This window comes from Apus apus, chromosome 25 (genome assembly GCF_020740795.1).
Source record: "Apus apus isolate bApuApu2 chromosome 25, bApuApu2.pri.cur, whole genome shotgun sequence".
Lineage (NCBI taxonomy): Eukaryota > Metazoa > Chordata > Aves > Apodiformes > Apodidae > Apus > Apus apus.
The window spans coordinates 78,293-220,709 of NC_067306.1; the positions used below are offsets into that span (position 1 = coordinate 78,293).

Here is a 142,417-nt window from a genome sequence, read left to right on the forward strand (position 1 = left end):
TTTGACCTAGAGGATAGCTAAAATCAGACTTTCCAGGGCACAGTCATTGCCAGGCAAAGAAATTAATTGTAACATGGGACTAATCATGTGTCTTACTGGTTACTAAATGTTTCTCCATACTGATGATGTTTCCTAACTTTACAACAGTATCCTTTGTGCTTACTTTGCATTAAAAAGGTCTTGGTGTCACATTAGTCAAATACATAATAAAGCATCAATTTAGATTGTGTGTATACATACAACAAAAAAGGGTAAATGAGGATACAGAAAACAGAAGCACAATAAAGATGACTCACATAAATTAGCACAGCAGATCAGCTGGCCAATCAAGATAGAAATACAAGTCTTAAGTGCCAATTCATTAACTACATTTTTTCTATAGAAACAAAAGAAATACAGCAGTTGACACAAGAACGGTGGGTTTACACACTTCTAATTAGTTATTGAGCAGTGGATGTGGGAGGTTTTAGACTACACACATCCTCCAGGTGCATAGATAATAACTGAACTTTGTTTCCACTTACATTGATGCGTTGATGACTTGCAAACACTACTGCAAAACAGTAATATTCAACATGAATTACCCAAAAACTAATAAAAAACCTGGCTTTCTCCATCTTTCTCTCTTTCAAAACATCCTTTTCTCCTGTAAGATAATAGGATGTAGAAGGGTCCCATAATAACAATTTTCTACCTGAGACTCTAAAAATATGAAAAACAAAACAGCCTTTTCATTATATATATTTGAGAAACGTCCTCTGAATTTCCCTTAGAAATCACTCCTTTGGAAGGAACCTCTTGGAGAATAGATTATCAGGCAGTGGAACAAGGAATGTACAGTTCAAGGCTTTGGCTATAGAAAAAAAATACCAAAACAAAGGCCAGAACAAAACGTCTGGTCTCACAAGCAGACACGATCTGCGGCTCTAGTTTCAGTACACGTGCTGAAGCGCTGATTAGTGTAAATTTGCTTTTCATGGGGTACAGGAATGACAATGTTTCGAAAACATGGAACTGGTGCGTAATTAAACGGAAACCATAGTTACATTGAATTTACAAAGGCTCCCAGTAGAGGGAGATACTACATCACTAACAAATCCTTCGCAGTTGAAACAGGGGGAGGGCGGGAAGAGTTTAAATGAAAAAGACATAGGTCCTGATTGCTTTAGTTCTAAGGCGTAAGAAAACACAATTTATTAGCTGTAATGTGTTCTGTGGTTTCAACAGAATTCCCGAACGAAATGACAGAAGGAACTGGCTGCACTTTAATTACTTCCTAGAATCCCATAGGATATCTGTAATACCAAAATTTATGCTGATTTCTTCAAAACTATAAATGTCCTGTGACTATACTCAATAAGATCATAGAATCCTAGAATCATTAAGGTTGGAAGGAACCTTAAAGATCATCAAGTACCAAACCCCCTGCCATGAGCAGGGAACCCTACCACTAGACCAGGTTGCACAAACCTCGTCCAACCTGGCCTTAAAAACCCCCAGGGATAGGGCATCAACAGTCTCCCTGGCCAACCCATTCCAGTTCCTCACCACCCTTTTAGTGAAGAATTTCTTCCAAATATCTAACCTAAATCTCCCCTCTCTTAGTTTAAAACCATTACCCCTTGTCCTATCACTATCTTCTCTGATGAGAAGCCCCTCCCCAGCTTTCCTGTAGGCCCCTTTCACGTACTGGAAGGTGCTATAAGGTCTCCCTGGAGCCTTCTCTTCTCTAGGCTGAACAGCCCCGATTCTCTCAGCCTGTCTTCACAGCAGAGGTGCTCCAGGCCTTTGATCGTCTTGGTGGCCCTTCTCTGGATCCTCTCCGACAGGTCTATATCTTTCTTGCGCTGAGGGCACCAGAAATGTATGCAGTATCCCAGGTGTGGTCTGAGCAGAGCAGAGGGGCAGAATCACCTCCCTGGCCCTGCTGGCCACACTTCTTTTGATGTAGCCCAGGATGCAACTGGCTCTCTGGGCTGTGAGCGCACACTGGCAGCTCATGTCAAGCTGCTCATCTACTACCACCCTCAAGTCCTTCTCCTCAGGACTGCTCTCCAGCCATTCTCCCCGCAGCCTGGATTTGTGCCTGGGGTTGTGCCGACCCAGGTGCAGGACACTGCACTTGGCCTTGTTGAACTTGACGAGGTTGGGCTTGGCCCACCTCTCCAACCTGTCAAGGTCCCTCTGGATGCTGTCCCTTGCCTCTAGGGTGTCAGCCACACAGCTTGGTATCGTCAGAAAATTTTAAAGAATACTTTTTTCTTTAGGCAAATTTTAAAACATAAATAATTTTATTGCCCATAGCAGTCATCCAGCATAGGCATTCTGGCTCTTCCAAAAATCTCTTCCAGAATTTTCATTTAATTGCATTTAGTTCCACTAGCTCCAGTGAAAGAGATCATACAGCACAATGACAAAAACAGCAGCAAAGGATGGTGTCAAGAAAAGTAGTGTAGAAGTCTTAGCACTGAAGAAATTTAAAAGCTTATCACTTGTCTGTTAATCCTATAATTTTTTTTTATTCGGACTTAATAGAATCTCCAAAGACATATAGAATTCTTATTACAACAAAATTACAATGCTGCACTCTGTCCCACCTCAAAATGGATGAACCATGCACTAATGTATGCATGTAGATTCGTTAACCCATATCCTCAAAAATGGTTTGAAAAGGTTTAATGTTCTGCTCGTATCTTCCTCAGGTATGCCATGGCTTCTGTTTCTTTCATGTGGTCTGATGCAAACAACAGATGAGTTTTGCAATCTCCCAAAAACTGAGCTAATTTTGTATTTTCAAAATATTTGCCCATCAAATTCATTAACTGTTCCTTTACTGATCCTAAAAAATATTATTGTTTTAACAGAAAAACTGATGCCTTGGACCTTGTTCAGGACATTCAGTTCTTCATGAAATAGCCACAACAGCATGCACAATGTAAAGACAGGACTCATTACGTTAAAAAAAATTATCAAAGTTTTTGGCAAATAGTCTTTCCTGTCCTAAGGATTAATGCTGTAGCTGAGACTCTGCTTGCTTTTATGACTTTTCAAGGAAAGGATATTCTTCATCTTTACATGGCACTGGGCCTCAAATCCAGAAAAAACTGAAAGAGGACAGAGAAGCAAGGAATACAGAAGCTGGTGTCTAGACTTGCAAGCAGAGATTTTTGGTCCCTTAGCACAGCTTAACACACAGCTGCTGAAACAATTGAACATACTTCACCTTCTGTGATTGCCAGGTCTCAAGACATGGATATATATTCACCTACCTTCATTCATATTAATTTCTTAATAGTAGAGAGAAACCAAAATATCATGTTTTAAACAAATTGCATGAGAAAATCCCAATTAGGTGGGAACAGATCCAAGGTACAAGAAAAACATGTACACATCTACCCAACCTAGAATTTACTGCAGCAAATTTCCCAGTTTCAAAAACAGCACCACCACCAATTTTTTTTGAAGGTTTCATGTAAATGTTTTTAGGAACAAGACAATGTCACCATGTCTCTGTCAGATGTTCTTTCTCCAGAGCTTTAACAATATTGCTTACTCATCTTCTGCAGACTTCAGTCATTTGATCATCAGCTTTCTTACCTACTTACACAGTTGGATGAGACAGGAACTACTTCCATGAGAAGAGCTGGGATACTGTTTTTATCTGGTTCAAGAGAAGTACCAGAGAAAAACAAACTGAGAAATTGTAAGATGAAGATGGAGTTCATTTCTTTAATATTATTATTACAAATGCAGCTCAGTTCTTCCTGTGAGGGAAGCTACTGAATCCAGTTAACCCAAGCTTGCCATCATTTGCCTGTAAGTCCTACCACACCTTTCATTTCTAAACCCCAACACCCTTGTAGTAAAGTTAGCAACAAAAACAGCCAAAAACTAAAAGTGGTCTTTTAAACAGTGTTAAAACTGACAGATTTTGCATTGTATAACATAGGCAATCAGTTTCTAGCTAGTGCTTTTCCTTTTAATATTTCTGCAAACAAAGCCAGCCACCTCCTTCTTCTGTTTTTTGCTTCTACTACTCTCTGTCCGAAGATAAATTATCACGTGTCTCTCAACACATCTTGATGTTTCCTGTACCTGAAGCAGACTTTTTTGCTACTGTGAAGCCATCAAATGTAATGAATATCGGAACTATTGTCTTAGTGTTGAGAGAAACATTATCATTAAATTAGAAATTCTTGTGGTAGTGATGCCAACTCCCCATCTTCTGACCAAGTCAGAAAACGAATCTCAGTAAAAGCATCAGATGAGACTGTGGAAGTAAAAAAGCCTTAATAGTTCTGCTCAGTGGTTTGGACAGATCCTGCCAACTAATGAAGGCTATACTAGCACCCTCCAATCTTACAGGGAACCACACTGCTAAGATCATAAAGATTCCCTTAAAAGTTTAGGGGGAAACTGAGATAGTTAAAATGAAAAATTCAAGCAGCAGCAGAAGGATAGAAGTTGAAGACTGCAAAATAACTGGATAGACGAACTGAACTAGAGCAGCGGAGGATGAAGAGATACAAATGGAGGAAAAAAGCAAGGTATTTTAAAGTACTTCCGTATTCAGAGTGAGCATGTTATTGCATGTACTTTAATATGTAGAAAATTAAGTAGAGAGGTTGACAAATGTGAATATTTACAAGTAGAAAAGGAAAGGACAAATCAATCAGAAAAATCACAAGTCTATTTGGAACTGTAAAAATTACAAGCATATTACCAAGAGAATGTAATTCAATTTGCAAATCATTCATCACAATAAAGAGTAAATATGTAGCAAATATAATTCTTCAGTCCTTACTTTAGCTGCTATGGATATGAACAAATAGGAAAAGATGCATTCTGTGCAATTTATGTTCAGCTAATTTTATTGAGACTCTGCCAGTCCTACAGTCAAAACAGCTAAACTACATGTCAACAATCCTAACCTGGCACACAACATCTGGGCTGGAAAGAAATTAAATGGCATAGAATGGGTTCAACCACCCATTGGTGGTGGAAGATTCCCAAATGTTATACTATGGCCACTTCTCATGATTGCTAGAGCATCAATTTTGAATAAAGCAATAGGAAGGAAAACTAGCCAGACAAAACTCCCAAACTAACGCAGAAACAACAGCCAATCATTTTCCCCTTCTTTAATTATTGTTTGGAATGTAACAGGTAAAATCAGATGTGAAGAAAACCTCAAATGATTAAATCAATATGAACTGCAGTATCTTAATAACGTCACTCTTGAGACACAGCTCTGAAGTGTACCACATTTGTATAGCAAAGGAACCATGCACAGTAGAATGAAATGTATACACTGAATAGAGTTGTACCCGATTCTGTGGTAAGTTAATGTCTCAGAAGCAACTGATTACCTTGATTCAATATTCTCATCATTAGGTTGTCTGCATCTCTCAAAGATGCAGCCACAACATTAATCTAGATTAACAGACGCAAAAATTGTAGTCCACATTTTGCTTACAAAAACTTCTATATTATTTTATACTTCTAAACCATCATTCAACTGGACTGTTCTCAGTTTTGCAGCTAAAGCATAAAAAGTATTTTATTAAAATATGGCCAAAATCAGATAATACCATTATAATTTTTTTAAGCATACCAAGCTTTTGGCAAAACTCTTCAGGGTGAAAAGCACTGATCATCCACATAACCTAGGATACTCATTATCCTACTTCAGACTGAGAAGCTGGTTATTTGGCATGTTCTCTCCATCATTATTTATCTGACATTACATATAATTTCTGCTTGAATGCTCCCTACAAACTGTCTGAAACTCTGCTCCTAGAGGTTTGGGGAAAAAAGAGATAAATACGTCGTACAACCATGATAACACTGTTACAAAATAGCAGCTTGGGTTTTGGTTTGTTGGGTTTTTTTAAGAAGGAATGCAGACTTTCCCAATCTCTATATCTCCTCCTCCAAATTATCAAAAAACTAATACTGATTTCCTGCAAATACAAGCCTTTTAAACTGCACTAATTTGTCCATATGGCATTACAGCAAAATGCAAGTTAATGTTTCCAGACTTTTTGTCCAGTATCTAATGTCTTTTAATATAGCTCTTTAAATTTCATTGGTCATTTTTCTAGGTACACTGCCTCTATTAGTCTAAGTTTTATGCTTTTACTGGTCTTTTGTTCCTTCAGAATGACTGAGAAAATTATTAAAATTACTATTGATAGGCCTAAAGAGCCCATCTTTGGGCTTGGCATTTCCTTTCTAACTCTCATTGCTGTTTTAGCCCCCTTCTCCATTTCTTCACAGGCACTTGCTGGTTCTGTCTTCTACCCTCCACAGCCTTCTGCAGTGGTTCAGATTCAGCAAAACTCACAAGTGTTTAATTTTCCCCTCTTCTCTCTCCTGCTTCATGCTTCACTCTCTGTATGTTTACTATCTTACTTACCACACATTTTTTCTATCCACATAGACCAGGCTTTGTGGTCTGTGAGATGGCTGAGAAATTATTTCCTGCGGGAGTCACAGAACGAACTGATACAAAGCTCAAAAGATAAAATCCTGCTTTCCATCCCTCAGTTTGTTACGGAAGCATTTTTTACAAAACCTGATCTCCATCTGTGCCATTTTTTTCTACCCAACCTGGTGCCTGACTAAAGAGATGTTGACTTTATGAAGGTTAAAGGTGGCTGGTTCAATCAACAAATGGGATTTAGCAAGATGGGAGGATTGTTATTCTTTCTTCTTTCAGGAATGAAGTGTCAGGAAGATGCAGAGGTCAAACAGGCCCCTGCTGAGCAGATGAGTGACAGCACCAGCTGCAGAGGGTGCTGAAGCAATGCAAGACCTGAGGGTTCTCACATTTGGGAAGGGTATGCCGTCTTTTCCCACATCTGAAGTTGGAGGAATAACAGTGAGATATATCCATTGGGAAAACAGGGTCCAAGTAGCTTAACTCAAATGCAAAGTGATGTGCAGGAATTGAGCCATGCCCTACAGACAGACCTTTGCTCAGGCCTGGGGATTCCTGAACAGGAGCCGAAAGCCACTCTTGGTTGAAGGGAATAGCAGACTAACCAACAATCCTCCTTTCCCTTCTATCCCCCTGATTCCCTTGAGTATACATGCAAGGACTTAAATGTTTGTCTAATCAGCTAGATCAACTTGTAGACCTATGACTGAATTCATACAAACCCCTAATAACCCATGTGACTGAAGTGAGTAGGTGCTACACATGAAACAACAGACACAGAGAATATAAATTAAATACTTGCATTGCAACAAGTTCTGGACTCTGACTTAGACTCTGCCAGTGCCTGGAACACCTGCAGCATTCATAAATTAATCATAGTCTGGTCTTTCAGAAGAGCAGTCTGGGGTTTTTCCTTCAGGTGAACAGGAGGTATGTTTTCATGCTTATTCTCTTATTACAACTCAGCAACAAATTAAAATATTTAGAAGAGTTCTTTCTAGAGAATTAATTAGGTATCAGATACTTACTATTTTGGAAAAAAAAGAAGCCAAGATTCATGTGATAGAACAGAATTTGATATTCTTGTTCAGAAAGATCTGGACTAAATTCACTTAATTTCTTGGAAAAGGCCAAGCTCTAAGGACCAAGAGATATATGAGGATAAGCACTTTTTTTTCTTGATTCCTTGAAATATTACAATTCTGAATTATACAGAAGCCAAATACAAGTATTGCTTAAGCCCCTGTGAAAAATGAAGATTCCATGTTCATCTGCTACATTTCTGTGTATTTGAGAGAACACAAGACCCAGCACAAACAGGAGAAGAGAAAGAGGTACACACACACACACATATAGCAAGGGCATGGGGAGTAAGTATTGGAAATGCTTGCAAGCAGATTATGGAAACATGGAACACATGCATACATAAACTGTCATTAAAATATGGAGAACAACCTTGAGAGAAGTTGCAGTAACAAACCTAGCATAGCAGGGTTTTGGGCATTCCCAGCTGCCACACTTCTGTAAAAAAGGGATTGAGAACAGATTCCCTGTTTATGTCTTTCAACCGTGATGGCTCTAGGGTCTAAGAATCTGCTTTCTGTTAGGAAAAACAATAAAAATTTCAACAAAAGATGAAAAACATGTCTTCCATCAGCATAAAAATGGGAGATTTCCTTGCAGGAAGGAGCAGCATATTGAAAATTCCCTGGAAAGCAAAGCACAGATCTGCCAGTGGCAGCAAACTCCAACTCTCAGCAAACGTGCTACAAAGCCAACAAAAATACTAACCACTTAAAACCTTACATGTGTGCACCAGGCAGGTTTAATACCTTTTTTAAAACTTAGGATTGGACCTTAAATTATATATAATCAGTCTTGTCCTTTCTTTCTTTTATTTCCCACTTCAGTTCTTGAAATTTAGCATCTGTTGAATTCTGTGCTAGGGCTTTTTCCAAATCCAAGACTTGGGGAATTTTGTTAACAGGGCAATAAAAAGAACTTCATAGTGTTAGAGGGAAACACTAATGCCTTTTTTGTGTGCTGCTCTTTCCCTTAAAAAAAAAAAATACAGACATTGTTTCTTTAAAAGGCTCCATCTGCAAATCCCATTAGATGTGCATATAAGGTTTCAGATGATTAATAGTTGCCTTCTTTGCTTTGGTTGGAAGGACTGAGTGTATGTACATTAACCCCTCCCTCCCCTCTCTCACATTTCACTTTGCAAACTTGTCACTCTCTCCCCAGCACAGTATTTAAAAAGTGTTTCACTCATGTCCAGCCCTTCACAGGGAAGCAAGCTTCAGGCCTTGGGAAGCAATTCAGGGCAACCCCGGCTTAGACCTGGTTACTATTTTCCAGCTGGGACAATGAAGATGTTTAGAAGAGCTTCCAAAGTAAGAAATCTGCAACAGCATAAAACCCACAAGCAAACTATTGTCTAGGGAGGAAACCTATTCTGTAAAATTTGGAAGATCTCCCCTCTGATCCTCTTCTGACTTTGAAGTCTGAGCTATAATCAGTCACGAACACTGGAGTGTGGACAGGAGTGGAAGCAAATGGATCCCACCAGCAGCAGCTGCATGCGCAGTCCACAGCCTCCTGCCCCACTCTGGGGGTGCCTGCGGGGCACACATGTGGATGTCACCTCAGCTTCAGGGCTGAACCACTACCCATCAGCACCCTTCTCCTTCCATCAAAAATCAGATTTTGCTTCTTACTCTGATTTCTCAACCCCCTGTCTGGTGACTGCTCCCCACAGCTTCCCACACGAGGAGCGGGCATTTGTGGAACAGCACCCTTCTTTCCAACACTCTGACTGGCATTTTGCAGCAACTGAGGCCAGACGACAACTAAATCCAGGACTGGCTCTGGGCTCTGGGGGGTCAGATGGCAGCAGCCCAAATCTAGTGAGTATGAACGAAGATGATGAGGTACCAGTAAATACTACAAATGAGACTGAGAAAAAGACATCCAAAAGAAAAAAGGAAAACTCAGGTAGGTGATATGAAATCAGGGTTGTGGGGTAGTATACGTTATAGAATGAGAGAACCTGTAAGATTAGGAATTAAGAAATAAAGCCGATGAGGAAAATATTTTTTAATTCTTGACTAGGGAAGTTTATACAGTAACACTGAAACTAAACGGCTTGCTCTTTGATGTCCTCTTGTGTTTGTATTTCACTCCTGCAGATCTTGTCATTTTACTCACCAGCACAATGCACATTTGGTGTAACTAAACAGGAGTCACATGTCGTGTATACACTGAGCTGAAAGTCCTAGGATGTGGAGTTATACTGCATAGCTGCCATTTGTCCAAGTGTTAGAGAACGGCAGCCAAAGAGCAAAGATACCTCATCTTGAGCTGCCTGTTGGAAATGTTATAATAGGATTTTGACATCTTGGTAAGAGGTACAAGATGCAAAGTCTCACTTTAGATATAAGTTCTCTTTGGTCTAAATGTTTTTACCTCAAAACAGGAGGTACCAAAAGTTTGCCCATCAACGTCCAACAACGCAGAAAATGTGGACGGTTTTCACTGGGTCATCCTAACTAGCAAAATTTTATTTCTACAGTGCAATATTCAATAACTACATAGTTATATAACCTGATTTTCTGCTGTCTCAAATCCAGATATGTGAAACATGCATAAAATTGTTTTCTCCTTAGTAAGCTGTTAAAAATTAAGATGCTTACATGCTTTCATTTGCTATAATATTCATACGCAAAATCTACAGTGTGCTTTTCCCCACAGCACTGCTATGAAGTGGGGAATATTTTCCAGAATGCGTACTTAATAGGTAGAGAACAAGGTGATAAAAATACTGATTTGTTTTTAGTTTTTACAGGTTGGCTACAGAAGAGCCACCTCTCATCCAACTTTCATTTCTCCACTTTGCAATTTAAACAAGCTTGTATTTGCACTCTCCCCATCACACAATTAGTCCTTATCTCTGTTCTCTTCCAATATGAATTGGCTGCCAGTTAAGACATAAAATAACTTCTTTATGCCCAGAACCCACTTTACTCCTCTCAGTTGTCTGTTTTTTCTTTAAAAACTCAGCTGTGCACAATGTAAGATAATTTCTATTGAAAAAGCATATTTGGGGCAAACATTTCCCAAAAACCCAAATGCAAATAATTTTTTTAAAAGAAAAATTTAAAGTGAACAATGCTTTTATTAAACCATTTGCTAGCCATAGGTAAACAGGTTTCAGCATACTCAGATTAGGGGAATATCCTTATTCTTAAAGAGACTGATTCCTAAGCACATCTCCCTGTTTTAAGTAAAGACAAACGTTCCTTCTATTCTCAGTACCCTTGACATTTTCTTTTGATACCTGCTGCTATCCTATATACTTCTCCTTACAGGGAAGCTGTAAGCAATGACATCACTGAAAATTAGAGCGTGCTCTACCTTCTAGCAACTGTTGCTGTCTGTATAAACTGCTATTCTAGAGAATGCATGATTTGTACTAGGGCATGCAAAATCCTTTGCTTCTTGAGTAGACCCTAGTTATTACAAGGTACACAGTGAAGATCTTGGAACGTGGCTCTTGCAGAGTATTCTGAGAAAAGTCTAAAATAAGCACAAATAAGCAGAATGGAGCAAAAATCATAAAAAAAGCTTGACAATCTTTGAAAATTTCTTTGAAGCACAGATATATTAAACACATTTAAAGAGTGGCTTTGTTATGACAGGATCAACAGGGGCATCTGCTACAAGTACTTGTGGATAAACATGCACACCCTCTTCTCTTCCTCTACAGACTTCAGTTATTTCAATGTCATACTCAGTCTTGACTTGACAGGGTCACCAAATAACCTGAAGATAGAAGTTAACCTAGTTTTCACAGCTGCTTCTACTGTTGATCCACAAGCCACAGCCATTAACATTTACAAATAAAGCTTCTGTCTGACCTGTCCTAAACTGTATTTGCATTACTCTGCACTTGAAGTCTCCAGATCTCCAATAATAGTAATATAATACATAATAGAATTCAGACTGCTTTATTTTATGTGAATGAAACAATACAGAGTGTTAGTGAGGCCGCAGTAAAAATAAGAATGTGATAACGGTGTGTAATGACTCCCTGAACAACATTAAACCTACAGTGTCCTTGACTGAAGATTTACGGAAAATTTTGTATTAAAATATGTAGAGCTGATCTGAATTCCTGCCTTCCATCCTTTCTCAGTCTTGCCACTAACTGTAAAGAGGATTTTCTAAGCTTGCAATTCCTATCAGCAGTAATGGTTTTAAGCTGAAAGATGGTAGACTAAGAATAGATATTTATAAGAAATATTTTCCTGTGAGGGTGGTGAGACACTGGAACAGGTTGCCCAGTGAAGCTGTGGATGCCCCATCCCTGGAAGTGTTGAAGGGCACGTTGGATGAGGCTTGGAGTAACCTGGTCTAGTGGGAGGTGTCCTTGCCCATGGCAAGGGGATGGGACTGGGTGATCTTTAAGGTCTCTCCAGCCCAAACCGTTCCATGATTGGCACTAAAATCTATGGTGGCATAAAAAGCAGTAGGTAAAAGTGGATAGTAGCAGGTAGCAACAGATAACCTGAGAAGGACTGAAAAACAAAATACTGATCAGGCAAGTCCCTGATCAGGTTAAAGCGGTGCAGAATTTCATGTGTCATAGCCCTCTATATGCACCCATCATTGAATATTATTCCACGAGGTGTACACTGAAGTAACTTCTGGCTACTTTATCATCAGCTGCCAATTAATCCACTATTTATGAGGTCACTTCACTTGGCTAATGTTCCTGACAGCATTCAGAATTTTATGTTCCATAACAGCAAACCCTACCAGTGTCTTACTACTTGATTTAAACACTTGGAATACATATGCCCTCTAAGTCTTTAGTATGGCGGGGGGAAGCATCATTGTGCAGATGCTTCGTGTTTTTATTTTACTTCTACTGAAGGAAAAACTGCAGACAGATAGTAGTTTGCAGCATTGATCTGGGCTGTGGATCACCACAAACATCTATTAAGCAGGTAGAATTCTACATACACAGGCAGTAGCAACCCCCATGCCTCTGTGCCTAAGCTGCTCTCTAAGCAATACAAGCTCACTCTGGTGCCAAAATCCTGTATCTGCACAGCACAGAGTCCTTATGCCTTCCTCCAAAGCACTGCTTACTGGGTATTCTTAGTAGACCAGTTCAACCCAGTGAGGGACCAGATTCTGATTCAGTTATTCTGGTTGCAAGCATAAAGCAAAGCCGACTTTTGCTGACAAGCTCCAATTGCTGAATTTGGCACACAGCTTTGCAGGGAACCAGTTGCCTCTTCATACAGACACATGTATTAATGACTGACGCGGTTTTTGTTTTGGAAACTTTAGAGCACAGAAAAATGTATTGTTTAGGTTCCTACCCATTTTTTGCAGCCCTGGGGAAAGGCATCTGTTCAGTTCAACCACACTATGAAACTGGTTGGTATTCTGGAAGTATGCACGCTTCATGGTAGAGAGACAAATGTACCTGGGATTCCTGAGCAGGTTTGGGCTTTTTATTTCTTTTTACACTGGCAGTACAGCAAGAAAATCTTTCCAAGCCCATTTGTCCTTTCACACAACATCTGCTATCTTCCACAATCTGTTGTCAAAACTTTGGAGTAACTAGGCCCAATTTCCATTTTTGGACTATCACAAAACTTTCAGCCATGAATAACCATCTGTCTCTTTACAACACCACGTGGCACACAGCCTGGATGACAGAATCCAAGCTACACATCCTGCTCCGTCCTCAGAAATACTTAGCTATTTAAAATTAATTACTGTTTTTTGGAGAAGACTGGTGAAACTGCCCCTTAGAAAGGATGTCCTTCCCACACGGCTAAGTGGTGAGCTCAAATACATGTTCAAGTTGCATTAGCTATTTTTATCCCAGATTAATTTGACAGAAGTGGCTTCAGTTCCTACAGTGGCAGCTCCCTTGAACCCAAGACTGACAACACTGCCAAGTCATGCTGAGCTTTAGGGGGAATAACACAAACTTTCTAAAACTTCTGCTAAACACTTCAATTAGTAGTTTGTATCAGACCTCTGCTATACACATGCTCACACAGATCAATGTAACAGCAAATTACACAATGTGTGTGCTTGCCCCTTTTAGAAAACCAGAACTCAAGTAACAAGGCAGAAACAAGCAGCAAATCACGGAAGGAAAGGACAGCTTTCACAAAGGAGCAGCTACGGGAGCTGGAAGCTGAATTTGCTCACCATAACTACTTGACAAGGCTCAGGAGATATGAGATAGCTGTGAACCTGGATCTCACCGAGAGACAAGTACTTCCTGAATCCCTGTCTCCCCAGCTTCTTCTTCCTCCCCCACCATCTCTCCCTAAAGCTAAAAAACAGATATGTTACTCAAGGCTGTACTTCTGCAATGGCACAGCGGTATTTTAAAACAAAGCCTCTGCATACTTTTATAACATATTTGTTACAAATTTCTGTAAGTACCTAATAAATGTAATTATGTTTATCTAAAGACGTATTTGGGAATAACTGAGCTGTTGTTTACTCACTAGGATGTACTGATATGTTAAGGCTTGCAGACAGAACATGGGTATCACCCTAGACTGTGATTACCAAGAAATTATTAGAATATGTTTGATACATGCATTCTTCCTGGCTCAGGAAGTATTTTGAGGTTATAAGGAAAGACAAAAATGCAGAGTTCTGTGGAGACAGATACTTCTGTTCTCTCACTGTGATCTCAGAGTTCCCTTATCAAAGCTTTGTAAACAATAGAGGAATCGCTCAATTAAGTGAAGCAAATTACAAATCCTGAAGCATTAGACTGGTTGGACTAGACGTTAAAAGACACTAGATGCACTGTGCCCTTGGATTGACATGCCTAGTTGACAAGTCAGATATAAGGCCAAGGACTTGTACTACCTCTGCAGGTCTCAGAAACATTTGCCTGGAACAGTTTAGAAAAAAATGTTCCTGCCTTTGTTACAGAGATTAGTTACTTAAACTTGTGGTTCCTTTCACCTTTTCTTCTAGAATTCCACACATCTGTCTATTGATACACACACATATAGACAGGTCTGCTTGTACAGCTCAGGCTGAGCCAGTGAGTAATTATTTGCTTTTTATCACCCAGGTCAAAGTATGGTTTCAAAACAGAAGGATGAAGTGGAAACGTGTTAAAGGTGGGCAACCAGTATCCCCACATGAACATGACACAGAAGATGTGGACTCTGCTGCCTCCCCCAGCTCTGACTAGCCCTTGCAGCAATCGGAGTATGGAGAAAGTGGATGTAACACCATGTGATGATCCTGCCTGCAAAACCTGTAGCCCAGAGTTTTTAAAAGGTATATGATACTTTAGGTTACAGAGGCAATTAAAAAACAAAACAAAACAAAGGGGAAAAAAACACAAGAGTGGGCAAGATTTTTATCTGACTGACATTAAATCTCTCTAGAATTGTCTTACTCCCACAGATGTGTCTTCATAATAAAAGCTAACAAACACTGAAGATAAAACAGGAGTAATGCTGCCTAGGCTCTCAAACACAGAAAATATCAGGTCATCAGTCAGCAAGTGATAATGCAACTACATTCTCATCCAGCCTTTCCCTCATCATATCTATTTATTTTGCACTTAGACTTGACAAGGCACATTTTCCTTGAGCATTACTTGAAGAGAAATAAATACTTTGATACTGATTTTTCTTACAACATAAGCACCTGCATGGCTAGGCAGTAAGATCACAAAATAAAAATCTGAGACCAAAACTATATACAAAGAATTCTGCTTACCAGTTTCAGAAGAGATGGCTTTCACATTGACAGTCCAAGAGGACACGTGCTTTGTTCATGGCAGCAATCTGCAGAGGGACACTTCTTCCAAGCGTACTGTAAATCCTGAAATTAAATTGCTAGATCTCAATTATTTTTTTAAAGCAGTCATTACCAAACGTCACAGGCAGGTACAGCAGAGATCAAGCCCTCAACATAATAGCTATCATTATTTTTTTTCAACAGTTAAATCTAATTAACCAAAGGAAAACCACCCTTCAGTGCTGTATTCCTTTTATATTTATGGTATATCTCTGGAAACCCACAGATTTCTTTGTGAATTCAGGATTGTAAGTAGAAGCAGAAAATAATGTTATCTGGAGTGATTTAACCGAGTTGACTGTCTTGTTTCATTTTTCATTAGAGATAAAACTTTCCTCCAAATAAATACGTGTATATTTAAATTACATATAAAAACAGTCTAGGTATTGTATGGATTTACACTCATTACTTACTCTTCTAAATCACTACCTGGATTTATGGAATTTCCCATTTAGTGACTGACTCTGCCTTTTTTGCAAATTTCCCATTAATAGGTTATTTTTTGTAAGCTTTAATTTTTAGTGCTCAAAACTGATCAAATACTTCACACAAATGTATAGTACCTGTGCTTCTCAAAACATGCAAACATATTGTATCTTTCATCACCTCGGTCTTTGACAGGGTTTGAGGACACCAAAAAACTTTACTAGCAATCTTTAAAACCACTAAAGCTGACAGTCAGTTGCCCATACTTCTAATATAAATAATACGTAAAAGAAGCTTTCCAATACAGAATCATAAACTGCCATGGCACCACCACTAGGAGTCTGATGAACACTTCCACTTGAAATTATCCCCTCTCTCACCCGAAACTTGTAGTATACCAAATTATGAAGTTTTAGAAAACTACTGTATCTGTTCCCATTTCGTTTGACTTTTTCTTTAATGTACTATTTTAAATGGAATTCTACACTAGAATATCATACTGACTATTGAGAATACTGAAACATCGTTTTAAATATTTGAAAGATAACCATTATTTGCAGCTATGGCATATCATCTTCCTGTAACCTTACTCTGATGCATTGTTACTGGGGTTTAATGTGGGCTGCAGAGATGCCGGATATAAATTGCATATCTGGATGATATATTTGTAAACTTATCTGTGGTTGTTCCACTTGTAAAAGACATCGAAATAGATAAATATCAACTTTTTTCTTTTTTTAACACTGCCGCTGTATTCTTTTCAAAGAGCTGATTACTGTTTCTAAGAAAACATCCATTATATTCCATAGCATCTCCAAACTATATTTCAAAGATGAAAATATAAACAGTTTAGAGTATATATTTGTGCAAAACCAATTAAAAATAAATATTTTAAAAAATAAATTATTTAAAAGCAAAGAGACTTGAGAAAATACACAAAGTGTTTTCCACTTCAAACCAAACCTAGTAGGTGGAGAAAGGAGAGTCTCTTGCTTAAAAAAAAAAAAAAAAAGTCACTAAATCTATTATGTAGTTGACAAACTGAATGGCAACAATGAAACATCAGGATGCCCTTATTGATGTTTATACACAGGGAAACAAGGGCTTTGCTTTGGAGGAGATTCCTTACTGGCTTGAGGGACAAAGCACCATCAAGTCCGCTGTCTGCAGCAGCAGCTGCTTGCCACTCACCACCCAGCAGGATCAGGGAGCTGGCTGTGTTACTGTGTGGTTTCCCACACCATAGTACTTGCAGCATGCCTCCAACACTTAGCAACTATTAACAAAGCAAAACAAATCCTCCCAGGAAGAAAAAAACACATTACTGATGTTTCACAGGGCCTCCGCACAAACTGTGTTGTGATCTCAGCAAAGATGCAAACATACTTAAATCCTGAGTGTGTATTCACAGAGGGGTATTCCCATTACTTCTCAGACCAGCTAGACAGATATTCACCACGCATGTTAACCCTGAAGAGTCCATCTATCTCTCTGAAGAAAAAAAAGCAAAAAAAAAAGGCAAAAAAAAAGCGCAAGCACTTTGCCACCATAAGCTTAAATGAATGCTTCATTTAATGCAAATTAATTAATAAATAATCAGATAAAATAATTAGGAGTATGCATGTCCTCTCTCTGAGCTAAATCTACCCATGCCTCTTATGCTCTTTATGGTAAGGAAAAACTACCCTCAATTTCCTCCCAGGACACTTGTGTCTGAATGGGTATGATGCTTGGATAAGTGATCTTGCAGACAGGAAGTTACGACTGGATCCCAGTTACTCCAACAGCAATAAACTGAGGTGTACTATGACAGAGTACTATTATTTGGGTTACAAACCTGACGTTAATAATAGGTGAATAACCTCACTATTCAGGCTACATAAAACTAGTTGGCTAAAAAAACTGCCTATGCACAGAGGAGAAACTACAATTCACTGTTTAATTAAAGAAGAGAAAATGCCTACAGCTCTGGTTAAACCTTGGTGCCTTCTGATTAAGCTTCTGACTAAACTCACTAGTTTAGCTCTTGGCAAACACTGAAGAAAGTTGTTTTTGTGAAGAACTCTAGTGCTACCTCAGAAATTCTATTCTCATCTCCAGGCACACAAACAACCATGGGGCAAGAGTTCTTTGTTACTCCTTTCTTTGTAAATGCTTAAGCCAATTACACACTGTATATCACCTCAATGCCTCCTCCCTACTGCAGTTAGAAAGTCTGCGAGCTGCAGAAGCACCTATTTTGTGATGAAAACTTTAAGGATCTTGGCTACCAATATAAACCAAAATAAGCTCCTCATCGAGAAAGAAGGCTAGTAAATCTTCCCCTTCAAGGAAGTTGTCATCAGTAGTATATTGCATACTTATTCACTGAAAAACTAGTCAATGGGATGTCAGCCTATACCCATAACTACAGCTCCTAAAGTGTTCTTACTCTCGCTTTTGAGAAGTTAGGTGCAAGTCACCTGTGAGATCATTTTATGATTAGGCAGTTTCCGCATGAAACCATCTGCTTATTCTAAGACCTCAGTGCTTTGTGAAGGAACATTTCACTCCTGACATCAAAGCATTTGACCCCTGAACCTCTGGTGCCAAGAATCTTCCAGGCAAAGTCTGCCACCTGGGAGCAAAATCTCTGACCTGCAATCATTTTTCGCAGAAATACACATCAGGCTTTATTCTCCTCTCAGAAGGGAAGTAAGCTACCTGGGGATGTTTGGCAATGTTTCCCATGCCTGATTCTCATTAAATAATCTGAGAACAAAATCACTCATGTAACATCTGAAAGGTCTGGCAGGTCTTCCACAGGAAGCACATGCAGGCCGAGAAGCAAACCTTTCTTCCCATGTAAGGCCAGTGCAAATACGCTACAGAGAATGGGGATATCTCTGTAAACACAAAAATATGAGCTGTAGTCCTTTGTATCTGTGTTGCCTCTTCTGAGGATTTTCAATGTCAACTACACCACCCCTCTCTAGCAATTCCTCCAGCTAAATCAGCTTAGTAGAGATCAGAATACTGAGCAGCAATGGTATGATTTTAGAAGAGGATGCTACTACAAATTCCTGATCTAGCTGTCTAGCTGTTGTCTAAGAATACCACCGCATGGTTTTTAATTGCGTAAACTGTATTTATAGACTTATGCAGCGAGCTCTCCAACTTTTAAGTATTTACTCAGAGTTTTTTAATGATGTGTATATATGTTATGTGATTCAAAGGACACACACATAGGGCCTGCCAGCAAAATACATTATTTCCTATTACTCACTCTTGACAAATTCCCTTGAGAAAGGGAATTGAATTTTTTTGACAGGTATGTTTCAGGAATGGAAAATGGTAGATAGCTCATTAAAACCTATTTGCAATGGTTTGACAATAGCAAAGTCATAGCAATAATTTTGTTTCTTTTTTTTTTTTTCTAGAACACATTTCATTCCCAAAGCTCTTTTAGCCCCTGAGAACAACCTGTCCTGTATAAAGACATACTCAGCAATACTCTAAGGGATTGTGGAAAATTACGTGGTCCATTAAACTAGTGTGTTATCACTGGAGCTTAAGGAAGTGACAGATTGCTGTTTTGGAAACATTGTTAGTCACTTTTGAGTAGAAGAGGATTTTGGAGGAGCTGTGTGACAGTTTTACGTCAGTAGGCCTATGGATAGCTTACAGAAGAGGTTTCTGCTTTGAAGAATTTCATCTCCTAGTGCTTTGGCATTTACTGCAGGGCAAATTCTCTCCTCAATCTACTTCATACGCCCCTCATTTCAGAACAAGATAACCTTCAAATTGCCAATATGAATAGTGTGATTGTTATAATCCATGAACTGACACCCTGCTGGCAAATTTCCTGCCACTTTGTCATGCCAATAGAATCACAGAATGGTTTGGGTTGGAAGGGACCTTAAAAACCATCTAGTCCAGCCCTCCTGCCATGAAAGCAGGGACATCTTTCACTAGACCAGATTGCTCCAAGCTCCCTCCAACCTGGCCCTGAACACTTACAGGAACAGATATCCACAACATCTCTGGGCAAGCTGGGCAATGTCTCACCACCCTTAAAGTGTTTCTTCCTTAGATCTAATATAAATCTACCCTCTTTTAGTTTTAAAACTATTGCCCCTTATCCTATCACTACAGGCCCTGGAAAATGTAAACACTCCTGCTGTGCAAGTCTCAACTCTTTGAAAGGGAACCATTCTCTCTCAGGATTACAAGCTGATGAAAGGCCTAAGGAATGGATATTTGCTCACAACTGCACTTTTCACTGAGGCTGGTAATAAAAGCTGTCCAATAAAAACACAACACGTCCTTTTTCATAAGGTATTACTTAAGTGGATATGACTATTTCATTATGGAGACAGCAAAGCAAAAAATTTGAAGCAGCAGCTCAGTTTCCCTTCAAACACATTTTAGAGCTGTGGCATATCCTTGCTGCTGTTTTGTTAAACCACCGGCTCGTCCTTTTCCCTGACAGTGTAAGAGGCAAAAATTGTGGAAGGAAGAGTTGTGCACCCCAAGGGTAAAACTGATTTGGCTGTAACTCAGAAAAAAAACAACTGTTATACCTTCTATATCTCCAAGACGCTTTATTGCAAGGGCTGAGAAAACAAGGTGCTAACAGAGAACAAGCAAGAGGTATCTAGTGTGTCTGTCCATAGGATTTGCTCACGCAGAACCACTGCTTTTTGTCCAAAGGCACTTGTGACCTTTCTGGGGCAGACAATTATTCCCCTCCCCTGTGCACAAGTCTGAGCCAGTTGCAATCACACTACTAAATATTCATTGCCTGCCTTTCCAGAGCTTCCTCTGACAGTTTTTTCCTATGTAGTAGGTAATAAAGTTGTGGAAGATGAACAATGCATCTCTTTATCATGTAAGCTACCCAGTACGGGCATCTCTTCCAACATGGTACTTTGACACATTCCCAAGAGCTCCATACAACACTATCAGAGTCAGAATAGTAGTCACAAAAAAGTATGATGGACAGAATGCCAACTGTGAAGTAAACCTGTGAAAACAAACAAACAAACAAACACACACAAAAACCCAAACCAAACCAAACATGGATGCTTCTCTTTCCTACATTTAATAATCTGGAGAAGCAATCTGTCAAAAAAAAAAAAAAAAGTAAAATTTAAAGATGCACAGCAAAAGCACAATAAATATCTATACATGGGTATACACATGTAGAGAGAAGACAAAAGATACTGGATATGTGCTGACTTCTGGAATTAAGATTAATCCCAGCCGAAAAAAAAATAACAATCTATACTTCACAAAATCAAAACCCTTCTTGTTGAAAATCACTTCAAATTCTTTAGATAAAAGCAATTAACTTGGCATTTCAATCCTTTCTTGTAACCTTTAATTTCTAAAGAAACAACATTGCAGCACCCTGTTTCAGCTGTTGAGAACATAAAGATCCTTTCACAATGAATTTCACAAATCCAGGGTAGGTACCTGTGTGAGCTTTCCAACAGCCTGGCCTCTCCTCATTAATCAGGGTTACTCTTTGTGCTGGCAGCCTCTATCTGCAACTGTTTATTGCTAAGGTAAGCAGGGGCAGATGTCTCTAGAGATGCACCAACAATACTAGCCTACTCTCCTGTTGCAGGAAATCCTCTGGATCGAGCCTGACAAGGAAACTTTATTTTACTGAGCAAGGGATGGAGAGAAGTCCCACACAGGATATGACTGTGTTCTGTCAGACTTTATTTCAGTGCACATCTTGGCCAAGACAATCTAAATCTTTAGTTGTAGAGAGCAGCTGCCTCAACTGTTGCATATTTGGTTTCTGCATATCCTCTCTCATCAAGCTGGGTGGTTAGTGTTGGATAAAACAGTGCCAGTCCAACAAAACACACAGCTTATGATTATGCCATGGGACCACTGTAAACACTTGATTCACACTGTAAACACTGCTAGAAGAGCTGTGCCTGAATTTGCAACTTAAAGAATAAACACGCATGTGCACTGAAAAGATATGTGCAACCTATGCCTTCTAGAAGAAGCTACCACTGTTGTTTCATTAGTTGCCCAGTTTTAGGAGATAACGTAGATGCTCCAGATAGCATGTTTAAATATTCCATATAATTCAGAATATTCTGTATTTTATTGACAAATCCCATAGTCCTTATAAAAGCAATTGCAATACTGCTTTTTCCATATTCAGGAATAAGAGATATTTTCTAATCCTAGCTGAGAGAAGCATGAATCTTACACTAATAAATAGATGCAGCGATTCTGACACAAGATACTATATTGCTACTGAGTGTCGTCTGTATAGATGACCTGTGCAAATATTAACAGAAATGGAAAAATCTTGGGCACATGGGTTGAGCCTGTATAAACACACCTGTGATCAGCCATGTCACGAGAGTGTTGCCCTGCAACCCCCCTGGTTGGTGATTCCATCCTACCAGTTATGAAAGCAACCCTGCAGTTTCTTTTAGAATTAGAAGCTCTCTCTTTCCAACTCCTAAGGCCAAGTATGATCACATCTTCCTGGGTCTAAAGGAGTGACACCAAACATTAATCTCTGCTGAGATGCTGCTCTGCTGTAGAAGCAACAGTGTCTGTCAACATAACGTGGAAGTAAAAACCTAGCCTGTCATTTTTTGCTTTTCATTGACTACACCTTATCACGTGGCTAGCAAAGCCTGATGTTTTGTTAAGGGTGCAAAGGTTAACACACAGCAGATGGCAGAGAAATGTATTTCTGTGGAAGCTGGAGAAGTGTTCAGCTGAAAATACATCAGGCTGGAAATCTGGGTAAGAATCAGAGGTTTTCTCAGCATTTTACACAGAAAAAAACCCACAACTACTCTGAATGCAAACCACTGGAAGTCCTAATGCCTCTTAAAGGTCTCCAGAGCTGCCATGTCTCATGGAGCATCATGTATGTTTTACATAACATTGGTCTATGGGCAGCTTGAGAATTTGCATGTGTATGACATTGTGGAGACATGTAAATCCCTCACTTAGGGCACTGTGATAGCTGCTGAGCTCGTACACAGCCATTTTAACTCTACAAAGAGTGCTCCTGTTTAGCAATGTCTACATTTTTTGGGAGAGTGAGCCACTATTACTGACAGGAATGCAGTGGAATTGGAGGCGGCCAGAGCTCCACTTGATCACCTTTATCTCACGCTTCTACAGTCACCCAAAGTAGACTTGCTCCTGTCCTAGCCAAGAATCCTACACTTTCACCTCTCAGTAGTCTTTCACATCCCAGCACTGGGAAATTAATAATTTCTTCCCACTCACAGATGAAATAGACATCAGGGCACAGAGATACCATGCTGCTCCCGGCTTGGCACACAGGGTGCTGCAGGAAAGGTGGCCGCACCCAGAGCACACAGGTGGCACCTGAGGTGTCCCAGAGTAACTAAAAGTGCTTTTTTCTCCACCAGTTCTCCTCCAACCCTGACAAGTCACAAGCTAATGAGGATATTCCTTCAAGTCCCCACATGTACAGTGCTCCTGACTGGGGGTCACAGTGTGACTAAGGAACCAAACCCTTCAGTTTACACTGCCTGGAAAACCAAGAGCCATTTTAGGAACGAGTTCACAGATTTTGACTGAGGCATACTCTGCATGAGCAAAGCTTACAAATCCTACTTTCAGTAGAATTTCCTATGCACAGAGACAAGCACACACAATGGATCAGGGCAGCTTACAGAATAGACACACAACTTTCCAATTACCCCACTTTATTCCGTCACCTCTAGCAGTGCTCATACGAAGTTTTATCAGCCACTATCTCATATTTTGGATAATTCCCCTCCCTTAAGGAGTGTACAGCCCCTTCAAGAAATATTATATGTCTGTGTTAGTGACTGGATCCATGCAACACTTCTAGGTAGACAGGAAATCCATTTTCTTTCAGTGATTACAGCAGAAGGGTTTCTGTCTGACTGGAACTTGCCTGGTGCAGCTGTAAAATAACCTCAGCTTCAGGCTATCACCTTTCAGGGTGTATTTCTCAGTTATGATGGATTTTTTCAGTTTCCAGTGCAATACTGGGTATGGGCAGGTGTCTGCCAAGCCCTACAGCTTATTTTCCCCACCCTCCCCTCACACAATGCCACATTGGTTTAATTTCTACACAAAGCAAAGATTTTCATACAGTACCAGACTTTTCCACCACTGTTCCCTCCTTCTATGCTGTATTTATTTATTTTCTAAGTAGCTTTTACACAAGGGTAAACAGCCACTTGTCTGCAAGCTCCTTTGGGAACAGATTGCAAAGAGATAATGGGAGTGAGTAACAGACAGGATGGTGACTTCATACCATGGAGGTTTGAGTCATGTTTCTCTTTCCTTTTTAAAAAAAAGAAAACCTTTTTTAAACTTTCTTTAATCATGCTGTGGATCCCTGGCTTTGGAGCAGGAAACAGACATGAATTAGCATTTATGCTCTCTTATAGCCTTTAAATTTTAATTCAGTGAAAGATTCCAATGCCCCACATTCATACAAAATGATAATCTGTCACCCAGATTACCAGGTGAACCTTAGCCCAGCAACTACAGTGGAGCTGATGATGGGAGAGACAACAGAAAAAGAATTGCTTCCTCCTTTCAATACTCACCACAAACATCCTTACAGTTTTATACTTTCAGTATAAAATATATGCTTTTTCAATAGTAGACACACCATAAAGAAGGTAACAAGCCAAACAACAGTTTGATCAAACCTGGCAGGGCATTCTCACATGTTGGAAAGGAGAAAGAGAGTTTAAGAGAATTCTGGCATTACATGGCAATAAGAAAGTTTTTAAAAAAACAAACTGAACCCTCATTTTTAAGATATCTCCCTCTACTACCACCCTCGCTCCTTTGCTATCTTTCTGCAACAGCACTAGCCCAGGTGCTCCTTTATGTTAAATCTCCCACAAACAAATACCAGTATCTTCTTTTTGTATGCTTCACATTCATTTTTAAATGTTATAGAATCGGTCTTACGCAAAAAGAGTGAAGGCCAACTGTGGCTCTTCCTTCGGCATGATGTGTGGTTTGCTGCTGGCTGCAAAGGCAGTAACTCCCCTCTAAATTACACTAAGTGCTCATCAGCCCTGCCAGAAAGAACAGGGCAGAGCAAAGGCAGTTATGTGCAGGACTAGGAAATGACCAGGCAACTTTAAAAAATCCACAACAAAAAAACAGACACCACAGAAGAGGTAAAGGGAAAGTCTCCACAAAAGACTTTGAAAATAAAAAGTAAAAAGAAAAATAATTCCAAAATAGAAGCTTAGTCACAGGACTGCGTCTTCGTTTAGCCATATCCCGGGCAAAACTGAGGCAGCTGCTCTCTCACCCAACGGCTCCTCCCCAGCCGAGAGGAGGAAGGAAGCCCCGCGTGTTGAAATAGAAACGGATTTAATGAAGTAACAAACTTCATACAAGCACCAACAAAAGTTATACAAGGTCATACTCAGCCGAGTCCTCAGGAGCACCAGAGGGAGCCTAAGGCCCCAGCGAGAGGCGGCGGGAACCGGAACTCCCCGCCCCGGCACCGGTCCGCGTGACACCCCACGTGACCTCGGCGGCACGGGGCGCGCGGCGCGGCGGGAGAGCCCGTCCCGGGGCCGCCAGGGCAGGACGTGCCCTCGGTACCTTTGATACGGATGTGTCCGGTACTCCATGCATTCTACCAAGAAAATGAGACAGTGTAAAATAAGGCGTCTTACTTAAAAGGAGCAGCAGCATGGGCTTTCCTCCAAGTGTCCCTAATTTAGCTGGACTGATTTATGGCAAAGTTATAATAAAGGTCTTTAAAGCACTACCTTAAAGAATAAGTATATAAAAAGACAAATAATGAGAAACCATCTGTCTCAGGGAAACACTTTAGGCACATCTCTCGTTTACTTGCAGAAGAGAACACAGACACAACTGGGATATGTTTTACATTACACAACAGAAGGCTATGTGGTATTCCTGTCTGCACTGAAGACATGTTTATATTGTTAGGTTCCATTATGAATCTGTTTAATATCCTGTGAATGCTCAGAGTCCTTTGCACACTCCAGGCAGGAAATCTCTAATGCACATACTGAGAAGACATTTCCAACCATTCAAACATTAGGTAAGTAAGCATGGAAAAAGTAATTCTACTGCAGTAATTAAACTTCTTGTGCTTTTGCAGTATTACTTAAGAGAACAAACCTCCCAATTCTACCAGAGCTGTTCATAAAGTCACACAAAGCCATAAGAGAAACAAACTCTGTGGAAAGCATCCTGAGTCATTTACCTTTTGCATTCTGTAGCACCATGATACACTACTTAAAATTAGAGCATCAGTGTTCAGTTCAGGCCCTGTCTCAAAGGTATTTTATCATGTTAAATAGCTAAGTATTAAGAAGAAAGCAAAAAATACTCCTATGTACCCTCCTAACTATGAAGTGGGGACAATGCTGGAAGAGTGCTGGTAAGGGAACGAAAATGTCTGGAGCCTTTATCGGGTAGAACAACAACAAAACCATTCTTATCCTGGTGCTGTAAGGAGTAACTCAGCTTTGAGAGATCAGAGTCTGGCTCACAGCATCTCATTACTGCTATATATTATAATGTATTTTGTATTTCTCTCTTTTAATTGTGAGAATTTATCAGCCAGTAACAAGAGCAGCTGGAGAGGAAGTTGTGCCTGAATTTTTCTAGAACTGCAGATGAAATCACATGTAGGGGTCAAATATTCTTAGGCCAGTCAAAAATTCCCACTTTCCTCCATTGTTGCTAGGGCCAACTTGACTAGCATTATTTTTAGGAGAAAAATGAGCTCTCTCTTTACAATCTTCTCTCTACTGTAATTTCATTGTGTCTCTGCCAGAATCAAGATTAGATGATGCCAAGAAAAAGGATGAGCTCATTGTATTTAACAGTATGAGGTTTCACAAATAAAAACTACATTACTCTATTGAGAGCTAGACAATGGTATACAACAAGGTTAAAGGCAGGTAACTTTTTATTGGAAACAAAAGGAATATGCTTATTCTACAGGTGTGAAACTAGCTGCTAATATCGAGTGCATTTCTTGAAATACTAAATAACCTACCCAACACTTGCCAGAATATGCTTCTTAGAATACCTGGGACTTTGTAAGAAGCTGTTCAGGCACAACAGGAAGAGGGCAGACTGGCTTACCTGCCTTGATTGTTTACCGGGTACAGTGCTTAAGTGCATACTGCTGCTCAAGTTCAGCCCTTGCTCTTGTCTCTGAGGATTTCCTGTCTGTGGTCACTTATGTCTTCTCTTACACACGTTAAACATTCCCTTTAAGGTTGGTTGTTCCTGCCCCAGCAGGGGTGAAGGCAAAGGCAAGTGACTGGTGTTTGCAGAGTAATTTGTGTTTGAATTTCTAGCTTCCAACTGCCTGTGCAGCAGGTGAGGAAATGGTCACATACAGCACCACTGCTGCATGCCAAGCATTATGTCAGAAAACAGTTATCTATTCACACTCAGCCTTAATTTCTTCTAGTTTTAGGACTTGCCTGTCAACAAATTGCTCATCCAAAATGCAAGCTCTATATTTCTGTCCTGGTTCCAGTTTGCAAAGGCTTCCTTTTTGCTATACTCTGTAATGTCTCTGCCATAACCAATAATTTATTAATAATGCATTTTGGTGTTCGCTCTAGCCTAGAATTCAAGCTGTTTGTGAGGGAGAGGCTTTAGAAATGTTGAACTTAAGAGTCTCGGGCAGTATGGACATTACCTTAGGTAGATCTTTCCTCAAAAGAATTTTAAGAAAGAGTCCTTTGGATTTTCCTGTTCGAATCCAAGGTATAAATTTCAGCCTCTGGAATGTTGGATTCAGCACCCTTTCCACACATTTTTCTGGGTCACAATGAGCTCAAAAAGTTCTTCCACAGAATAAAGAATCCTTCTTAATGGTGCTGTACTAGTTCAGAAGAATCTCTCAAAGCTGAGAAATCTATCAGTCATCACCTCTCCCGCAGCGCATTTGCTAAGAAAGCCAGAGGGATGGTCTCTTAAACAAGCCCCGTGCAATCTTTGCAGCATGTTGCATAAAAATGATGGAGTCTTCAACAAGCAAAGACAGTTCAAATGTCTATAATGTACATCTGAGCTCCTGATGCATCTGACTGGTTGGCTGAATTTTTGTACAAGGGCTTGGACAGGTACAACTAAGTAATTTTATGCAAGATAGGTAGACATAGGTGTCAAATATTGCCTCATTCACTATTTGTTCACTATGTGAACAAAATTTAAATAAAACTTAGATATAGAGTTCTCCTCTACTCTTCAACTATGCTGCCAAGTATTCAATGGCTCCTATTTAAAAAGCAGCTGGAAGATATGACCTGCTCCATCTCCTTCATGCATGCTGCAACAGAACTGGATCACAGAGTCCCCTGTGACTTTCCCAGTGGTGTCTGCTTCAATGTCTCACTAACACAGAATGACCTAATTTGTTATGGCTGGTAAGAACTGAGAGAAATTAAATCCAGGGTCTGTATTTAATTGGGGTCAGGTTGAGATTACTTGCTATCTGAAGAATGTACTCACTCTTGACACTATCATAGGACCAGCAGTATCAACTGGGCTCAGCAACCCTTGGAATCAATTAAAATTCAAATTTTCCAGAAAATAAGAAATATCACAGGCAAGATGTAAGGGAGAAGGCAGAGTAGCGGGCAGATGAGGGTGTATTTTATCTACAAAGCCAAGCACTTTCTCTTCCCACACTGTCAATAAGTTAACCTTCAAGTCTTGAGTTATTGTGATTCAGAGGAGAGATGTTGCCAGGAATTGGTCTATGCCAAGAAAATTTCATATGTCTGGAATCTGACAGGAAAAAAGAAGTTTGGAAATTTCAGAGGAAGGTGGAATTTGTCCTAGTTAGTGTCTCTGTGTTCACTCAGCCAGCTCATGTTAGTCAGTTAGGCTCACTGAAAAACAGTGCCAAATGTTTTTCCATCTCTCAGGAACCTTGAGTCTGATCCCAAGTCAGCAGTTAGTAGTGTAATCCATGACCCTAAGCATTCAGCAGGTTTCCTCATGCCTTTTTCTGTATATCTTAAATCAACAGCTTTCTTTGTGTGCTTTAGAAACGGATTACAGAAGAGTTCCTCTGTTTTAAAGTCCAAGGCACTTTAACACACTTTAGTTAAATACATCATGTACATAAACACATAAATACAGATCTTATTTTTTTAAAAAATATGTTGTTTTCTATCCTAGTTATGACACTGCTTCTCCATTTTTGCTGAATTTGCATCCTGTTCTTAATTACACAAGTTGCAGCTATTCACGAGCCTGGTGAAACAAGTGGCTGAACACAAACTCCGGGCATCCTCTTTTTGCCCTCCCATACCAAAAAGTATACAAGCAGCTTGGAAAGCCCAACACGGAGCCTGAGCCTTTCAATTAACCCTGAAAATTACTTATTTCAGGAAACAGATAGCATTGCCACTAGAGCAACTACAAATGGCTATGCCTTATGTCACAGAAGAAAATATATGCAAGACTGACAGTGATCAGGTTTTGTAAACAGTCAGAGGCCTTGTTCAAATTACTCCATCTACTTCTCAAGATTCCTCTGGACATTAGTCCAAGTTTTAACCTTCATGCATTCTCTTAAGGTCTGGAAATATGTGGTATATTGAGTCTTCATCCTTTGGGAATCAGCCTTCTGTGTACTGATTTGCTAAAAGACCAGAAAGGAAGCAGTCATCTCCTGATAGCATATTATTACTGAGACCTAAGCATTGTACACATTCTGAAGACTTAGTTTTGTTCTTTTTTCATTGTTTTTGTTTAGTTTTTTTTTTTAATCTTTTTTTTGTAGATATTCAGACAAAAGTTTATGAAACAACTTGTGGAGAGCAAAAACACTAACAGAAATTGAAAGTCTCTCAGAAAAAGCCTTCTTACTCTCTTCCAGTACTACTCCCAGACAGCAGGAATAAAATATCATACTGCAGGCCTTGTACTATTACAATGAGCTCTTCTGGTGCTTTGTTTAAAAAAAGAAAGTAATAAAAAACCCCAACAGAATATGGAACTGAGTATTTGTGTAGCTTTAGCCACCACATTGACTGAGATGCGGAACAGCACCTTTCCTTTAATAGCTTTGTATTAAATTATGCTAGCCTCAGCTCGTAGGATTTGATACTCCATTTAGGAAGACAAATTCACAATTATTCTCATGGTACAAAGTGCAGAGGAGCACCTTGAACTGGACAAGAATAGCACCAAGAGAAGGCTGGAGTCACAGGAAAATACAGACCACTCAGAAGGCTAGTCTACCTTGGAGTAAGCAACACAGATGAACTCACCGTTTTGGAACTCATGTTACTCATGAACAAAAAGTGAAAATTAAGTAATCTTTTTCCAGTGTGCTCACCTTTTACTATGCTACCAGTTCCCTAGATATGAAAGAGAAAGATTTCATCAGCACAGAAGTCCTTTCATGGAAAAATTTTATACAAAGATACTACTGTTATGTTTTAAGCAGAAAAAAATCCTCTCTGTTCTGCTAATGTCTGTCAAAATAAGCAGGGGGAGAGAAGGAGAAAAATTGTTATAGGCCCAGGAATGATGGGTATAAGAACTCTCTGTAGGATCCTGTGCTTCTTATTGAACGCAATATTGCTTGCACATACCTTCCCCTGCTAAGTGGACAAGGCATTAACCCCCTACCCTGCCCTAAGAGGGTCTTTGCACACTGTTCCACAGGGATATGAGCCCAGAACATACAAAGCTTCTCAGGAAAATGAATTATCACTGAGAAGTGGTGCAAAGCACTGTATAAGGGCAGAGATGACTGACAATGCAAAAAACAGCCTACACTGAACCAACTATGCTGTATCTCAGAGACTTCATCTAAAGGCATATGCTGAAAGAGCAGAAGAGCATGAAACTGAGTCATCCCCTGCTCCCAGTGGAAGGTCAGAGTGCTCCAGTTCCAGCACAGGAAAAGCTAGGAAAGTAACTTTGTCCTTAGGAATCTGACTTGCTCTCATTGTCTGCAAGATAGTCAGTGGCTACAGAGTGTGGCAATACCTACATTTGGCAGTGCTCTTTCTACCTGGAGCTTAACTCCAAACCAAGCAAACCACGATAACATGGGGTATTTATTCAGCTGTGCCTCTCCTGGGGATCCTGGGGAGAAAAGATGTGTTCTGGCCTCATTAATCACTTAATTCTTTACTGGAGCAAACAGGAGGAGCCACAGGGGGTTGTCTTTGCTCAGGAGCTTCTGCAATGCATAGGATTTGCTGAAAGAGATACCTTCACTAAAAGAGCATGAAGTTCCTTCACTGGAAAGAGGGGAAGATGACCTGGGGAGACTACAGATAAAGGGAGTGCAAACCAGGATTGAACTATTGTTCAAACATCTCCTTTCTGTCCCTCCCAACAGATCAAGCAGCATCTTGACTGGCATACCCTAGGCTGCACCCAAGGTGGAAGGCGTTTCTTGCCATAAAACATTGAAAAGAATGTGCATCAGCTACTCCCTGCTCCTGTCTGGTTTTTTTCAGAGAAGGGCAAACTCCTAGGCTGCAAGAGGTTCTGAGATCCAGTAGCTTGGGCATGGATTGTATTATTTCTTGCTCTAAACTGTGTGTCTTCCTCCATAAGGCACAAAGCACTGCCCCCTTCTACGATGGCCTGGAGAACATACCGAGACAAAGACAGTATGGTGTCTTGTTTTTTAGGATCCAGACATACCATAAGTTCATTTTTCAGACCATCGTAGATGCTACAAGTTAGGAGAGAACCATGACACCTCTGAGCCTCAGCTGCTGCATGAGTGACTGAGATGTGCCAGTACTGGAGCAACCAGGGCCACTGCATCTCAGAGATGCAAAAGTGACAAGTTGACTCAGCACTTCACCATCCTTGATCCCATTTTAGCTGGAAGCTTCTCAAAGCCAAATAAGTATTTTTCCTTTACCCAAGTCTGTGAAAGGATTAAACACCAAGGGAAAAGTGTGTATATATATATATATATATATATATATATATATATAGGGAACAGTATATATAGGGAAGCATATATGGACTGAAAGTTCGAAGCATCCCAGTGCTGTGCTGTGTTACTAGTATTAAACACATGGCTTCGCTAGGCCCCGTTCTCCGTAACTTCAGCAGCTTTCAGAAGGGGCCATCACAGCCTCTTATAAGGGGATGTGCTTTGAGAAGGAGAAAGGTGCTGCAACAACCTGATCAGACAGCAGAAGTGTCTGGACAAGACATCACCGTGAACTTTACACTGAAAACTCTGACAAACAGAAGTAATTGGCAGGTGCTAGGTTTTTAGTACACCATATACCAGTTTGTGTGGCAGAGAAGCATGAACACTGGCCTCATCAGGGGCTTCATTCAGAAAATGTGTGCTGTAAATGGATGACTCACTTCTTCCCCTCACTAAGCACCAGATTCTCTCTGGCAGGCATACTTGGCCAAACACCAGGACTAAACAGTTTATAAAGAAAACAAGGTAAAAATATGATAAAGGAGGATCCTCTTTTCAGACTTTCAGAATCTGGAGTTTTAACATAATGGTATTACAGGTAGAAAAATCTCAGCTCCTGCAGCCTTATAACCTTCCAATCCCAAGGCAGCTTCTCTAGAAAATGTTTTCTCAAATAGTAATTCTACAGCTTTTTCTTACTGCTTTTAAAAAGGGTATGCAGAGGTTACACATGTTTTTCACCCAGTTTCCCAGTGTTTACAAGCTTTCTTCTCTCCCCTCTCCACCCCCCTTTTCTGCTTACATGTAGTAAAAAAGTCAGAGCAAGTGAAAAGAAAAGCAAAAGGGGCTAAGTGTCCAGGGGGCAGATTTCCTGTATTACTTCCAATACTTTTAAAATTGAAAAAAACAGATTTTACTGATACCTTTGATTCCCTATGGAACATGGACATTTTTTATTCCATATGGAACTGACAACATTCTTAGTTTCTTTACTGTGATTCACATGCAAGAGGAAAGTATGTATTGATTGATCAAGACACTTGCTCTGGATAACTAATTTTCCTAGATACCCGACTTATTTTGCATCCCTGAATTTATCTTAAATTTTATGTAGTGAATGGGAATGGAAGATGATCTAGCACTTTGTAAAACTATTTTAAAAGTTAATTGAGCCAAATTAAGCTTAGCTGGAATTTGACGCATAGCATAATCTGAATTATTAGATTTTCAGGAGATCTGTGTTAATAACTTCTTTCCAGATTCTTCTTCCAGTTTTGCTATGATTTATGTTTCCATGTCTGTTGGAACCCCATTCAGCTTGACATAACAGAGCAATTTCCTGAGAAAGGGCAGTAGTAAGGCAGAGACTCTTGCTTTTTGTCTTCTACTCTTAACAAGCAATCAATACTGTCTAGAGACAGAAAATGGAAAGCTGCTTTTGGGACCAAAATAATTATCCTATGTGAGATGAATTATTATTTTTTTTTCCAGCTTCTTTTGTTGAGTAGGTTATTTTGAATTTGGCTGCCAGAAAAATCTTTCCTTCACAAAGCACTCTTGGGTCCACTGGATTTATCTTCTGTACTGCCCTAGGCTCAAGATGCCATACTGATTATTAGGCTTATGGCCGACTTCTTTAGTACAAAAAAGCTGAGTGACAATTCTAGGTACACTATGAATTGACTGGCAGGGGGAGAAGTCAGTTCAAAATCTGGCAAGATGAGCCTGCCACTAGAGCAGCGATCATCATTATCACCTCCCTGTTGGGTATTCTGCAGTTCCCTGTTGAAAACTTCTCCGCCGAGTCTGAAAACCTGACTGATTGTCCCGCTATTTCTGCTGCATCTGCCCACTTGACAGGCATCTCCTTGCAGATGTGCGACCGCTCTGGCGGGAGTCGGGTGTCTGCAGTGCCCTCTACTGAACGGCAGCAGGACAGACAGCCCTTTCCTTGCATTACGGCATTTGGAGAGTTAAAAGTCCGCTCTGAGTTTTGTGGCTTCTTTCCAAAAGGTTTCAGTTAACACCAAAGGTCTTCTTATAGCTCACTCTCTTTAATAGATTTTTCCCATTGACTTCTCACTTTATAGACTATCATTTCCTTTTCTGCAGGGGGGCTATTTTCTGGGTCACTGATCCAACCAACTTAAAAGGGATTTCATTGATTAGGTTTTATTGATGGTTAGTTCAACCATAATGGAATAAGTTGCTAGTACCTGCTAACAGCTGTGTGTCTTACTTTGGTACCGTGGCTCTGTACTACAAGTGAATTCTGGGTTCCTCTCTCATGCCTTGACTGCTTGGTAATTACTAGCACTTTCTTTACCTCCTTACTACTGCAGTTGACTATGTCCTTTTTCATTTCAGTATTGCAAGCCAGCTGCATGGTCAAGTGTAGCTGACAAAAGCCCACTACTTGTTGCATGTGTTTCCAGTATTCCTTATTCCAGTAGTTTCTGTGTTTATCTCTGGTCATCCCTGCAGTCACACAAGTACGCCCCTGACTGAAGAGCCACATATCAACCAGCATCACAAGAACAGACGAAGCCAGGAGATCACTACTTTCAAGACAAAACTGTTTTAGGGCAGATTTTTTAGGGAAAGTACACCCAAATTCAGGCAACAGTGGAGTTGTAAGCAGGACACCTCCCGATCAGTCCCCTGCCCCAACATTCCTCCCAGCCCCAGAGACAGACTGGTAAGTTGCATGCATGTACACATGCTACTGATCTGCCCTGGGGGATGTCATCTATGATCTGATAAACATTTAATTTTTTGTTGTTGTTTCTGAGCTTCATGAGGTGCAGGGCAGGACCCCGACACAGCAAAGGTACAGGCCATACTAAAAAATTAAGCAGAAGATTTGGTACTGCCTGTGCATAGTGTAAAATCTGAGTACCAGGAAGCACAGAGTAAAAAAAAAAAAAAATTAAGAAACTTATTCTTTAGAACAACAGTACAAGTTATTTACAAGTTGTTATTTCTAAACTTAATTTCCTTTCCTGTAATACAGCTGCTTTCCTGGCCAGAAACTACATGCTTCTTTTTGTGCTAAACAAAGTGCAACGGGTTTATGGGAAAGGATATAATTTTCTTCCAGCTTCTTTCACAGAACATCTGACTAATAGCCCAGGAGGGTTTGCAGAGTCATGAGCACTCTCAGAAAGGAATCAAGATGCTGGCGGCAGTGCTGGTACAAAGCTGCATGGCTCCACTGCCAGTGCTGATAGAGCAGCCTCTGCAAGTCTCCCATTTTTGGGATCCAATTCTGAAGCACTTCTGCTTCCCGTATCACTGTCAGGCAGAGAGCTGAATGTAATCTTGCAGCATCAGGCCTAGGAAACTGGAGAGAATGATAGGGAATTTCTCTGTACTTAATGTCTCTTCACAGGACACAGGGAGAAAGAACTGAGGGTAGCAGACTGCTGCTCACTCCCATTTCCCTAGAAGACATGTCCCTTTCCTGGCACTTTATCTCCATACATCCTTAGCAGAAATGTCTCTATTTGCTCTCACAACTGCCCTGGTACATTATAGCAATATGACAATCAATTAACTAGTCACTCTATCACAATAAAGAAGCCACCCAACCTTATATGACTCTTTTTAATTGTTTTCTTACATTATACCATTTTGCTAAACTTATTCTGCCATAACTTAGATCCTTCAATTTCTCAAAGTGCTAATAATTTAATTGCTTCCTTCCTGCAGACAAAGTGCCTGAACTATCTTCTCTCTTTCAGAGCACTATAAAAATTAGCTGGCGTGAATACCTAAAAGGAGTATTTTACTCACAAGCCCTTATAGAAAACTGATTTCTCCAGAGTCTCTTTGTTGTGTCTCAGACAGTCACAAACGTGCAAAAAAGCTACCCAGACACTTCCTTGCACACCAGGACTACATTTGTTACAGAAAGTCATTCACACTGAAAGGTGTGGCAAGACCTTATCACCACATTCCAGTATTTAAAGGGTGGCTACAAAGATGATGGGACTCCCTTTTTACAAGGGAATGCATTGTCAAGAAGAGGGGTAATGGGTGCAAGTTTCTCCTGGTGAGATTCCAATTGGACATGGCAGGAAAATTTTTCACAATGAGAACAATCAGCCATTGCAATAATCTCCCCAGGGAAGTGGTGGATTCCCCAACATTGACCACTTTTTAAGATTTGGCTGGATGGGGTGCTAGGCCATCCTGTCTAGAATGTGCTTTTGCTGAGAAAAGTTGGACCAGTTGATAATTTATGATTCTCTTTCAATCTGGTATTCTATGAGTCTGTATAACATCCCTCTTGGAAGTCAGATTACAGTATTTATTTTACTCATTAAAGCTAACTTTAATGCTGCAGTTCAGAAAATAAACCAACCATAGCTGATGCAGACTGCAAGGAATTAATCTGAAACTCGGGACTGGGTTTTCTCAAACCAGTACAATAGATGGAAACAGTTACATCATGGGGGTGGACACAGGAGGGAGAGGATTAGACACAAAACTCAGTTGGCAACTAAGAAAAATAAGGTATAAACCCAAGGAAGAAACATCTCAGACAGTGTGGACTACATTGTTGGAATAAATCTATTGCTAATATTTCATAAGCAAGAATTAGCTCCCCTTGGGTTTGTATGTCATTTCTGAACTCTTCACATACTCTACACTTTTTAGAAAAAAATAATTAAAAATTAAGGCAATTAATAATCCTGAATATTAGTTACTGAGACTGCAAAGAGAAACTCCTGAACCATACACCCACATCTGATAAGTCAGCCTTTGAAAACAAGTGAGACATATTTGTACAACAAGAACATGAGGAACAGAGAATAAAGTATCAAGAAAGCGAGCTACATAATTTGCTATTTGTAACTTCTACTAACTTCTTGTCCACCCTGAATATTTCCCGATATGAATTCAGCAGCTTTCCCAGGAATCCAAGCCTTCTCTCATGTCCTGTTTATAAACTCTACATCCTCCAGGTTACTAATAAACAATATTTTAACTATTTCAATTTTATGAAAACAGAAAGAAGGAAATCATCAAAGACAGTATGAGACAGAAAGAGGTAGGTGGACAGACAAACTGATTTAAAGCATGATTCATCCCCCAAGGCCTTTGTTGTAATCAAGGGATAAATCAGAGACTGGTCTTGCCCATGATCAGAAGCATTAGTTTCACCTTGTGGTACTTATCTCACCATCAAGATCAGCTGTGCCATGATAATGACTGCTCTGTTCTACTACGGCATCTCTTGTACTGTTGCTGAATGCTTCCTTTGCTTTTAATGTGAAGTACGATGTGTTTCCAGCCTAAGATCTTGTAATATAAGTGAAAAGTGTCAAATAATTGGACTAACTTACCAAGACCAGTGGTGTAAAAATATTTTTCTGGTTTTGTGAATGTTATGCTTCTTTTTACTCCTGGATACTGCAACCCAAAAGTAGCCTATTCAGAATGTTTCCTAGAGACAAAAGGAACAATATACCCATTTATATTAATGTCAAACCCCACTAACTGAAACAAACAAACAAAACCCCTCCAAATCTCTTGAAATTTATTCAAAATCGTGAAGTATTCTAAATTATAAATAGGATTAGTAGATGTTAAATGTGATCATGGAACTTTAAAGGATGAATATGAAAAAATAATAGGATGCACGTACATGGCACAGAAGACAGCACCTGGTATGCACAAAAGGTTGCAAAATCACTTCTTTGGTGTGCAAATCGCAGGAATAGATGTATATTTTATGTTATTGTCCCTTAACATTTTTAAGAGTAAAACTGATTTTGGTAGCCAGGGCTTTAATTATGTTCACTCCAGACGCATAAGTGAGATTTTTTCCTGACCTTGTTGAAGCTTAAAGAACTTCCTCAAAAGAGAACTGAGCATACCTGAAGACCTGTTTTAAAATGACTGCAGAGGGCATGAGAACGGGGAGGTCTGGTCGTGTGCCACGGTGGGTGCGAGTCTTAAAGTGCAGGCTCAGCATACTCCTGCCATGCACAGCAGGCAGTTGGAGCGCTCTTGCAGCCTTCATGAATGAACTTCGAGAGGTTTTCTTATGAATGAGAGCTCCGTCCTTGAATGAATACCAGAGTACTGTGATCTCATTGGCCCTGAAGGCTAAAGCTACTCCCACTTTTCGCTGGCTGAGAGCCAAAAAGAGCTGGGATTGGCGGGCATGCCTCAACCCAGAGCTTCATTCACAAATTCAATGAAACAAAGGAGCAGGCGAGCCCAGACCGTAAACTAGGCGACGCACCAATGGGAGCCGCCCCCGGGCCCCCGGCGGCCTGACGGCGCGGGCGGGGCCGCTGCGGGCTCCGCGTGGGCCGCGACCACCGCTGGGACCGGGGGCTGCTGTCCTGGGGTGGCAGGGGCTCGTCCCGCCTCGTATCCCAAGTTCCGGCAGCTGCGGCACGATCGCCGCCCCCGCGGACGGCTGCGGTGCGGGGAGCCGTGCGGATCGCCCTGTCCCCTCGCGACCGCTGCTCTAAGCAGGTGGCAGCCGGCCCGGCCGGCCGCGGACCCCCCCCCCACCGTGCCTTTCCCAGGCGGCCGCCGAGAGCCGCGGCCCCGCGCCCGCGGAGGTACCGCACGGGCCGCGGGATGAAGGGGTACCTGGACCAGCAGGTGCCGTTCACCCTCCCGCAGGTGAGCGGAGGCTCCGCCGGGCGGGGGGCTCTGGGCTGGGAACCGCTGCGCTCAGGGACCCCGCGCTGATCCGCTCCTTCCGCAGCAGCCTCCGGGCCAGGCGGCTCCTGGCGGCGGAGCTCTGCTGGGCGCTAGGAAGAGACCCGGGGACGCGGGCTCGGCGCCGGCGCAGGATTCGGAAGGTGAGGGGAGTTGGGGGGTGGAGGGATGGATGGGGATGGTGAAGGCTTCTGGGCAGGGACCAGGTCCTCCCCCTGCGCCTCTGCCCCCACCTCCTCGTTCCGCCCGGCATCTCCGTCTCTGGAGCATCCTGCTGTCCCTCCCCAGCGCTTCACTGAGGAAACCTCTCACTTCTCATGCAGACCTCTTCCAGGACTTGAGCCAGTTCCAGGAGACTTGGCTGACAGAAGGTAGGCTCCTTTCCCTTGCTCTATTTCGTTTTGTTCTCCTTTTAGTGTTTGCCTTTTGACATTTGTTCCGCTCCTTTGCTTTGTTTGCCTAGCTCCAAACATTAAGCTGTGTTTTTTTTCAGACTTGCCAACCTCTGGCTTGTGTAAATGAAGACGCATGAATCGCGTTATTGTGCTGGGCATTTGCTTATGAATGGAACTTGGCAGTTGGCCCACCTTCCTGGGTACAATTTTGGTTTCAGGCTACTTGTAACTAGTTTAATTTTATGCTAATTTGTCTCTTACCTTTTTTGGCTGCAAGAAAGTTGATGGTTTTTTAAACAAACAATACAACGTTCTTTTAATTCGGGGAACAAAGTGTCTCCCTTAATTTTGCTATTTTTATTTTTAAAGTGAATTCCTTCAAGGGACCTTGCTGGAATTCGTGCACTGTTCAATTTGGTGTCTAAATTGTTTTGCCTTTTGACATCAAGGAAGAGAAAACTTAAAATCCCAGAGAGTCCCACTAATTCCAAATGAAACTAGCTTTAAACAGTATGGTAAATTTGTTCTAATTTCAGTACTACAAATTATCAATTTTCTAGAAAATTCAAAATACAACCTCAAGTACAGACTATTGATAAATATGAAAGTACTTAAGCTGTGATATAGGAACTTAACAAATATTTAACAACAATAATGTAAAAATATGCATGGTATTTTGAGCAGGGTTATTTCCCCTAGTTTTACCACAAGTGAAGGCCAATCCTATGAAACAGTTTGGTTTTTTAAGCCTCCAAAAAAGTATTTGCCAACTAAGCCTATTAAGTGGAGAAGAAAAAAAAAAAAAGTATAAAATGTTTTATGGTCATTTCAAACTGACATGAAATTACATTTATCAGGCAGTATTCAAGAGTGTGAGGATTGTAAGGATGCAAGAGGAATTAATTACCTAGAGGCTGTTCCAGAGTTGAAATATTCACCTAACTTACATCAGCACAGAAAAATCGGTATTAATTGCTGGTCATCTAATTGACCTGTTTATCTGAATGTGCACACATGCTTAGGACTGATTTCTCTTAAATTTAAAAAAAACCTGAGCTGCCAGTAAGATAAGTTTGCTTCAGAATTGAATTCTAGTAGACTTCTAATTTTATGTTTCCCAATGTTTGATAATGTTTTTTGCTCACTAATATAAAGAATTTTCATAGAATCTCTTGCAATATGTTTGTCAGTAGCAGAGTGTAGGAATTTATAAACACATGTCTATATGTTAGCATTTGTTAATGAGAAGAAGGCAACTGAAAACTTAAGAGTACTTTCCTAAATAATGTAGAATAAAAAGAAAGTGAAAGTATGAAATATGGTATTTATTTTCTGCATTTACCATATTTAGTTAAGAAATCTAGCTATTTTATTATCTTATCTACAGTTCTTGGTGTTAATTTTTAAATAAAAGTGTAACAAACCTAAGGAGGAAGTAAACTGTAAATATAAATTCACAAGAAAAAGCCAAATGAAAATACCCATTTTGGATGTTGTGGAAAACTGCCCATGTGAGCTTTACAGCTTTTCTATTGTCTAGTCTTTCATGTAAACCAGAATAAATATTTATTTATTCTGAATTTTCAAAGTGTGCTGTTGACTTGAAAACACAAGAGCCTCACCTGGTCAGTTTGTCTGAAGGATACTTTATGGCTGAAGCTTCTTCACATTGAGATGATAATGCTGTTAACTATTTCTCTACTTGCCACATTAAGCAACATCTTGTTCTAGCAATGCAAGCTGTACCAAGTTAAATGAGGCCTTTGCAGATTTTCAGATATGTTTATTAGAACATCTTTGAAATATTAAAATATCTTAGACCTCGCTGTTTTTCTTGGAGTTGCACTAACAATGCTGTCTACAGGGCAAATGCCTAGAAATAAGATTTACTGCACTGATTTGTGGGGAAAGAGAAGCTGTTTGCTGTCAGGTTCTCTTATGAGACTACACCAGCACTTCCTCTTACATTTCCCATTCATGAAATCACACGTACACGCAAGGCACTATTAACATTTCCATCTTCTGCTACTGGATAATTTTTTTTTTCTTCTGAAACGTTCTCCTGCTGATCTACAAATTGTAGCCTATTGCACTAGTGCCAAGCTATCCACTGCCTCTGGAGCTACTGAAAAGATTGTATACGAAGGCACAGACATTTGCTGTTCTGTTTATCACTTTGGCATAGATTTTCCAAATTTATCAGTTGGTAGTGGTTTTTTATTATGCTAAATGATTAAAAATCCCTGTGTGTTACGCTTCTAATGAAAACTGTGAACCCTGAGCTAAGAAACTTGCTTGCTGTTGTCCTTATTTCCAAGGTAAAGGAGAAAGAAATGTGCAGGCTGTTAAAGGGTAAATCTGCAGGCAGAAGAACTCCATTCATTAATCCCAAAGGGAAACTATCCTTAGTAACTAAAGTGCATCCCAGCAGAAAGCTCAGATCTTTCCTGCATAGATTTATTTCTCCCTTACTGTTGAATATACCATGCAAAGTGCCAAATCTAATTCTCCTCTCTCTCTGTCCCTCCCCTGGCAGCTCAGGTTCCAGACAGTGATGAGCAATTTGTGCCTGACTTTCATTCAGAAAACTGTAAGTAGCATGGTGTGATCACGTATCTCAGGGGAGAAGGGCAGGACACACTCTAAACCAAACAAATAAGTAAATGCAACACAAAGACACTGAGGCTAAAGTACTCATTTTGTAACTGTGACAACAGAAGGTAAAAGTCCTGCTATTACTTCTCCCAAAGCAAAAGAAACTTGCTGTACGTGGAATTATTACAGAACCACAGCATCTTCATGGTAGGAAAAGATTTCTAAGATCACAGAGTCCAACCATCCACCTGGGGTGCGGGGAGAAGGAAAAAACACAAAACCACAGTCACACACCCCACAAAGCCAACAACATACAGCCCCAAAAAACCCACCATGCCCACTAGAGAACACCTTGAAGTGCCACATCTACATGTTCCTTGAATACCTTCAGGGATGCTGACTCCACTACCTCACTGGACAGCCTGTTCCAGTGCCTGACTAGTCTTTCAGTAAAGAAATTATTCCTAATATCCAATCTGAATCTCCCCTGGTACAACTTCAGGCCATTTCCTCTACTCTTGTCATTATTCACTTGGAAAAAGAGGCCAACACCTGCCTCACTACAACTTCCTTTCGGGTTGCTGTAGAGTGCAACGAGGTCTCCCCACAGCCTCCTCTTCTCCAAACTAAACAATCCCAGTTCCCTCAGCTTCTCCTCATAGGACTTGTTCTCTAGACCCTTCACTAGCTTGGTTGTGGGAGCCAGTTGTCCCTGAGAAGGAACAGGAGACAGAAATAATATGAAGCTCTAGTATCTTAATGGATTTATTTATTTCGATTCTGTCAAGGTGCTTGGTTCCCTTTAAGTACCGGTGTGATGTAAAGAATAAATATGGGCTTTTCTGGTTTAAACTGAAACCCAAGGCAGACAAAAGGAGTCAGGTTTTGGTGGTTTTTTCCTCTCTTTCTGAGAAAATTAATTTTGGGGAGGCATGTTTGCAATAGAAAATGGTCTTAAAATCCTGTGCTAAGAGAGATGGCAGTAGCCCTTTCTCCAGCCCTTTTGATAGCTGCTTGCTTTAGCACTTTTGAAGGGACAATTAGTGCTTTAGGTGGGGGATAACTGACTTGAGGATGGCTGGTGCGTATACAGTTCAGGTCAGCTCTGATATAAACTCAGCAAAAACATGAGGTATTAACAGATGAGGATGTTACTTTCCATCCTTGAAACTCTAATCACAGGTCTGAACATCCTAGGCTTTGTAAGCAGCATCATGTCAGCTTGAAAAGGTGGGAGTGGCTGGCAAAGAAGGACTGGAGCTAGCTTACTAAAAGCTTACAGTTTTTACTTGGAGGGCAGATCTTTCCCTTATTTGGAAAATAAGCCTAGACAGCGGTACCTTTCTGGAGCTACTTTTCTTTCTAAGTGTCAGTTATAGCAACTACAGAGCCCAGAAGCAAAGGTAGATGCTTACCATGTCCATCAGCCTGAATAAGCTTTTCTGAGGAACTAGTGAAGGAATTTTTGCTCCCTGCTGGATTTAATTAAGCATAAGGAGTAACAATGCCCACATCCTATTTCCTGGTGCTATAAACTGCAACCCACATTTGTTATTCATAAAATTCTAACGAGCCCAGAACTATTCCTCCACAGACCAGTGCACTGAAAAGGAAAAGAAACCTTTCTACTTTTTGTCTGAACTGTCTGTCACTGGTGTTTTGGATGAGCAGTATGGTTTCAAGATTCCCCTCAATCCCACATTCAGGGATGTTGGACTTCTAGCATAGAAGAGTTGCAACAAAGGGAAACTTGTATTTGGAAATTATACAAAGTAGCTGCTGAGTGCTAGCGTGGCAGCCTCTTGTTTCTCTGTGATGCTACTCAGAGGACACGCTTACCAGGTAGGTAAATGAAAGAGCATTTTGAATTATGCAAATCAAAACTTTGCTTTAATGTGTAATAGAGTATGCGCATGCTTCCCCCTTATGATATAACAGAAGAATGTTTGCCCCAGCCCTGAACAGCTTAGGAAACACCAGCTCCAAATCCTTTTCGAAGTGCTCTGGATTATCACAGAGCATGTTAACACTACCTTAGAATTGCTCTTTTAAGGCTGATATATCATATAAACCTTACTAAATCAAGGGTAGGTCTCAGGAAAGTGCAGTAAACAGTTGTGTATATTATTATTTTGCTTCTGCCAGAACTAGCTGACCAAGGACAAGGTGGTGGCATCTCAACGGACTTTCTACTCGCCGGTAAAAATACCTCTCCATAAACAAGAAAAGCGTCTACTTGATCTTTCATTTCTCTCCCACAGTAGCTTTTCATAGTCCTCCTGCTAAGATCAAAAAGGAGCCTCAAAGTCCCTCATCAGACCACACAGTGTCCTGCAGCCACCAGCAGCCATTCCAGTACCACAATGGCGAGCAGTGCCTTTATGCCAGGTAACACAGCATGCACAGGGGGAGGGATAGGGGCAGTTATGAAATCAAGTGCTACTGCATTATCTAATAATGAAGTACTCTGACAACAATTTGGTCCAGCTGCTGGGTAACGGCAGTGCACATGGGCTGCAGTACAAATTAACCAGCGGGTGTGCTCCTGGCAGCCTGCTCAGGCTGCCATTTATTGCACTGGACAGCTCAGACCTGTGTAGAGTAGATAGGGACTTGCTTCTTTTTTCTGCTCCCTAATGCTCTTCCTCAGCTGTCCTGATGCTGAGAGCAGTTGACATCTGTCATGTGCCTCTCTCTCCCTATTGCTTTCCAAAATATGTTCTGCAAGGAGCTTCCTGAAACCACCACACACTGTCCCAGCTACTTGCCTAAGTTATAGTATGGCTTCTTCAGTTTTCTGCTTGAAGGGTTATAACTGTTATGCATGGGGGCAACTGATAATCAGAAAGGAAGTTTTTGCTGGGAGTTTTCTGGCCTAAATGGCTGCATAGAGGGACAGTGTGTCTGCCTGTGACACATTCTCCGCAGGTGCTGTTACAAGTCCTTCTCGGGGAACGGTAATATTCCAATATCTGTTTGACTGTCCCAGTGCCTATGATCAACCCAGACAAGTTGGAATCAAGTCCCCCAGCCCAAGATCCTCAATACAGTTACCACTCCAACAGTTCCCCAGAGAGGACCGGAGCTTCCTGACCCCTGCGGGGCCACCCCACCCCACATCCAGCTGTGGATACCTCAGTGAAAACAGGTGGGTCACTGACAGGAGCACCCAGATTAAAATGCTCAGTTTCCAGCAATCACAGGATTCCGCCCATCCAAAGTACCCAACACTGCTGCCTAGGGTTTGAAGAATAAACCTACAACCTTGAGCCCATCAGATTCTGTGAATGATGAGTTGTGTAGCTGCCCTTGGAAATACCTTTCATTGGTGTCCCTTCCTTGCCCCAGCTATGCATGCAGCTTCCGCAGCCCTAGTAACAGGCTGAGACCAAGGAGGTTTCTGTCCCTCATCCAGCCCCGCACCAGGGCCAAGATCAGAGGGCCAAGAAAGCAGTCATCCCATGTCCTCTCCCCTCTTCTAGCTCTGCGTATCAGCCCCCTGTGGAGATGTGCCATTCCTTCCCCTCCTCCCAGGGCATGGCCCAGGAAGATCCCATTGCCTACCAGCACCAGATGTCCAAGCCCTGCCTTCAGTACCCTGATCAGGGCTTCAAACAGGAGTACCACGACCCACGGTATGAGCAAGCAAGCCGGGCAGGCAGCAGTCATCAGTACCCAGCAGGAATGATGATCAAGCAGGAGCAGGTGGACTACATGTATGACTCAGGTAGGCAGAACCAGCTCTGACTGCATAAACTGGGCATCTGGAGGGGTGAGGAACCTCCTGGGTGAACATCCATCACTGGAGGGCTTTAGGCTTTGAAACTTTGGGCTACTTCATCTTCAGGAGCATGTATGTTCTGAGAAAATGTCTGTGTAGCACAAAATGCAAACTGTTCTGTCTCTTTACTGCAGCCAAAGGAAGCCTGGCATAGCCACTTTCTGTACTGTGTTCTGAGAAGGACTTTCTGGTAGATAATGGAAAGTTTTAACAAGATAACATGAGCAAGAAGGTGATGTTAAACCCATTCAAACTAGGCACATATTTTTTTCCAAGGGAATAAGTAGCTATCAGGGAGGCTCTCAAAATTAATCATCAGCTCACTCACACCACCAGAAATGGAGAAAAGGGCATTCACTTGACATTACATACAGGGATGTAAAGAGCAATAAGAAAAGCTTTTATAGGTATGTTGGGGATAAAAAGGACAACCAAGGAAAATATAGGCCCTCTCCTGAAGGAAATGGGAGACCTAGCTACACTGGATATTGAGAAGGCTGAGGTTCTCAATGACTTCTTTGCGTCAGTCTTCTCTGGCAAGTGCTCCAGCCTCATCACAAAGGCCACAGCAGGTGAAAGCAGGGACTGGGAGAGTGAAGCACCCCACACTGTTGGAGAAGAACAGGTTTGTGACCATCTGAAAAACCTGAAGGTGCACAAGTCTATGGGACCTGATGGGGTCCATCCACAGGTCCTGAGGAAGATGGTGGATGCAGTTGCTGAGCCTCTGTCCATCATATTTGAGAGGTCATGGTGGTCTGGTGAAGTTCCCCTGATTGAAAAAATGTAACATAGTCCCTTTCAAAAAGTGGAAAAAGGAAGACCTGGATAACTACAGGCCAGTCAGTCTCACCTCTGTGCCGGGCAAGATCATGGAACAGATCCTCCTGGAAAATCTGCTAAGGCACATGATAAATAAGGAGGTGATTGGTGACAGGTGATTGGTTATTCTGCCCCTCTGCTCTGGTGAGACCCCACCTGCAGTACTGTGTACAGCTCTGGAGCCCTCAGCACAGGAAAGACATGAAGCTGTTGGAAAGGGTCCAGAGAAGGACCACAAAGATGATCAAAGGCCTGGAGCAGCTCTGCTATGAAGACAGGCTGCGAGAGTTGGGGCTGTTCAGCCTGGGGAAGAGAAGGCTCTTGGGAGATCTTAGAGCACCTTCCAGTACATGAAGGAGGCCTACAGGAAAGCTGGGGAGGGGCTTTTCTCCAGAGTGGGTAGTGTTAGAACAAGGGGTAATGGTTTTAAATTGAAAGAGGGTAGATTTAGGTTAGACATCAGGAAGACATTCTTCACCATGAGGGTAGGAAGGCACTGGAACAAGTTGCCCAGGGATGCTGTGGAAGCCTCCTTCCTGGAGGTGTTTAAGGCCAGGTTGGATGAGGCTTTGTGCAGCCTGGTCTAGTGGGAAGTGTCCCTGCTCAGAGCAGTGAGGTTGGAACCTGATGAACTTTAAGGTCCCTTCCAACCTTAACCATTCTAGGATTCCCAGTTTCACATGCAGCTTTTGTCTTCAGGGGGATGTGTGAGCTGGTAGGTCATAGAAAGTGAGGCAAGTTTTGAAGAAATTATTCTGAAAACATTCCATAAGTGGCAGCAGGAAAAAAGGAATAAAATATCTTTGAGTTTGTACAGAAAAACTGTCTCAGATCCCTGTGGCAGGAGGGGACCTTCAAGCACTAGCAGAGGAAATCTGTACTCTGGGTACAGGGATTGCACTACACAACCCGGAGCTGCAGCTCACAATACAGACTGGCCCTGGGCCTTTTCCCTGACTGGATGCATAAGAATTTAATTCACAAAATGAAGTTAAATATGCATCTCTCCAAGCCCAGATGGTGGGTGTCAGCTTTCCCTGCTGAGGTCTCTAACCGGCAGCTGACACCCAGTGGAATCTTGCTGCAGCAAGTTGCAGAGAGAGCTGATGCCCCATTTTAGAGCTGACCATGCAAGATAAACCGGCTTTGTTCTGACAAACAGACTTAAAAGTCTGAAATTAAAACAGTCTAAAGATACTTGGGTGGCTAACAAGAAACTGGCCAATTCCAAGGACAGGCATAAGCACCGAGTGGGGACTGGGTCAACTTGGCTAAGTGTAATTGGGCTGCTCTGTCTCTTGCAGTGTCAACCTTCACCTGCTATTTCCCATAGAAACAGGGCGCAGAGAGCAGATAGCAGAGATTTCAGAGGATCATGAGAGAAAAAAGTTTCTAATTCCAAAAATAGCTCTCTAGGTACCAGATTAATCAGATAATACTCTTATTTTTTCACAAGAGATAGTCTGGGTTTTTTTTCAGCAGACCTGACCAAAGACTTTCAACCCAAACACACATTACCTTACTCTAGAAGGAATATTTTCTTGGTATTTTAATGGACATTTTGAATTGCTTTCTTTATCAGAAATACACAAAAATTCCTATGAGGGTATAGAATCCACCACTGTGGCTATGCTGATATTACACTTTCACTGGTTCCTTATGTCCAGACAGGGGAAGAAAATGTGCAAACCCAGAAGAATGCTTTTTATGAGAGTAGTTTACGATTGTAATAATACACAGTCTGTCAGCCCAGAGTGCTCTTCTGCCCTTAACATTAGCAAAATGTCTGCTGAAAGCAAAGGCTATCCACAGGAGTATGAGGGAAATGTAAGGTAAATCTTTCCAAAGCTCCCAGTTACAGCTTCCATTTCAGCTGTGGATGGAAAACAGGTTTGATTCAGAAATCACAAGACACAGAAGATATAAATTGTAGTGCCCAGGCAACAATATATGCTGCACAGAGATCATTAAAAGACTTTCTGCTTGTTTTCAAACTCAGGCTATTTTTTCCTTTATGTTTTCTCAACCGTTTGTGAGAAAGCCTCATCATGATGTGAAAAAGCCAAGGAGAACTAAGACATCTGAAACCACTTTTGTGAGACACTGTCTGCAGTAAACACTCAGATGATGCTGAGCTCCATTAATATCATCATAGTACCCCTGGAAAAATGTCATGCCTTCTCACCCATGAAAACAGTAGCAGAGAGTATAGTTATCTTTAAGATGAGAGGTGTCAAACAAATTTAGCTTATTATCCAGGATTTTGTATTGAGTGGTGTATAGGTGACTTGACTGGCTACCCTGGCTGCTCTGAAGGATGTCATGTGAGAGCACCACAAAAATTCACCAGTGTAATTCATGACTGGAAGCATGATAAAGGTGAAGTTGTGGTGGGACAGCTGAGACGTAAAGAGTTACCAGCCTGCCACTAACCCTTTAGGAGGGCTGAAAGAGGATGTTGGTTAGACAGCTGCACTTATCTATTCACCTCTGGGAGGCATGATCATTCTGCCTCCTGTGCTTTTTAATTAAATAAGTTTGTTAATTATTTTGTAGATTTTCCTGGCTGTCCTTCCATGTACATAAATGTTGAGAGTTATCCAAGCGTTTCCAATACAGAAGATGCATTAGGTAAGGAACTCAGTGACTGTCTTCTTTCCCCTGCATTGCATTGCTGTCTGGTACTACCATCTTTTTGTCTGTGACTGCCTAAGTTGCTTTCTTTTTCAGGCTGCAGCTATGACAAGCAGAGGAGGCCCTTTACTGATGATGTCTGTGTTGTTCCAGAAAAATTTGAAGGTCAGAGAAAGAATGGCTCCAAATTTGGGTGGAATATAGGGTTATCCAAGCATCTTTGCTAGCCACTAGACCACTGCCCATATAGTTCATTACACCCTGATCTTGCAGGTATGTTAGCTGTGGTTCATACCTGGCTTTTGATATTACATTTCTTCAGCTTTTTTTAGCAGCAAACAGGCCTTTCAGCTTAAGTATCTTCATTGAGAGGTTCATCAGAGTTCCTCTAGGAAGGGCTGCTGGTGAATTGGCTGTTCTGTTTTATGTGAACTGAAATATTCCAGGTAACCAGTAGTGAAATGTGATTTTTTGACAACTGTTCTTGCACTGTTACCCTTAGAAATACCTTGTTTGTTCTTCTCAGCAGGAGACATGAAGCAGGAAGCTGGAGGGTATCGGGAAGGACCTCCATACCAAAGACGGGGATCTCTCCAACTCTGGCAATTTCTTGTGGCTTTACTGGATGATCCAACCAATTCCCACTTCATTGCTTGGACTGGTCGAGGGATGGAGTTCAAGCTCATTGAGCCAGAGGAGGTGAAACCATTTAGCTTCTCTACAGGCTCAGGCAGAGCAGCCACTCTTCTGGAGGCTGTAAATTCCCAAGTGGCTTTTCCTCTGCTCTTTGAAGGCTCCTGCCTACTAGTTGTACTTGCTAGACTGCAGCAAGTCAAGGTTCTTAGAGGTCAAAACACTTGGGTGACATAAAAAACAGGTTTAAGAAAGGCTGCTTGTAAGTTTAGTGTCTCAGCAAGTATCAAATTACCCACTGCCTGGGGGTTGGAGTTTTGGACCCTACTGATAGCAGAAGTTTCTATAAAAATCTGGAAGAAACTATGTCCTAGTCAAAATGGATTTTTATACCAAAATGACATTAATTAAGGTGTAATTTGTAATTCTGCCATGTTCCAAAAAACCCAGTGATATCTGACAATATCTGGGACATGTGTCTGTACTATCTGTTCACACCTTGCTCCAATTAGAGCTGCATTTAGCACTGTTCTTGCTATGTATCAACTTTTACAGGCTTTTTCAGTGCAGATGAGTTGTTCTGGTGTGCTGACATATGCTTACAATAGATTTGCTTCATGGACAAAGCTGAAAATCATATAGTAGGAGAAAGAAAGGCACACGGGCCTTCCACAATGGAGGTGTGCACTCATACTTGGGCTCCTGGTAAGCGTGATCTTTAAAGATCAAGTGTAGCATAGGATGAAGCAGTCCTTTAGCATCCTCAAGTTTTCAGAGTACTAGAGAGTCAAGAGAAGTGGTGACAAGAAATGAGCTCTGCAATGGCAAGGACAATGCCTCTCTGTGACAAAGGATGCATCAGTTTGAGTTCTACTCTCCTGGCTGAAAATGTGCTAAATAATTATTGTTTGAGTCTATTATTTAAATGTTGTAAATGTTTGCCTGTGTTGAGGTACCAGTCCTCAAAAGAGAATCATCAGATAATGTTCTTTTGCCCTTGGGTCATGCTCATAGACACTCATGCACTTTGATGTTTTTTTCCCACAGGTAGCCAGGCTGTGGGGTATCCAAAAGAACCGTCCAGCCATGAACTACGACAAACTGAGCCGATCCCTTCGTTACTACTATGAGAAAGGCATCATGCAGAAGGCAAGTTTGCAAAGCAGATGGAGTTTTCATGCCTATAACGATGCTCCTCTTGCACTCCAGTTAGCCAGGAATCTTGAGCTTTCTTTTCCCATAACTTCTGTTTGCTGCAGTTAAATGAGGAAACTGTAAAGGAGCTGAATCTAGGCAATATATGGGAAATAAAACAAAGGGGAATAATGATGAAATTAGTTTTCTTTATATGTCTGCAGCCAGGAGAGCTGAAATTTATGGAGCTGCAAGGACATGTAATCAGTCTAGACTTGCTGTTGGTGAGAGAAAGGCTGCCTGGGGGTTGGTCCTATGTCGTAGGGATGGTCTCTTCCAGATCCAGGGCACTGGAGAGGATAACTTTTGAGTGCAATTATGTCACAGTACAGGTTGGTCAGGGACTGCTGTTGCTACCTGAACAGAGAGTCATCTGACAGCATCCCATTTGCCAGGAGCTGTTCCAAGGGAGACCAGAGCAGTGGAAAAGCAGGGGTGCAGCACAGGGAGAACACTGATATGTCCCAGGGCAATAGCTTAGAGCAGCCAGATGTTTTTGCAAGCCTTCTCCACTGCTGAGGAGCATTGCCTAGTGCTGTGTGCCTGCAGCATTCATCTCATCTTCCTTGCAGGTGGCTGGAGAGCGCTACGTGTACAAGTTTGTGTGTGAGCCTGAAGCCTTGTTCTCTCTGGCCTTCCCTGATAACCAGCGGGCAACTCTGAAGGCAGAGTTTGACCGACAGATCAGTCAGGAAGACACAGTGCCTCTTTCTCATCTGGATGAGAATGCCACTTATCTGCCAGACCTTGGGAGCCTCCCTCCACAGCTTTACAGCAAAGGCTACACATACTAGCATTGCTGGGAGCATGCTGTGCCCCCCTTGCTTGTGTATATAAGGAGATGTCTGGTTAGTATTCTGTCAGTATAAACATTTTTCCCAGTCCAGCCTAGGGTGGCACTAAACTATGAATACCTACTTTGGCCAGGAAAAATGTTCAGGTACACATGAATAATCATCTGGCAGTTGATAGGGCTCTTGTGTGCTTGTGATAAGACCCTCCCATTTGTCAGGATGGGACTCATTCTCAGTTATGTAGACATCTTCCATGGAGCAGAGCTGCAGCTTCAGTGGCATATTGGGCAAGAGCTTGCTCCAGCCAGAACAGATGAGCCTTCCAGAGTCCCCCTCTTTGGCAAGGGAGGAGAAGCTTGTCCTACTGGGCTTTTTTTCAGCTATGAGGATACTACAACACTGCTGATTACTCGATTCCTCCAGTACATGTACTGAACCTCTGTATAACCTGTCCTCAGCATACAATGGCTCTGACTCACATGGACTCACCTCTGCAAGGCCAGTCTTGCCTTCCTCCACAGATGGCTGTGACACCGTAGTCACAGATCATATGCCTTCCCTGTGAACTGCTCTGTGGGAATGGAGAATACATGTGAGGCTCTTGACCATGCCCATCCTGGCCTCAGCTAGAAAATCGCCCGAGGCAAGAACCTGGTGGAGGTGTGTTAAGAAAATGCTTTACAAAGTAACCTAAATCTGAATGTAGACTTAACCTCCACAGATGTTTGTGTTCGAGGAAAATCCTGGTATGTTGGAAAGGTAGGTGTCTTTGCAGGCCAGTGCAGCACATGCAACTTAACCGGACTTTGGTTTTCCACAACAGTGAATGTTTATAGTGGGCACCACATCCTCATTGAGCAGCGCTTCACTTTTTGGTTAGCAGCTCTGACCATGTCCCCAGTTAGACAAGGAGCAGTACAGTGTACCCATACAGAAAAAGCCTCTTTCCTACTGCTTCCAGTTGATGTTCCAGTTGCTGAATACAGAGCATCAGCAATGCTGCCAATGCATAGCCTGTAGAGGAAATTCTGTATATGGATTAAAAGTCTGATTTCCCCTGATGACTCCCCTGCATGGCTAATGCCAACCCTCCCAGCCTTGTCCCTGAGCATGAGGGCCAGGAAAGGCAGCTCTCCCTGCCTGAGGAGAGGCTGTGGTACTCTGTGGTGTTCTGATGATGCCTATGCGCCCTGTGCAGTCCAGAGACTTGGTGTTCTGGCAGTTCCTGGCTCTCCTGCCTTGCACTGCTCCCAGCTGGCAAGCACACTTCCTCTGGTGTCCCAGAAGTGAGAGTAAAGGGGAACCCAAAAGAAACTGCCTTTACTATTTATGAGTGTAAAAATACTACAATTAATAAATTGATCTATGTCTTTGGGCAGTGCACCTTCACTGAGCCCCTGGCCTACTTCCTTGCCCTCTGAACTTGCTCTGCCTATCTCCTTGGCACCAGCTTGCAGCTGCAGCTTTAGGAAGCTGATCCAGAGAGTCTGGGGATGCATGTTTATTTCTGAATCTTGGTGGAGTTCAAGAGATGAACACTTTACTCCCTTCACATCCTCACAATCAGTCATACAGCCAGGACTGAAAGACCACAATGAAATACGTAACCTCTGGCTGCGCTTGGTGTCAAGGGAACACTTCTGCAGTGAACGTTGCCCACACTTCCACACTGACAGTACACTGGCCACTGAGTCAAGCTCCGTGGTTTTAATTAGGTTTTCCCTGAACTTCATCTCTTGAGCAGTGGTACTTCCAGGTTGCTTGCTAGGAAAACAAGTGTTACCATCGACTGAGCAGGGCATGCCAGCCAGGGGCGGCGCCCTGTCCCCAGCAGCAGAGCTGAGTGCCCTGCCAGGTCACAGCCACCCACACAGGCCTCAGCAGAGGCTACAGCAAGGACACAAGGTTCCCTGAGGTGGAGGAGCCCTTTCACACTGCACCTAACCCAACACAGCCAGGGCACCGCCTTTACGCCTTCTAGAGACAAAATGTAGGTGCAGGCTGTACCCTGCTGCAACACTGTGTTTCTAATGAATGAGACTAGTAGCATGCTTTTCTTTGGTATCTCAGTCTGCAGAATTCCCAAGGATCTTACATTTATCCCATATTCTTTGGACTAGACTGCCCAGCCAATCTTCCTGCCAGAAAGTGAATTCAGGGAGCTAGTTCACATTTGTATGAAATTTTAGCTCCATGTTTCACTGAGGTTTGTCAAGTCAGTGCAACAGATCAATAGCTGCAGAGCAGTTCTGGGAATCAGCAAGATCAGGTTCTCATAATTGAGCAGCAGTGACCTCCAAAGGGCAGAGAATTATAACAAACAGATCAGAAAGTTGGGAGTCAATACACACTCCTTCCAGTTCAGCAGGACAGAGAGGCAGCTAATTAGGGAAAGACATTGGAGGTAACAGAGAATTGTCATAAATGTCGGTCCTGAAAATGCCAGCCCTGTCAGCACACAGAAGATGTGTCAGCTTTGTTATCTAGTCACACACATTCCTGTTCATACAAGCAAAGTTGCAACAACTCTTGGTACAGACAGCAGAGCTGTTTTTGCCCAAGCTGAATGCTTTGGCACTTGAGGGGGGAGAAGAGTACATTTCTGGGACAGCTCATACAGCCAGCATGGCACACCTTTAAGCCAGTACCCCTTCACCATACAAATCCACAGCTGAGCTTTGCTCTGCATTAGGGGGGTAACAAAGGTAAGAAAGACATCATTCTTTTTAATGAAAAACCCTCTAAATATAGTTTTGCTCATGACACACACTCTTGACATCTGTATGCAAATACACCTAACATTCTCACACCTTTTTTACTATTGTTTCCTTACTAGATTAAAGATTTATTCTAGCCAGACATAAATTCTCAGCAGTCATTTCTTCGTAATGTAATTTTTTCTATATATTTTTTTTCCATGTGGTCACTACTGTTGTGATGGCTTTGCTGTTACTCCTGCAATAGCAACATTTTGTTACAAAGCCCAGCAGAAAGCACCACAAATCTATTACCCTGAGCAGGATGCAAAGTTATTTTCTGGTCATAGTAAATAATTGACACATAACATTACAGCATGTCCCAGATGTACCATCAGAATGCAGTGTCTAGGGCAAAGGAATTACCCCTAGTATTAGCAGGTTGCCCAGCAGAGCTGATCTAACTGATGCAATTTGCTGAGGCTACACCAGGAGATCTTTCTATTACCAATTTCCATACCCTGAAATCAGTATGAATAGTGATATGAAGAACAAGGACACCAGCAAATCTCACTTTATAGGCTGAACACCGAATGGGAAGGCAAGAGAGTTATTAGTAAGTGCATTCACTTTTTTCAGGCAGTATACAGCACAAATGGCCGAAGTCACCTGGCTCAGCAAAGCCTCAGCAACATGCTAGGGCCTGCAGACAGGTCAGAAGGGCTGATGCATCATTTGTAGCAGTGCTGAGAAGAGTGGCAGGATGAGAAAATCTAACACGGGATTTCCATCAACAAGCTTTTCAGACACTGTCACTGTGGCAAACCTAACTGGTAGAAACTAACATTCACATTCCAAAATAACCAGGATCTGCCACTGACTAAATATGATCCAGTTCACTTGCACTTTCTCACCTTTTTTCTAGCAAAAGTGAACTACTGTTGAACTCAAATACAAGGCTTTTCTGCACTCAACAGTGTAGCTTGCAGAGCTGTGTTTGGACTGTCCTATATGTCTACAATATAATTTTTTATTCAAAGAAACGAGCATATCCAGGTCAGTACAGCCCTACTTCTCCACCTCAAGTGTATGGACAGACCATCCAGAGGATTTATGAAGGTTACAGAACATACACACAGAAAAAACATTTGCTAAAATCAGATACTCGCTCACTGTATTCCCAGCTGGCTTGAAAGAACAATACACTTACAAATGAAAAATTCCAGAAACTGTTAATGGATTAGTATCCCTGCCTTCTGCAATTGTCACAGAAATCTCATGAAAACTGAATTACTAAAAAACAAAGCCTTCATTGTGTAAGTAGCACATTGTTGTCTCACTGGCTCTGGTAACAAGGTAATTAATGAGGTTAAGGTAGTTACTATAGCAGATGGAGCACATGTGGGGCTGGCTGTATAAATCATATTTATCTTTCCTGCATTAAGGGCAAAAGGTTGGCTTTGGATGTGAGTGTGTACACATGAATGCGAGTTCCTCTTCAGCTGTGAATCTTTTGCTCGGGACAATCAGGGAACACCTGGAAACTGGCCTGTGGCACGTGCCGCTGGAGCTGGAGACAAAGGGGGATCTGCTCCATACATTCTAGATTTACATCTCTGCAAGCAGAATAAGGACCCCAGGTAGGCGACGGACACCGCATCTGCCTCTGGGGAACATGACCAGCAATGCTATCCTGGTTTTAGAGGATAAAAATTGCCTACGGCCACACTGACCTGAGACCGCCGCTCCCGGCCTGCGGCTGCAGCGCTGCCCGCGGCGAGCAGGTCAGGTGACCCGCGCGGACCAATCACAGCGCCCCTGCCCATGGTGCTCAGCGGTTCCCTCGCGCGCCCTCTGCTGGGCGCTCCGGCTGCTGCCGCCGCTCCCGCGTCCTGCGCTCCCGCTCACCGCGCGGGCCGCCCCCCCCGGCCCCCCCGGGCCAGGCCGCCCTCCCCGGCCCCCCCCGGGCCAGGCCGCCCCCCCCGGCCCCCCCGGGCCAGGCCGCGCTCGGCTGCTCCAAAGCTTCTGTGGACTGTCACTGGGACTCTGGCCTCCGTCACCCACATTTGCTGCCGAGTCCAGTTTGCGATAGAGAACAGTAACAGATGCAGCTGCAGAGTTCACGGAAGGAAAATACACTCGGAAGAGTGCTCAACAGGACAACCTTCTCTGCCTAACGCTATAATGAAAGCAGCCTCCAAACTTAGGAACATTCTAATTCCATATAACCTAATGAAGACCTAGCAGCACAGGAAAGTTCAGGGCATTTATATAATATAATAAAACAGTATATACAACATCCCTGCCCACCTTTGTACATAGACAGATTTCCAACATAGCTATTTTTCAGCGTGAAACACTCTTCAAATTCATTGAGTGTAAAACAACCAACCAACTTCATTCTACTCATTTCAACAATAATTTCAGCAAATGTGCCAGCTTTGAAAAGAAAAAAAAAAGTATCTGCAGCTATGGAGTCAAATAGGTTTCATCTGCTTGGAACAGAAAAAATAATTTACAGATAGCTTCAGCATGACAGCACACAATGAATGGTAAACTTTGTTTTAAACAAGGAACTGTTACACAATGTTTTAGAGATATTTTAGCTGCAAAAGCATACTCTATTAGAAAAAATAATAGTTGTGATGTCACCAAACATTTTAAGTGGAAATAAAACACAAGACACATTGTGCAGGAAGTCTAAACATCTGTAACCACTTATGCTCACAGACAGAGCCATGCTACAGAGTGGATGTGGTTAATTACCATTTGATATACTAGCCTTCAGCACACAGGAGATGGTGATGAAGGGTAAGACTTGCAGTCTGACCTGTGCCATTGTGTAAGTATAACTGACACTCTAGCTGGGTTTCTTTCCTGCCTTACCCCAAAGCCACAGATACTAAGTATCTCAATGCAGATGCTTTGCCTAAGACAAATAGTTACACTCAACAACCAAATACATAAAACAGGAAAAATGGAGAACAAGCAGCTCCCCCCAAAACAGCCACTGTCCAAAAGCATAAGTAGAAATAAATCCCTTTTAGCAGCATAAAGAAACAAACTATTCCAGCTCCTACTTGTCTAGTCATTCAGAACACAGGCTGGCGAACTACTCTTCCTTAAATCATAATATTTTGTTGGAGTTCAGCTGAGAGCCCAGATTTCCAAGTCCTACGTTTTGCCTCTTAAAAGAGGAATGACTAAAGAGCTGCTTCAAGAACCACTTCTGAAATGATGAAACATACTGAGGAAACCCAGGACATTTGTCATAAGGCTGTGGAATATGAGGGGTAGCCGACACAAGCACACATTGCCCCCTTGTGCTTCTGCTCCAAAAATACTTCTCTATTGATTTTGTAGGCAATCTTCAACTGAAGAATGTCCTTTCTTTCAGGACACTTAGAACAGTGCAAAAATGACAGTCTCACATATACAAAACCAGTAAGAGTCCATGAGGGAACCAGGCTCATCGCCGCCTGAACGCCCGTGATATCCTCCAAGCGTTGGGCTCCTCATAGCGGTTGTACAGGGGTTCCAGCCGCTGCTGCTTCTTCTGTTTGCTCAGCTTGGTTGGATCAGAAACCTTGAAGAAAGCTGGTGCAAATTCCACCAGCCAGCGAGGATCAATAGTTGTCACTTCACGCATATATTCCTTGGTGGTCAACACCAGTTCATGGTACACCACCCTGTGAAAAGAGACAGCAGTGTTGGAAACCAGTCTTTCCAAACAAAGAGACTCAGCAAGGGCTGCACTATCTCAAATTGCCCCATTATCTCCATTTCACACTCCTTCAGCATAAGGCTCCTTATAAGCTCCAAAAGAACAATCCTTTTCCTCTCCTATGTTACAACTACTCCTCAGCACAGAACTACTTAATTCCGTTTAAAACAATTATCTCTCTCCTCCCACTCCTTCCCTCTCCCTCTTTCCCCGTCCCAACACTCAGTGTTTTAAACTCACTTCCACAATACAGAGGCACAGGACTGCAGGCTTCAGGCTTGGCCTTGGCTCCCAAGTCCCATCTCTGCAAAGACTCTAATTTTAGCAGTGGAAAGAGCCAAAAGCAAACTTGAAACTTCTCTCACGGCTGACAAATCAGCAGCCTACTCTACAAGCAGCACACACCACAACCTTTCAGTTACAAGGTCTGAAGGGAAATAGAAAATTACTCAATATTGCCTTCCTTACCATTCTGGCTGCCTGTTGAAGAGAGCACTGGACGGGTGGATATAGACAACTTGCTGATCAATGAGTGTCCGATAACCTTCCTGGGGATCCTTCTTTGCTGCATTTCGGAAGAAGCCACTGCAGATGGCCTTCTGGACTCGAACTGTTGCCTTCCCACAGGATACCACATCCAGCTTGTGCCTGCCAGATGCAAATTTTGTTTAGCAACTACAGTGTAAGAACACTAAGAAAACAAAGTCACTACCGAGTCCTTCTCGACATGCTCACCTGTCCATAATGCCCAACATCTGCTTGCGGATGTCCTGGGCCCTGCGTAAGGATCGAGCCTGAATAAAATTTTCATAGCACCAGGGATTTGAAAATTTATTATTCTTCCAGGAATTGTACACAGCCAGGAGAGTGAGGTGGTCACCTTCTGTCTGATGGAACTTAGCTTTCTTTTGATCAGCAAGTGCTTGTTTATCCTAATATACAAAATATGTATCAGTCACGTATGTACATCAGAGACAAACCTTTTGCAACATGAAGGACGACACAGGCTCCTTGTCATTCATACCATGACTACTTAAGACTGAAAAGACAACACAAAATGTTGAGTGGTGAGTGACTAAGGACTAAGGATGAGAGGTCACTAGGACTGCTCTCTATAAGCCAAACTTAGGTGTATGAAAGGAAAGGTACATCAGAAATTGAATGTATAAGCACAGACTAATCAAGTTATATGTTTCTTTTGGCAAATATGCTCACTCTCTAACACCTGAGGCAGGCATGCAAAAAACCACCCAAACCGTAACACCGCCGATTCTTGGCTGCATTCCTTACCTTTGGCCTGTAGAACACGTTCTGTACAGACAGCATGGAGACAATTGTCAACATTTCCTCACTGCATCCCAGATGTACAGACATGATCAACATCTTACACAACATAGGCTCCAAAGGGAATTCTGCCATCTGCAAGAAATCTGTTTCAGGGCACTCTGCAACATCTTGGTAAAACCTAGAGTTCTCTCAGTACAAAAGACAGCAATGCACTTTCTTCCATGCTTCCGTTCCAATGCAAGTGTGCTCTACCCAGATAAACTTTACTCAACATGAAACAAATTATTTGTCTCTATTCACCACCACAAGAATATCCCAATACTTACAGAAAATGTTTAGATGTAAATAGAAGTAACCTTACAGCTAGGGAAAAATAATAGTTGCTCCTTAAAAAGAAGATGTATAACTACAATAAGTAAAAAGCTACCAATAAAGCACAAGAGAATAATAGGAGAAGTAAACCAACAATGCAAGGGAAGTCTTTATACAACTACTCTCACATCACCCCCTAAATATTCACAACCCAGCCAGTGCTAAGAAGGATTCTATTTTGCCTACCCTGCGCCCAAGTCGAGTGAGCAGCCCTTCATCATCCAGAGCTCCCAGGGTGTACAGCTGCTCCATGGCAGTTATGAGAGTTTCCATTGGGGGAGCATCCATAAAGTCAAAGGAGAGCAAATCATTGATGCCCATAGCCTGAACAGAGGTAGTGAAGAAAACCCAAGTTAAAACACTGAGAAGGAAGACACAGAACTCCAGACAGAGATATATATCATCAAACAATGAGGCACCTCGAGATCTTTAAGCAACCCTAGCCTCCTGTCCTTACCCTGACTGCAGCTGCTGTCACGAGTACCTGTGTACTTCTACACCCGAGACAATCTGCAGTGGCCTGTGGCCACAGTCCATGGCAGTCCTCTGGTCTGCTGCCCAGGTACTATTCCACACGTCTCTCAAGCAAGATGATTCAATCGAGGAGATACAGAGGCTAAATGCTCGTTTTGAGGACTTCCTGCCTTGTAAACCGGTGAGGCATGGCAGGTCCAATGGACACTAGATGTGTCTCCACTTGCTCCCAGAAGGGGGAATGGCAGCAACTTCTGCAGCTGCTGTGAACTGCATTAGATTCAGTTTGCAGACTCCCACCAGGATGGCCCACACTTAGATGATGCCTATGTTTAGAGGTTAAAAACCACTCTAAACCAGTATGTCTCCTGCAACTAACTCAGCTGCTCTGTGCAGCTGAGATTTGTATTTTACGTGGACATTCAACACTATAAGCCTCAACAGGAAAACACTCAAGCAAGCTCACTGCCCAAGAACTGCATTTGATGCAGTCTCCAAAATAGCTCTGTTCACTAGAAGGATCTGAAATTACACCAATCCTTCACAAGGCTTATAAAGGCACAGGCTCTTTTATTGCAACGCTTATGATCATGTTGGCTTGCTACACAGTGGTGAAATACTCACCTTCAGGGAAAGTACTGTACTGGCCAAATTTGTTCTCTGGATTTCAGGCACGTTGGTGGTCAGCATTTCATCTCGATAAGCACGCTCTGTATATAACCTATAGCATTTTCCTGGTCCTGTTCTCCCAGCCCTTCCTGCTCGCTGCTTTGCTTGAGCCTAAAGGTAAGAAGGCATCTCAATGAAGATGTGCAAACAGGCACAGGTGAAAACAAATATAAATATTACTAATAATTCACAGTTTTACTTGTATTAATAGCAAGACATTTCAAATACAACCCAGGAAAGCAAGTATTTTTCAGCCACAGGCCGAAGGAGTCTCAGACAGCTACCAAAAATGTGGTTTTATCATTGCCTCACTTTGCTTCCACATGTTTGGATGCCACATCATCAAAATACACATTGCCAGCAGTAAAAAAAAAAAACAAGTCAAACACAAAACGCGTACCTGAGAAATTGGTGTAACAACCAGCTGGTCAATTCCAGTCTTGGAGTTATAAACTTTCTGCTTCACAAAGCCAGGATCAACTACGTAATATATTCCATCAATAGTCAAAGATGTCTCAGCAATGTTAGTGGCAATGACAACCTGCAAACAACAGCTTGATTCAGTACCAGTTCTGTCTCTTGTTGCCAAGCCAACCACGCTGTTCAACTTCAAAACCCCATTTTACATGGTATGAGCAGTTTATTATAAATGCAACTACTATAATCTAAGATTGAAAGGAAACGTGGTCACCAAGGTATAGAAAGAATTGTTATCTACAAAGACGGAATCTACTTTTATTTAGGTTTGGGTCATGGGAAAAGAGCACAATAAAATCCATAACTAAAAGCCAGTGGAAGATCATTCTAAGTTTGTAAGCAGAGTGCAGACTTCAGAAAGAATTTTTGCCTATCACTCAAACACAGTCCATATTTAAAGAGGAATCCTCCAGAGAATATCACTCTAGATGTTCATTAGCTATTTGGTAGGATATTTACATCCATCCAACAGGAACAGTGCTTAGACTTCTCTAAAGTTAATATACTTTAAAGGCAGCATTAAAAAAAAACAAAACACAAAGAACACCCCACACAGAGGTTTACCACACCAAATAACTTTATATGCATTTTCAAAGGCTTAGGTAACACGTGTAGACACGTACACAACTAAAACCATGCCCAAAGCTACACATAGGCCACCTTTTTTTCCAAAACTACATAATTTTGTGTGAAGTCGTAACTAACAGAAGTGATTAAAAAAAAAAAAAAAAAAAAAAGGGAAGATATTATTAGCAGTGTAATACACTCCACTACTAAAATGTGTCAGCAGAAGATGAAGCTATACTTAGCTGAAATTACCTTTCTGCTGCCTGGTGGGGCTGGGTCAAAGATCCTAGTTTGCATTTCACTGGGTAAGGCTGAATATACTGGTAGAATAATTAACTCTGGAACATCAGGTCCTAGAGATTTCATCCTCTCATAGAGGATTTCACAGGCAGTGTCAATCTCTTCCTGACCAGTTAGAAACACCAAAATGTCACCTACACAGAAAGAAATTAAAACATCCACAGAATCAGTTCTGCTCAGTAAAACTCCTGCATTACCACATTTCCATCCCTCATTTTTTTCCATTTAAAGGAGAGGATCCCCAACTTTTGCTAACCTCTGGGCAGCAAGTCTTTGCCAGAAGCAACATACTTCAGTCTTTCACCCAAGTTTTTCAGCACTTTATTTACTGTATTTGCAAACAATAGATAAGAGTGCCAAAAGCATTTTGCTCATGTTACTAATAAGTGATCCATGATTCATACAGAGGCTTTGCTCATAGGTACTAGAGTCCTTGAATCACCAACCATCCTATGCCATTCTCCACTCACCTGGTGGTTCTGTTAAGTGGATCTGCATTACTGTAATCAGACTGGCATCCAAATAATCTGTCTCTGGCTCTTTTGTGTACAGAATTTCTACTGGGTATGTTCTTCCAGGAATTGTGAAGATTGGTGCTTCATAGAAATACTGAGAGAATTTCACAGCATCCAGCGTTGCTGACGTAACTATCAACTTCATATCCTGCCGTTTCTGCACGGTCTGTAACAGGACAGAAAGTTCTCAAGTCATTTATTGCCTTTAGGACTATTAACATATGGCACTTAAATCAGAGAAATACGACCAGTACTATCAGGCACTTTCATGCCTGAGTAGAGGGGCAGCTCATTCCAGTATCCAGAATTTTAAACAGATGACTACCAGGGTCACATTTGAAACCTGTCTTAGCAGCACCTATCACACAAAGCCCTTGTCAAAGAAGGAAGAGCAAAGGAAGAACACTCCTCCTCTGCCCATCCATCATCATGAGCATCCTGGACTGCCATTCTCATTGTTTCTGCTGAACTTTGCTTGCTTCATCTTAACACAGAGGCTCATCTTATGAAAATTTGAACTATAAACCCTTAGGAGCATTTGCTTTGCTTCAGAAGAGACTCTTCAAGCACATGAATGAATTTGACCCATGTGACCTTGCCTCACTCTGTGTGCTCCTACCTACAAGTAGCATACAGAGGACACTGAGGCAATAAAAATCAGATGCTACGTTACCTTCTTCAGGAGTCCAAAGAGCACATCTGTATGTATGGTCCTCTCATGGGCTTCATCCAACATGATAATGGCATACTGAGTCAGATCAGGATCTATCAAGCACTCCCTCAGTAACATACCATCTGTCATGTATTTGATAACAGTTTCAGGGCTAGTGCAGTCCTCAAATCGAATGGTGTAGCCAACCTAGAAGAGTTGCACAGAAATTGAAGCTACAGAATTATTAGCACCATTAATTTCCATTTTGATTATTCTGCAAGCTCATTTTACAAGGAAACAGACACATGGACACACGAGCAAACTAGCTCCAGTACTGATTTTTCCTGCTTTTCCTCACGCTTATTTTGGCACATCCTTCAGCACAGAAATTCACCTCTTGTCCCAAGCAGCAACCAAATTCCTCTGACACCCTCTTTGCAACAGACATTGCAGCCACCCTGCGAGGCTGGGTACACCCAATCTTTCCTCTTGATGTGTACCCTGCTTCGGCCAGGTACTGGGTAATCTGTGTTGTCTTCCCAGATCCTGTCTCTCCAATAACAATCAGAATCTGATTGTCATGCACCGCCTAGAAAAGGCGAGAATAGATACACTTGTCAAAATTTAAAAACAAGAACCAAACCAAGCAAGCAAGAAAATCAGCACAGCATATCTAGGATTAGACTGAGCACCTACTGCTCTTGCTCCAGCTGACCTAGACCGAAAATCACACAAATGTTCTTAAATGATCAAGTCAGCAAACTACTTAACTGTTTAGCTGACTCATCCCTTGCCAACATGATCCTAGTTTCAGTTTTGACTTACATCAATAAATATCTAGAGCTTTGTTAAAATATACAAATATATCATATTTTAAAATAATTATTCTGAACTACAGTCTGCACTTAAATTATCAACTAGCTATTCACCTGTTGACAAGCTATTTTATTTTAAGTTGCTGCATGCTCAAACAAGAATGTAATTTTAGAAGTCTTACTTGTATTAGTTGCTCCTTCAGTCTGAAGATTGGCAGACTCTCTCTCTGCTCAATTATGGAAAGCTGAGTCTTCTTACCGTAAGAAGCTTTGTTGCCACCAAATGCATGTTTCTTCCACTCTGGGATATCATTGGGCATCATCCCAATACCTCGCATGTTTGCAGCTATTTGTCTTCCATCCACTAGAAATAAATAATTTCACTATTATATTTAGATTCACACAGCACAGACCCTGAGATCTTTGCTCCATCTGTTCCACTATCCATGCCTTCTATACTCATGTGCTGAAGTCTTTATTAAGTTCCTAGATGTATACTAGACGTATACTCCCACTATCACATCAATTCCCATGTAAAAATTGCTTAACCGTCCATTGCACCTCTTAGTAACACATCCTTGATGGACAGCAGCATATTCTTGTACCTTTCCCTTGACATTCCTATTTCCACTTCAGTGACAAAGTGTTTCTTCTTTGCCTTGCAAGACAATATCAAGATATCTCTCCTGGGTTGCTCCACTATCACAAAAAAGGCACAGTTCACATATCGATGTGTTCTGACCTACCATCAGGGAGAGGATCCACCCAGTGTGTGTTGAGTCCCATGGGGATAGAATCCATCTCTGCTTCTCTTTGGGCTTGTTTAAGTTCTCGTCTTTCTTTAGCTAAAGCACTCTGCATCATTGCAGCCTGTGACAAGGAACCATCTGGATTCTGGAAAGCACAAACAAAAGTTAAGATTTCAACCTCCAATCCTTCAACTACCTCTGTCTTCACCATCCTTTAAAAGCAGCTTCTGAAGATGCTTTAAAATAGATTAACTTTTCATCCATTTGAGTTCCAGGACATTACCATTAGCTCAGCCTCGTGAACATCCACGATCATGACTAACAGCACATCTCTACACTAAACAGCCAGAAGAATTTTGACCACAACCAATGAAAATTAAGTATTTACCACCTTCAACTTTCAAAAGGTAAGAAAAAGCAAAACAGAGGAAGTCTGTTCTAACACACGTTAAATGCTTGTTGCTGCAGACTAATGTACATTTCTGTTCTATTACTCTGCTGTCATCAGTTAAGTAAGAAACCAGCTTTATAAGTAAAGGAAGGATCTTCAGTTCAGTGGTAATGTTTTTCAGGGTTCACAATAATGTTCAGGTTGTCAAATTCCCAAATATTTAATTAAATCAAGTACATTGGTTGCAGTCTCAGAATATCTTACCTTTACTATTTTGATGGGACTCATATCCATGCTCTGTTTAGTATGACCTCGAAGGAATGGTGGTTCTTCTTCAACTAACTCAATCTCAAGGTCCTCATCTACAATCCACAAGGGACCGTTTTTAGAAAAAAGTTCATAATGTTATTTCAGGTACATAGAAGTACCTCCTCAAATGGTACTTCCCATGTATTCTTGATTATGATGTAATTACAGTTTTAAAAGTGAAAACACTACAAGTTAAAGGAATGCACAGACAAGGCACTTCCAAATGTCAGTAAGTTTAGAGCAATTCTAGTTCCAAATGTTTAAGATGGCCACAAACTGTGAGATGCTTCACATTCACTTGTATCATCATCTCTTTTTGAACCAAAACATGTCCAGAAACACAAGAAATTTAGAACAACAATAAGACTACTTGAAAATACTACCTTCTTCATCATCAACTTTAGGAAGAATTCCAGTCTCCTCATCAAAGTCAGGGAACTCCTCCTTGGAAAGCACATTAGCTGCAATCATCTGCAAACAGAATGAAGACAACAAGGATTTGACCCATAAACAAACACAACTGTGAGATCTCCGTTCTAATACTATTGCCAGACTTGTAAAAACAGCAACACAGGAATGTTGAGATTTCAGGACAAAGGAATGGTTCTACATTCTGAAAGACGTGTCCCCAAGTCTCTGAGTAAAAGTCCTTTTATTATTCTCCATACCATCATAGTGAGACTGGTGGCTTATGCATGGCAGGATGGTACTTTTAGCACCCATGTGTCATTGGGTAAAGGTGATGATCCCCCCATCAGCGGGACTGGTTACCTAGTCCAACCTCCAGCTCAAAGCAGGGCTAATTTCATAGCACTAAGCTGTAAGTCCCAAACTGGAAGAAGGCAGCAATTTTGAGGCAAGGAACAGGTTACACAAACAATCACGGAGCTGTATTTTAGTTCACGAAACTCCCTAGCAATTTTACCAATACCCTCTTTCCCAGAATACAAAACACACCTGTTTTATTTCCCATTTCTCTGGGTCTGAAATGCGGGTGAGGCGTTTCCGCTCGAGGCTGTCATCCTCCACCTCCGGGGCATTCACCAGGGACAGGTGACTGGGTCTGTCTGGGTTTCTCATAGAGGTTTCTTCATTGGTTTCTCCAACCAGATTTCTCCTCCGGTTTGGGTTCAAGTCTTCCCCAGTGTCTTGATCAACATCCTACATGGAATTGATTAATCAATCAACTCTAACTGTATTGCACTTCTCCTTACCTATTAGCATTGGTGCTTCCTCTAACACAAGAGAAAAAGCAGAGTACATTACTCAGAGAAGAATACTGCCAACAGCAGCCCATACACAGAAAATACTACTTTGCATGTTGTTGTTTTTTTTCCAGCTGGTATTGTGAGGTAACTACAGCCCAAAGCCTGGAACGCTCTACTCTGCTTTGGTAATGGTAGTGATTTAATTTAAAATTAAATGCTTCTCTCAGACTGAAAAGGGGAGACAAACATAGCAAGAGCTTGAAGTCTGTCTTGTCACTTAGATAACACATCAAGTAAAAAATCTGCTAGGAACATTACATTAAAAACACGAATCTGCAGAAAATGAGTAAAAAGCAATAGGCCACTCAAACACAGAACAGTAACTCGGTTTTTTAACCCCTACTTGAAGGGTTACGTATTAGTTTTCAAGAAGAAGAGCAAAAGGAAGCATAATCTTTAAAAATGTTAGCACCACAAACACTATTATAATCACGAAGGAAAGTCTTCCACACCTTCATGCTCAGGCTGGTTTTTGATCCAGTAAAGGATAACACTTTGACTTTTACTCTTTGTCCTTTGCTTACAACATCAGCTACATTGGCAACCCGTCCTTCTCTTCGAAGCTCCGAGATGTGCACCAAGCCCTCCCAACGCTTTCTGGAGGTGAAACAAAGGGGCATGAGATGTTGTGCATTGTTATTCTGACAGTCCTTCAAATCATCCAGTCCTGATCATAATATTTTGTTGTCAACTGATTATATTCATAAACTACTTTTTACAAGGAAAACATTCTCTGTTTAATTTATTTTTCTGAAACAGACCTTCATTTTGGCATCAAAACCCATCATACGTTACTGTAGCTTCAAAACCTCTTCAAGATACCAGCAGAAAAGAGAGCTCAGACAGTAGCGTCAGGCTTACTGTGAACGTCAGAAGGTACCTTAGTCCTTCCAGCTGCACAAAGCATCCAAACTGCATGATACTTGTGACTTTGCCGTTGTAAATGTCTCCAATGGAAGGCTCCTCAGGTGGCGGACGGTCTATGTGCTTGTCTCTCCATCTCTCATTGCTCTTCTCAATGTACTTCTCTCGATCCTTCCGGTCCCTACTAGGACTTCTGCTCCTGGACCGGTACCTGGATTTCCCTCTGTTCTTATCCCGAGTTCTGGAACCAGACCTAGAGCGAGATCTGTGCCTTCGTTTCCTGTCCCTGCTGTGACTTCGGCTCTTTCTCTTTTTCTTTGCCCTAACAAACAAACAAAGATACATTACATATTTGCAGAGAAATTCCACATCAGAACAGAGTGAGCAGATAACACCAACTGCCCATACCCACCCCACAAAAGACATACTGGTAACCCACCGGTGGTCACTGCTCCTCTGCCTGCCTTGCCTGTCTGCACTGGGCATCAAAGCTTCCAGCTCTTTAAGTGCATCAGCTGCCACCTTCACATCATCTTCATCCAGCATAGTCTGCAAAAGAATCTTTCTCTGAGAAGGCTAATGAAAAGTCCTTCACAGAGAATTAATCTACAGAAAGGATAGCAATCACATGCATATCTATTTAGAAAGAACACAAGATAAAAAAAGATCAGACACAATATGTGATATAGGGGGGAAAAGTAATGAAGTTCTGCCCCTATTCTGCCATAACATTGAAACAATTCTGGTCTTATACAAAAGAAAGCTCCATCACAAAACCTTAAATTATTACAGAAATACAAGATGAAAGTCCCTTGTAGCATCTGAACATCCAAAGTTTCTGTCTAGTTCATAACCCATTATTACTTTCAACACTATGTGAGAAAGGCCAGGATACAAGAAGCCTCATCTCGCAGGTACCCTGCAAACCAGTTTCAATGTGGCAACTGCTGCAACAGCTGCTTGTGATAACCACATGCAGTAACAGCAGGCCTCTGCCTCTTCTGTATTTCATTTCTCATAGTTCACCTTTATCCATGCATTAGCAGGAGACATTCATTAACATGAAAAAACCTTGAAACTAATAGAAATGGAAAAAAGAAACAAAACCCACATTTAAAAAAAAAAAAAACATTACGGCCTTACCCTAACGTTGGGATTGTCTGGCCTGCAAAGGGCTGGAAACAACTCCTTCAACTTTTCCTTCTCTGATTTGGGTTTGACAGTTGTCTCTGATTTTGAGATTTAAAACAAAAAGCAAATTTAAAAGCCCTTAAAAGCTTAGAAGAGGAAGAATAATTCACTTTTGACTTTTCTGCAATTCAACATAGAGTTTAACTTTAATTTGAATGCAAAGACTGATACAGATTTTCAAGATTCAATTCAAAGACTACAATGTTACTTTCCCACAAATAAAATTCTAATTATTAGTGAATCTGTGAAATACATGAATACTCTAAATAATGCACTCCTTATGTTTTTACTGCCTAAAGAGCTTTGCCAATCCACTACAAACAAAAGAGATCAACTCCCACCGCACTGTTAAGATACAGTCTTGTCTTACAAGACCAAAACTGTAACTACATCAATCTCACCAAACGTGGCCAAAAAATTCAGAAAGCTGAGTTTTTATTTTCTTTTTCCACTGGACTGGTCCGAGGTCACACGTACCTTTGCTCGTGGATGGTTTTGGTGGAGGCCGCATCGTCTGTATGAGACGCAGCAAATTGCTAATAAGGGAGTCCTGAAAAATTTAATAAAATACTTGAATCTAAGAAATTACTCCAACACTTTTCATTTTTGCAGAGCACAAGTGAGCAGGATTGAAAAAAAAAACATACTCAATTCTGAAGCTGCAGTTCATTTTTAGAAAGCATCACTGGACTTCATGTATATCCAATAAAGATGTAAGAAGTTGAATCAGAACATAATTACGATCACACAATTTGGGTGATTTTACTACCTGTAGTTTTTAATCACCTACATAATCCAATCCAGTTACTCCAGAGGAGCTTGTGCACACATCATCTAAGTATCATAAAGACTTACAACAACAAACAAAAAGCTCTATAAAATATACCAAGATAAGAACACCACGTAAACAAAGTTCAGATCTCACTTACAGTGAACTCAGCACCATTCTTCTGAAGAACTGCTTTAAATGTGTCAAATGTAGTATTTTTCTCAGCAAGACTTATCACAAATTCGGCTGCGAAGAAAATGCATAAAGTAAATTAAGAACAAATATTTTTTTTAAAGTACAAATACTTCACATTTGGATAAAAACCGTTTTCCCGGCAACTCACTGACCAGCAAGGTCCATCTCCCTGCGGAAGAGCTGCAAAGGCAGCGGCTTCCCTTCCGACTCCTTTCGAGGGAGTCCAAATCGAAGCGTTCTCTCACGCTCACGATGAGTTTTTTTCAAGAAAAAATCATGTGTTTTTCCAGAATTCGAAAAGTCTACGCAAAACACATCCTGGCCGACAGACATGGCCACATCAGCCCTTCCCGCAGATGCCGTCAGACCCGAAGGCGGCGGGATCCCCAGGGCCGCGCGGCCCGCGGGCGCCTGCCCAGCCACTGCTCGCTCACCCAGGTCCTTGTCGTTGATGCCCAGGTGGTTGTCCAGCTCGGTGCAGACCTTGGAGACCAGCGATAGGTACTCGAGCTTGGCGAGCTCCTCCAGCGCCGCCAGGTCCGCCATGATCCCACCCGCGCACCGGACGCAACTTCCACATCCGGGGCACGACGCGACCGGGGGCGGCGACCGGGGGCGGCGACCGGGGGCGGCGACCGGGGGCGGCGACCGGGGGCGGCGACCGGGGGCGGCGACCGGGGGCGGCGACCGGGGGCGGCGACCGGGGGCTGGAGGGCGCTAGGGTGGATCGTGCGTGGAACCCGTCTGTGGCACCGGCTCCGTGATTCGCGGCGACGGCCATGCCCGCTCGGCCCCCCTCCGCCGGCGGCCACCGCCTGAAAACCGGCCGGGATGCGAGGATGTGGGCAGGGAGAGGGGGCTGCAGCTGTGGCGGCCTTAGAGCTCGTACATCCGTGTGAGGAGAGCGCAGGGCCAGGCGGAGCTGTCCGAGCCGGCCCCGCACCTTCCAGGGGGCTGTGCCTCTTCTCCCGTAACTGCTTCTGTCTCCCTGATGATGAACGAGCCGCTGCGTCCTTGGAGCTGCACAGCGGCCGCAGCAAAGTTGAAGGGCCAAGTAACTCGCCTTAGGTTGCACAAGTGACAGCAGCAGAACAGTGGATAATAGCAGGAACTCGGCAGGAAGGAGGCTGAAGGAAGCTGATCAGTTACCATTTCAGTGTGATCTCAGTGGGTGACAGTGAGGAGCAACACTGCAACAGCTCTGTAAGAGATGCTGGTTTCAGAAGTGTATTTTTAAGTCTTCAACTGTTCCGACAATTGGGTTCTATAATTCTGTGGGACAGATGCAGGAACATGCTGAACAGCTGTGTAAAAATTTCTGTCCAGCAACTCCAAGGCTCCTATTTTACCCTCTAGAATGCATCAGGCAGCAGCTAAGCTAGAACCTAAGGAATAACTAACCTCCATTGTTTGGGGGATACAGCTGCCAGCCCTGGAAGGAGACAAAACTGCTGAGGCTTCTCCTCCTTGTAAAGTGTGTTGGGCAGTTTTGCAGCTTGAGATTACAACAAACAAAACCAGCTTTTTCCTGATATTTGTGCAAACTAAGCTTTTCTAGTCACAGATGAACTCTATCCTGCTTGTTCAAGTTGAAAGCACTAAGAACCAAGGCATACAAGAAAACAACAACAAACAGCATGTGCTGACTAGAAAGCAGAATTTTTTTTACTTCATGATACAAAACATGTTTTCTTATCACTGAAATGGATGCCATTAAGGGAAAGCTAGTGGATAAGCTTAAAAATACACACATACAAAAATGCATATTCTCACCTGCTGCACTAGACAGCTTAAAACAACAGTCAGCCAAGAGCCACACTCAGAAGGTGTTTTGGCATGACATGCAGTAGTTTTTCCTAAGACTCAGAGATCAAGACATCAGTCCTATTTCTTGTTCTTGTTGTGCAAGCTGTGCACCCGTGCACGTTCTGGTGATGCAGACACAATCCAGTCAAAAAGCCTCAGTCCTCCTTTTTCCAAATTATGAAATACTTAAATTCAGGACAGAAGTGCATAATTATGCAAGGAGGAAGCAACTAGAGTTAGTCTGACTAAGAGGGCACTGCCTCCGAAGTAGCACTGAATCACAGTGAGGCCCACTCCAGCCAGCCAAGCAGAGACCCCATGCATGGTCACTGTTGAAGCGTCAGCCATGGTAAGGCACTGAAAAAGGCAAGCTGCAGTCTGAGGGCAACAGAGTCCACATTCAAAGGCAAGTATGTTACCATCTTTGAATGAGAGGTGGGAATCTTCTCCAGGAAATACCAAGCCTCCTGCTTAAGGCATAGATTGAGAAGAAGCCTTAGAACTTTGTCTCCTTATGACTTGCCTTTGTGGTGGAGAATAAGCTGCACCCAAAAGCTCTGCCAACCTGGCCCTGTCACAGCAGGCGGTGGTACAGTGGGCGAGGTAGCGTGGCATTTCCCCGGCAGTCCACGTATTGGTAGTCTTCAAAAGCCAGCTGCTCTGAATGACAAAGGTATGTGCAGGTCAGGGTACCCCTGCAAGGCAAAAGCAGATGAGAACTGTACTTGTGATTGTCCCAGATGAGTCTTTTCATAACACAAAGGTCACACGGTGAGCTCCCCCTCCATTCTGTTCTGTTGCCAGTACATAGCCCCAGAACACAACAGTCAGGATACCCTCAGCTCAATTTCAAATGTTGGACATGTAAAGGCTTTCTTTAATGCAGTCTGGAAGAAGCTTTCCAAGATCACTACCATCACAACAGATGCACTGGCCATTCTAGAAGCCAAATACCTCAGCATAACACTCCTGGACCATCTCAGCATTTACCACTTCCCAAAGTGCTAGAGCAAGTCACAGTGGGTGGCTGTTTATGGAGGTAACTAGACAAAAGCATCTATCTTTCAATCACTCTTTCTGTGCTACCTAAATAGCTGTTTGCATCAAGTAGCTGCTCCTAACACCATGGAGTCCATCAGTGTGTGGTACCAGCAGGAGGAGATGCAGTGCAGAAAAGTGTAAATATAACTGGAATAATCTTCAGCTTCTGGCTAACAGAGAGCTTGTAGGAAGAGACAGCAAAGGTCCTGTCAGCCCATAGCATCAGCCAAGGACAATGTTACCTTAACAATCGTGCTGTCCAAAAGGCACCATTGTTACCATGCCTTGAGTAGCATGTGGCTTCTCTGCACAGTTCACCTGTTTAAAATTCACATCACAGCTTCACATCCAAGAACACTTGGAGGCCATCATCCACAAAGAGTCCAGTTTGAATGAGTCTGCACTCAACACCACAAGGCAGGCAGGCATAATCAAACCAGTCAGTACTTATAGCTCTGAACAAAGAATTGCTCCCTGACAGCTACAATTAGTATTCCAGAAGTATGTTTATTTCCCAGGCCAGCTTGCTTTAAGCAACAGTGACAGCTGGAACTGTCAGTCTGCCTGAATCCAGGCAACTTCTCAGGGCAGCAATGGCATTAGAGAATTATCTTCTCCTCACACCTCAGCACATCTATCTGGGTAACAGCCCATTCACACTGCAGGCAGTTCTGGTCATGAAGAACAGTGATTGTGACCTTTGTGAAGGCACCTGAGAAACAAAGTAGTTGACATGGATGTTATAGCTCTGAACCTGGCATCACTTACTGTATGTGCAGCAGAACATTGTGAACTTTGACTTTTGTCCAGGTGCAAATGTTACTACAAGAGAAAAGAGACAGTTAATATCATCAGAGCTGCCTTCACCATGTGTCTCCTGCCTTCAAGTATTCCATTGCTTCTGTTTCTCCACAAAGGTATGTCTTTGCAATATTCTGACATCAGCTATGCAGGCAAAGTTCTTCAAGCACAGCAGTATCTACATCAGTAAAACATGTTTTGGCTGGTGTAACTCTCTAACTGTGGATCTAGTAAGCAAGGGCCCTGTAAATATGCCATGTATGACCCTGTCTGCACAGGAGTTTGTGAATTTCACATAGTTTGCTGCTCATTTTCAAAGTACAAGACAGCTTTAGCTGCTTGCAAATGGGATCATTGACAACCTAGACATCAAATTGATATCGTCCCTTACTTATCAGAATATATAGAAAATGACATTGCTGAGCCAACACTAAGCAAAGAACACCAGTAAAGAGCAAAGGAGTTTAAAATGGATATGCCAGACTTCTGTTCATATCAGTACCACGCATTAAACTGAAAAGGACACAGACAGTCACTTTTGCTCTACAGACAGGACCAACACAAGAAATCTAGTAATGAAAAGCCTGTAAGCACTAATATTGCTAAAGCAAGGAAAGTAATCTTTAAGAATTACTCACTAGGTGTTGTCGTCCACTATCCTACTGGCCACTGTATAATAGATCTGCAAATGTGAACAGAAGAGAGAGCAGGAAGTACACAAGAACTACAGTTACATTTGCATACAATTAAAAAAGCTGAAGTAGGGAGAACTGGACTCTCATTAGTTGTCTGAACCTGAATGTCAAGATCTAACCTAACAATTGTTTTTAACAGTAGGTAAGAAAACAGAATTGGAAATTAGATCTAAAAAGGCCTTAGAAAGGTAATCTAGGCCACAGACGTGACCTTTACACCAAGAATGGATCAGCTGTGGCCAAACTGTTCCCACAAGGATTTTGTCTAACATATTTTTAAGCTTGCCATCATTTTAAGGCAAGCACACAACTCATCAACTCATCCCCCTACCTGAAGAACAGAGAGATGCTCCTTGTCCAGGAACATGGCAGCTTCAAACTCAGCAACATGTAAATTCTTACAACACCCCTTCCCACAGGGGGATGGGGGAAGCTGCATGCAGAAGAGCTTTTATTTGGCAGGCACATGACAAAGGAGTGGATCTAGTGTAAAATAAGCACCTCCCTGTCCAGGACATCCAGAGTGGTTTAGGAGAAAATGCAAGAAGCAGCAGAGCTCACCTGGCCACTCTGCAAAGGGCTCACATTCAGTAGGGTTTTCATGGTGGTCTTCCCCACTACTAGGGACTGGTGCAAAACCTCTATGTCCAGCTGCACAACAGTGACCAGGTAGAAGTTGTTACTAGTTACATTCAGCACATTCTAGGGAGACAAATAAACAATCAAAAAAAAAAACCCCTGAAACACAGATCACCTTACAGCAGGGTCATAAGTTACTGTTACAAAGCTACTTTAAATACATCCCTGCTAGACCTTACAGCAACACAGGACTGCATCATCCCTTTCAAACCCTCGGATGCGTATCCAGCCTGGCTACAAAGGCGTGTAGTCTGCAACATCTCCCATGACAGTCAAAGGGGGACAACAAAGCAGCTCAGGGATGTGAAAGAAAAAGGATTTCCAAAATTAATCACAGTGCTTCTTCTACACAGCCCCTTTAGCAACTTTGTGTGACTTAGTTGCTCAGAGCCAGGCTGGCCACACTTCTGATGCTGTAACACACTCTGGACATTGATTCCAATCAGCCGGAGTGTGGAATAAGATGATAGGAACAGCAAGACTAACTACAGACAGTGATCAATTAGTTAGCCTACACAAGGAGTAGTACAGCAGCCCTTTAGCTCTGCTCTTCGACTGTGGGCTGAGCACTTACTGTCATGTTGAGGTTTATGCTGGTGGTGGTGACATCAAAGCCAATGGAGGAGGCATTCAGCCCTGCAGGCAGCACAGTAATGGAGCGAGGAAACAGGAAGAAAATACTGAGAGATGTTGTCAGCAGGCAGATTGTCACAGCAAGACATACATAGAGTTTCCTGCAAAACAGCACCAGGGACACAATCATTCTCTTGGTTTGTGAGCTGCAAGCACCTGTAGTTCTGCTCCAGCTCAAAGGGAGGAGAACATAAAAGCTTGGGTGCCAGAAAACCGGGATGGATTTGTGCAGAACTATTTGCCAGCTACCAAATCACAGCAGAAGCCGAGTAGAGTCTCACACACTGACATGGTGCATTATAGTACAAACTCCTGGAGATCCCCAGCAACTGCATACAGGCTGTTCAGCATCTGCTATTGCTGAAGAGATACGGTGAACACCAAACCTACTGCAAGTCAGAGCACAAAGAGCCAAACACCCAAAGGACTGAGGCTTTCCTTCATATGCAGAAGAAACATTCAAAAGATGAGAAAAAGGGAAAACTTGAGAAGACTTACGTTCGCCTAGGCTTCAGCCTCTGGTCACCATAAGGAATCAGAGCCACTAGCTGCTTCTCTTGCTCTGAAAGGGGTGGGAGCAGATAAGAGACCACACTAAGCACACAAATAAAAGCAATCTGCATTGGAGGACATTGCATGGCAGCCTAGTGTGCATCCACACTCACTTCACAAGTAATGCTGTCCAGTTAGAAGGCAAGTATGATGCAATTAAGATTTCAGTTTGAGCATTCCCATCTCTATGCAAAAACAACTCCTCAGGGGTTCTAGGGTGGGCTTAGAGTAATCACCCACACACAGCACTACCTGCCTACCCACCCCACCCTCCTGAAACAGAAGCAGCCCACAGAAGTCACAAGTGAGCTGGAGGAACCAACACAGAACATTGCTAGACTGGATGCAATATAGACCAACTGGTTTAACAAAGGTCTTTAGACAAATAGACATGTACCAGTCCCAGAAGGCTCAAAAGAATCACCTACCCCTAGGGATCCTTCCTGTTCCTTGACATGTTGGACAGTTGACACAGCTTCGATATGCAATCCCCACACAGGACGTAGCAGAGTCATTGATACTGGCATAATTGCTGATCTCATCTTCAGCATCCGGTTGCCTAGGTAAGATCAGTTTGCCTTCACCTTCCTTTTTGCCAGGTGTTTTCCAGAACAGTGAAAGTTTTCCACCCATGACTGAAAGAAGAATTCTCACTTGGCGTCAAACACAAAAAGGCATTAAGAAAATTGTCTCTGAACCAACCTCCAAGAGCAGCACCGTTAGCATTTGTAGTAGATCACAAGTAACCTAACATGTTGCAAGCTCCTTAAAGAACAGCTCTGAGGTTGCTTTTTAAACATTCTTCTAGACATCCTCGTTGCAGAAAAAGCATCTGACAATACCACCCTAGAGAACAGCATACCAGATTCTTCCTTATCTCATAGTATGTGCCAAAAGAGGGGAATGCTGACTCAAATCTCCTGAAGGTTTTGAGATAATATAGTCCAGAAGAACTCTCAAGTTCTTGACTGATTGTTATTTACTTGCATCCAACAGGGAACTCACCAAAACACCAAGGCCTCAGCATTCCCAATGAAGCACAGCATTACTAACAGCAGCCTGACTAAAATGAAATAGTGTACAAACAGAATCTAAAACCAGATAAAATAACTGAATCTAAAGACAGTTAATCTGTATTTAAAACTTATAAAAATAGACTAATTTTCCAGGCTTCTAACAATCAAAAACATTTACATCAGCTCCCGGTAATGCTCCCAAAAACATTAACAATACCAAGCTGTCAAAAAGCAACTGTAATTTTCATTACAGAGTCATCAGTTGAATGCAGTTTCCTACCTGTGCCAGGCTTTCCTCTAGGCAGTCTTGTTGCAGTGACTCAGATACAGGTAGGATGTTTAGCTTTGGTAAACTGCAGCTTCTACATTTGCCCAGATGACATGGAGGCTTTGCATGAGTAACACCTCAGGGCTCTATTATAAAACATACTAGGGATCATAGAAACATTAAGGTTAGAAAAGACCTTCAAGCCATCTGCCCTACAACCCCTAACCACTAAACCATGTCCTGAAACACTACATCTACCCCTTTTTTGAACACCTCCAGGGATGGTGCCTCCACCACTTCTCTGGACAGCCTGTTCCAAGGCCTCACCACTCTTTCAGTGAAAAAACTTTTCCTAATATCCAATCTGAACCTCCCCTGGTGCAACTTAACCCCATCTCCTTTTGTCCCATCACTAGTCACTAGGGAGAAGAGGCCAACACCTGCCTCACTGCAACTTCCTTTCAGGGAGTTGTAGAGAGCAATGAGATCTCCCCTCATTGCTCCAGGCTGAACAGCCCTAGCTCCTCTTAAGACCTGTTCTCCAGACCTCTCATCAGCCTAGTTACCCTTCTCTGCACCCTCTCCAGCACCTCGATGTCCTTCTTATCCTGCAGTGCCCAAGTCTGCACACAGGGCTCGAGGTGCAGCCTCACCAAGGCGGAGCAGAGGGGCAGGATCAACTCCCTGGTGCTGCCGGTCATGCTATTCCTGATGCAGGCCAGGATGCTGTTGGCCTTCCTGGCCACCTGGGCACACTGCTGGCTCATGTTCAGATGTCTGTCAATCAGCACCCTCAGGTCCCTCTCTGCTGGGCAGCACTCCAGCCACTCCTCCCCAAGACTGCAGTGCTAGCAGGGGGTGTGGCTGAAGTGCGGGACCCAACATTTGGCCTTGTTGAACCTCATACAAGTGGTGTGGGTCCATTGATCAAGCCTGTCCAGATCCCTCTGCAGAGCCTCCCTACCCTCAAACAGATGAACACCGAGGGTGCACTCTATCCCCTCATCCAAACCATCAATAAAGATGTTAAAGAGAAGCAGTCTCAGCACTGAGCCCTGGGGAATACCACTTGTGACAGGCCACCAACTGGATTTAACTCCATTGAACACAACCCTTTGGACCCAGCCATCTAGCCAGTTTTTTATCCATCAAAGCATATGTGCATCCGAGCCACGAGCAGCCAGCTTCTTTAGGAAAATGCTGTGGGAAACCTTGTTAAATGCCTGGCTAACACGATGAAAATCACTGTCTGGCAGTGGAAACCCTCCGTGACAGAAAAGCCCACAGACCTGGGCCATGATGGCAGAACACAGGTAGATTCCAAGGGCAGCTACTGCCTTCCCTGCTGACAAAGAACCAGGATCTCATTTAAATAGCAGAGGTAAACATTGCTGCAGCACTGCCCATCCACTCCGGGAGGGTCACCGAGACCTTGCAGCAGCCCAGAACCCCCCCGGCAATGAAATTTCACAAGACACTGCTCAGAGGATTGAAGTAATTCAGTGCTCCCCACCCTCTTGCAGCATGGGGAGAGGAAGGACAAAGAGGTCCGAGAGATCAGGGCCTTTCTAACACAGGAAGTGCCTTGTTACAATGTACAGAAAGTCACCATCTCTGCAGTCTCTCGAGGGTCCCAGACAGTGAAAGTGCGCAGCTTTGCCTACACACTCGGTTAATGTTTCCTAGCTTTTCAGGAACAAGCGGTGATGAGGAGCACCAGCCTTTTCACAGAACTGAGACAAGAAACCTCGACAGCTGGGAAAGTCATGAGTGCGTATCGGAGAGACCAAGCAAAAGGTGAAGTGGGTGGAATTAACCCCTTCAGGTACAGGCCTCAGGCACTGGTCAGGTTCACCACAACCCGTGCCCCCCCCGGTCCCAAGCCCCAGCGACGCTGCGGAGCCCCAAGCCCTGCCAGGGGAACAGACCAGAGGCAGCCACTAACGGAGCTTCGACAAGGACCGGCGCCCCGCGGACCTCGCCAGCTCCCGCGGGTCCCGCCGCTCTCAGAACCTCTTCTGCTCCCGGCTCCGCGTCCCCCACAGCCCTGCACCCCCGCGGGCCTCCCCTGCTTACCGGGCGCCCGCCGCGGGCAAGAGTCGGGCCCGGCAAAGCGGAACCGAAAGCGCCGCGCGGCGGCCCCGCCCCGGCCCAGCGGGGAGCGCGGCCCGGGAGGGGCGGTACCGGCCCAGCGCTGCTGCCGCACCTGCCGCGCCACGCCCCTGTAAAGAGCCCGAGGGACAGCCGGAGGGATAAAGAACTTTATTTTAGGGACGGAGGGGAGGGTGGTCCTCTTCCCCCGCCTCATCACTGCTGGCTGTAAAGTGCTCACCCTAAGAAAGATACAGAGGTCATATCTGCACTATAGAATATATTATAAATTATACCATGCAATCATTAACAAAATATACAAAGCCAACAGAAATGTAACTCAAGCCTGAGCATACATCATCTAAATTCTAGTAAAAAGTAGCCTAAAGAAAAGAGAATTTCACACTTCACATTTCAATCTGCAATGAAGTGTGCTTTCTCAAACATTTTAGTGTTTTGTTAATTTATAGAACACATTAACACTTTAAGTATGAACATACACACAGAAAGAGCATGTGTCTTGCCTGGCATCACACTACACTTGCAAAATTTCAACAGCAACTGCACTTCATCCACACCCTTTCCTCCTTCCCATTCTAGAGTAGGCATAAGCCTTAAGGTAGTGAAAACAATATGCATAAATACAGGTGGGAAAAAACCCAGCAGTTTCAAGTTACAGAAAGATCTTCATCTGGTCCACAGCAGACAGTTGTACTGGTGTACAGGGAGATGGAGAACACTGCAAAATAGTTCTACTGTATTTCAAAATAAACATTTAAGAGTATATCTTCCACAATCTATAAAAATAAGTTTAAAACAAAAATGGTACAATACCTTTTTTCTTCAATTATATTTTACTGGTATCTTATCTCTAAGAGTATTAAGTCTTTTTAAAAAGATTACTACTACTGATCTCCTGGTCAGTCACAATAGTGATACTGCTTCAGCTACATTGTGACAAATCAAGAACACCTTAGTTTGAAGCAGCGGTAATAAATATTTCAGGATCAAAAGTCTCTTACTGCAGCAAGGAAAAAAAAGTTTGCTTAAAAGAAGAACTATAGCCAACACTGCTGCTTCAGAGGACTGGACTCAGAAACATTACCTATGGATACACCACTGCACAGCAGTGTATGTTGCTCGTTTCTCATGATTCTTCAGAATCATGTCTCAGCACATTTAGAAGGGAATTCTTAGATTCAAAAATTAAGTGTGGGCATCTGAAGCAAAATCTTGAGAAAATTAATCCTAAAGATGTGTCTATGGAAATACACGAGCAGCTAGAACCATCACCAGAGACTGTATACTTAAAACTGCTTAAGTTAATGCATTTTTCAAACTATAACGTAAGTCACAGAATCCCTGCCTTAAGCACTCTTCCCATTCCTAAACATTACCAGAATTTGTACTCCAGCTCAGGTGTAGGATTCTACACATTCTTCAATTCTTTTATGTAGTTTTAACAGAGTAAGAGGTTTTCACTACACAGAAAAAAAAAAGTGTGGTCACATTCTTAATGTTTTTACAAAGAGCCTGTAAAAATTCTTAGAAAGGTCTTTCCTATCCTTACACTCCGTTTTTAACACAATATTTTATGTCGGCCGTATTTTCCTGTTAGAGATGTGTTTTGTACTATCATCACTAGAGACAGTTCAGTTGCTACTGGCTCAATCTCCTGCTTCATTCTGCTAAAAGAAACTACAACTTTCCTGGTATCAATCAGCTTAACAGTGGTTACACTTTCAAAAGTTATTTGACTGTTCAAGATCATGTCCATGTATGAGCAACCTTCTTAAGACTTATCTGCATGGTGTAAGTCTGTTACATTACTATCATGCACTGGACAAATCAATTACTAAATCGTACCAGAAGAAACAACTTGCTAGTTTTGGACATCTCTGATAAATTAGGAAAAAGTACATTTTGCAGCAGCATTTTATATTGGTTCCTATTCCAAAGCCTGTTAAAAGTCAACAAAACACATTTCCAGCTGCCTAAAAAACCAAATAAATCTTAGACACAATAAAAGGGGAAGTTCTCATTTGGGTGGAAGTTTAAAGTAATTCTACAGGATTCCCTGATAAAAGGATTCAGTATGAAATCAGAGACTTACAGACTACTCATTTAACTATGAGGTCCAAGTAATAGGTGAAATTCTAGTCTCTAATTTGTAAGATGATGTGACAAGCACTATTTGACATTGCCATGAGAAAAACAGTCTTAAGCCTCAAAGAAAAGCCAGTTTTAGTCACTCCTCCAACCAAAAAGCAGCTGAGTAGACTGCTACTGTTGCCTGTTCAATGAGCATTTACTCAGTTAATGATTTCTCCCTCCACCAGGAAAGTTCAGCATCTGCCGCTGTACCAGTCACTGTTACTGATCTGAAGCAATTCAGTTACTACTTGAGCCATATTATTGTTGTGTTTCTTCAGCAGTCGCAGGTTTAACTGCCTGTCACAGAATCCCATCTCACACAGACTTGAGAGAAGAGAGGCAGTGTGCTCTTCTGTAGCTGCAGGCTGCTGAAAACAAAAGACAGTAAGACAAGCTAGAAAAAGACAACTTTTTTTTGCCATCTGAAGCAGCACTCCCACATTATACTGGAATATAATTAAGGCACAGAGGCTCTTTTGTCCACCAATTAAGCTGTTTATTTTAATTTCCACTGTTCACTTACAAAGGTGAATTACTACTCTTATGTGACACTGTAAGTGACATGCTTCTACCCCCATGGTATGGATGTCCCCATTTGATGGCAAAGCGGCACACTTCAAATGGATGCTATTAAGCTTAACATTTTACTGCTGCATAAAGTGCTATACAGAATATTGATATATTTATAAAACATAGACCCATAATTTTAAGGTTGACATTCTGTGAAACTAGCTAGATGATCTTTTGAGGTCCCTTCCAACCCCTATGATTCTAACAGAGCATACAGGAAAGACATTTACCTGTTCTATAATGAGTGGTCCAGCAAATAATGCTTTGTAGGCAGAAGCAGCAACTGACAAAGCTCCTTTAACTAGCTCTCCTGCAATGCTGCTTCCTTGAGGGTATCTGCAGAGAAGTCAGCTATTAATTCAAAGGTCAGTAAAAGCCAAGTGTTTGTTTCACACGGAATGCAAGTCTCTCCTTGCTGAAGTGCCAACTGAAATTCAAGTTTTTTGCAGAGAACCTACAATCCAAAGGAATCACTGCTGTTCGGGAACTGAGCTATCCAGGAAGCTCATTCTTTCTTTCTTGATACCTTCTATGCAGCTGTGGTTTTATGCTAAAGCACATTAGTTTGCTTTCCATAATATGGCTGCTCATAAAGAATTAAGTATTCTCACCCTGAAGAGTGCATCTATGCATGAAAGGTGTGTACTGCGACACATCCATTCAGGCCAGACTAACCTCCATTTATTTTCCATCACCTCTTAAGTAATTTAATATTCTGCTATCTTCCATCACCTCTTAAGTAATTTAATATTCTGCTCAATGTATTTTCTTATTCCTGAAGGCTTAGTATCTTAGGATGCTTAACTGTGCAGCTAAAAATCCCTATTTTAAGAATCCTGAGGTTTTCCAGAAAAAACACAGAATTTTTAAGGATTTAGCTTTTCCCAGTTTTGTCAATTCTGCATTCTTCATATTCATGTCTAAGCAGAAATAGAGACCTTATAAAAAAGTAGCATTACATCACTCAGCGTACGTTTGCTTTAAGAAGGGAGGCCTTTCTACCACAACACTGACTACATGAAATCTGTAAGCCAGCGCTTTTTCCTAGGTGCCTAGTTTAGCAGTTCTTAGTTTAAAACAGTATTTGTGAAGTCACAGCTTCAGCTTCATTACCTTGGGTATTCTGAGCACTTCTGTTTACTTGTTAGAAACCCAGAAGATCCTGGTCTATCACTGTCTTCACCACTGGGTTCTGGAACAGGAAAAAAAACAACCTATTACATCAACACATCCTGTTAATGAGAAGCTGAAGAGATGCAACATGTACATAAATGGAAAGGAGTGGGATTCAGTCCAAAATTAATACTTTCAAGCACAGTTATTCAGATACAGAGGATTCTCATTGCAGTCAGAACAATTTCAGAATTAATTTGGCTGATCAGTCAGTGGGCGTTTTAACATGATATGAACTGCTGTCTGACCTCACAGTGACTGTAACAACAGCTTAAATACACAGCTCATTAATTCCAGAGAAAGGTTATTTTCCAGATGTCTACAAATACCTCTGAGTACCTCATACCATTTCTAATGAATAGATGGTCTTAGAACAAAGAAAATTGCTCCTTTATTAAAATCTCCTATGTAGTAGAATTTCAACAACCACCATTACATGATAGAATTCTGCTTTCCTCAAGAATAACAAGACATCAAATCCAATACTAGGCAAAGAAATAAGTAATAACTATGGATACACTCTTCATTAAGTACTGTCTATACCTTCTCTCATTTGATTATGAGGAGTGGAAGAGCTATTCTCTGAAGCTGTTCTGTTGGGTTCTTGGACGATAGGATTCTGAAGAGATGCAAGATCCCTGAAAACATAAAGCAAACCAATTCCTTTTACTACTTTCATTCTGAATGTACATATGTAGGTAAGTCAAAGTCAACACATAGAAGACAAAGCTTCACACGCCACCTCCTTTCTCTCTTGCATTCACCTAATCAGCAAGTACAGGCTTTCTGGAAAGTGAGAAGGATTTAGGACTGTTCACTCCAGTATGTGACAAAACTTGTTGGTACGATTTCTGTTTGGACGCTGAACTGAAGCACAACACCCTGCACCCTCTACAGCAACACTAACATAACCATTTTGTTCTCGTCCAAAAGCATACCTTTGTGTCTGCGGCAAGGTGTCCACAATCTCTGGTGTTAGTGGTACCACAGACAACGTTTGTGAAGTTGTGAAAATATCACTGACATTGTGGATCTGTGGCTGACTTCCCCCTTCTGGATTCTCTGTTCCTGTTTCAGGTTCTCCTGTCTTTTCCAAACTGGGCTGAGAAAGAGCTGAACTATACATAGACTCCCCTAAAGGACGGCTGGTGTCAAAGCACTCAGGGAGAATAATTATATAATCCTCTGATGAAGCAGAAGAACCTTGACTTTGAACATCATCTTTATCATCATCTTCCCCTTCATCAGAATTGCTGGTATCACTACAGAGGTTTGTTCTCTCAGACAGTGGAAGGTGCCCTAACAAGAAAAAGTTAAGTATAAACAAATTGTTCATTTTGCACAAATAACAGCACGAACATACCTGAATACCCCACTGGAACCTTTGTCTCAATTTCACTTTTTTTTAAGCAGCTGTTAATCCAACTGCTTGTTCAGAGAACTGGTATGAGTTCTGATGCCATGGTTCTCTTCATCCAATGAGGATGAATTTTCTAGAACAGCGTCAGATCTTTTCACGCCTGATTTTTTTTTTTTTGTAGCCCTTATTACAGATCCATCTTAAATTCAAACCTATTTTACTTACCAAAGTTATTTTCTGTCATTGCCTCTGACTGATGAATCTTTGCTTCATTTTTGGAAGTGCAATTAGTTTTAATTCTATGAGATCCTTCATTTATCATATTGCAACTGAAGGTGTCTTGCAATGTTTGCAAAGAGTCTAGTAAAACAATTGTAAAAAAACAAAGTGGTATTACTGCCTGCAGCGCAGGGCAATTTGTAGCCAACGTCTGACTGCAAAAAAGTAAAGCCACAGGAGTCAGCTAAAGACAATACTTACTCTTGAGGATTTTCTTTTTTTGTGGGGGCTTATGGTCAGGTGCAGCATCCAGGGTTAGGGAGCGAATTACAGTTTCACAGACAAACTGAGTCCCGCTCATATCTTCTTCCCCTTCCTCCTGGTTCAATGGATGTTCAGCTTTAACTTTCATTGTGCAAGTATCTGCAGGAAAGCAGGCTTCTGTCATTCCTTTGAAAGGGAAACAGATTATAGACCTACATTTCCTTGTGGTGGTGTCAAAATAAAAAACTGCTCAGGCTAGCCAAGGCTAATATTGACTCCATGGGTTAATTCTTTAAAAATTGAAAGATGTTCGAGTTCAGTTCAAATTGAATGTGAAAGTGATTGAGAACTATAGGGGCCACACCTGTAGTGTTTGTGTGTAATCCTTTCTATAAGAAGCAAATTGTTAATTCTCACAGCAATTTTATTAGTCAGACAAATCAAAAATACCATTAACATTTCTGAATTCTACAAATATTATGCTCCAACTTGTAAAATCAGAAAGTAGCATCAAGCTCCAGGTTTATGAGCCAAGCAACTGTTTTCACACAGAAGAGAATGGCAGGAATTAAGAGATCTTTTCAGATATCAAGGCTGCTGACCACACAGAACTGACAATATCCTCCTCCCCTCACCCCCAAGCTCCCCATAACTACTGCTTACCAGGCACTGGTTTAAATCCACTCCCCTCATTCTCCTCCTCTATCTGACCTAAGCCAGGTTTCTCCAGCAACGGGCTATCATGTGGCAAAGGGGACATGCACGGAGTCATGTCTGAAAAATAAAAGTGGCAGAGATAATTGGCACTAAAGGAGTAGGAATCTCCCTCCAGGAGGCAGCCTATTAAGAAGTTATCCTTTTTTAAGGGATCTCCTTCCAAGATAAATTAGTGAAATAAACAACTAGCACTGGCTGAGCAAAGAAAATGGCAGATGCCTTCAATGTCTGGAATGTTATCATCTTGGGAAGCGAAGCTCCAAAGAACCCAAGACTGAAAAATACCAAAGTTACAAAGCAGTATCAAGTATCTAAGGCTTCAGCAAGTATTGAAACGAAAAGACATGAAAGCTGGCAAGACACTCTAGCCTGTAGAGTAAGTGTTTTACACTAGTAAGTTCATCTTTTCGTTGGGTAAAGTTAACTCAGAATACTAGAGACAGAAAACAGAACATAAAAACCTTACCAACAGGAGTGTTGTGTGGCACTCGCTCCAATTCCTGCACAATATTAATGTCCAACAGTTCAAAGGACAGCAAGTCCTGGAGAGAAACACCACACAGCTTTCATCAGCAAACCCTGAAATGGAATCCTATGCTGTACTTTCCAGCATCAGCTCCCATTAACTTACAAATTAGTCTACTTCATTTTGTTAGTTACTCAACATGATCTCAGATACAGGTCAGTTTTCCCACAATGTATATCCAAGTCATACAACACAGTATACAGAAAGACACAACCCTTTGCTTTCTTAAGATTCTTAGTCTGTCCTGCATGTATCTTCCATTCAGTGACAGTCTCCAACACTCACCAATTCACGAAAATAGTTCTGCTGTGTAAAATGCAAAATACTTTCATTGATAGTACAGTAGCTATTTTAGAGCTCAGAAGCTTTCTATATTTATGGATGTCTATGTACCTAAATATCAAACCCAAGGTGGTCCATTTTATTTCTTGATGCACATTAGCACTTTACCTGTGCAGTGAGCAGATCAACAGATGGTATGTAAAATTCTCTCTCACTTGGCAGATTTTTGATCTTTAAAGGAATAGCTGGCAGAGGTATTTCAGTCTGCTCCATGATTTCACCCATCAGCTGAGCACCTGCTTCTGTTTTTAAGGAAGCATCCTACACAACCAAAAAAAATAACGTTCCAGAAGCCCCTCACACAAGCAGCAAATGATTACATAAAATGTAAAGTCTGAATGTTGTTATAAGAACACAAGTGACTTGAAATCAAGAGATTTAATTCAACTTATTTTAGAGCCAAAAGGACAAGATATAACAAAGAGAAATCCTGCAGTATTTCAGTTGAATTAAAGAACTAGACAAACAGCTGTAACAGTCCAGTAACTAATCCCAGGACTGTCAAAAAGAATGACCATTTTAGAACAAGTGCCATGAAAGTTGTGTTTCTTTTCTATTAAAAACAAAAATTAAAAGAAAACAACTAAAAGAATGCCTTGGAAATCAATATAGTCAGGGACACTATGGCACTGCACCGAACAACACTCTTTCCTTCTTCTATTAGGCAGAACTGCCCCAAATACCCTATCAGTTACTTGCCTGTTTGGTGCTGGAAGCTTTATCCTTCTGACAGAAGTCAGAATCCTTCCAACTGCTTTCTAGATAGTCAGGAGCTGGGGAGGGATCCACAACAATACTGCACCAGATTCTGGGCCCAAACTGTTCCCCTTTGTGTGACAGTCTCCAGTGAGAGGTATAAGTTCCTTCTACATTAGGAGCTACAAACTCAACTGAAACAGTTCCTACTTGTCCTGATGGAAGGGATGGCACCAACACATCTTTTTTTTCAGCAGATGCCAAGGTCAGATTTCCCCACATGAGTTTCAGCTGAAATATACAACAGAAAAAGCAGAAGTTAACTTCACAAGCTTCTCTGCAAACTATTGGCAGTAAGGAGCACTTGAAGTTCCCCTGCTGAAAGGCCCTGTGGATAACAGGCAAGGAGAACAGAGGCTACTAGAAGACATTCTCAGATTAGTCACTATCATCAAAAAGTGAAAATACACCCCCACCTTTCAACTTGAAGACAGTCACTCACAGAAGAAAGGCTTTTTAAAGTCAGAAAAGGAACACACATGTTGCAAACAGGGTTGAACTGTAACACTGTAAGAGCACTGGAAGACAGAGTGATGTCAATCTTGATTGCTCTCCTCCTACAGTATGTGGTTGCACAGAGTACCTACACAGCTTATTGCCCCAGAATTCCCAGCTTGTAAACAGGTCAAAGGAAATCCTAAACAGGTTCTGATGGAGAATCCAGATTCCTAAGGCATACAATTATCTTCCAGAACTATTTTGGAATGTAAAGGTAATAGCAAAGGAAAGGTACCTTTGTGTCTGAGCTCCATTCCACATTGCCAGTATTTTTCATTCGCCAGTGTTTGATAAACTTTGTTCCTGGTTGCAAGTGAGTCCCATCTGGCAAATTCTCATCCACAAACACTGCACTTAGTGTTGGGACAACTGCTTGGAAGGGTTGACTAGGACTCCTGGGGCTAGGGGAAGGAAGCAAAATAAAAATCCACCAAAATACCACCAAAACTGAGGAAGTCAGCTGCTATTTCACTGGCTAAAAACGGAGGAGGTCATTTAGTTTATTTTCTTCTTTGATCTCCAGAAGTGTTTCAAAATTTTAGCTACTGTTTTCCCACCACTGCACAAACATTTGCTTTCCTTTGCTTAAGGAAAAAACAAACACATCAAACCAAGATTTGCTTATTTGGAAGAATATTTATCATAATTGCAGAGTTCAGGTTTAACAGAGAAAAGGTCACTGTTCTTCACTTGATTTGATTTAGTCTGACAGCACTTCAGGCTACGCTATTTAGTTAAGAGAATGAAGTCATCTTTCTGATACTGAATCAAAAAGACAGCGCTGTATTCTAAGCACTAGTGTCCTTTATTTGGCCTTAAAAGCAACATTTTTCAGCAAGATATCACAGTTTTTTCCTGAAAGGGGGTAAAAAATTGATTTAATACAAAGCTTTACTGTTCATTTGGGCTCATTGAGAGGGGACTGGTGAAGTAGCTCATATGCATGCCAACTTTAAAAGATCTTTAAAAATAATAATAAAAAATTCTGACCTAAATTAGCATTGGTTTTGTTCCTGTAACAGGCCTGCTCAGCCAAAAAGAAAGCAAAGATTAAAAAGCTCCCCACAAACAGAAGTAACTAATTAATGTTGACTTTTAAATGCCCTAAATGGAAGGGATGAATTAAAGAAACTAAAATTATACAGGTTTTACACATGTACATTCATAAAATCAAAGGCAACAGAAAAAACAAAGTGCCTGCCTGCCAAGGCTGCAGTCTAGTGAGCCTCAGCCTAAGATCAGATAAAAGAGGAAAATAAAAAGCACTGAACACAGCTTCATGCTGAGACACTTAATATAGCAGAAGAGAGACATTTTAAAAACAGGCAGTTAACCTTACCCTGTATGTGCATGCATGTGTATAAATCCTAGGCATTCCATTCCTCCTAAACCTATATAAAGCTGTAAATTTCAGGTAAGAACCATCAGTTGCTTTTCTTCTTCTGCTCTCCTTCCAAGTAAAGCCAATAAAAACACTCTACCTTACTAATTTCACTTAAACAAAATTTTCACGGCGTCCAATGATAAATTATAGTTTAAATGAGCAATCTCATAACCTGCCTCCTGTTACTTTAACTTGGTCTCATCATGACAGACAGCACAACTAAGAAATGCTCAGCTAACATCTCTTACGTGAAGGTGTTAGGTTGGAGAGTCTCAGATTTCTGAGTAGGTGAGCCACTAGTTTCCAATACATGGACAGAGTTCCACAGATGAATTTTCCTGTGCAATTTTAGCTGCTTTTTGAGCTCTCGGACCTCTGCCTTTCGCTGTTTCTTCTCTGCTCGTAATCTTTGCTTTTCTGCCTTCAGAAATCTTTTGTCCATCTGTTTCTGGAGCCTGCAGAGAGAATAAGCCACCTTTTTAAATACATTAAATTGATCAGAATTTAGCTTTAGCTAAGTCTTAGACTCAAAGGGAACATTTCAGGCAATGTCTCATGTTTGTAGACCAGATACCAAATGATTTTAAAATAGTATCTTCATCACTGCTTGTGGAGATACTCTGAATGGCCTCAGAGAAAGAGCAAACTTAAAGGCACATTAGAAGATGCTCAAAGAAGAAGCAAGCTCTCAGTTTGCTACCTACCTATGACACAAAATTCTGCCTTATCTACTTTTCCAGTTTGTTATTAAAAACAATGTAAGATTCGTGAATTAGGCCATTAATAAGTATAGAGCTATTTTTTAGCTAGTGGCAATAAAGTCTGAGTACTATTTCAATTTCTTTTTATCTCTAAAATAAAAGTTGAACATCAGCCCCAATGCAGATGCGTCCACTCTGCTATCAGGATAATCTTGTCAGGTCCTGACAGGTGCCACCATTTACCTAACTTGCTCCAGAGTAGCAGGCAGGCGAGGTGAGCATTCTGCAAGGCTGTAACTGTCAGCAGGGCACAGCACAGGCCTTCGCAGCTTCAACAAGACGTGGTTGGGATCGTGCGCATATGTTCCTGCTTCACACTGTTCACAGATATTGTAGGCTGGACAAAGGCTGCCAAGCAGAAAAGGCAGATTACTAAGAGGCAGACAAACAATTAGTGCACTAGAAAAGACACTGAAAGATAATTAATCATTACATTTCTGCAGAGAAACAACTCTCCACCATACTGCCATTGTAAGCAGTGCCTGAGAGAAACAAAAGCTGGTTCTTTCGCTTATACATCAATATTTGGAGCCATCTGGAATATCTAGATCCGTATCTCTCTTCCTGGCAAAACTGCAACACCATTCTCACTTCTTTGAACATACATTGAAAAAACCCAATGCTTCCTTCAGCAGAACTGACGAACAAATGCTGATATAAATGACAAAACATTATACTGAAATCCAATGCCACAAAAAGAACCACACTTGTGAAAATACAGAGCCCAAGTCAACTGAAGTATTCAGGGATGCAAAGCAGGTTGCTCCTGGAGGAACAGGAATGGTGAAAAACAGACTGTCATCTCCCACCTCCAAGACAAACATCCCCCCCAAAAAAAAATCCCTGTTGGCATTCCATTCACTGCTGCTTCCTAGTCCTAAAATACTTAAGAGCAATTGCCTCATTCAAATAAAAAAATCTCACTTTTCACACCTCAGTTAAGACACTCGCCAATAACTGTTTAGTATTATTAAACTGACAACAGCGAGATCATTAAAAAAAAGCATGACCTGCCTTAGTCTCATTGACTGTCAGAACTAAGTAAAGGACAATTACAGACTGGTGGCTAAATTTCTATTTTATTTAACCAAATGCAACATTTTTCCTTTACAATTACTGCACATTACATGCAGAAAAGGTAAAGGGTGAAAACACAGCAAGTGTTACAAAGGACGTCTTCTCAAAATAGAATTAATCTTGCTTTTATGAAGACAAGGTCTAGCAACCACAGCAAGGAATGTAAGTTGTTTGTGAGACACATACTAGAGGTTTTCAAGTGTACAGCATGGTGCAGGTTAGAAATCCCGAAGTCTATGACACCAAGATAGTTACAGACTCAGGCACGTGCCCTACATGTCAGGTTTCCCACACTTCCACCTCTCATCGTGTTCTACCTGCACTGGTAGCGAACTCCAACAATTCGGGCCTGGCAGTTGCAGCAGCAGATCAGCCAGTCACACAGATTGCTGTTCCCCAGCTGGATCTCTGAAGTTGCAGAAGCTGCTGTGACAGAGCTTTCAGAAACATCTGGAGGCTGATGGTGATGAACAAGCTTCTCATACAGCTTCTGTTCCAGTTTCTCAACAGTTTCCTTAACTACTTGTTCCCTGAACTGGAAAAAAATTAAAGTAGTCATGGATGAGACCCACAAAGGCAGCTTTAAAAGCTGGATTACATCATTCCAAGTCTCCCAACCCATAAATCATAAAGCAGTTCAGAATCCACTTCCCATCTCTCCAGTACACTCCAGATGAAATTAAACAGGTACCACATTTCTAGAACAGGATTTGTATTTTAGAAAATACCAGCCCGTAGGTTTTAACAACACAAATTTAAATTATACATTTATGTTTACAATATTAAAATTCTTCCATAACCTTGCATGAAGTGAAGGAAACTAATCTCTGAGACAATTAACACATCTCTCAACAAACCCCTCTGAAGCCTCTGTCATTAAGTTCTCATTATGTCCACCACGGATATTTTATATACAACCATTAAGCTCCCCTATCTTTAGTTTGTAATAAAGAGGTGGCAAAAGAAGGGAGATGCTAGGAAAAAAAAAAGCTTAAATAGATACACTATAGTACCACTGTACCTTTTATTTTCAAGAACTCACTAATTCATTCTTAGCATTCATGTCTAACTACTTCTCATTGATGTTTACCAGCCGTTCAAAACAAGTTAACACCCACATCTTATTAATCTATAGGTTACACTCATTGGCATCCTGAAAGTATTTTTTTCAAACTCAACAATTAAGAAAAGCAAGGTCATTGAATGCTATGCTTCAAGTCTCAGGAAACCCTAAGTATAATCCTTCTGAAAACGATCAAAGGAGTTTTTAACAGCAGCACCGCATTTCTTGCTTTCTCTCATGACAAGTATCCTGAAGGCCCTGTGACTATCTGGAGTGCAACAAGGATTCTAGCATGGGAGCTACTTAAAAATACACTGAAATCAATCAAGTGTCCAAACCAAACAATCCACTTTTGACAAGAAGTAGCATGCATCAAACTTTATTTTAAAGCTAACACCTACGCTGTACATCCCCAGTCAGAAATCTCTTCTCCATTTATCTCCTCAAAAGAAAAGTGATTAGATACCTAAATGCTCTTTAAGATCCTCAACACAAGTCCTGAAGGCAAGTGTGATTAGATGTATAGACAGGCATCACACTTACCTTTTCCATGTATTCCTTTAAGACTACTAACATTCAGAAGAAAACACACTTACTGTTTCCAAGTAGCTAGTAAACCATTCTGGAGGATTTTCATTTGTTCTTCCTGTTCTAGCGTGATTTAAATTTTGCTGGGGAAAATCAAACAAAAACACATGCCACAAAAATCAGTCACAAACCTTTCTGTACGCTAAGCTGCAAAAAAACCTCAGCAAGTTAATCACTTTCAAATAGCTTTCCTCTTGAGTGCCTTTACAAAATAAAAATAAATTTCAAGTTCTTCAGAGAACAGTGGAAAAGCAACACAAGGAAATCACAAATAATTTTCCTGAAAGATTTCTGACTTACTAGCATTTAAGTGTAATTACACAAAGCCAAAGGAACCAATTCAACCAGAAGTTACTAGATGGCAATCAGGGCTTCACAAGACCAATTGCTTTATTTTCAAAATACTTAAGAACGGTCAGCAAGAAAGAATCTGTATTCCTAAACCCAGCATCAAAATACCCTCTTGAAGATATTTCAACATTTTTGCAAGCTTCAATGGGTGCAGGTAGCTGAAAATGAAGACCAACTTCTGAACTCAGGAGTTTTTATGTATGGGTAAGCATGACCATCAGCCTATAAAGTAAGTAACACTTATGAATTCTTTGTTTTCATCAATATACAATCCAGTTCTGCACCCTACCTGAACTGTCAGCTCCTTTTCATTTTTTAAGCCTTCCTCTAACCCTTGAGCTAGAGTGGAATAGTGCAAAAGAGGTTTCTTCTCATCTTTAAGAAGTGCCAACTTTTCCATCAGGTTCTTTTCATGTAGTTGCAAAGAACAAGAGTAGGAAGTTTCTTTCGGAGAAGACTTTTCTTCATACACATTCATCTGAAGTTGATTTCCTTGCTTAACAGCAATCTAAATAAACAGTACATACATACACCATATTTACTCCACTTACAACCAACATATAAAATCCTGCAAAAATACAGCACCACCCTGGAGAGACTGGGGAAAGACTAACACACACAAAAAGAAAAACTGACTGAAACATCAGCTGATAGTCTATTCTGCCGTCCTTAAAGGTTACCCATATGCTTATTTAAAAGTTTATTATAAGCAAAAGGCTAATTATGCAGATGTTCTGCAGAAACTTTTAGATCTAAAATAAAGCTGTTCTTATGTGCCAGTAAACAATGGAGATTTTGTGCAGGAACCTGTGGTAAATTTTAGTTTATTATTATTTTCAAATTATTATCATATTTGAAATTCAGACCATGAGCAAAAAGTTCTGAAAGCATTAGTATTACTTAACTGAAATCTAAAGGACTGCAATTCTTATGTTGTCTAAGTACAACAAACCACTTCTGAAGTATCTAAATGTTGATATCAATTAGAGTTTTAATGCCAAAGAGTACAACATTGGAGTCTACATGACAAGATTTGTAAAGGGATCCCATCAAAACCCAGTATCTCCAAATATGGGATTACTGTTTAAGTGTTTGAGAAAACCAGTCATTCAACTCATGAACTGGCTGCTCAGGGTCCTGAATCACAACTGACTATTCAACTAGTTTATACAAATCAAGATTAGCCTGGATGGAAAGAAGTTGTAGCAAAACGTATGAGCTATTCTCCAAAGCTAGAAAATTGAGCTATTACAATTTCCATGGGCTATTACAATTTTAATGCTGTTGTTTTCTCAGCCACACCAATTTTAATTGGAGAAGGATTAATATATTGAAAAAGTCAAAGAGAACATTTACCTTCAGAGCTTCTTCATATTCCTCTATAGAAAAAGAAAAAGAAATGTGAATTTTCCCTGTCTGAAGCAATAGATGCAAGTTTAGCACACAGTACTTAGGGACCTCTTACATGAAGGAGTGTCTGTCTCCTGTACCTTCTGTAAATTATTTGAGAACAGTGTTACTGAAGGAAGTTGTATGCACAGCAACAAGTGAATATGTTCTCACAACCTAGAGTCTCAACATTCCATTAATGAGTAATTTTCAATTTATTCCTATGGATCAAAACCTCCTTCTTTTTGGAAGGATCTTATGCCCCATCACACACAAAAATTCAAAAATCAAGCACTCTCAACTGCCTCTTCAAAAACATGAACAATAGTTGGGGTCTCTACTGATTTCACTTCAGTAAAGTAGCAACTCACCTTTGCTATTCACAGACACCTGCAAAGAGAAATAACAATGAGTAACAACCACTGATATTTTTTTGTGATTCTCTTAAAATTAACATGCTTTCAGAATAAATGTACTTTTCTTCAGTTTCTAAAATATCACTCCTTTAGATATTTGTTATTGTTGCCATATTTAATAATTAACCAATGTTGTGGTGTTCTGGAGCAGACCCTGTTCTATATTAGCTTTGCACAATAAGCAAGGTCTCTGGCACGGACTGCCACCTGGAACAAGTGTGGTCTCACCTACTGCTAGTAAGCTGGTGCAAGTACCGCTAGGCTTGATATCAAACTACAGAGACATTAGATTTCAGTTCCTTTTAATGACCAACATGAAACACTTAACTGTTCCTCCGACTTAGATACAAGCCCATCCCACCTTCTACATGTGCTCATTTTACAAGCTTTACATACACAAGTTTCTAATACAAGAAACTATTTAATCACTGCTGCAGCACATGATTCTGAACAACATTTACTATATCTTTAACAAATGCATCTATGTATTTAGATAGGCTGGAAAATAAAGGGAGACCCTCTGAAATGTTTCTGGAAGCATTCCCCTTAGAAAAAAAAAACAACAAACCAACCAAACCAAACACCAGCCAAAGATTCCAATCTCTGCAATTTAGTAGAGCTACAAAAGAAGTAGTAGAACACCGTAAATTTTGCAAAAGTCATTTTCTGTTTGCAAGCTACATTCTACTCTAGATACACAGAAACAGTATGAAAAGGTGAGGTTATGCCAAGCAGGAAGTTACTCAGCAAGGAGAACTACATGTAACCAGTTTGTTTCCGAGTCAATAATCTGCTTGGAGATTATAGCATTTGCTTAAAACAAGCAGAGGATTTGAGTACACCAGATCACTGAAGTAAACATGCTGCCGAGAGGGGACCTACATTTTTCAGAGGAAGGACAGCAGATTGAAAAGACAGAGCTTTACCATGGCTGCAAACACAAATAGTTACAACTACCTTACTTCAAGAACATGAAAAATAAAAAAGGTCCCTCAACAGATACATCCCTCCCTCAGAGGACACAGAACTACAGGCTGCTTCTACAAGATGAGAAAAAGACAAGACAGTAGCTTCTAGAAAAATATTTTAAAATGAGTATGCTACATTAAGAGTAAAACCACAAAACTAAATGTTATTTTCTCAACAAAGGGGCAAAAACATCACCCCTGATTCACATAATAGTGACACTCCTGAAGGACTACAAATTATCAAGGGGCAGAAAGATTCATATCAGTCATATTTTGGTGGATCTGTTCGGAGGATGGAGGGTTATTTACCTCATCATTATCCTCATCAACGTATTTGATCTGAATGTTGTCCACGTCAAAAGAAACTTTTACCTGTAAGGAAAAAAGAACACAAAACCACCATGAAGCAGGACTATACACCTTTTCAGTTAATCATTAGTATTAACAGGGAAAAATGCTTTAACCCTTCCACCCCTCCCTTCAGTTTCTCAGTTGAAATAAACATTGCTGTACAAAATCCATTCTTCCAGAACTGAACAACTCTCCTCAGTGCCTTGCCTCCAACCTTTACTAATTTTCTACAGTGAAAATAAAAACAACATTTATTTCATGTTTCACCTTCCCTAGTTAATGTTTACCCCAAAATAAATAGTGATAACCTTTCCATTATAAGAGGACTAGCTCAGTGTTAACAAGCTCAGGTACCATAAACACTGCAATATACAAATGTTGAAGCCAACAATTACCAAATGCCAACTTGTACATTAAAAAGCACCAGGAAGACAGCTCAAGTCAGCAAGCAGCCTTTTATTCCACAAACCTATTTGTTTTGAGAAACTAGGATTAATTCAAGCATGAAAAGGAGCAACATACCTAGTTCGACTACTCACTGGCTGATATACTGTTTATCCACTATAGAGATGAGATTTAGGAGAATAAACAGGTTTTTTGTAGTTTGCATTAATAGGGTTGAAGGAATAGCATCAAATGAAGCATAAATGAGGGTGGCTTGTTACTCTGTGTTGAATAACAGTCTTTGAAGCTCATGTGCACATTTGTGTCATTTACCTACACAAGCTGTATTTTTCTTTACAGAAACGCTCTTTGAAAAACTGCTATGTCTAGAGAACCATTCTGCTAGCCTGAACTTAACAGGAAAACACCAGCAGCCTTAGAAGACAGCAGGTGGCTGGCACCTACATAGGACCAGGACAGCACAAGGACATAGCTACATACATTCCATAATGAACATGCTACAGGCAGCTTCTTCCAGTGATATATCCCAAATCAACATCGAGAGTGCAGTGAGAGAAGCAACTCAGGAAGAGTCAAGAAGAAACTGTGGTCTGTATCTATATTGTCTAGTATCACAGATGGTTGCCCTAAAACTCAAGCTAGAACCAAAGATCGGGTTACTCCTTACAAACACCAGAAAATTTAATAATACACTGAAACACAGGAAAGACAGAGTTTAACTGATACTACTAATTCATACAAGGTAGTGCAGAGACACCCAATGGTATCACTTTGGTTAAAGAAACACGGTGGTAATAGAACACCACACCTTGAACAAACACAACCTTACTCTCAGACTGCTCAAGATTAAAGGCAACACCAAGCTCACATACCGATCTGCTTTCAGCTTTGATGCAAGTACCATTTCCACTAGTTCAGACATTCCTGCAGGGTCTATTTGCCACCAAGTATTTTAATCCTGAACTAGTGCCTCTTCTACAAGACTGCAACAGAATGAGTGAAGATGATGCAGTTAAAATTTTGAATCTGAGTAATTCACAATGCGAGAATATCCTACAACAGAATACATTTGCTAAAAAAAAGAACTAAAACAGACAAAGGAAAACACTGACAAGATGTCTTAAGATACAACTTTGAGAGTAGCTAAAAAAGCCAGAGCAGTTGCTACAGAATAAAATAAGTAAATAAAATCACTGCAGTTTCAGCAAGAGAATCCTTAATATGTAATTTTAACCTTAGCCAATACAAGAACTTTCACTAGAAAGCACCGGAAATAAGTATCCAAACAAAAACTCTTCCCTATACCGAGTGCATGATACACAAAAACTTCATAAGCAACTGTCCGTGCATGCACGACGCACTGACAAAACCAGTTACATCCCAACTAGAGCACAGAAGGCACCAGGAAACAAGAAACCAAAAATATAAGTTCGTGACTCAGTACCCCAGACAGCAAAGAGAAATAATCAGAAAAAGGAATGGGAGATAAGAGGCACAGACTACACTTTATAGTGGCGAAGTACCAAGCCCAAGATTCCATAATCGTGTAAAAGAGCGAAGCACAAAGCTAAGGACATCCGCGCTCACAGTAAAACAAGCTACCCATCTCAAACAGGTGCTTTCACGCCACTTTAAGTATGTAACAGCAGTAAAAGCTGAACGCTAAATAAGTTGAGACGATAGCAAACTAAAACACCACTTCTAACAAGCTGCGAAATGGAAGGCACGGCTTAGGAAGCCGAGAGAGAAGATGCTGGGCCCTGGGAGAGGCGGCCACACTCCAGCGCCTCGCCGAGGCGACTGTGCCGCGGCGGGACAGCGCTCACCATGGCCTCCACATCCGCCCACGTCGTGTGTGCAGAGTCCGACAGCAGGAAGCTCTGGGTGTCCCCACGGCAGGTGACGCGGAGCTTCACCTGCGGCTCCATGCCGCGCTCCCGGGGCCAGCGGAGCCGCACCAGGCCGCCCGACGATCCTAACATGGCGGACAGAAGGCGGCCCGCCCCGCGCCCTCCGCGCGATGCCATTGGCGGCCCCTCCTGCCCGTCATCCTCCCCAGGGCCCTGATTGGCCGCTGGAGGCGGGGCCAGGCACTGGGGAACCACAACAACAAACAGAGCCGGGAGCGCGCGGGGGGGGGGCGCCGCGCGCCGCCGACGGACACGCACTTCCGAAACTGCGCCGCAGCTCCCACAATGCGCCGCGCCAGTCCCTACGCACTCCAATGAGATGCGTGAGACGGAGTCACGCGGCACCGACAGAGCCAATCAGCCGCGCCCTTCCCTGCACCGCCCCACCGCGGCGGGAGCGGGAATGTCACGCGGTAGGAAGGAACGAATAAGAAGACGATTCGCTACCCACGTGGTCTGCCCCGGGTGCGTGATTGGCTACTTGGGTGTGCTGCTTCCGGGTTGGTGGAAAGGGCGCGAAATGTGATGTCGCAGGGCGGCTCTTGACGGCGGGCGAGCGGCTCCGGGCTGCGCGGCCGCTGTCGCCGCTGTCGCCGCTGTTTCGGCAACGCCCCGCTGGGCCGCACCGCCGGCGACCGGCTCTCCTTGCGGCTGGATTGTTGGGGCCGGCCGAGCGGAGCGCGGCGAGCTGGGCGCGGTGCCGTTTCGCCTTGGCGCGCTGACAGGGCTCGTCTCTGCTTCCGAGCTGCCGCCGCGCAAAGGTCGGTCAGGTGGTTTCTTTTTGTTTTCCGGCCTTGAGATACTTCTTGTAGGGTCTTATCCGTGTTGTTTGGTGTAGGCAGTTTCCACGGTCCTTTTTTCCTCATCTATATGTTCTGTCTTCTTGGCGTCCTTTTTCCCCTAGAAAGCTCCTTTTATTCAGTGAAGCTTGTGTGCGTCCTTGCTGAGTTTCTGTTTGTAAAGTCTCAGTTTGTCGCTTTGACTACAAGAGACTTCACAGGTTTTAATAGTGAACGTTCACAGTAAGAACTCCATCTATACCGTAAAGCCTCACTTAAGAAACAGTAGCCAAGTATTTGATACTGTTCAGCACGTTATTGAAAGCCATGCAGGAGACTATGGTCACAGCATGCAACAGATCAGAAACAAAGCTAATTACTTTTTTCTTTCTGTAGACTGTTTTTGGATGTAAATTATGGCCTTCTCGGCGATTGCTGTTGGAGATGTACAAAATGTGCTTTCAGCAATGCAGAAGAACTTGGAGTGCCCAATATGGTATGCCAGATGAATAATTTGAACTCTGTATTAGTATAGTGAAAGAGACTTTTGTATTTATCTTCAGATGTTTTGTTGGATCTGTGGATTATCAGCAAAAATAATTATGTTTTAAGGCTGAGTATATTGATGTTTTGCAAGGCTCAAATGAGAAAGCACAAGACAGAGTCTGTATTTTGCTCTGATCTTCTAGTAATATTTTTTTTTTCTTTTACAACCTAAACTTGTCAGTCCTCTGTCTAGTCTGTTCCAGTATGGCAAATTAAAATTTAAAAAAATCCCAAAATAAGAGTGACTGCAACTGGGGAATGAATAATGCATGCAAAAGTAACGCTGAGACTGCTTTTGGCTCTCAAGCTATGTTTTGCTATAGGCATAAGTTAGACTGTTCTGCAATAATAGTGTTGTATTTCTTTTGGCTGTTATTGTCCAAGTTATGTTGTTGAAGCAGTTTTATTAAAATAGTTGTATTAACTGTTTTACATACTACTACTTGGTTGTAGAGAAAGCACAATCATAGGGAGGCTTCCCTGTGTGCATACATGCAGTCTGAAGAGCACAGAACCTTTCTTATGTAACTAGGGTTTGTAACCCGGTGTATTCTTCAGTTAGAGCAGTACATTTTTTTAAGTTTTTATTTGGTTTTAGTGTGTGTTGAAGACAGATTATATTTTAAAGAAAGTTGAACAAGTGAGTTCAAGCTTTGCTGAAATGCCTACTATCAACTTAAATGTTAATTTTCACATGGTGCTTGACAGAAATGGCTTTAAAATAGAAAACCAGGAGAAAATTATAACTTAAATATTTGTGTTAACATAGCTGTGCATTTAATTTATACAGACACAGTAAGAGTCCAGTCGTGAGAGGTCGGTGCTGATGACAGAGTCACTAGTGTTCTAACACTGACTTTCCTGCCCTGCTGAACTGGCATTTCCAGAAAATGTCTGTTTGCTAGAGGCAGACCAAGGTTATGAAGAGCTGGTAGATGTGTATATATCATATAATGACAGTATTTATTGCTGTACCTGGTTATCAAATGGAAAGCTTTCAAATGTGTCCTCCGCCCCACCAAGATTTCATTTTTCGGTTCAAAAACTTACTGTATTTCTGAAACTTATTTTCTTGCTCCTATTTTATATGTAACTTTGGTGTTCTTGTGTTCCTTAATTTTTCTTTTTTGTAGCTTGGATATGGTAGAAGAGCCAGTTTCAACAAAATGTGATCACGTATTCTGCAGGTAGGTTTGAAAACTAGTAATTGCAATGCTTGGTCAATCTGTTCTTATTCTCTATGTAAATTTCTTTGATTTAGTGCTAATGATGTATACTGTGTTTTGATTACTTAATATGTAGATATTTTAGGGGGAAAATCAATTCTGAATAAGCAATAACTGCAATTTCTCCAGTGTATCAAGGAAAATGATTAATTCATCATAACACCAGAACAAGAATACAGAAATTCAACTTGATAATGAAGGATTTTTACTAAGAGATGCATGCCTAGGATCAGTTTTAAAGAAAATAAAATCCTCCCTTTTGTTACCAACGTAACTGTTCTTTTTTCCTAGGTTTTGCATGTTCAAACTCCTCAGCAAAAAGAAAAAAGGTGTGATACAGTGTCCTCTGTGTAAAACTGAAGTTACCAAGAGGTAATGGATCTTTGCAAGTGGACTAGAGGATGATAGGTTGAGCGCTAGACAAAAGCAGATAATTGTCTTAGAAAGGTCTTAGAAGACTGAAATAAACAAGAAAAGGTGGTTATTAAGTAAACTCAATTTCTAAAGGAGTAGCTCTTTAGTGCTCTACTTCAATGTAAATTTTTTTCAGGTGATCACAGGTGAAGAAGCAGGTGTTCGTGCTATCAAGTATAGACTGTGTTATTGTTCAGTCATAACAACTGGTTTCTCTGCTAAACCTGTTAGGATAATACAAAATTTTCTTTTTGTGATAGTTTTAATTCCTGTATTAATTTGGGGAGGGGGAATTTTGTTGTTATTCTTTGGCAATAATTTCTCATTGTGTTATCTTTCACTTTGGAGTTTTACTGTTTTGGTTGTTTGTTTGTTTGTTTAGCCTAAATTCTAAGAGAATTAGTAATAGTTTTTTGTCCTAGAACTAAGTTGTTGTGGTGATGTTATTTCAGAAGCCTGAAAGAAAATTCCAGATTTAAACAACTAACTGAAGGATTGTTGGAAATTATCCGTGCATTTGAGCTAGACACTGGAGTAAAGTGTAAGTATTGTGAAGGTATACCCTCCACTTTTTTTTTTAACAAAGTTTTGACATTTTTATCATGATCATTTTCAGGGCATCTCATTTAATGTGCAGTGTGCAGTATAGGAAGAAATATCAAAAGTTTTTACTGGGCTGTAGAAGCATAAGTTCCTTTTAATTTCCCAAGGTTTCCTCCAGTATCCTCTTGAACAGTCTTAATGGTTTTTACTGTGCATTTGGGGACTCCAGACAGTCTTATTTTCAGCTCATGAAATACAGCTGAATCAAATAACGTTTAATCTATAACTGTGTAGCAAAGCCCTACTCTTTGTTATGCCTAATTTTGCAGCTTGACTTAGAAAGTTTTAACGTCTGAATTAGCAAGTGCTATAACGGTGTATGTTAACTTGTGCCATCCAGGTGTTCCCTTCTGGAATGTAAGTTTATCCTTTCTAATACTCAGTACCTTGCAAAGGGTTTTGGCAAGTCAGATAAATGCTTGTTTGTATTTTGAGAAACAAGATATTGTTGCTGGGGGTGGGTGGTGGTTTGTGGATTTTGGTTTGTGGTTGTTTGGTATTTTTTACTGTATCATGCTATGAAAACTAGGCTCTTTTCAAATTATTTTCAACTTGTTCAGTCATTCTAAAATCACTAGTATTAGATCCTGTTCTTGCTAGATTATGCATGTAAGGAAAATTAGTTGGCAGGATCAAGATTTTATGTAATACTTGAAAAGTACTCATAAAGAACAATCAGACTAATAATTATCAAAGAAAGAAATCTGATTTAATTGTATTTTAGCTGCATAGAGTCTATGCAAAGCTATTTTATTTATATATAATGCCTGTTTTCATGCTCAGCGTAAGAAAATACTTTTGCTTCTCTTTCCTATTAACATTTTTTAGTTTTAAATTGTCATCACTTTCCTAAAGCATCCCCAGGAGCCACTGCTGCTGAATCCATCAGTAAAGAAAGTTCTGTCATCCAAAGTAAGGGCTTCAGAAAGAGGAAAAAAAGCGCTAAAGAAAATGGACAAGAAAACTGCACCTTGGTATTTTTTCCCCCCAGTTTACTTTTGTGGATTGTTTAGTGTTTTACTCAGCATGTGTATACATACATATACATAAATGAATGGAATGGGAGATTTTGGGTTGCTTTCAGATCGCTGTTTGACTTGAATATTATTCCAGACAAGAACATCTTAATATTTTTGTCTTCCTAGCCTACTTAAAAAAGTTGTCTGCATAAAATGACCTGAATTTAAAAGTAATACTGAAAATAGGATTGAAAGCTTCTTTGTGCTGCTTGTTCAATGAGGCTGTCCAACTACCAATAAGCTTTTTACTTTTTTGGTAGTTAGACTATGAATGTGTCTTAAGAATTCTTAAGACATTACCCAACTTGGGGTGATTGCTCTGTGCATGAGTTTGTCCATGGTATGTTGCTTCTTGTTTCATCTGCCTAATGCTGAGTAGAATGTTATAAAACTTAGTTATTTGAGCTGTTATATGCATGATAGTTGTTTCAATTAATGCATTCCCTTACTGGTATCAGAATGATAAATTACATGTGTTGGATTTTTGTATAGGAGCTGCCAATTTAAATACTTGGTTCATATGTGTTAGCCCCCCCTGCTGTAGTTTAAATGTTGACAACTTACTTTTTGGAAATAGCCTGCTCTTATAAATATCTGTTTCTTTCTGATTTCCTGTCAGCAGGAAGCTACTGTGGATAAACAGCTTACAGATACCAGGATCAAAAGGTGTCTCCTAAGAAAACAGAAATACAGCTCTGGAAAAGGGACTTACATAGAGTTTGGTAAGATCTGTTGTAGAGCCACACTAGTTGTTGAGCTTATGCATAATGCTTGGAAAGTAATAAAAGGTGCTGAGGTTCAAAGTCTTTTATAAACATTAATTTCTCTGTAACACCCAAAATGAGAACAAAGGAACAAATGACAGACAATTCAAATGTGGTAAATCAAGGGATAAAAAATTTATTGTATTGTAGGAAATAACACTGCTGTAGTAAACCTTTAAGGCTCAGTGTGCAAGATCCAAAGACGACAAGATACTTACAGATGTGTAAAAAGTTTTAGTTGTTGTAAGTAATTACTATGGTTTTCTAAAGAACGTTAAGCCTTGTCATTAGTGCTTGAGGCTGTAGTTAATAACCAGATACAAGAATGAAATTAATTGGTAAAAGCATATTTGGTCTCTGTCTCCTAGTTTTCAGAACTTCCTTTTTGTCTTGTCCTCACTGCTGTGAGAAACGAGAGATGCTGTGCATATTTTATTTTCTCTCTGTTCTTTCAAAGAAGGAATCGCTCCTCTTAAAGGATAGTGTTCATTGCCTCTCTTTTTCATTATTGCTTCTGACAAGATCACTCAAAGGATCTAAGACAGATATTTGAATATATTACTCTGACTTCCAGGTTAAAAATTCTAAATACTGGCAGCTGTTTAATGTATAAATTTAGAAATTAGAAACTAACTTTTAGCTAATTAACACTTAGAAGCTCTCTGTTACCAGCCACTGAATTTAAGGAGAACCTTACTCTGGAGGCACGTAGACGTTTATACATAGCAATCATTGTAAGTAGGCAAAGCACTGCACAACTGATTTCATCTGACAAACGTCTACCTCAGAAAGAACTGATCATGCTTCTGTTATAATAAACACTGAATCTGGCAAGTCATCTTTCAGTCATTTCAACCAGACTAACAGCTGGTTTGTTTTTAGGCTCTGATTCATCTGAAGATCTTTCTAAACAGGCAAGCATTCCTGGGTAAGTTAAGGTGATTAAGGAATTAATACTTTTTAAAGACAGTAATTCTGTATTCTCATTTCTTTGTTTTAGGACTTGGAATTCTTCAAGCTAACAAGTAATTTTCAACTTGGAAGGCAGCAGGGTAGAATGGGTAGCTGATTATCATCAGTCTGTCTTATGCTTTAAAAATGTTTTTTAAATGTTTTGTTGCTTACACAGACATTAGATCTTCACAAGAAAAGCATGTACAGTGCTTTAGAAAGTAAATATTACTTTCAGGAATGTGGAGGGGGATCTTCTAAAGAAATGGTATGAAACTCTGAAGGGTTCTAGTTGTGGTAATTGTCAGTCATGCTGCCTGACTTCTCCAAAAACTATTTCAGAGACCAAAAAGGGAAAATTAAGCTTCATTTTCTATTAAGTCTAATGTAGTTTTCTCTGTAATGAAAGTAGATTTCCCTTCCCAGCAGGTTAGAAGACAAAGAAGCACTTCAGGTTTCAGCTCAAGAAAAGCTGGAAGAACTTAGGAGTGCTGAGAAGTGCGACATACAGCCTGCCGAGCTGGGTGCTCAAGAAATTATTCTACCAAACGACATAGGTGTGTTTGTTATTTTGGTGGCAAAAATTAAGCTTGAAAGAAAGACCACGGGTTAACATTTTGATTTCACATCCTTAAATAGATATGTTTGCAGTCTTGTATATTGTTTTGTTGACACCTACAGCTAGTGACAGTATAAAATAAGACTCTGCCTGTAGACTAGATACTTTAAATGTGGGTATTCTGTGCATGGGAACAGAAGGGAAAAAATTACTAGATCAAAATGCAAAACACATTATATTCTACATAAGCTATATTATCCCTCTGTAATACAAGTTGAGAGCACTGGTAATTCATGTAAGAGGTTGGATGAACATATGTCACATGATCTTTCTATTTCTAGAGAGAGATTTGTGCTGTGTAATATTCTGGTTTTTGGGGGAAATAAGAACAGTTATTTTAAAACAAAGTAGCCATTAATCTTGTAATTGTTCTTGTGTGTGTGTGTAAAATAGGCCTTAATAATTTATAATACCTATAAATCTTCAGGTGAAAGTGATTCCTCTAAGGAAGGCTTGAACAAGAAAAGCACTCCAAACATCACTGAGTGTGCCAAACCTGGCCCTGTGAATATGATGGGATACAAGAGTTGTCCTTTAAATTTTCTTGCCATAGACCTACTTGCAGAGCAGTGTGACAGAACAGATAATGCCAGTCCCTTAATGAATGGGGAAACAGAAGAAATGGAAACAGAACAAACCCAATGTAGTAGTAAAAGCAAAGAATTTGACTTAAAAGATACCTCAGCGAGCAGGCTAGATAAAAGCAAGGAAATAGGTATTGCTGTACAAAGTGTGGAAGCTGTGGAAATATATGAACCTGAAAATGATTCTTCTCACAAAAAAGAACTTCCTCTTGAGAAATTACTTCAGCCAGAGACACTTCACTGTGCTACCCCAAATCAAGTCTCTAGGAAGAGACTGAAGCGAAGCATTCAGAAAGTCAATGAATGGTTCTCAAAAAGCAATGAGATTCTGTCTTCTGATTCTTCCCAGGATGATTCTGCTGGAGCAACTAATGTTTCAGGTGAAAGAGATGCATGTTCATCAGATGAAGACTCCTATGTTTCAGAAAAGACTGACCCTATGGTAGATTCCGTGAAAATTGCAGTGACTGAAGAAAATAAGAGATGGTCAAAACAAAAAGTGGATAGCATCAAAGACAAAATATTTGGGAAAACATACAGGAGAGAGAGGAAGTCAAATCATCCAGTTATGTTGAGAGACATTTTACCTACTACAAAAAAAGCAGATGAAACTGCTAATGAGAAGGGCTTGAATAATTCCAGCAAAGACAGAATAAAAGGAGAAAGGAAAATTGCCTCTGTCCTGCAACCTAAGGATTTAATCAAGCAAAAATATATAGAAGAGGCAGATGACTGCCCTCAAAGTGTTAACTGGTACCTTGGAGCAACTGAAAAGAAAAGATGTGATGAAAGTTCTGCTATTAATGAGAATCACCTCCCTGAAAACAGAGAGAAAAATAAACTAGCAGAACTTAAGGAAGGGGAAGGTTTTGCATGCAATGAAGCTACTGAAAAGGTGACCAGTGAGCTCCGTGATGAGGAGCTACAACTGAACAACTGTGATCAGAAAAGCACTAAAAAAGGTTCTGCAGCAAAAAGATGCAGGCGTTCTACTAGAACCGTGTGTGCTTTAGAGTTAGTAGTGGATATAAACTCTGTTTCCCCTGATCCAGCTGAGCCACAGATCGATAGCTATCCAAGCAGTGAAGAACCAAGGAAAGGTCAGTCTGAGCAAAGAAAAGTCAGGCGAAGCAGGAGGCTTCAGCTACTTTCTGAAGAAATGACAAAAGAAACAGGAGAAGACGTAGTAATTAAGGGAGCCAGAAAGTATGACAGCGATCATGGAATCCAAAGGAATGTGTTAGTTCACGCTTCTGAATGCAAGGACCCGTGTGACCCCCAGAGTATGTTGAGTGACAAGCCACTGGCTGATCTGAAGGGAGGTGATCTGGAAGCAAGCAAAATACAAATTAGCATAAATAACTCATCTGATGCTGCAGAAACTGAAAAAAGTCTCTTCAATCCTACATCTTCATGTCAGCATTCCAATTGTAGTTCCTTTGTACCCGATACAGGTTCTCAAGAAGATGCAATACTTGGTAATCCTTTCCTTCTACAGTCTCCTTCAATACCCATTAAGCAAACTGCTTCCCAGCTGACTGAAGAAATGACTGAATCATGTATTGCTTTTCCCCAGGGTAGTGGAAACAATATAAAAAATATTCCAGGGGACTTCAGAACTGAAAAGGTGCCAGTGACTAAAAAAGTGTTGGAGTTGACCAAAGAAGCTGAAGATAGTGAGTTAGACACACAGTATCTGCGAAATGTATTTAGGCATTCAAAACGCCAGTCGTTTAGCCTTTATCCTACTCCCATGAAGGCATGTACAGTACAAGATGCTGCTTCTGAAGCTGTAAAGGTATCATGTGTTGATGAGGAAGAAAAGCATAGCAAACACTTAATAGCAGAAAACTTGCAAGAAGAGAAAACAACTGCTGAAAACTTGGGGAGGATTTGTGAGAAAGAGAAGCTTAAGACATATGAAACTGCTTGTATTAATCCTGTGACTTGCTTTGTCAGCACCACTGAATATATGCACACAGGGGAACACCAAGAAGATGTGTTACAGGTTGCAAATCAAGGGAACCTGACACCAATAAGAACGGGTGCTGCTAGGACTGAAGACAAAACCAGATCACAAGGAGAGCAGGGAAATGGAGAGACAGTGTCAATTGACATAGGGGTAGAAAGCGAATTGAGACAGAGTCCGGTCAAAAGTAATAGAAGGCAAAGTGATCAGAGTAATACAGAAGAGCACATTTTCAAAATAACGGATTTAAACACAATTAATGAAATATGCCTCAGTTCAGAGAACAATCAGGCAGGAAAGGCCAAAGTTGTTGACAGCAAAGGACCAATACTACATTTTCAGACCAGATTTATGAGAGCTACTTGTAAGCAAAGGCCTCCTGAATTCAGCTGTGAAGTCATTGGGAAAAAAAGTAGCAAAAGAGAAAGTCAGCAAGTAAAGGGGAATGAAGAACAAGAAACCCAAACTGCTAGCACAGGGATGCCTGAGTGTTTAGTTACAGAGACTCTAGAAGAACCTAAAGTGAGTAGTGATTGTACAGGTTTGTCTGACACTCCCGATGGGTTACTGTGCTCTGATGATGATACTGAAGAGAAAACCAACATTTCTGAAACTGATAGGAGAGAGAGATCTGCTGTGTTTGTAAAAAAAAGTGACAAAGCCCTGGTAAAAGAACTACACAATAGAAAAGTTAGTTCTAAGCCAAGATCTCAGGGTATCCGAAGATCCCGAAGAAAGGCACAGAAACTGCAGTCTTCAGATGAAGAGTCTAGCGAGGATGAAGATTTACCATGTTTTCAGACACTAATATTTGGCAAATCAGTAAGCACACCTTTGCAGATCAATAAACAAGTGACTTCTGTGGTAGGGTCTTCAGTAAGTCCTATCACATTGCCTCACAATGGAAGTCATTATCACAATGACATGCAGAAAATGCCTGAAGCTGCCCTAAGCAATGGGTGTGTTTCACCAAGCCAGGAGTCAGAATGCTCTGTCAATTTATTTTCTTCACAGTCCAACGTGTCCGAAGAATCGGGTGATGGAGCACTAGAGCTGAAGAAACCTTTAATACAAGTGCATACATCCAAACAAGTGAGCAACGTGAATGACAGCAAAGACGTTTTTCAAAGTTGTAATGGAGCACTGAAGAGAAGCAAAACTAGCTTCAAAGATGAATGCCAAGAAGACCCAAACATGGGAGCAAAACTAGGTACAAACCAAGACCTTTTATATCTCTGCAACTGTGTTAGTAATGTCATTGCATCTAGGTTTTTAGTGTTTGCATGGAAATTTGTTCTGTATTTATGGGATGCTTACTCTTTTAGAGGAGTGTATCATCCCTAAGCAATCAAAAGACCCTCAGTCATTTCCTGAAAATTAAGCTCTCCTGATATCCTTTGTTCAGAGCAAAAATTGATCAACTGGGCACTAGAGGCCAGAGTGAGTCTGTCTGATGGGCATTAATTTTTTAGTTAAACGCAAGCTTTCTTACTGCAAAGAGATATTTGCATCTAAGAACAAAATTTCAAGAAGTCTACTTAAGCTGTTTCCCTGGATGAAATGTGTGTTGAAATTGGCTCCAGAATTCTGTAGTGACCTTATCTTGACCTCTTTATAGCTTTCATAAATATTTAGGACTCTCATTACTATTGAAACACTGAATTCTATTTACGTTGCCATATGTCTGTCTGATACAGTTTTCTTCCAAATGTTCACCTGAAGTTGATATGCCCTTCTAACTGAAGTGTTTTCAAAAGTTGTCATTTTATTGTTATAGTTAACAGTTGGCTAAAAGATCTGTGTGGTAAGAGATTATGATTGATGTTTGTTCTTTGGTTGTTTTTTTTTCTTTTAACTAACTCAGATTTTCTTCCGCTTTCTTTAAGGTGAAGCATCTGGATATGACAGTGAAACAAGCAATGTAGAAGATTCTTGCGAACCCTTCTCTCAGGGTGAAATCCTTACTACACAGGTAACTAAGTTTATGCACTAAATTCTAAACCTATTTTGATTCTAGAATATAAGCAACTACATGAAAGCTGTGAAGTCAGTGTAGTGGGAAACTGCTTTCATTGTAATTCCTTGTGTCACTAGATTACTTCCAAGAGCATAATTAATGAAGAATTGTAGAACTGTTTCTGTGCCATTCTTTGTCCAACTTTGTCTGCCATGGTAACATTACGTTCTAATGGCCATAACTTGTTATGTGGTATTGATTATAGTGCTTAATTGTGGGAGATGCTAGTTAATACTAATCCCCACACTTGACCAACCTGGGTTGAATGGAATAGTGGCAGTACGGATTGGTGGGAAGCTTCTTGGTTTGTTTTATGGTGAGAGTTTTTGTCTGGGCGTTTTTATTGATTCAGCAACAAGGAAGATTCACACGGTGCCAGTGCTAGAGCTGCAAACATTGTATTCAGTGCTATGGAAACTGACCTAGGGTTTTTGCAGTATTTGTCACAGCATAAGCACCACAGTCACCTTTTGAACACATAGTAAAAGCTAACTTAAAATAATTCTGCTGTTTCTAATTTTCAAGTGTTTGTTAAATAAATGAATCTTGCTGTTTAAAACTGAGTTTGCTGATGTTGGCACAAATGTGTATCATTTGCAGCAGAAGAATGCTATGCAAAATAACCTAAAAAAACTCCAGCAAGAAATGGCTGTACTTGAAGCAGTTCTAAAGCACCATGGAAGTCATGACAAGAAGGAGGAAATTGTTTCAAGGAGTAATTTCCCATTTCCTTCAGAAAACACTGAGCAGAAATCTGGGACCAGGCTAAACAGTCCGTCTGTCTTATCAAATCTCTCTGGAAATGTGACCGGGAGTCCAAATAACTCTTCTTCCTCTGTAAGGCTTCTTAACCCTCAGACTGCAGAAGCAACAGATAGTTCTGTTGTAGCTCAGAATGCTAATAAAAGCTGCACTCAAGAACGTAAACTGAAGAAAAATGTGCGTTTTCCTGTAGCTGTTCTGCACAATGCAGCTGGGAAAGAAAACAATGCAAATCCTGTTGTGACTAACAGGAAAGAAATGTCGATCGTGGTATCAGGTCTGAATCAAAGTGAACATGTAAGTGTATTTTGGAAGTTTTAGAGATCACTTGTTAACAGTTCTTGTTTACCACCATAGTCCTGGACACAGGTATAATGGAAACTAATCTTACAGGAATTGCAGATCAGTATTACAGCAACTCAAGGTCAAACTTTTTCACTCCTAAAAATATGAAGAATGCTGCCTGTAAATGACACTATTAAACTTGGTGAATTTGAACTTTTAATATTACTGCTGTCTAGAGTAAAAAGACATTATTCCAAAACAAGACTTGATTTCTAGAAAGCATTGGGGCTTGGAGGAGAGGGGGCTGGTTGCTTTTTAGTTCCCTTCATGTTCTCAGGTGCTGCTGCTTTACTCAAATTCTGAACCATAGTGAGGACTTGTGTAGTTGAATAAATTCTGATTTGCTGATAAATCTGTTTGTACAATGCATTTCCAGGAGGATATGGCTTTTGGTTTATAAACTACTAACCAAGAGCTCTCCTTTACGTTAGCCCATTGAATGGTGCTAAAATTATTGACTTTTAAGTAAATGTAAATTCTGTGTGCCAACACAAATAAAACCATGACTTTAAAGTCGTATATGTTATGCTCCTATAAACTGGAACTGTTGTTTTTTAGTCTATTTCACTAGCTATGAAATTTGTTTACTATTTTTCAGTTGGTGGTCCAGAAGTTTGCAAGAAAAACTCAGAGTACTTTATCTAATCACATTACTGAAGGAACAACCCATGTCATAATGAAAACAGGTTGGTTTGCTGTATTTATGCGAACAAATCCTATATTTACACATCATATACTATTCTAACTGTATGCTAACCGACAAGCAAGGCAGTTGAGCAATAAATTTGAGTAAGTTTGAGGAGAAGATATTAATTGCTTTCTCCTCTATCATTAATTTTTGTTTAAACTTGGGAATCTTTCTTGTTCTATTTTGCAAAACTGGAGTGAGGGTATGTTTTGCTTCCCTGTGTGATTTGAAGTTAATGTTACTTTTTTTTTTCTCCTCAAGCTTTTTGGTTACAATTTTCAGGTGTTTACAGCACGTTAACATGAAGTAGTTCAGAACCAACAAAAAGAAAGCAAGATAATTCCTAAATAAATGGGATACAGAGAATCTGGAAATAAAATATAATCCCCTTGGAGGGGATTATAAATGCTCTTCCGTTCTAAAGTTCTGAAATAAACTTATCTTTAGTAGAAGACTGGAAGCGGGTGTTAACTGTGTGTATAACTGATGGTAGTTGATTGTGAGGCCCTGCTTCCATAGGAGCAAAGCAGCATTTCCATTTAATCAAAACTATTATTTGCATCCTTAATGAAGGTGCTTAAATTTAGTTTCTGCTCTTTGGTAGAGCTCAAGAAACCCATTACTAAAACTTGAAGGAACTTTATAGAAACTTGAGTACAATACTAGCGTTTCAAGTGTGACAAATGTATTCTGAAACAGATAGCATTATATTTGCTTAAGAAAAGCATTGAATTCATCAGTAAAATTAAGTTACTATGTTGCTGTGTGTAGGCATAGGTTATATTGAAGTTCCCTGGTTAACCTAGTACCTAGTCTTTAACCAACATTTCCTTAAAAACCAAAATATTTTGAGCCAAATCTGATGGTGGGTATACTATATACTGTGCTTGCATTTTGCTTCATATCTTTACCTTGCCTTGTATCTTTTTAGGTGCAAATAAGCTGTGTTGTTTTTTTCACTAATGGCAAAACTGAAAGATCTTGTTCTTGTTTGCTGTGCAGATAAGGAGCTGGTGTGTGAGCGGACACTGAAGTACTTTCTAGGTATTGCAGGAAGAAAATGGGTAGTTAGTTATCAGTGTAAGTATAGCTGGTTTTGGAGCTAAGTGGTGTCTGCCCTTCTACCACAAATGTACTCTTTGTGTCTTGACATCTAATGTTTTGCATTTTCTTCTAAATATTTTAACATAAATAAGTACATAATCCCCAAACAAACAGCAACATCAGGTTTCTTTCTCTTCTGAATAGTTTTTCTGCTTTCAAATTGGAAAACACATTGGATTGCTCTGCACCCTGACAAAAGCCTTTCCTCCCCCTTAATTTAAATCTGAGATGCATGGCATCCTTTAGTGTGAAATTCGTAATAATTGTAAAAGGTAAAAAAAATATTTATTTTGGGCATCATAACTGTATTCAGTACAAAAACGTTCAATTTAATAGAGGAATTAAGTCAAACTGTTTGCAGTGGGAAAACAGTTTTGCTGGATAAATTGACTTGTCCTGTCTCTTTAGGGGTAATCCAGTCTTTTAAAGAAGAAAGAATACTGGATGAGGTAGGTCACATTGCTTTAAGCAAGGAGAAGAGTCTCCTATTATAATGCAAAATGAGTTGTGGGTTTGTTTTTTTAGTAAACTGAAGATATGCATCTCTTCTTCATACTTTTGTAGCAGTTTAGACTGCATGGAAGTTTTGGAGAAGTTTCAGGGAAGTATTGGGAAAATGGTGGCTTGAGTCATATGTAGGCATGAAATTATCAGCTGCAGCACTTCATTTGCTATTAGTCTATATATAGTAAGTGAATGCCTAGAAATAAAATAGATGTTGAAGATCTAGAGGTTATATACTGGTAATTAATTTCTATCAAATTAGACTTTGCTATTAAGTTAATTACAGTCTTAGACATAAGGTTTTCTGTTCTGAATTCTGACCACTTTTTTGTGTTCGAATGCTGAATGCTGATCAGGAAAGCAGTCTCAGTCTCTTAACTTCTGATGGCTTCTTTATGTTATGTTCCAGGAGAACTTTGAAGTTAGAGGAGATGTAATAAATGGGAGAAACCACCAAGGTCCTAAGAGGGCTAGAGAATCTCAGACTGGAAAGGTACAAGCACACTAGGAATGTTGTGTCCTGTTATGTCTGTTTGATATATGTGGCTGTGCTACCTGAGTACCTGGAACTTCTTGTAATTTCTCTACTGTTCTGTATATATAGGGTTGTACAAATTAAGTATTTTTATACATGAAAGCAGCAGAGCAAGTATGCCCAAGGGACTCGCTATGCTTCGAGTGAATCCTGTCCTTTTATAACATGGATATAGGATAGCACAGGGTTGGAGGGTTTTGGTGATACTCTCTTGTAGGCTACAAAAAGCTTCAGATATACTTTGTGAAACAGTGATGGCTTGATAACCAGTCCTAGAAGTGACTGAAACCAGCATATTAAGTATCATCCTCTAAAGATGCTATACTATGTTAACATGTTCCTTATTTTTCAGATCTTTAAAGAGTTTGAGATCTGTTGCTATGGACCTTTCACTGATATGACTACAGGTGTGTCATTTTAGTGGAATTCAATTAATTCTTAGCATAAAAAAAAGTTTGGAGCAGGATTGTGTACTGAGTTTTATGTTTGACCTCTTCTTGGGTACTCCTGTATCTCTTTTACTCTGAAACTTTAAAAAAACCTACATGAGGTGTAGTGTAGGTAAAGAACTTTATCCAGTTCTATCTCCAGACAGGTTAGAAACAGTGTTCTCTTCTATTTGGATGTCCTCAGACAACTGTTCTGGCAATTTTGCTTTATTTCAGACCAGACCTTTTATCTAGTTTATCACTGATTCTCTAACAATGAAGGAGAAGCATTAAAATGCTGTCTGGTAATTGCTTAGATGCTATTAAACTCTTGTATTTGAGCATTTTTTCCTTCTGTCTTAGAAAACTGGCACTTAGGAGCTGTTTACTAGCAGTTGACACTTCCTCAGCATAATCACCTAGCAGCAGATGTTAAAAGTGAAACACACAACAAAGGCAGAAGTTTATATACAAAGGAAAAGCTGGACAGTATAGCTTATTTTTGTTAGTTAAAGATCGAATGAAGTATAGTAGATGTTTTGAAAATTTAAGCTATCAATTTTCTACTTAAAATACTTGGACAATTCTTCTCCTTGTTGTGGCTTATTCAGCGGGTACTTTCCAATTTGTCCAATATAACTTTCTTTTTGACTGGATGAAATATCCTTTCCTCTCTTGATATTTACAATAATTACTACAGAGGATGCAGTGCTTTCACTTGCTGCAGTGATCATCAATTATGGCTGTTATACTTGAGAGACTTATTTATCTTCTTCACTATCATTTCAAAAAATTGATGGACATTAAATACTTTTGCTACTTTAGTTAATGAGAGATAATCACAGTTCTAACTTCTGTCTTTTAATTTCATGTCTTATGTCCTTAGGATGAGAGGAAATAAATCGTTACTGACTCTCGTTAAGTTTTGAGCATGCAGTGTTTTGCTTTCTCAGATCTTTGTGTTTCCTTTAGTCCTGACTAGATGGTGAGGGAGAAGGGTGAGTTGAGTCCGCAGCAGGCTAGAAAGTGAATGGACTTATCCTCTACTAAGGCTTACATTTCTTTCAAATTATGATCGTTTTTATCTTGGAACAAACACAAGAGAGCTTAGGGAAGAGTATCAGTTTCAATGTTATAAAAAAACATCGGAGTAATAGACTGTTTATCTGATTTCTTCAGAACATCTAGAATGGATGGTGGAGCTTTGTGGTGCCACTGTAGTGAAGCAACTTCATCTGTTCACACACAGAAAAGTAAGTGCTAATGAATGTTACACTTGGTGCGTGGTCTACAGTTATGAAATAAACAACCTGTTTAAAGATTATACAGCCTTCAGGGGCTTGTCAGACACTTGTCACATACCGGTGTGATAGCAAGAGCTGTCTACACAGTCATGATACCAACCTGCATGGCAGCAGTTCTCATGGTCTAGGCTCTGTCTGCTCAGAACACAGGCCAACCTGTAGTGGAGAGCTGATCAGAGTACTCCATGTAGGACTGGCAGCTTCTTCCAAAATCGGCACCCAGCCTCCCTTTCCAGTGCAAAAAGCCTTTAGTGCCTTAACTCACAGCATTCCTGGAAAGAAATCACTGAAAAATCTTGAACTAATATATTTCTCCCTCTACTACCGCTTCTTAAAGTTCTCTCTGAAGTGATGTACTAAAGCAGAGTTAACTCATTTACTGCTCTCTGTGGATAGGTGTGAGAGTGATTTAATGACAGACAGATAATAGTAGAATTTTTATTTTCTTACCTTGAAATCCTAGAATTCTACTGCTGTTGTGGTTGTGCAGCCAGATGCTTCGATGGGAAACATGGATTACAGAGGTAAAACAACACACTGTCATACTGTTTTATGGTACACGCTGAGTTTATTTATCACTTCAGTCCTTTTAATAGTTTAATATTAGAGAAATTTGTAGAGGAACTGGAATATGATCCTGCTGCATCTGGAGATGTAGGTATGTCTTGGGAGAAAAATCTGGAAGAACAAGTATATTATCTCAAGAATCAACAATAGAGTCTTAAAAGGTAGTCTGGCAGCCAAATCCTTTTCTTAGCTCTGTTGTCCTGCATATCATCAGCTTTACAGAAATTTTTTTAATTTGAGATAGTTTCCAAAAGGTGATGAAGTGTGCCCTTAGAGGACTAGTGAGATCTAGGAAAAAAGCCTCAGGTGGGACAAGATTCTCTTGGTCTGGAAATAATATCTGGCCACAAAGTGTTAACTGATAAAGCTTTGCCTTTTGTTTTTGGCTGTGGGTTTTTTTTTGTTGTTGAACAAAATGCTCCAGAGAAGAGTCTTTGAAGGTGCAAGTGTTCCAGACTGACTTCCTTTTAAATTGGATAGTGGGGAGTTAAGGAGTGAATGGGAGCTAGTTAGGCTGCAGTGGAGTTCAACAAAAAAATTGAGCCAGAGAATGATGTAAAAACAACAGCTGCTTCCATGGCACTGAGAAAAAGAGAAAATAAAGATTTTGAAATGGTGAAGAACAGTGTGGGAGCACTTCAGTAATTTTCTGTTGCTTCTCTCTTAATGAGACTCATTGCTTGTCACAAACTCAGTATGCCCAAGCAGACAGGTACCAAGGCTCTGTCACCAGTGTTCTAAATTAAAAGATAACAAGGACCGTTGTCTGCTTTTAGTATTTATTCTGTGGTGTTGAAAACTTCCTGCCTGACTGCCAAACAGCTAGCTGTTCTTCCTGGAGCAGCAATGTCACCTGCATTGTTAAAAGTAGTAGTGCCACATCACTGGTTTTAGACTCGTAGATTTTTATCAAAGCCTTTAAAATGCCAAAGATAAAGCAAAGGACATTAGTAAACTCACCTTAAGCTTGCTTTGATTAATTTATAACAGTTTTATCACTTGTGTCTTTGTCTTACAGCAATCCAGCAAAAGAGCAATGTTGCCATAGTGACTCGAGAGTGGGTATTAGACAGTGTTGCTTGCTATGAGTGCCAGGAGATGGATGCTTACCTTGTGTCCTAAGGGCAGTCTGCAGTTCTTTTTCAGTTGCTCAGAAATTCTCATCAGTGCTGATATCTTGGTAATTATTTTAAGAACTGAGGATTTTTAAGTCACTTATGCAGAGATTATGTGCATGTAGTGTTCTTGTTCAGAGTAAAATAACTACATGTTTAACAATAAAGCTATGTAAACATTACCATATAAAGATGGAATTACCCACTGTTCTTTAAAGAGTAACTTTTCTAATTTCAAAATAGTTCTTTTAATGTAAAACAAATTTTAAAATTTAGAAAACGTAGAACACTGCCTCCTCAGAGTGATGATGTATTAACCATTGCAGCCAGTTTCTGGACATCTTGGAGACAGTAATTTAAAAGAGTAATATTGGGCTCAGGACTTGAATTAAAACATACTTGCACCCCTGGGTAACCTCCATGTTTTCATTTTGCATAAATACATGACCTAATAAGGGTTTATATAGCAAGACATTGGAATATTATTTTGTGATTACTACTGTGTCAGCCTGCTTAATCTTAGGCCGTGGATTACAGTTCTGAGAACTATACAAATGGCTCTCCTGTTGTATATAAAAATACCAACTTGCCCTAACCAGAAAAATCTGCAAGTATAGCCTCTGGAAAGCCAACACTTGATTCCCAACGTAAAGCAATCCTTGAAACTTCAAGCCTATACCAGCAATGTGTCAGTCTTATTTCTGAGAAGTATATGTGGCACCTATGAAAAGATAATAAACAGATGCACTTTAGTATCCCAGTGACCTCTAATAAGCCCTGTAAGAATCTGCTTCTAATAGTCCCTATCTGCAAACTGAGACTGCAAATAAAATACTTTCTTTCATAAAAAGCAATTTATGTTGCATGTTTCTGTTGCCAAGGAATTCAACTTCATAAATACTTTTGTACTTTCAGAGCAGAAAGAGAACCTGTTTTCATAAAGTTGTTTAAAAAAAAAATTGTAGCTAAGTTCAGAAAATTGTTTGGTGCTTAGATGCTGCTAAGTTGTCCTGGAAAGAAATACAAGAATGTTTATAAATACTGGAATGCTCAAAGGAAATAAAATTACTTAGGCAAGTATTTTACTTAACTGTTTAGTTGCTCTTATGTGAATTAATCACTCATTCTCCTCATTGAGGCTTATATGAAAAAGTATCTTATGTCCAGCCTCCTGGATGGGTGGACTTAATGGAGGAGGTAAAAAAAAGTAAATTAGAATTGCATAGCTGGAATCAGAATTGTAATTTTCATCAACCTTAGAAGCAAATGTTTTATCAAGCGTCTTGCCGTTGCCAGCTTGAGGGGAATGTAGTCTTAACTAGGCACCACTACTGGTGATGCGAGGGCTGGAAGCATTTTCTCAGTTGACATACATTACTGTTCTCTTCTATGTGACAATGTTTCATAACTGCTGAGGCTGTTCAACACAGCCTCACCTTCAGACTGATGCTCCTCTTATCTCTAAAGCCCACATTGGTGTTTTCTGGGTTTTTTTATAATCTACATTTCAAAAGACAGCTGGAGGGGAGGGGGCAATTAAATGCTGCCTGTTAGATGCAAGCAAAAGGCCAAGCAAGACTGTTTTGTGTCTGCTGTTATGAAATTGTCCCTCAGATCTGCACATGGAAGCTGTCTTTTCTAGCAGATAAGGTACTAGCTCCAGCTAGATAATTGTAGGAATGATACCTGTGATGTTGACCTTCTTCCTTGGAGGTGACTAGATCTGTGGAAACTCTGTTTCTGGTAAAGTATCATCTGTGAATTTTTGTAGTAATAGGCATCTCATTTAAGATTTGAATAAACCGAGAGTTGGTAAAGGAAGGGTGTGCTTCCAGAGTCGGATACAGTTTAATGGGAGCTGATACGGCATCTATCATGATATGGATTTGACTTCTCTTCAGGGCACTTCAGGACATGCTCTTGTGGGCATGGTGGGTGGTGTGGTGGTGTTTGGTGAGTTTTTTGTTGGTGGGGGTTTTGTTTTGTTCTGTTTTTTTCCCCCCTGGGTGGACAGTTGGACTCAGTGATCTGAGAGGTCTTTTCCAACTGTAATGATTTTGTGTGATCTGTGTGGTTCCTTAGTTTGACTTCCAGATTCAGTAACAAAGCCCCAGCACTGGGAGCTTCCCAGCCACACTGTGGGCTGGAAATGCCATTTTATACATGAGGATGAAGCTGCATGTCCTCCCTGTCTGCTCATATGCAAGAGCACCTTGCTTTATGACACTTCCCAGGGTAGGAAGCCTCTGAGGTGAATGCGTGTTTGAGACATGGCTAGACCACATTCTGCCTTTTTTAGTAATTACCTGAGGGGAACAAGTAGCAGAATCAAACCTCATTAAAGAACCAGACACCAAGTTAAAGAGGCTGCACACAGTGTCCTAGTAAGCAGCATGTGCCTTTTATGTTGTTCACTAGAGTGAGGGAAGAAACAAAGGAGAGGCTGGTGCTTGCTTTGGTTTGCCTGAGGCTTTGCCACCAGATTTGTAAGTAAAACTGCTCTGCTTTTTTAACTTAACAGGTGCTTTCCTCGATGCAGCTGTATAAGGGTCAACTTCCAAGAAACCTGAGCTCTGCTGTTAAGTGTTTATACCCCCGCAGCTGCAGAAAGAATCTGCTGGACACAGAGCTCTGACCCAGTTTTTCTGGTCAGTGCTTTCTTGACAGAAAGTCATTTTTCAGGCCACGCCTTCTCTAGTAGGACCCAGGGCATCAGAGTAATGCTTTCCTGTACAGAAGTTTTCAATACTACATGAGAGGGTGAGGCAACTGAATTCTTTCCTTCCTCTATTCTCATTTAAATGCTAACTAGTCCGTAATGCAAATGAGAGCTAACCTTGCCTGGAGCAGTAACCGGCTGGCTGTGTCTAGAAGCCCCTACACTAGCATTGTTGCAGCCTGATGTCTGCTATGCCATGCACCGTTTCTACTGTTCTTTACTTCAGCAAGATTTTGGCTATGTAGTGTAGGAATCACAGCTATAGCACCAATCAGGTTCATTAAAAAATGTAGCCTGGATCTCGTCTACTATGGCCCCTGAGGTCAGGCACAAGCCCAAAGCCTCAGGCCCTGCGGAGGTATTCTGGGGATCTGTTCACCAGCACAAATGAGTTGGTATTTCTGTGAGGCTGCCTTATCTCACCACAGAAACTGTTAACAAGCTGTGGGGGGAGGGTAGGTGGCAGAAGCTCTCCAGGGCTTATTTTTTAATACATGGGAATGGACTCCTGGTTAAAATTCATGTATGTTAATTAGGTATAGCTTTGTCTTGCATTCTTATCATCTATGTGGAGGGCAGCAGAGAGGAAGCAGCCTGTTACTAATTCAGACTGTCCTTTACATTTTGCTGCTAGGCAGCATGGAGTTATGCATTGACAGAGCCCACTCAGATTTCATTAATGTTGTTGGAATAAATGTATAATGGCTGTTTGTTTCATAGCTATTGTGGAGGCTGCAGACTGCAGCAACAGAGGAGTTTGTGTACTGTAGAGGGTAATTGAGTATCAAAGTAAAAATGTTACTCAATAGTTAAAAACCCTTTGCATTTGGCAATACTGAATTTTGATGTAGAATTATTCTTCTCAAATAGAGTTTCTGGTTTTTAAGAGGAAAAACCAGCAGACTCTCCTGGAACAGGTGTGCAGCACATTTGCATCTATAAAGTTTGTGCAGTGCCTCTGATACCTTTCTCCTCGCTATACCAGACACTTTCTACTGAAGGGGGTGAGACTGAGCCATGTTGTCACTCCTCTTTTTCCATCCTTTTTCCAGTTCTTTGCTCAGAACTCTGTAGCATGCCAGTCTGGAGCCACCACAGCTGCTACTGCTGATATTGGAAACACCTGCATGCCATGAAGACTGATGTGCTGGAAGATTCTACATGCTATAAACTCCAGCTGGGTTTGTTTAGCCTGGGGAAGGCTAAAGCAGTAGGGGGTGGAGTATAATTGAGAATCCCCTTTAATACAGCTGCCAAATTATGTCAGTTCTTACTACAACCTGAATACACAGGATGGTGCCAGCACTCTGTGATTCCACATCTTGATTTGTCGACTCCTCCGTGCACAGGGTAATGGGTGTTGGTGGTGGCTGTTTGCCAGGGATGCCCCTTTACATCCCTGAGGGGTTATGGATATCGCTTTATGCTCAAAAAGTGGGGGAATGGAGTGGGGTGGGGGGAAGGCTTGCTCTCTGTGCTGTAATGTAGAAATTTTAAATGCATCTACTATCAGAGCCTTGTAGTCAGTATGCATTGTAAAATAGCTTCTTTGAGGCTTGCTCTAAAAGAGTATTAAAGGGGCAAATCCATTTAACATATGTAGGAGGCAAAGGAAGGAAAAGACAGCAGCTGGGATTCCCACAGCAGGCTCTGTCCTGATTGGGCTGTACAGAGAGATCTTCCTCTTTCTTTTCTGCTTTACTGGGCAGGGGGGAGTTCTTTAGCTTGCAGTCCCTGCCTTGCCACTTCACTTGATCGCTGTTGTTTGGAAAGAGACTTTATTGCAAGAATACATTTTTAATTATTGGAAGTCCACCTTGCCTGCCTTCCCTCAGAGAAGTGGCAGCTCCCTCGTTATGGGACTGATGGCAGGATTTGGTGTGTGGCACAGGAATTCCAGAAGGGAATGCTGGACTCCAGTGGGGCTACAGCATTGTCTGGATAGGGTCTTTCTCTACACAGCCCCATAGCAGAGCAAAGATTTGTGAGAGCTGACTGGTTTACAGAGTGCCTGACCTTTTTTAACACTTGGATGGGTGCAAGCTGTCTGAAGGACCGTGGGCTCTGCCAGTGTGTTGTGCTGGCACTGCATGTGTTACAAAAACACTTCTCTGTGTTTCTTAAGACACTTTACAAATATGATTGATCCTTCACTTCTGTTCTTCTGCTTAAGGCTAGAAATTACTGCCCCTGCTTGAAGTTGTTTCTGGTCCTAGCATGATCAGGAGCATTTTTGTGTACAGGCTGGAGACAACCCAGCCCTAGTCAGTGTCTGTTGGCCAGACCAGCAGCTCCTTTCCTTTGAAAGGAGAGTGACAAGGGTTCGCCTTTGGCTTGGGATGGTAGGGATTTGTTCAACAAAGGTACCTTTTGCAACAACTTTATTCTGCTGCTTTGGACTGGTTTTTCTGTGGGTGTCTTTAATTTGAAATAGTGTTTCTTCTTAATTCTGTAAAGTTGTATGTATTTCAGTACCTGACCTACTAATACTGGTGATGAGCAGCAATGACCATGTGTATACCTTTTTGCTGAAGTATTTTACTTTTTAAAATCCTCCCTCTGCGTTTGGATCCATACGTAGAGTTGTTTCCCTGCAGATCTGAAACCTTTTATAAAAGATCAGCTTATTAATGGATACAACTAGAACGCTTGTCTGACTCACTCCTGGCGTTAATGGTAAATCAAAAAAATATTCAATATGTTCCTATAATTATTTGTGGTGATTTGCTGGATTGCTTTCATCTTGGGTCTGGTGTCAGTTTTATTTTCTGATATTATGAACAAACACCTTGTGCATAACCTGTAATGATCCATCGTGATAGAAAATGCCCATGAATTTACCTGGTTCTCAGGACAGATGATGTGAGACGGTGAGGGCTTCATCCTCCTCCTGTTATTCTGATTGTATCCTGGCTCCCATTTAGAATCTTAACTGTGATCCTGACACTACAAAGGGCTGTTGAGACTCTACCGGTTTTATGCAGGGATTCTTTAGTGTAAGGTGGAGGAGTCTGCTGAAGATTAATTTGATACTATGTTAATTGTTTGGAGTAATAGATTTTCTTGAACAGGCAGTGAGAACAAACACCTTCTCAGAAAAGAGGTGAGAAGGGCTTTTCTGAAGGGATTTCAATACTAGTGCTTAGGTGATCAGTCCAGCACTTTCAGACAGGTGGGGAGATGTGTGCAGGGGCTACCTGCAGCGTAAGGCCAGAAGTTGTGAAAGCCAGGGATAGAACATGGGTGCTGCTGTTCTGGGGTGGCAGAGGCAGTCAGACTGTTCTTGCAGTCAACAATGTTAGCTGTGTTACGGTCTGACTTAGCTCTTCCAGCCAGGACAGACTATGGGAGCCTGTTTGGTGGAGAGGTGCGGAACAGGAAGAAACCCTTGAAGCAAGACTGGGCTTTCTCTTGAAGCTGGCTGAGCAGCTGCTGAGATACTTTTCAAGCACTTACCAGGCGAGATTTGACAAAGGGCAGATTGATCCAATGTGATTGTAGTGAATCAGGGCAGCTATTTATACTACTCCTGCAGGGATGCTGGGTCAACCATTTCCCACGAGCTTTTAATTCCTTTGTTAATTTTCTCCTATTCATCAGAACCTCTCCAGAAACTTTCTTAGGAGGTGTGTGGAGGCTTCCCTCTCTGCTTGTGCTTTCACACATTTCTCATTCCTGGCTTGGAGAATTTTTTGATTCACTAAGGCTCTGTTTCTTAAATAATCTGTTGGGGAAAATCATCAGTACTGATGAGAGAAATACCTCAAACCTGTTCACGCTAAGACAAACAGATCATAAGCTTAAAGTTGAGAGGAAGAGCAGCTGGTGCCCAAAGCCTTACCATCAACTGAGTAGTGACAGTCACTATGGCTAGAACTGAGTGTAAATGAGGGAAATTATCAAAGAATTTTCTATAACCTGTTTCTCATTTGGTGATTGTGATTATTTGTCATGGCAGAGAACTAGAGCCTTTGTTTGGATTGGAAGGCTTTGATGTGCAGGAAGCTCCAGAGGCTGATGGTGGTGGTGTCTCTCTATTCAAAGCATCAGGTCTGGCCTGCCTTCTTAATGCTGGTCTGGGGAACTAAGTTCTTATGTCTAGTGCACCCGATTTTCCTCACTGGGCTTTGCTCTAGATTAGCAGATGAAGGAAACCTGTTTTCTCTAGTCCCAGGAAGAAGACTCGGTGCTCAGTCCCCATAAAGGACACAGACTTCAGGCTGTTCAGTGTATCGTGTAGAGCTCTGTACTCATCCTTGAGAATAGCTGAGCACAGAAATACTAATTTTATTTTTTAATTAGATTTATTTTTTGTATAGTTAGTGAATTGTGGAGAGGTTTGTGTGGTGTGTCCTGCAATTAATATTATTCTTTTGAGCTGCAGAGGAGGGGGAAAGAAGGCTGAATTGTTTCTGCCCTTAGCCAAGCAACCAGACATGCATCTGTGCAAGTGTGTGCTGGCAATACTAATCCAAGAACTGCTGGCAGAGCCCTGCCCAGCAAATTCTGTTTTATGATAGCAGCTCATTATTTTGCTGATCACCATGCAGTTTTCCGAAAACCACTGACCCTTCCTTAATCTTAATTTTACTCTGGCAAACAGACTACAGGGGTTGTGGTTTCCCTTGCCACAGTCCCATAGCAAGTACAATGCTTTCTGCTGTTGTAAATGAAAACCAAGTAGCTGAGAATCTGGCTAGATGTGGGGGAAGCATATACAGGTAAGCAAGTAAAGACATGGACTTACACCTGACCTACAAAGCCTTTCTTTAAATATCTTTAAATTATGGAGGATTATATGAAAAACAGCTGTAAAAAGCTAGGGCTAAGCCACAGTGCTGGGAGTAACCATACAGAGAGGCACAGTGTGATTTTTCTCATAGCTCCATCAGATAAAATCTGTGGGAACCAACATCTCTACGTGAAAGGTCTCTAATTGATCCTGTAAGTGAAGGTAGAAGGCTGGAAAAGGATAGCCACCAACTGGAACATTTTCAGTGCTATGACTGAGAGATATGTGAACTTTCTCTTGCAACAAGATGCCCTGGACATACTTCTTGGCCTTGACTCCAAGTAGAAGCTCTTCAATGAACTTGTGATGGGAGGGAAAAGTACTGAGTGAAATGAGAGGTGGTTTTCCTAAGGGACAAGGTCATGCCAACTGTGTGAAAAGGTTTTCATTTCCCTAACACCATAAAGCTCATAACTCTAAAGTAACAATGTACAGGGTAGTTGGACCGAGAGTTAACTGCTGGGAGAAAATGGGACAAAGGTACTGCTGGAGCAGAGGTGGACTTGCCTGATAAGGTGCTGGGGACCACAGCATGGTACAGAGGGGCCTAAGAGGGCCTCAAGGAAAAGGTAACCGGCAGCAGCACAGCCTGATTCAACAGCCTGCAGCACAGACAGAGCCCCAGGTACATACAGACACTTGCCAAGCTTAAGCTGCCCATTATGCTGAAGCTGGAGGCTGGGGTGGCTCTTCTCGTCCAGGGAGTGCTGCTGCAGCCTGCTATGGCAGTCTTACAGCAGAGGTCAGGACGACTGTTCTGGGCAGTGTGCTTCGAGCCCAGTCCTACTGCATTCACTTGGGCAAGACTTGACTTGTAAAGACTCCCAGAGGTGTGTTGCAAAGAAGGCTGGACACTGCTCTAGCCTACTGCTAAGAGTTGTAACATAACCATGCAAGACCCCAACTACAGGCAGCAGGAACAACGCTTCAGTCTCACAGTTTCAAAGCAACAGGCCAGGCTTCTTCCCCTACCTAGATATTAATAACCTACCTCAAAAAGGAGTACATTTCATCTGTGTTTCACACATCATTATTTTTCTTATCTGACTGTCCTTGTGCCTCCCTTTCCCTCCTTTCTGCAGGGGCAAATCAAGGGCCAAGAATATATTAATGGAGCACAGGCACCAGCAGGAGACTCAGGGAAGAGCTTCTGTTTATGGAGCCTCTGCAGACCAGAGCCTGATATGCTCTTACCTGTCAGAATAAGCATGTTTAATTACCTGCATTATATTCAGGCCACGAAGTCATCAGCACTTGTATTTATTCATTCATATAACTGGCAGAAGCTTTCCAGAGCACTGCTGGTGACTGCATGTTCCCTCAAGGCCCTTTCTGAGAGAAGCATTTGCCATTTTGCAAACATACATTTAAATTCATTACAATGGTTGATTGATTAAATTAAATAAGATGATTCATTGACAGTTGTAGAAATCAGCTCAGGTCAGAGCAAATACATGAAAAAGAAGTGCTCCACTTGCGGTTTGATTTTTTTCACCTCAGATCAATGGTTCTCTGTCATTTCTTAGATATAGGGGTTTTAAGCACCTTGTTGAAAAAGTGCATGGATAAAAAGAAGAATTAACTTTATGACTGCACAAGAAAAGACCTGAAAAGCAGGCTTGGGAGTGGTTCTGGCAATATACAGCTTGCCTGGGGACAATGCAGAAATAGGAACTTTAACTGTCTAGGAGGTATCCCTGAGGCAAAGCAGCAGAACAATATCTTGTCTCTGCCTGGTACCCAGTTGTGTCGCTGTGTGAGCAAGATTTAGCATGTGTGAATTTATGTCAGTTCTGGTCCTAGGCTGCATTCTCTCTTATTGGAGAAATACTCCTATAAAGATCTGTCAGTGAGAAGGGCAGGCTGGTGAATTAATGCAATACATCTTTCCCCTTAGGCACCCTGCTCCTGTGTGTGTATTTATCACTTAAATGGAGGCTTTCCCCAGGGAAGTAAAGACCCACAAACAAAACACTTTTAATCATGGAGTTGGTACCACAATTCAGGCCAGGAGCTGATTTGCTGCTGCCAGCTGAGTCAGGGCACACAAACAGGTTTTCCTCAGCACAAGGCTGGGCATCATTTTTGCAGCCCACATTAACTTTTCAGATGTATATACAGTGCAGTGCTGGAGAATTGGTGGGTGAGGGTGCACGTATGTTATAAAGTCAAAGAACACGGGCATATGAGGCAAGCTGGCTCCTAAAGGAGAAGGCATGCTAAAAGGGGAATGTATTGTCAGAGATTTTCTCCTGTTACTTGTAGAAATATTTTATAGAGACAAAGATTGTTAGTAATTATCTTTCATTTGTGAGCCAACAGACAGCTGAAAATGAAGTGTCTGTGTTCTGTGCTAGATTGTTTGTTTTCCTCTCTCTGTCTTGATTCTTTTAAATACTATCGGAAATCTACATTTCCAGTCTATTTACCCTTTGTAAGAGCACTGTATGTCTTTCTGTTAAGCAGGAGTATGTAGTTAGTTTGTACACAGCAAGATAATGCCCTGTCTGAAGGGAATAAGATTAATCAGCCAGTCAGGAAAGGGCAGAGCTGAAACGTGAAGTTTCCCAACATAACCCCTTGCAAAATAGCAAAGCCTAGAGGAATACTGCATCAAGGCCAGGCTGGATGAGGCTTGTGCAGCCTGGTCTGGTGTGAGGTGTCCCTGCTCATAGCAGGGAGGTTGGAACTTGATCTTTTAAGGTCCCTTCCAACCTTAACCATTCTATGAGTCTATGAAAATGTTACTCTGCAAAGCAGGGAAGCAGTGGCTGCTGAAAATGTGATGGATTTTCAGATGCCTTGGCTTAAAGGGATCTGGAGACTTGCAGATTTAAAAACTGAAAATGTTTAATGCAAAAGAGCACTAGCACTCAAAAAAAAAAAAAAAAAAAGGCAGAATGCCTCAGAGGTAGAGCACCAATCAAATGTTAAGCACACAAAATATGTGCTCTGGCCCCTCCTTCTAGGATCCTAACTGAGTGGTCATATCTGGGAAGACTTTATGCCCCTACTGCAGTTCATGAGCTTGAAAGTAAATGGAAATAGAAGAAATATTCAAATGTTTTTTATTTTCTATTTGATTAACCATTCTACTTCCTTTTCCCTTGGGTGCTCTGGTCATTAATCTTGCAGGTCATAGAACTTGATTAAAATAATACACCAGGAATATGCTATTAATGATTAATAAAGGCTTTATATATTTTCAATAATTTAATTATGGTAAATGCTATTACACTAAATACCAGATTAATTAGTAAAGATGGGATTGCTGACAGGAAATTGTTACTGTAATGTTATCCTGCCTTTGAAGGTTCCCATTGGTTAACACTTAAAACCCAACTTGGAATCACAAGAGAGTTTTATTATAGTTCCTGCCATTCTCACATATACTGATTAATTATCTATCATCAACAATGTTACTGGAGTGACTGTTGCCAAAGAGATAACCCAGTGCTGCCTGCACACAGACATGCTACCAGCTCTTGCAGGAGGGGTCAGAAGCTTTATCAACTCCTTTGGGATCTCTGCATCCCCAGCAGAGGCTAAATAAGCAGAATGCAATTAGGACAAATTACAGAATCTTAGGGGTTGGAAGGGACCGCGAAAGATCATCCAGTCCAACTCCCCTGCCAGAGCAGGATCACCTAGAGCACATCACATAGGAACGCGTCCAGGCGGGTTTTGAGTGTCTCCAGCAAAGGAAATTTCACAGTCTCCACAATGCAAAATATCCCTTCAGATGTCTAGTAAGGGTTGGGATGTCAACAGTAGCGGTCTGACAAAGGGAAAAGAAGGACTAGAGGTTTTTCATTTCTGTTGCTTGCTGCAGTATGTGTTCTGGGTTGAGTGTCTGGGGGGCAGCTTGGCTGCTTTGTGATCCCTGTCACTGATGCAGCAATAGCTTGTCCTAATCAACCTGTTTCTAGTGTGCATGAGGAGCTCCTGTGTTGTGTCAGGGGTATCAATCCAAGAAATCCTGAACAAATGCAGGGAGGAAAGACCTTGTTCCCTGTTAGGGGCAGACACAGCATTGAGAAGCTGCTTGGCAGGGAGTCACTCTTCCCTGGGTGACATTTAGGGGTAGAGGAAGAATGCTGATTTCTACATGCTAATTAGCCACAACAGCCTGGGCTTAGGGGCTGCAGACAATAGTGCTGTTGTGAATTAATCCAGTGCACACAAATGCACGTTTCTCAGCATGCAAGATAACTTAGCAGCCTTTGCTCATCAACAGCCAAAGGGTCCTCTCAGGCTGGAATCCTGTTCTTAGCTTTATGGAGGTGCAGGAGGGACCAAGGCAGCCCTGGGCTGCCAGATTCCTCACTTCAGCTTCCCATTGCTTTTGAGAATTAACTCTTTATATACCTGCCAGTCTTATACAGTGGGATGAGAGAAGCAGCATTGTAGCCTGGGATGTAGCCTGCGAATCTGCAGGTGCAGTGGCCAAGTGCTCATCCCTGGGGCTTCCAGCGCTGCAGAACTGTGGCAGGAGGAGCCTTTAGAGTCAAGCTCTTAAAGAGTCAAGCAGGCTCGTGGAGAACAGACAGAGTCAAGCACTATGCATTTTCCAACGATGTTTATTTGTTTTCTGTAGCCCACTGACACAGCTGGGTGTGGCAATGGAGCAGATTCTTTTTTCCTTAAAGTGTCTATGTGACATTAAGTCAAGGCTAACACTGTAGTCAAAGGCATTTAGAGAGGGCAGCAGCAGAAGCAATGAGAGGTGTTGGGAGGAGGCTGTACAGCAGAGCAAGAGGGACAGAGGGCACCTTCCCTCCCACTGCCCCAGTGGAGACAGAGTTCAGATATGCATATAATCTTTTTGGTCATCTGTACCAGACAAACACAGCACCATGCAACACAATCTGCAGCTGGAAATGGGTGGAGAGCAGGATAGGGACAGTTACTGCAGTCTGCTGTTTTGGAAGCTATGTGCCTAGGAAGTGCTGCTACCTGTGGCAGGCAGCAGCCTGATGAATAACCGGGCTGTCAGAAGCTGGGACACAAGCTCTCAAGTGACATTTGCTTCCTGAAGAGAACCACAACTCTCGGGATGCATTTACTGGGATAGACCTCTTCCTTGGAGCCAGATCCACTCTGCTGCATTTCAAATGGAGTTAGAGTATCTAAAATACTGTGCAAAGAGCCACCTATCTATTTTCTTTACAGGAGGTGCACTACTGTGGTGTCTCATCAGGTTAAGGTTCTTTCCCAAGGTGCTTTCCCTCCCAACTCTGGCCCAGAACTGCACTTTCCATGGCAACTTGCTGTCCAGCCCAGCTGAAAGCAGCACCACCTCAAACATAATTTCTCTCCTAAAGGAACATTGGACTTCCTTCTGCTGATCACACTATGCTGCTAGCAATCCCACCCACCTCCCACCCTCCAGCCCAGATCCCACAGAGCCCACCACCCTATGCTGTGTGCTGTATAGCTGCACACAGGTGCAGAGGCTGGGCAATGGGTACAGGAGGGTGGAACACACACAGGATCACTCCCTTTTACTGTGTTTCACCCAGTCACAGACATTCCAGCACCTGAATACTCCTCTGCCAAGTGGTTCCTTCACCCCAAGCAATTTGCACAGCAGCAGCCAACCCAGAAGTCTCCATGGTGGGGGGCAACTCATGCACCCCGATTTGCAGCTGGGACCTTTGCTCAGCCATAGAGACTGAGAGAAAGGCTTTGGAAAGGTGGGCTGGCTCCTGCAGCCAGCACCATGCCCTTGTCTCAGCCAGTTACTGTACAAAATGGACAACACACACATTATTTACAGCCTGTTTTTCACATGATGGAGCAGCTCTTGGCTCGGTCTTTCCTGATCTCTGTGTCACTCAGTAAGTCTGTCCTGCCAGGCATCTGTGATGCCCGCTTCAGTCCCCGTTTGGAGTTGCTGCGCTTCAAGTTCTTGTGGACCCTGTTGACTGAGGCAAGCGTGGTCACATGAAACACATCCCGTACGCTGTTCTCTGAGACCTTGGAGGAGCACTCTGCATAGGCCACTGCCCCAATCTGCCGTGCCAGCGCGCTGCCCTGCCGTGTGGAGAGAGCGGGAGGAAGAGGTAAGAAGGTTAGGACACCAGAGCCAAATGGATGTAATTTGCTGCTGAGCTTCCTCCTACTAGTAGGTCCTGCAGAAAAGTCCCCCCCTTCACCTCCCTGACCCTGTGGGAACAGCTGCTCAAACACACCTGCTCATGCGTCACAGGGATGAGGCGCTGCTTGGAAAGCTCCCGGAGTGTGTTCAAGTCTGTCCGCATGTCCAGCTTGCAGCCAACCAGCACAATCTTTGCATTGGGGCAGAACTCCTGAGTTTCTCCTTGCCACTGCAGAAGAGACAAGAGGGAGAAGGTGCTCAAGGGCTGCTGGTGTATGAGACACTTCAAGAGACCCAGTGGCACCTCCACATCAACATAATTTTGGCAGCAGGCAGCCTGCAAAATGGTCAAGGTTGGAACATCAAAGTCTCAGCCTGTTGCTCCCAGCCTTTTTCCAGCCAGGCCATGAGCCCTGTCCAAGACCCCCAAGCCCTGGAGGGAAGGACAGACCTCTGGTCTCTATCACTTCTGGGACATTTCTGGTGTCAGAGCCACACAATGTCAAGGACTAACACACCCATAAGAAGAGGATGACGCAGTTATTTTGGAGCTGGAATTAAAGCACCCTTATTAACCTGAAGGATGAAAACCTTCAAAGGGATTGCTGTAGGGTCTGTTCTTACCAGGCAGAGGTCATGGCTGTTTGTAATGACATAGGGCTGCCCCATCTGTGGAGAGAGGTGTGATCCTCTTGTCACTTGACTGACACCTCAGGGAGCCTCTGATTTGCTGCGCAATCAAGACTTGGCAGAGTGAAGGCACCAACCCACAAAAACACACTTTGTATGAAATGAAGAGCTGCTTGTTTGCATTCTCTCAGATGGCTTCTTTCCTTCAACTGTACATGCTGTACAGGCAGCCCAGGCATCAGAGAGGCAGCAATAATAAAGATTTCCTCTGCTGAACTAGCATTTTTGCCTGAGGCTTGAATAGGGAGTGGTATTTTATTTATTTGCCTGATATCAAAAGCTAAAACCCATTTCAGCTTCACAGTGTCTCAGAAATTTTCCTCACCTCCACAGGCTGCAAGCCTGAACCAATGGAAACAAGGCATCTACTCAGAGGCACTTAAGAAATCCTCTGTGATTTAGGGTTTATTTTAAGTCAATGTATCAAAAAGACATTGCCTAACAGTACTCAAAAGCATTTGTGAGGCTGCACAGGGAAGAACTTGCACTGAGCAGTGCGGACTCACATGAAGAGTATGCAGAGACACACGAATCCCAAGCCCAGCTAATTATTGATGGGTTTGCATGTCATTAAGGTATAAGTTATTTGCTTGCATTATTATTCCATTGACTCCCAAGCTGAGCAGTGAATTCTTTCAGTTCACATGAAACACGCCTCCCTCCACCCAGCACGCTTGGTACCCAGGTCCTGCTTTGGAAATGAACACTGAGCCATTGACCAAGTTATCTGAAGGGTCTTTGTCCCCTCACCAGAACACTTCTGAGACACAGACCCACTTCTCAGCCCTCCCAGCAGCTGAGTAAGAGGACTTGCTTCAGCACATTTGGCAAAATGTGAAGAGGCCAAGAGGGCAGTCGGTACAATGTGACTTGTTCTGACAATGGCCAGTCCAGCCGTAGCAGCCTGGGGCTCACTGGGGAAACAGCAACAGGAATCACTATTCTGTAGTGCTTTTCACACCTCGGTGTTTCAGAGAGCTTCACAAATGAGATGCCAGCCAAGGCTTGCCTCTGGGACAGGATGCAGCCAACAGTGAACTCCCTGCAGCTTTGCAGCACAGCAGTGAGAGCTCACTGAAACAACAGCTCCCAGAATTTCATGGAAAGCAAGAGGGAATAGCCAGGATCAAGAAATGTCAGCAGCCAAGAGACCATTTACCCTCTCCCCTGAGCAGCATCCCAAGTTGCTGGACTTCAGCCACCTTGGAGGAAATCTCACATGTGAACCTCTCCCTGGATGCCACCTCCTTCCCCAGAGTGTGGCAGGCAAGGACCTCCACAGCAGACAGCAGCCCTTTGGGGCTCTCCAGAACCTGCCAGACGGAAATATCTGCTCTGCTGAAAGGTGCTAACCTGCAGGCTGAAAGCTCTCAGCTGGTGACACAGAGCACAGCCAGCCAGCTCCACCAGGGCAGGTGGTGCCCACGGCCCTGCATGCTACTCAGTCCAGTGGTGCTGTGCTGGCTCATTGCATTCGTCCACAGGCTCGAAATTCAGTGCCACAGCTCATTATTCTTGTTGTCAAGCTGTACGGAATTGATTGCTGTCTTTCTTACTGTGCAGATGCTGAACTGAAGGGGTAGCCAAAAAACTGAGCTCTCTACTTGCATGGAAACAGGCACCAGGGGCCACCTCTCCACTGCTGCAAACAAACCATAGCACACTCACTGGTGGTTATGCTAATGAGAGGTGCTCAATGCTTTATAAGGTCTTTATGAAAAACAGAAGAAATGGCCTACATTTCTCTCCATCCTCACATTTGTATGTGTGCATATACACAGCCCCCACACACATGCTGCAAGCTACCATGAGCTACACCATTCACTGGGCTCCTTTCAAATGGAAATATCTTGCTTCCTGAACTGACCACATAAAGATCAGTAGCAGCCAATGATGTTCATCTGAGAATGCAAACTCCAGCCAAGTCTGGGCCACAGAGCCAGAGCTTTTAGCCTCAGTGGCAACCTCAGGGCCCAGGGATCCCAGGGCCACTCAAGGACCCATCTCACCAGCTGGAAGGCACACAGGCACTCACCTTCTTGAGCACACTGTCCAGGGTCTCTGGGCGGCTGATGTCAAAGCAGATGAGCACAGCGTCCGAGTCTGGGTAGGCCAAGGGACGGACATTATCATAATATGCTGAGCCTGCAGAGAGGAGCAGGAGGAGAACAGTGAGCAGAAAGTCTCATCCCACTGACTGCTTGTTACCCCAGTAGGCAGGCTAGGACCCCCAGTCCCTCTCTGCCAGACAAATCTTTAATTCCAGTAAGAACTGGAGACATTGCCACATGATGCAGATTTTTCTGTCAGAGGTAAAGGATGTTGATCCAAGCTTTTGACCAGACACCATTAGGTTCAGCAGAGATCAGTTTGCAGAGGTTAAGGTGTTGATTAGGTGTGGAAATCAGAGGTTTTATCCTTTTGCATCCCTCTCCCTTCCTAGTAAGCATCTGGCAAGTAAGAGGTGGTGGAGTTGTGCTGGCAGGGCATGCTGGCTTACTGCAGAAAAGGGAGCATGGAAGGGCTGTGAAACTGTAGAGCAGCACATGCCTCTTCACCACTCATGCATGTGTCCTATTACTTGTCATGCTGTTGCTGTACCATGGCAGAAAGGTGTGGCTGAGAGAAGACAGGGAATGCTGCTGCTATTTTTTACCCTGTCTTGCTATCTTTATACATAAGAGCTTCCTCACATACATTGCAAGCATTTAGATTAGGTAAAAAAAGAATTGCCATTTCCTCTGGATTTGTGCTGGGAAAAGTCAGACAGATTCTTTTTGGTACGTAAAAGATGTGACAGGATTTGGTGAACAAGCTATACATTGGAGGGGATGATTCTGGATTCCGCAGTGAGCAGGCAGAGAGCCCAGCCTGAATCCTGCATGGCTTCTGACACACACAGACACACCTTTGATGCAAATGTCAGGTATTAAAGTCTTTGTCCCATAATGTTTTTATTTGAAGTGCATTCTGTGTTCGATTGTAGATGCCTCAGTAAACAATAATGGTGCAACCAGCTCATTGCTACTTAAAAACACTGTTTCGGTTTTATGTTTGGCTTTACAATGGCTTAAACTTCCTGGAGGGATGAGAAGCAGATGTTTATTTATGAAAAGGGGAAGCAGAGACACCAGAGTCCTTGTTGGATCTGCCTCCTCGAAAGACGGATCACCCACCCCGAGGCTGCAGAAACCGGACGCACTTCCTGCCGAGGCCCCTCGGGACACCCGGGCCGGCACTTTCCCACCCTGTGAGGAGGGTGGAGCACCCAGCCCGGGTGTCAGGTGGCTCCTCGGTGAAGTTCAGCGCCTGATGAATTATGGATGATGGTGGCTTATATTTCCGGGAGGATGGAAATCTGCCTGGGATAAGAGTGAGAGGAGAATAGGCTGATTCTCCACAGCTCTTGTCTGCATGGGGGCTCACAACTGATGTACAGCAGAGAGGAACACAGCCCCTCCAGCACAGCTCTGCACACCAGGTGCTTTGCAAACACCCCAGATCCCTCTGCAGGTAGAGCAGACCTGGCCATGACCGCTCCGTCCTCTGCCCAGAGACTACATGGGGCAGACTGCAATCTGAGATGAGTCGTCTCCCCAAAACCTGCCCAGCTCCAGAGACTGGCCACCCACTCTCCCCCTGACAGCAGTTCACAGCAAGATACCAACAGAAGCCACCCCCTGGGACCTCCACATCACAGAGCTGAGGGCCCACTCCAACCAGCACAGCCCCAGCTGTGCTCATGCAGCCCCCACCACATATGGAGCCTGGAGCAGGCACCCCGGGACTGGATGTGCATTTGGATTCGCAGCTACAGGTATCAGTTACACGTATCTCCAGCTCTTGCAGACAGCCACACTGCTGCCAGTCTGCAAGAGCAAAGGCACCTGCACCCCCTGCTCCCAGCAGTGAGAGAACACACTGCCCAGCTCTCTGTCCCTGGAAGGTCACTGGGAACAGAAGCCATTGGGATCCAGCACAGAAGAAACAGACCCAGCCTTCTTCCCAGAGGGACAGTCACACTCCCTGCATGGAAAAGTGCCAATCCCTGTGTCACCTTGGCCAGCACTGGGGACGAGGGATGCAGGCTGTTGCACAAGGAGGCACAGTGAGCCAGGATGACCCCATGTCCCAGGTGTGGAAGTGTCTGACCTCTCTTCAGGCTCAAGCTACTTCAGTTCAGGCGGGCAGAGCTGGCAGTGGTGAGGGACCCTCAGCGCACTCCGTGCTCCTGCAGCCCAGCAGAGTGGCCCAGAGGCTGCTGTTGAAAGCAGCACCAAGCTCAGTAGTGCCAAGCCCCTTTGGACTGAGTTTTCAGTCTCACACCTAGTGTGTACCAGATGTGATGTGGGATCCAGCACTGAGCTCCATGCTTGGATTTGCTGGTTCCTTTATCCTAGCCGTGCTCTCTCCCCCATGCACACACAGCTCTTTGCCTCCAGACAGGGGCCCCAGCACAGGTCAGAGGAAAGTGTTCCCACACACATCCTCTCCCTGCAGCTCCTTAGCTTTACATAAACACTGCAGATAAATCTGCCCCCTCCCAGCCCAGGAATGCTCCTTTTGTAGAGGTGGTTTTGGCTCCATTCAACACAGCCACAGCAAACTGTATCATAGCAACCTGCTGCTGCCCTCAGCCCCAGCTCTCGGCTGTCCCTCTGAACCACCACCATCCCCACCCCAGTGCCAGGAGTTGTGCTCAGACTAGCTGGGACTGCAGGAGGAAGGACCCCTGTGCTGGTGGGAGTAGCAGAAAGGGTGCACTAGGTCAAGAACCTCATTTTCTTAATGAGATCAAAATTGCCTTCATATTAATTAACTTTCTGCTCCAACTCCACAGGGCAAGAGCAGTCCCTGGCAGCCTTGCGGGTGGTTCAGCTCGCCAGCTGCTCCAGCTGTGGGTGTCACCCAGTCCTCAGGGCCTTGGCTGCAGAAGCCTCTGCCCCACCACAGGACTGAGTGAGACCAAGAGTCAGTACTGCACAGCTGCTGTGCTCCAAACCTAGGTAATCTCCAGCTTTTTATGAGATGTCCCTACTACATCAGGAAATTCTGCCTTGGGGGACTATTCTTCTAGCTGTTACATATATTACTCATTGAGTAAGATGCTTAAAAAAAACCAACAAAATTGAAACACAAAAGCCTCAATTCCCTCAACTCCAGGTCTTAGGTTTTATTGATTCTGAGCACTTGACACCTTTAAGATATTCCAGCAAGACACCCCAGAGATCCAGTCTGGCACTTCTGAACACACAGGCACCCGAGGCTTGTGTGTCTGCAGATCCAGCCTTCCTTTACGGCATGAGTCATTCTCCCACTTGGCACCCAGGTTTGCAAGAAACTGAGCCCATGTGCATCTGTTTGTGATTAAAGAGAGAAAACTGAAGCAAGCCAAAAAACAGCTTAAAAATAAAATCCATGCAGTTGTTATGTGAAATTCAGAGGTGAACACAGCCATGACTAGCTCTTTCTTATAATCTGGCAGACCCTCAAAATACCTGGTGCTGTGATTCAGGGACGCTGCTCTTCAACAGGGGACTGAAATATGCTGTTTCATCTATACCAACATAGTGTTAATATTCATTTGTTCCTTATTAGCTGTTCTGAGAGATAATGAGCCTCCTCACATGGGCATCCTTCATCCAACAATAGCACATAACAAACCAGAAAAGCAAATATGCATGCCAAGCCATGATCTGCTCTGCAAGGGGCTCCTGCAACCCCAGCCAACTTTGGCTTGAAACAGACATGAGCACTGCCAAGACCTGAATTTTTCAGCCTTGCACTTGTCTTGGGGGGCTCACTGCAAACTCTCCCCACAGACCCAACAACGCTGCAGCGCATGCTGCTTTCTGCAGGGACAGCCAAGAACATCCTCCACAGAATGAAGCAGAAATTCTTCCCAGCTTTCTGGAGTGCTTCATTGACCAGCCCAAAGAACTTCAGGTTACCTCCCCACACAGCAGTGCCAGACTAGCAGCAGCCTTTAGAGACTGCAGAGGATGTCTTCTTGGCCAGACAAATCCCACTGACAGTTCAGCCAAGCCTTTGTCCAGAGAACAAATCTGTCAAAGCAGGACCAAGGTGCAGCTCTCTCAGTATCCTCTCCTTGTGCATGGTAAAAAGCCTGTACAACCTCTCAGCCAGCACCAGACACAAGAAGGAGGCTGTTCCCTCTGCTGCCACAGGGCAAATCATGCTTCACCAGCTGTGTGGCCCTCCAGGTTTTCCCAAATTGGGGGCTCAGACCCTTTGGAGCTCCTGTGTACCAGAACATGTGCTCATTTTCTGAGGTTAAGCAGGGCTTTCTGGAGGTGAATTCACAGCTCCAAGTGGCTTTTGATTGCAGGAAAATTTATCAGAGCAACAGCTTCCGAGACAGAGAGGTCCTGAATGCAGGGACACTGCTACGAGCCCCTTTTTCACCTCCCTGGGCCAGGAGATTCCTCCGCACAGAGCCTGATGTGGGAGCAGAATGCTCATGTTCAACCACCACACGCTTTCCCCACATGAGTGCTTCAGACCTGCTTAATATTACATGAGGTTCCAGTGAATGTAACAGCTCTCATGATGAGTCTTTCCTCTGCCAAGGCAGATAATTATTAAGATGATGATGATGATGATGATGATGATGATAATGATAATAATAATAATAATAATAATAATTTTTTTTATATCACACCTCTAAGACTGAAAATAAAATCTCTGTACAGTTCACAGTGCTGGACAGGAAACAACCCATCCAAGCTGCTCCTGGAAGAGGCTGCAGCTGTTCAGAAAACTGCCCGGGTGCTGCTGCCCATGGTGGCTGGGAGCCCCCAGCCTGCCCCTCACCCAGCTCCTTTGCACAGGCTCTTTCAGTGCAGGCAGCCACTTGCATGAGAAGGCACACATCCCTATTACAGCCTGGCTATTGTCTCCTCCCAGAGTCCATCAAGTGGAAAGCATAAAAATGCTGGATTGAAAACCTGGCTCTGAGGGAAAGGCCAGAAGTGGCAGCTGTCCCAGACACCCCAGCACAGGGAGGTGAGGCCAGTCCCCATGGTGAGCCTGCAACAATCTTGGCTGGTTTTCTGAGACAGCCAAGACACTCCAGAGCTGCCATTTCCTCTGCAGATGCAACAAGAAGGCACAAAGTCACCCTAAAATGTTTCCCATTACTAGAAAAGGGGAAATCAGCCCAGAGAAACAATAGCAGAGTTTACGATGGAGGGTGAAGCGGAATTCAGCTCCAGGGAACACAGAAGAGCTGCAGTTAAACAGCCCCAAAGGTCATGCCCAGTCCCTTTATCCTACTGGGGACAGACTGAGAAGGAAATTTTTCTTCCATAGTCCTTTTACTCAACTTAGCTTGACCATACAATGGCCCAGCCAGCACCTGGAGAAACAGGCAGGTCATGGACCCGACACAGGGGCTCCCTGACTGAGCACACAATGGGCTCAGATCTCCATTTGCAAGGACAAAGCTGCCCATGATGACAGAACGCATCACTGGTGGGGACTGGTAGCTGCTGTGCCCACTGCCAACCCCACCCCCTGCACAGCTCAGGACACAGCTCCAGCAGAGTCCCCCTGTGATTCCTGTGGATGCATCCTGCTTGCACCATTGCCCCAGACAGCCCCTCCTTCAAGGCACCTCGTTGGACCTGGGCCTCCAGAGCAGAGGAACAGGCATCTCCAAGACAAAAGGCTTCAACAAAGGGCTTCTCAGAGACCATCACTTAGGAGGAACTATGAGCATGGGAAACTCTGCAGACATGGGTCCCTGCCTTGAAGATTTTAGTTGCCTTTATAAAGGCAGAAGACAATGTTTGAAAAGCAATATCTCAGTGTGCCTGGAATATAACAGACCAGAACATGCAAATGTCCTCCTCATTCCCTGCATTGTCAGTGCTGATGGGCTTTATAAACAGAAGACCAGAAAATTAGCCATTGCAGCTTCTCAGACTGCAGTAGCTGCACATCAGGGAGACAATGATTTGAACCATCAGGAGTTCAGAGACCGACTTCATCCTCCCAGTGTGAAATCAGACTCTCCCTCCTGAAAGAAAATCAGAGGATTTTTTTGTTTGAAGATTGATGAACTGCAGCAATATTCCTGAGCACCCTGCAGGTCCCTGCTCAGCTGGCACTCAGAGACAGGTTAAGGATCCCTGACCCTGCCTGGTTGATTACTGTCTGGAAGAGAAGGATGATGCAGATCCCACTGATACAAAAAACACATTTTTTACACTAATACATAGAATTAGTATGATGCACATACAAAAATGAGTACATTACTAAACAGCCCAGCTGGCATACCTTCAGGACAGACATGATCAAGATGAAAGGAATGGCATTTCCATGGGTTGAGGTGGTATTTCTGGGCCACTCTTGAGATCTTATTGAGATCTATTGAGAAACCTCTCACTCAGGAGGAGACTGTTCTGCTGGATTACCAGCAGAGATTCCCCAGCTCAGGCAGGCACAACGTACTTCTGCCTTATCCAGATCCTGTGCCCTGTCTCACATATACAGCTTGCAGAGTTTCCAGGTGCAAATCTCACTCTGGCAATTGGGAGGAAGCTCTGGAGTCTCCTTGTAGAAGTCCCTGCTGGCATGTCTGGGGGAGCATCACGGAGTTTCTGGGGTGCAAGGGCTGCAGAGGCAGCCCGAGTAGCTCATTCAGGCTTCTCACAAGCATGCTGGAAATCATGCCTGTGGCAGCTGACAAGGGAGAAACATGGGAGCCAGAAATCCCTTCCTGGCACTCTTGCCATGTCACAAGGGCAGTTGGCATTGCCACAACCTGCCTGTCATCCTTTCTATGGGATACAACAAGGACTAGGAGTCGCAACAGATTTCCAAGGCAGAGCTAGCACATGCTCTGCCTTTGGGGAATACATCAGAGGGCTGAATGAACACAACTATCTTTATGCAATGTTGCACATTTCAGGTTTGCTCTGCATAAACAGGAGATCCCTCCCTGACTGCTTGCCTAACAGATAAAGTCTCTCCCCACAGGGAAGGCTGGGCCTGTACACTTGTGAAATTTAATCAAGTGGAGATTTTATCTTCAGAATCTGGAGCAACAGCAAAGCTGCATCCATGTCCTCGTCACACCCACAAGGCCTGGGATGCACGAGGGCCAGCTCCTTCAGAGCTCTCCCTCCCTCCTGGCTCCCCCATCTGCTGTCCTGAAGCACATTAGCTGGGGGTGCTGGAGGGCATCCTCAGCACCACGCTGGTTGAGGACTGTTAGACAGGCAAGCCATCACAGGCAGAGGACCAGGCATGACTGCCCTGCTCCAGGGAGTTTCTGCAGGCCTGTTTATGTGACTGCCTTAATAAGGAGCTTCCACTTGCCCTAAACACATGTCAAAACAGTGTTAAAGCAGCCACAGGTGCCAGAGAGCAGCCAAGCTGACAGAAGAAAAGAGGAGAGCAGAGCAGTGCTGTCATTGCCCACAGGAGAGAGCCCATCCCCTCCGTGCTGTAGAAAAGGGTCTATGTCAGAGCCAGGAACAAACCCACCCAACAGAAAGCCATGCCTTGCCCACAAGGTCACAGCAGCCAGCAGAGCTGGCTGGGAGTCGCTGACAGCACCCTCTGTGACTCCCAGGACACCCCACGGCCCCACAGAGTATCAGCCTCTGCATCCACAGGGAGAAATGATGAATGCTGCCCTTGCTGCAGGGAGGTGCAGGAGAAGCAACCTCCATCTCTGAGCCACACAGCATCACAACATTCCCACACCATGCCCAGCCTAGTGAGATGCTCCTCCCAGGGACTGTCATGTCATGTCTTCTCAGGTCCATCCTCCCCCCACTCCAGCATAAGCATTTTTACTTCTGTTTCTGCTGCAACTCTTTAAACCTCTGTCCAACTGGTTACTAACTTGCATAAGAATGTGACCCGGCTGCACATATTTTTAGGCTCAGCTATGTATTTGTGCTGAGGCAGAACACAAGTATGCTGGTTTCAGGCTCCCAGCCTCAACAGGAAGCATGGGAGGAGCTATTTTGGTATGGAAAGGGCAGCTCCACATATTTTCTCTGCCTTGGAGTATAAATGGCATTGAACTCTTCCCAAGACAGAACTTGCTCTTGCACTTTGGAAGGGGCAGTCATGGCAATCTGGGAGCTGCATGCTGAGAATCCAGGCACAGACAGCCTCAGCATCCATGGAGATGCCTTCACTAAATTCGGCCCCTTTCAGCTCTCTAATCTCATCAACATTCCTCAGTAGTTCCCCTAAGGAAGGATCTGTTATCACAGCCAGTAAATTGCCACACAGGCCATACCAAGGCAGACTGTTTGCCAAGTACAGGCAAAGAGGGAGGTGGAGGGGGATTTACAGCTCAGTGTTATTCTTGTCTTGAAAGCACATCTGCTTGAAAGACAGAAGCTCCGGTGAAGGACTGGCAGGCACGTAACTCCCCTGTTGTGAGCTGCAGCAGAGTGGGGTAAAACGGTGCTGCTGGACTTGTGGGCAGTGATCTTTGCAATGTCAAAGGCTGCGGTAGACACTGTGGCTCCCAGCAGCAGTGCATCCTGCTGGTTCACAGAGGACAGAAAAGTCCTCTCCAGCAGCTTTCCAAGACATCAATGATCATGTGCAAGGCATAATGCCAGGCCTGGGCCTCCCCCTGAGCCACTGGCACAGATGCCCCTACCAGAAACAAGCAGCTCTACTCTGCACTAGGATCTGCATCAGCAAAAGATGCATCCAGCAGATAAATTGCCTCAGGTCACCTCACAGCTCTGCCTGCCTGCTCTTTGAGGACATAGACAGCAGGCAGAGCCTCTCAGTACAAAGGGTGTGAACCAAAAGCAAATAACTATGCACAGCATAGCTTTCTCCTGGAAACAAAACCTTCCTTACTGGAAACAAAACCAAAAGCCCACCTCGGTACAGCTGTCAGCACTGATGCTGCAGCACCTTGGCCAAGACACCGGGCAGCAGCGCAGCCTGAGCCCGTCTCTCCCAGGGCCGGAAGGGGCTCTGCGGGGCCGGGACCA

At 42.1% G+C, this 142,417-nt stretch overlaps 7 protein-coding genes across 20 annotated transcripts in view; 3 read left to right on the forward strand and 4 right to left on the reverse strand.

The window, feature by feature from the left end:
• The first annotated feature begins 9,000 nt into the window (after window positions 1-9,000).
• On the forward strand, window positions 9,001-14,898 carry MEOX1 (mesenchyme homeobox 1). The gene is made up of 3 exons (XM_051640535.1): window positions 9,001-9,439; window positions 13,575-13,747; window positions 14,571-14,898. The coding sequence occupies exons 1-3, from the start codon at window positions 9,001-9,003 to the stop codon at window positions 14,691-14,693; spliced, it is 735 nt and encodes a 244-aa protein (XP_051496495.1). The 3' UTR covers window positions 14,694-14,898.
• A 23,375-nt stretch (window positions 14,899-38,273) lies between these two features.
• ETV4 (ETS variant transcription factor 4) lies at window positions 38,274-51,474 on the forward strand. Its single transcript, XM_051640534.1, is given in 12 exon segments — window positions 38,274-38,318; window positions 38,404-38,500; window positions 38,681-38,760; window positions 41,246-41,342; window positions 43,609-43,735; window positions 44,337-44,495; window positions 44,830-45,074; window positions 48,507-48,581; window positions 48,681-48,749; window positions 49,111-49,283; window positions 50,265-50,366; window positions 50,984-51,474. Coding segments are annotated over 12 exon segments (1,491 nt in total). The 3' UTR covers window positions 51,206-51,474.
• Window positions 51,475-56,153: 4,679 nt separating this feature from the next.
• Window positions 56,154-70,068, reverse strand: DHX8 (DEAH-box helicase 8). Of its 2 annotated transcripts, none has more exons than XM_051640173.1 (23): window positions 69,924-70,068; window positions 69,455-69,540; window positions 69,003-69,075; window positions 68,478-68,563; window positions 67,774-67,883; window positions 67,351-67,656; window positions 66,923-67,067; window positions 66,160-66,363; window positions 65,586-65,673; window positions 65,158-65,255; window positions 64,500-64,647; window positions 63,936-64,117; window positions 63,333-63,527; window positions 62,960-63,145; window positions 62,242-62,452; window positions 61,724-61,905; window positions 60,828-60,968; window positions 60,383-60,538; window positions 59,471-59,608; window positions 58,916-59,044; window positions 58,361-58,557; window positions 58,094-58,273; window positions 56,154-57,590 (listed from the first exon to the last, which is right to left on the reverse strand). In XM_051640173.1, exons 1-23 carry the CDS (start codon window positions 70,033-70,035, stop codon window positions 57,371-57,373), a joined length of 3,573 nt encoding a protein of 1,190 aa, XP_051496133.1. In that variant the 5' UTR covers window positions 70,036-70,068; the 3' UTR covers window positions 56,154-57,370. The 2 variants fall into 2 exon arrangements, with proteins under 2 accessions (XP_051496133.1, XP_051496132.1); XM_051640172.1 differs by lacking the exon at window positions 69,924-70,068 and adding an exon at window positions 69,642-69,790.
• Window positions 70,069-71,127: 1,059 nt separating this feature from the next.
• On the reverse strand, window positions 71,128-79,054 carry TMEM106A (transmembrane protein 106A). 3 transcript variants are annotated; one of them, XM_051640541.1, is made up of 9 exons: window positions 79,017-79,054; window positions 76,953-77,101; window positions 76,085-76,291; window positions 75,603-75,666; window positions 75,046-75,205; window positions 74,394-74,534; window positions 73,776-73,819; window positions 73,105-73,158; window positions 71,128-71,990 (listed from the first exon to the last, which is right to left on the reverse strand). In XM_051640541.1, the coding sequence occupies exons 3-9, from the start codon at window positions 76,287-76,289 to the stop codon at window positions 71,870-71,872; spliced, it is 789 nt and encodes a 262-aa protein (XP_051496501.1). In that variant the 5' UTR covers window positions 76,290-76,291; window positions 76,953-77,101; window positions 79,017-79,054; the 3' UTR covers window positions 71,128-71,869. The 3 variants fall into 3 exon arrangements, with proteins under 3 accessions (XP_051496501.1, XP_051496502.1, XP_051496500.1); XM_051640542.1 differs by lacking the exon at window positions 79,017-79,054 and adding an exon at window positions 77,507-77,527; XM_051640540.1 differs by lacking the exon at window positions 79,017-79,054 and having other exon boundaries at window positions 76,953-77,254.
• Window positions 79,055-79,187: 133 nt separating this feature from the next.
• NBR1 (NBR1 autophagy cargo receptor) lies at window positions 79,188-98,367 on the reverse strand. 7 transcript variants are annotated; one of them, XM_051640130.1, is made up of 21 exons: window positions 98,190-98,367; window positions 95,917-95,979; window positions 94,595-94,613; window positions 94,191-94,213; window positions 93,124-93,342; window positions 92,492-92,566; window positions 91,150-91,367; window positions 89,939-90,103; window positions 89,243-89,449; window positions 87,846-88,011; window positions 87,056-87,343; window positions 86,465-86,617; window positions 85,955-86,030; window positions 85,435-85,545; window positions 84,769-84,930; window positions 84,514-84,648; window positions 83,867-84,227; window positions 83,472-83,566; window positions 82,869-82,947; window positions 81,986-82,091; window positions 79,188-81,553 (listed from the first exon to the last, which is right to left on the reverse strand). In XM_051640130.1, exons 1-21 carry the CDS (start codon window positions 98,343-98,345, stop codon window positions 81,377-81,379), a joined length of 3,054 nt encoding a protein of 1,017 aa, XP_051496090.1. In that variant the 5' UTR covers window positions 98,346-98,367; the 3' UTR covers window positions 79,188-81,376. The 7 variants fall into 7 exon arrangements, with proteins under 7 accessions (XP_051496090.1, XP_051496089.1, XP_051496088.1 ...); XM_051640129.1 differs by having other exon boundaries at window positions 79,188-81,550; window positions 84,769-84,957; XM_051640128.1 differs by having other exon boundaries at window positions 84,769-84,957.
• Window positions 98,368-98,849: 482 nt separating this feature from the next.
• On the forward strand, window positions 98,850-118,175 carry BRCA1 (BRCA1 DNA repair associated). Of its 5 annotated transcripts, none has more exons than XM_051640181.1 (20): window positions 98,850-99,034; window positions 99,449-99,548; window positions 100,732-100,785; window positions 101,116-101,196; window positions 101,691-101,779; window positions 102,670-102,815; window positions 103,480-103,582; window positions 104,507-104,552; window positions 105,002-105,132; window positions 105,622-108,957; window positions 109,634-109,719; window positions 110,365-110,823; window positions 111,470-111,557; window positions 112,562-112,639; window positions 113,072-113,112; window positions 113,577-113,660; window positions 114,055-114,109; window positions 115,310-115,383; window positions 115,898-115,958; window positions 117,020-118,175. In XM_051640181.1, exons 2-20 carry the CDS (start codon window positions 99,469-99,471, stop codon window positions 117,121-117,123), a joined length of 5,196 nt encoding a protein of 1,731 aa, XP_051496141.1. In that variant the 5' UTR covers window positions 98,850-99,034; window positions 99,449-99,468; the 3' UTR covers window positions 117,124-118,175. The 5 variants fall into 5 exon arrangements, with proteins under 5 accessions (XP_051496141.1, XP_051496142.1, XP_051496143.1 ...); XM_051640182.1 differs by having other exon boundaries at window positions 103,483-103,582; XM_051640183.1 differs by having other exon boundaries at window positions 102,697-102,815.
• An 11,016-nt stretch (window positions 118,176-129,191) lies between these two features.
• RND2 (Rho family GTPase 2) overlaps window positions 129,192-142,417 on the reverse strand; it is a 17,517-nt gene continuing 4,291 nt past the window's right edge. Inside the window, exons 3-5 of the mRNA XM_051640180.1 lie at window positions 133,453-133,562; window positions 130,822-130,956; window positions 129,192-130,663 (exon numbers count right to left, since the gene is read on the reverse strand). Of these exons, the coding sequence (XP_051496140.1) occupies window positions 130,415-130,663; window positions 130,822-130,956; window positions 133,453-133,562 (494 nt within the window). The 3' untranslated portion in view covers window positions 129,192-130,414. The remainder of the gene's footprint in view (window positions 130,664-130,821; window positions 130,957-133,452; window positions 133,563-142,417) is intronic.

Coding starts and splice junctions, on each gene's coding strand:
- MEOX1 (XM_051640535.1), top strand. CDS start 9,001: ATGGATCCCACCAGCAGCAGCTGCATGCGCAGTCCACAGCCTCCTGCC. Junction 9,440..13,574: donor AAGAAAAAAGGAAAACTCAG/GTAGGTGATATG, acceptor TGCCCCTTTTAG/AAAACCAGAACTCAAGTAAC. Junction 13,748..14,570: donor TGGATCTCACCGAGAGACAA/GTACTTCCTGAA, acceptor TTTATCACCCAG/GTCAAAGTATGGTTTCAAAA.
- DHX8 (XM_051640173.1), bottom strand. CDS start 70,035: ATGGCGGACCTGGCGGCGCTGGAGGAGCTCGCCAAGCTCGAGTACCTA. Junction 63,528..63,935: donor TGAAGGAGCAACTAATACAA/GTAAGACTTCTA, acceptor CGCCTTTTCTAG/GCGGTGCATGACAATCAGAT. Junction 61,906..62,241: donor CCACTTAACAGAACCACCAG/GTGAGTGGAGAA, acceptor CTTTCTGTGTAG/GTGACATTTTGGTGTTTCTA.
- TMEM106A (XM_051640541.1), bottom strand. CDS start 76,289: ATGGGTGGAAAACTTTCACTGTTCTGGAAAACACCTGGCAAAAAGGAA. Junction 74,535..75,045: donor GCATAAACCTCAACATGACA/GTAAGTGCTCAG, acceptor TTGTCTCCCTAG/AATGTGCTGAATGTAACTAG. Junction 71,991..73,104: donor AATGTTCTGCTGCACATACA/GTAAGTGATGCC, acceptor TTTGCCTTGCAG/GGGTACCCTGACCTGCACAT.
- NBR1 (XM_051640128.1), bottom strand. CDS start 98,345: ATGTTAGGATCGTCGGGCGGCCTGGTGCGGCTCCGCTGGCCCCGGGAG. Junction 90,104..91,149: donor GGAGTTCGCTACCAGTGCAG/GTAGAACACGAT, acceptor TCTGCTTGGCAG/CCTTTGTCCAGCCTACAATA. Junction 82,092..82,868: donor AAGTGCTCAGAATACCCAAG/GTAATGAAGCTG, acceptor ACTTCTCTGCAG/ATACCCTCAAGGAAGCAGCA.
- BRCA1 (XM_051640181.1), top strand. CDS start 99,469: ATGGCCTTCTCGGCGATTGCTGTTGGAGATGTACAAAATGTGCTTTCA. Junction 109,720..110,364: donor GTGAAATCCTTACTACACAG/GTAACTAAGTTT, acceptor TATCATTTGCAG/CAGAAGAATGCTATGCAAAA. Junction 115,959..117,019: donor GGGAAACATGGATTACAGAG/GTAAAACAACAC, acceptor TTTGTCTTACAG/CAATCCAGCAAAAGAGCAAT.